This window comes from Sorex araneus, chromosome 2 (genome assembly GCF_027595985.1).
Source record: "Sorex araneus isolate mSorAra2 chromosome 2, mSorAra2.pri, whole genome shotgun sequence".
NCBI lineage: Eukaryota > Metazoa > Chordata > Mammalia > Eulipotyphla > Soricidae > Sorex > Sorex araneus.
The window spans coordinates 201,898,420-202,037,864 of record NC_073303.1 but is presented as its reverse complement, the minus strand read 5'-3'; the positions used below and the strand labels follow the sequence as shown (position 1 = coordinate 202,037,864).

Here is a 139,445-nt window from a genome sequence, read left to right as displayed (position 1 = left end):
CCTGAGCACAGAGCCAGGAGTAATCCTGAGCAAGGCCAAGTGTGGCCCAAACACCACAATACAAAGGTAAACAACCGGCTAGGACCACAGGGTAGGTATGCCCCCCTTGCATGTGGCCATGCTGGGTTCCATCCGTGGCATCCAGACGGTCCCCAAGCCCACCAGGAGTGATCCGTGAGCAGTGGCAGGAGTAAGCCCTCAGCATGGCTGGGTATGCACCCCAGCCCCCGGCCCCCCAAAAGGACAGACCACTAGAAAGTGGCAGTTCCACAACAACAAGGAGAGAGCAGCAGAGTTAGGGGCCGGAGCGATAGCACAGCACGGAGGGCATTTGCCTGTACACGGCCGACCCAGGTTCAATCCCTGGCATCCCACAAGGTCCCCCGAGCACCGCCAGGAGTAACTCCTGAGTGCAGAACCAGAGTAAGCCCTGAGCATCGCTGGGTGTGACCCAAAGAGCCAAAATAAAAACCCAAAAAAGTTAGGTTCTCCTAGATCAGTTTCCGGAGCGGGCCATACCCCAAGGCTGGGAACAGTTCAGGGGGGCTCTTGGGTGTCTGGGGGGGCGAGGGGCCCCCTTCTGTGTGCTCACTTAGAGACAGTACGGCTGCCTCCTCCCCGCCAGGAGGGGTCCCTGGCCTCAGGGCCAGCCTTGAGCGCTACGGGGCGGGGGGGGCCTAAGCCCCAGCCCGACAGACAGTGGCTGGCACCAGGGGATTGCTTCCTCCTGAGGGAGGAGGGGCACAGCCTGGGAACATTCTAGACAAAGGTCTGTGTCCACAGGAGAAACATTCAAGAATCAGAGGCCGTGCTGGGGGATCTCGGGGGCACTGGGCCCGGCCAGCTGAGGGCAGCCCCTACCGTGCGTCTTGAGCTTGTCCGTCATCTTGTTGATCTTCCGCTCCAGCCGCGCATACCGGGCAAACTCGTCCATCATGTTGACCGTGGCCAGCTCCTGCTTCATGGCCTGGATCTCGGCTCGCATCTGGGACTCCTGCTCGGCAGCCTTCTGCAGCACCCGGGACAGCTGCGGGGGGACACCGCGCCGGGCTCAGGGCGACACGGGCGGCAGAGACCCTCGGCACTCGCCTCTGCCAGCCCGCAGGCAGCCTCCCGCCCTGGCACGCGCACGCATGCACGCACAGACACACAAACAGACACACACACAGACACACACACACTACCCAGCAGCTCCTATCCCCTACTATTCCCTACCATGTACACACATATATACACACACAGAGTCACTAACACGCAGTCACACACACACATAGCCACTCACGCAAGCACACACACACACACAGAGCCACTTACGCATGCGTGCAAACACACACAGCCACTTGTGTGCACACATACATACATACACACACACACACCCCACCTGCTCAGTCACAGAGACGCGATTCATACAGAATACAAAGGCTTCTGTGAGGTTCTGTGGAGTCCAGAGAAGAAGGAAGAGGACACTCCAAGAGAGGGGCACAGACACCCGCCGACTGGGAGAAATAATTCACACACCCAGGGCAAGGAGTTAACACCCAGGCTACACAAAGAACACCAGTGTCCCCGACTCCCGGGATAAGAGCCAGACAGCAGAGCGGGCAGGACGCCTGCCCTGCAGAAGTGGCGGACCCAACGTCAATCCCCAACACCACCAGGAGTGGTCCCTGAGCACTGCCAGCGTGACCCCAACACAGAGTCCCACAGTGAGTCAACCAACGGGACACTCCCGGGCCCAGCTCCTGAAGCCCTTTCTGGGGGGGAAAAGGCCTCGGCCGCGCTTCTGCAGAGAACACGCACTGCACACCACCATCTCGGCCGCCAAAGGAGGCACGGAGTCCAAGGACAAGGCACTGTCACACCTTCCCGGGGAGACCGGCCCAGGCTGAGAACCCTGGGGCCTTCTCAGCACCGGGGCGGGCAGGTCCCTTCTCTGCCTGAGCTGCACCCGGCACTCTCCAACACTGAGGGGAGGCCGCCCGGAAACCACCCAGAAGCCCCCAAGTTCTGGGAGCCTGGACAGGAACGCAGAAGGCTCGGCCGGCACCTGCCAGCACGGCAGATGCTCACACGGGGACGTCAGTCACATCACTGTGAGATGCGACAACGGCCACAAATTGACTCATGAATCTAAGATTTGGTAACTCCATTTGCTTTTGGGTCGTAACAAACAGCATCAAGTAAATCTGGGCCTGCAAGCGGGCAGGCTGGGGTGGTGGGTGGGAACCTGGAGGCACTGGTGGAAGGAAGGTCACACTGGGCGTGGGACTGGTGCCGGAGCACTCAAGGCCTGAAACAACTGTCTTAATTGTCTCGTAAACGACTCGGTAAATCACTTATAATTTAAAAAATTAATAATAGGACACTTAAAAAAAAACCAAAGAACACGCACCCGGGATGCCAAAGAGCAAAGAAACAAAGTTCAGCGTCAGTGATCCTCAGCAAAACGCAAATCAGAGCCACAGTGAGGGCGGCTTCACGCTTATCGGCCTGGCTGTTATCACACACACAGGCTCTCCACGGGGACTTCCTCTGACATCCAAGTCCAAGGCGCCGAAGCACACGCCAGCACAGTCATGTGAAAATGACCCGCACGGGGCTCAAGAACACCTTCCAGCACTGCCCTGGGCGGCTCCCGAGCACAGGGTGAGGAGTGTGGTCTGAGCATCACCGGGTGTGGCCCCAAAATCAAACACACGAGGGAAAAGGGGCCAGAGCTATGCACAGCGGGCAGGACGGCTGCCTTTCACGGGGCCAGGAGGGGTTTGATCCCCGGCACCCCACGTGCACCCCTGAGCCTGCCAGGGATGGGTCCTGAGCCCAGAGCCAGGACTGAGGCCTGAGCACCACCAGGTGTGGCCCAAAAACAAAAAGGGGAAAGGCAAAGGGGGGAGGGACACATGGCAGGACCTCCCTGGAAAGACAGCAGAGGTGGCGTCTCCCCAGAGAAATATTAGGGGGAGGGCACGCTGGGGTGCAGCTGCCTAGCCCGGGGACACACATAGACATACACACACACACACACACACACCAACATGATGCCAGGTGCGCCTCCAATCTTTGGGGTCACGGGCTGTCACCAGTCCCATGTGGAGCACCCAGAGGGCGCCCTTCCCATGCGCACAGACCCCGCGTCTCTGTCTGTCGTCTGTCTCTCTCATGCACGTGTGTACACACACATACACACACAGAGCAGCACGATGCCAGGTGCGCCTAACCCAAGGCTGTGCTTTTTAAACTGTATCCCTGAGAAAGACAGAGAGACAGACAAACACACACACACACACACACACACACACACACACACACACACACACACACACACACACACACACACACACCAAGCCCGTCACCCGGGTCCCCCGCACACCCCCGCCCCAGCAGGCCGGCTGGGGCGCGCCCCGCTCTCTGCCTTCGCTCCCGCGGCCGCAGCGACGTCCACCCGAGGGGGGACAGTCCCCGGCCCCGCCCCACCCCCGCCCCGCCCCCGCCCCACCCCCGGCTCTCCCCGCAGCATCCTCCCCCGGCCCGGAGCCCGCCGCCCACCACGGAGGAGAAGGACGGCAGGAGAATCCTGAGCACGTTGCAGCCGAACACGAAGCTGAGCACGAGCAGCCACGCCCAGCGGTCGGCCTCGGCCGCGCCGGGCTCCGGCTCCGCGGGCCGCGCCGGCTCCATGGGCACCGCGCCGGAGGCCGCGCCCGCGCCTGCGCACGGGGGACGCGCCGCCGCGCCTGCGCACTGCGCCGCCTGCGCCTGCGCACCGGGACGCGCCTGGCGCCTGCGCACGGGGGTACGCCTGATGCTTACGCACGGGGGGAGGGGTTGGAAAACGCGCCGTCGCGCCTGCGCACTGTGCCACCCACGCCTGCGCACCGCGCCGCCCGCACCTGGAGCCTCCCGGCCACCGTAGCCGCGCGCGCGTGCCCGTCGCCTGTCACTCGGCCCGGTGCGGGCGCTGCTGAGCGTCCCCAGGCACGGACTCGGTTCTGTCCGCAGCAGGGCAGTGTTCAAAGTTTGTTGTTGTTGTTGTTTTTGGTCCAAGGTTCCGTGGGACCTGGCCTCGGTTTGCATTTCAGAACCAGGCACCGGTATGGACCGAGACCTGATTTACGAAACCGCGCGCCTGCAATAGGGGCAGGAGGCACCGCCTTGCAGTACTGTCAGCCTGGACTAAAACGACCCACCTAAGCCGAGGTGCAGAGGAGGCCTGGCATCAGGAGATCCGTTTCTATCCGGGACTACCGAAGCGAAGCCGTTCAGTCCGGGAGGTCTCGGTGGGTCGGTGATGATGAATTCACCAGAAGCAGGACAGGGATGAAGGCACTTGCCTTGCACGCCTCGGACCCAGGCTCGACCCCTGGCACCGCATACCGCCAGGAGTAATTCTTGATCACCACTGGGCGTGCACACACACACACACACACACAAAAAAAAAGAAGAAGAAGACAAGGTCGGAGCTGCTGGCTCACCTCCGAAACTTTTCCTTCTTGCAACTCACTAGAGTTCATTAGATTTGCATTGAGAAAAATACAGCTGGTAAAAATACAGCACTTGAGTCGGAGCCATACTATAGAGGGGAAGGTGGTTGCTGGCACGCAGCCCACCGGGTTTTAACCCCCAACACACACACACACACACACACACACTATCTAGGGTCAGTCTAGGCACTGCCAGTTGTGATCCCTGAGCACAGCAGGGTCTTGCCCCCCAAAATTAAAAATTTAAAACAGATCTTGCTGTTTTCCTCTCCTGACCCTTCTCTGCAGTTTAGGCAGTTGAGGCTGAAACATCTGTGGGAGGGGCTGTTTCTACATGATTTATTCGTTCTACAGTTAAATCCTGGGGGTTACACAGCTCCACCTTGACAGAAGAATCACTGACATTTCCTCTCAAAGCAAGTGATGGGTGTGGTGGATGAACTTCTAGAATAACCAGTGCCCAAGGCTAACCCCAAAACAAGATTGAATTGGCCTAGATTGAGACCAGGCATGGGTGATAATTTTTTATTAAGCATCATTTGTTTTTATGGAGGCATAACTGACAATTATTTTTTAAGGGGGGAACACACCCAGCAATGCTCAGAGGTTATTCCCAGCTCTGCCCTCAGGAATTACTCCTGGTGGTGCTTGGGGGACCATCTGGAGATGCCGGGGATCGAGCCCAGGTCTGCTGTGTGCAAGGCAAATGCTACCCGCTGTACCATCTCATCACTCCACCCCCACATGGTGTGAGTTTGAAATTTACAACATAGGGACAAGAAGTTGATTCCAAAGGCTGCATTAGGGAAGGTGGGGATCCATCCACTGTACCACATCCTGTGGGTCTGAGCCCTGAGCACTGAGCCCAGAGTCAGCTCCGCCCCGCCCTGCATCATCAGGTGCTGTGGACCAAAACCAAACAAAAAGATTTGCAACCTGTAAGACACATGTATGCAGAGTCATGTGATTGCTACCTTAGTGGTAGCCAACAGCTGTGGCTCTATCATATAAAGGTAACTATCCTTTCCTTTCTCTGCAGGCATCAATTTTGTTTTTTTTTTTAATTCTGGGGTCACACCTGGCGATGCACAGGGGTTACTCCTGCCTCTGCACTCAGGAATTACTCCTGGCGGTGCTCAGGGGACCATATGGGATGCTGGGAATCACCCGGGTTGGCCACGTGCAAGGCAGACGCCCTCCCCGCTGTGCTATTGCTCCAGTCCCATCAATAATTTTATTTTATTTTATTTTATTTATTTATTTATTTTTGCGTCACAGCCCGTGATACACAGGGGTTACTCCTGGCTCTGCACTCAGGAATAACCCCTGGAGGTGCTCAGGGGACCATATGGGATGCTGGGAATCGAACCCGGGTCGGCCGCGTGCAAGGCAAACACCCTACCTGCTGTGCTATCACTCCAGCCCCCCCCCCATCAATTTTAAAGTGCTAGGGGCTGGAGTGATAGCACAGCAGGTAGGGTGTTTGCCTTGCACGCGGCCGACCCGGGTTCGATTCCCAGCATCCCATATGGTCCCCTGAGCACCTCCAGGGGTAATTCCTGAGTGCAAAGCCAGAAGTAAACCCTGAGCATCGCCAGGTATGACCCAAAAAGGAAAAAAAAAATTTAAAGCGCTAGATGATCACTCTTTTTTTCCCAGAAACCTGCTACTAGAAAAAATATTCCTGATGCGAGCTGAAAGTAGACTATAGACCGAACATGAAGGTCACTCAGTACCTCTGTTGCAAACTACAACACCCAAAAAGAGAGAACAAAAGGGAATACCCTGGGGCTGGAGAGATAGCACAGCGGGTAGGGCGTTTGCCTTGCACGCTGCCGACCCGGGTTCAAATCCCAGCATCCCATATGGTCCCCTGAGCACGGCCAGGGGTAATTCCTGAGTGCAGAGCCAGGAGTAACCACTGTGCATCGCCAGGTGTGACCCAAAAAGAAAAAAAAAAAAAAAGGGAATACCCTGCCGCAAAGGCAGGGTGGGGTGGTGGGGGATGGGGTGAGGGTGGTGGGAGGGATACTGGGATCATTGGTGGAGGAGAATGGGCACTGGTGGAGGGATGGGTAAACGATCACTGTATGAAATGCAAACACGAAAGTTTATAAGTTTGTAACTGAACCTCACAGTGATTCACTAATAAAAAATTTAAAAAGAAAAAAAAACCTTCCGGATCTACATGACTAATGTTGAAAGAAAAGACACAGGCATAGTTCAGACACTGCAGGTCCTATTTGAGACCACCGCAATAAAGGGGCTAGCACAGTGCATCACATGTGTTTGGTTTTCCAAGGGATATAAAATTATGTTTCATTTTATATTTTAAAAATATAGGCTGGGGGGGGGCTGGAGCGATAGCACAGCGGGTAGGGCATTTGCCTTGCACGCGGCTGACCCAGGTTCAATCCCCAGCATCCCATATGGTCCCCTGAGCACCGCCGGGAGTAACTCCTGAGTGCAAAGCCAGGAGTAACCCCTGTGCATCGCCAGGTGAGACCCAAAAAGAAAAAATATATATATAGGCTGGGGGCCGGAGCGATAGCACAGCGGGTAGGGCGTTTGCCTTGCACGTGGCCGACCCGGGTTCGATCCCCGGCATTTCATATGGTTCCCCAAGCACTGAAGCACTGCCAGGAGTAATTCCTAAGTGCAAAGCCAGAAGTAACCCCTGAGCATCGCTGGGTGTGACCCAAAAAGCAAAAAAAAAAAAAAATAAATATATATATATATATATATATATATATATATGCCATAGAGGGGCTGGAGCAATAGCACAGCGGGTAGGGTGTCTGCCTTGCAGGCGGCCGACCCAGGTACAATCCCCAGCATCCCATATGGTCCCCTGCGCACCGCCAGGAGTAATTCCTGAGTGCAAAGCCAGGATTAGCCCCTGTCTGTGTATTGCCAGGTGTGACCCAAAAAGAAAAAAAAATAGGTCATAGAGATAATGCAGTGGGTTAGTCATTTACCTTGCATGCAGCCCACCCAGGTTTGATCCCTGGCAACCCATGTGGTCCCCTGGGCCCCGCCAAGAGTGATTCCTGAGCACAGAGCCAGAAGTAACCCCTGTGCGTTCCTGGGTGTGACACAAAAAGCTGTGCTTACTCAGTGAGTGAATTAAGTAGTCATTAAGTACATTATGTCTGAACAGTGTGCATGCTTGCGTGCAGCCGTCCTAGGTTAGAGCCCCAGCACCATATGGAGTCACTCAGCTCTGAACCCCTGAGTACAGAACCAGGAGTCAGCCCTGAACAAAGCTGGGTGTGGCCCAAAAACAAAACAAAACAAAAACTTAATAAAATGTAATAGGACTTTCTCTTCAAGCCAGTGTTCTCCCTTAACCACACATCTAGTTTTTGCTTGTCTCTTTGCTTTTTATCTTTGCTTTTTCCACACTCTGGAGAAGCCCATGTTGTCCCTTGAACACGGATTTCCTTTTTCTCCCATCACATCTTTTTTGTTGTTGTTTTGGAGGGACAACCGTGCAAGGCAAATACTTTATACTATTGCTCTGGTCTTATCCCTTCACATCTTTCAAAATAAGTTTCAATAAAAGCTATCTTGTGGGGCTGGAGTGATAGCACAGTGGGTAGGGCATTTGCCTTGCACACGGCTGAACCCGGTTCGATTCCCAGCATCCCATATGGTCCCCTTAGCACTGCCAGGGGTAATTCCTGAGTGCAGAGCCAGGAGTAACCCTGTGCATCACCAGGTGTGACCCAGAAAGAAAAAAAATGGCTAACTTGCTTCAGACACACAGAGGAGACAAATGCCTTGGGGTCAAAGATAGATCAGCAGGTTGAGTGCATGCTTTGGAGGCAGGTGGAGGCCTGAGTTCATGTCTGGCACTGCATGTTCCTCCAAGCATGTTGAGTTTAACTCCTGAGCACCCCAGGGAATGGCCCCAAAACAAAAACAAAAAATAGGGCTAGGATATAACTTAGTGGACGACGGTGATACAGTGATACAGTGATATTGTCTTTCATGCATGAGGCCCTATGTTTATTCCCTGGCACAGAGGGGAAAAAAAAGGAGGGAAATGTATAAATTGAAAAAAAAATAGATTAGGGCTGGAGAGGTAATACAGCAGGTAGGGTGCTTGTCTTGTGTATGGCTGACCTGGGTTCGATCTCTCGCATCCCATATGGTCCCCTGAGCATCGCCAGGAGTAATTCCTGAGTGCAGAGCCAGGAGTAACCTGAACATGGCTGATGAGACCCCAAAAGAACCCCAAAAAAATGTTTTAATGCAATGTATATGCCTGTCGCTGTTATAATTAGACCAAAGGACCTAGAAGGGGCAAAAGGGCAAATGTTTTCACTCTACGGAGGCCAGGCCACAGAGCTACAGTTCTCTAGGGGCCCATCTGTCCAGCAGCAGCCTGAGCCCTGGACAGACAGACAGCTTCCCTCACAAAGGGTGCAAAGCTGCACCCAAACTGGTGAGGACAAACAGACTTTCCAGCCAAGGGGGATCCACCTCGGAACCAGTGAGGCGGGACCTCCTGAGGGGCAGTGCTGGCCCTGCCGGTGTCCTGGCTTGCTCCTGTCAGAACCAGTTCCAGCCAGGTGTGCAGCTTCACACCATGCCAGACGCAGGGTTGCCCTGAACTGACCCAGTCTCTGGCCGCGCCTGCGGAGAACACAGAGAACAACATTTCCGGAGTAGCCAGCTGGGCCACTGACCATCAGCGGCCAAGAGGCTCCGCCCCATGGTGGGGCTGGAGCGATAGCACAGCGGGGAGGGCGTTTGCCTTGCACTCGGCCAACCCGGGTTCGATTCCCAGCATCCCATAGGGTCCCCCTAACACCACCAGGAGTAATTCCTGAGTGCAGAGCCAGGAGTAACCTCTATGTATCACTAGGTGTGACCCAAAAAGAAAAAAAAAAAAGAAAAAGGGGAACAGGAGCAATAGCCCAGAGGGTGGGGTGTTTGCCTTGCACATGGCCAACCCTGGTTCGATTCCCAGCATCCCATATGGTCCCCTGAGCACCGCCAGGAGTGATTCCTGAGTGCAGAGCCAGGAGTAACCCTTGTGCATCACCGGGTGTGACCCAAAAATAAAAAAAAAATAAAAAAAAAGAAAACAAAAGAGGCTCCACCCTGCCCTGCCTCCTCACCCTCTGGCCTGAGAGTTTCTAGAATTATCCTCCTGGCTCCATACATGTTACAGTAAAGCTGTGCTTTAAAAAAAGGCAAAGGGGGAGCTGGAGTGATAGCACAGTAGGTAGGGTGTTTGCCTTGCACGCGGCCGACCCGGGTTCGAATCCCAGCATCCCATATGGTCCCCCCAGCACCACCACGAGTAATTCCTGAGTGCAGAGCCAGGAGTATCCCCTGTGCATCGCCAGGTGTGACCCAAAAAGCAAAAAAAAAAAAAAAAAAAAGGCAAGGGGGCAGCGATAGGATAGCGGGTAGGGAGCTTACCTTGCACACAGCCAACCTGGGTTCGATCCCTGGGATCCTCTATGGTCCCCCAAGAACTGCCAGGAGTGACCCCTGAGCTCAGAGCCAGGAACAAGGCCTGAACACCTGCAATATGGCCCAAATCTAACCCCCTCCCTAAAAAAGAAAAAACTGATGCTCTAGCTCCATCCTGTGAGGGACAGTGAGGCACGTGACCCGGTTCCTGTTCACTCCGTGATCACATCTAGCTCGAGTCAGTAGCTCAGCTACAAATACCCGCCTCGTGCACAGACGCACACGCCTTTGGATTGAGTGTATTTGAGGAGGGGAATCTCTGAGTCCCACGGCGCCTCTTGGGCTTTAACGGATCCTGTCATAGGGAAAACCTCGAAAGGCCCTGGATCTACCCTCGGTACCAAGTGCCCCTCACCAGCCCCCCCAAAATAAATGTTTCTGTCTTTCCCCCTTGGCTTTTCCCTCCTGCTCTGTGCTTAGGGAGCACTCCCGGCTAGGGAGCACTCCCGGCGGGCGGGAGGGACCGCACATACTGCTGTGGGGAGAGTGTGGGCTGGCTGCGTCCCGGGCTACACTCGCTGTACTGCTATACTAGCTCTTTAACCCCATGTCCCAGGTGCTTTATTATTTTTTTTTTTTGCCTTGTGGTTGGGGTGGGGGGAGGTTTACTCCTGATTCTGCTCTCGGGAATTTCTCTTGGTGGTGCTCAGAGAACCATTTGGGGTGCCAGGGACTGAGCCTGAGTCGGCCGTGTGCCAGGCAGGCTCTGTCACCGCTGGTCTCTCTCCAGTCCCCACCGGCCATTTCTGCTCCGGAGTCCGGTTCCTCCCTGTCCTTGTGCCAGCCTTTGGTACATAGGGGCCGGAGAAGGCGCCTGCAGGAGGCCAGTAGATGCCTCTAACCTCGTGCGTCTTCGCGTCTCAGAAAGTTCTAAACTGGGATCTCGGCGTGGGATGTCGCAGATTCAGACCTTGGGCCCTGAAAACTCCGGAACCTGCGCGGGCTGCCTTCCTCTCTCCTCTGCCTCCAGTCACTGTGCATCCCCCATGCCCCCAGCCCGCCACTCGGAGGGCCTGGAGGGCCTCCTCCAGGTGGGCCGGCCTTGAGGAGTGAGGCCAAGGCTCTGCCCCCCCCTCCTTGACTAGGCCATTCCCCCACCCCCGGCCCTCACCCTTGTGCCCCTATGCCCCTGGCATAGTACCTGGCACACAGAGTATGCAGCTCCTAATTGTGCCTGTGGCTTCAGTGCTCTCTGGTGGGTTTCGTGGAGTTTTTTGTTTTTAATTTTGGGGGCCACATCTGACAGTGCCCAGGGCTTACTCCTGGCTCAGGGATACACTCAGGGACCGTTCCTGGCAGGCTCCAGGCATCAAATCTGAGTTGGCAATGTATGTGCAAGGCAAGCGCCCTACCCACTGTGCTACCACTCTGGTCCCAAGACTTGCCTTTTTTTTTTTTTTTTTTTGGCGGGGGAGTAGTGCTCAGAGCTTACTCTGAGTTCTGGCCAACCCGGGTTCGATTCCCAGCATCCCATATGGTCCCCTGAGCACCGCCAGGAGTGATTCCTGAGTACAGAGCCAGGAGTATAGAGCCAGAGACAGGCTCGACTGTCAGGGGTCAGTCCTGGTGGGCTCGGGGGACCCTCTGGGGTGCTGAGCATTGAAACAAGGATGCTGCATGCAAAGCATTTCTCTTTTCAAGTGAGATCAAGAGCGGGAGCAGGCTCAAATGGTCAGGTACCTGCCTCCGTGTGTGGGCCCTGGCTTGGACTCCCAGCACCACCTGGCTCCCCAAGAACCACAACAAAAGCAGAACTGGACCTGAAAGGTCAGAGAAGACCTTATCAGGGTTGAGAGCACAGCCGGGAAGGCACTTGTGTTTTGCACGCAACCTATCTGGTTGGATCCCTGGTACCCCACAGGTCCCACCAGGAATGAACGGTCCCTGCATCCAAGCATACACTCAGGGGTCAGCAGCCTTAAGCGCTTGAGTGTTTTGAATGAGAGGGCTAGGCTGCAGAGCGCTATTTGCATTTAGGAACCTGCTAGAGAGGTTCCTAAGTTCCACTTCCTGGCTAGATCTGCCGCATTCCTTTGCAGCAGGTGAAGCGCTCCTTTATCCGGGCTTCCCAAATCCCAGACATTTGAATCAGTTTCCAATAACACTGAAAATACTTGAATATTTTTTTCCTCTCTAGGAACCCCGGCTAATAGGTTTGCCGATTTAAAACTTTTTTCAGGTCCTTCGCAAACGTAAATTTCTTCTGCATCCAAGAAACTGGTAAATGTGCGAACGTACTGGTTGCAGGCTTTAAGACGGGCTCTCCAGGATGAGACTTTTCCCACCTTGGAGCAGTGGGGCTACATATCCCTTCATTCTCAGCAGTGGAAAACTAATTATTAAATGCTTCCTTGGTAGTAGGGCTGTCTTTCTTGGAGGGAAACTCCAACAATAGTGAGTTTTGTGTTGAAATATGGAACGTAATCAAGATAAAGAGAAAATGAAGTGAAATTCACCAGTTATACAGCTGGGGGTGGGGGGCGGGGGCGGGGGGTATACTGGGGTTTTTGGTGGTGGAATATGGGCACTGGTGAAGGGATGGGTGTTTGAATATTGTATAACTGAGACATAAGCCTGAGAACTTTGTAACTTTCCACATGGTGATTCAATAAAAATAAAAAAATAAATAAAAAGGCGTTTAGGTGAGGGGCTACGGGGAGGAGCGATAGTACAGGCAGGTAAGCCGCTGGCCTTGCACGCGGCCGACCAGGGTTCGATTCCCAGCACCCTCTATGTCCCCCAATCACCACCAGGAGTGACTCCCGAGTGCAGAGCCGGGAGAGTGACCCGCTCCAAGAAGGAAAAAGGAAAGAAAGCAAGTTGGGGGTGCGAGTGCTTTAAACAGAGGCAGGGGCTGTGCGGGGAGGAGGTGCTTGATTCACTCCAGGACTACAGGCCCCGGCCAGGCGATCAGCCCGGGTGCAGTAGGAGCTGGGAGACACCCCCCCAAGGCCCCTCCAACGACCCTCCTTGCAGGAAAGGCGGGCCTGCAAGGCTGCGCGGGAGGAACCGTGAGCGCAGACGCGAGCTTGCAGCGGGGCCCCGGGGCGCCGCAAAGCCCCGCGCCTGCGCAGTGCGCTCCGCGCCTGGCCCACGCTTTTCTTCCCACGCCCGTCCCCCGCCCCGCGCCTGCGCAGTGGGCGCCGCGTCCCTCGGGCCTGCGAGGCCGGGGACCCCGGGAGGACGCCGCTCCGCGCCGACTGGGGCGCTGGACACGGGCAGCGTCGGGACCTCGCGCGCCCAGGGCTGCGGAGCCGCGCATCCCCGCCCCCACCGCGGCCCAGACCTCGGGCGGGAGCCCAGGTACCCGGGGCGTTGTGGGCGGGGTCGGCGGCTCCACGTGACGGGCGCGGGCCAATGGGCGCGCAGACCGCACTTTGCAGCTCGGCTTCAAACGAGCGGGCGTGCGGCGCGAGCGGCCGCCGGGCCCCGCCCCCCTCTCCGGCCGGGGTCTGGGGCCCCGCGAGAGTGCGGGCGGGTGGGGGCGCCGGGGGCGGGGGCGGGGCGGTGCGGCCGAGTGACGGGCGGCCGCACCTATGCGGCGCGCGTCCCGCGGCGCGGGGCGGCCCCGCAGCCAATGGGCGGGGGCGGGGGGCGGCCCGGCCGCGGGCGCCGGCGGCGGGGGGAGGGGGGAGCGCGGGGGGCGGGCTCGCCATCCGGTTCCATCCGGTTCTCGCAGCGCCCCCGCGGCGGGTCGCAGCGGCAGCTCGGGTGGCGGCGGTCCCGGCAGCGCAGCTCAGCGGAGGCGCGGGCGCCACGATGCCCAAGAGGAAGGTGAGGCCGGGCGGGCCCCGGGGGGCGGCGCGGGGCTGGGAGGGGTCGCACGCGCGCGGCCGCGGGCTTCTGGAACCTTCGCGCCCCTGCCCCCCGCCGCGGGGCGGCCGCGGGCCCTGAGATTCGAACGCGGCGGCGGGAAGCGCTGACGTCACGCGGCATTGTTCTCGGGCGGGCGGGCTGGCGGCGCGGGGGGCGCGGACCCCACGGGCCCCGCCGCCCTCGCCCACCCGCCCCGCGCTGCTTGTTCCCGCAGGTGAGCGCGGCCGAGGGGGCGGCCAAGGAGGAGGTAAGAGCCGGGCCGGGCCGGGCGGCGGGCGGGGCGCGGGGCGCACCCTGGGCTGCCTGCCTCACCGCGCCCCTTTCTCTCCCCAAAGCCCAAGAGGAGATCGGCCAGGCTGTCCGCTGTAAGTTACGCGGGGACCCCCGCCCCCCAAATAAACAGACAACCGCGCGCGGTGGGGGGCGGGGCCGGGGAGGGTGGGGGGCGTCCCGGCGCGGCCGTTCACCCCTCTCTCCTTGCAGAAACCCGCGCCTGCCAAAGTCGAGGCGAAGCCCAAAAAGGCGGCAGAGAAGGTAGGTCTGGGACAGGGCCCGGGGTCCCACACCAGATGGGGTCGCTTGCGGCGTGGGCGCGGGGCGCGGGCGCGCCTCCCCAGCACGCAAAGTTTGCGCACGGCGCGTGGCGTACGCTCCGGCTTTTTCATGGGGGGACCAGAAATGGGCCCGAATCGCGGGGCTTGCAGAGGAAGACCCGTCCTTCGTGCCTTTTCTGTTTTTTTAATGCAAGATCCCAAAGCCTCAGGCAGGGGCCCGGGGGTGGGGTGGTTCTCTGGGTCCCCAACTAGCCCCATCCCTGTGCTTAAATATCTCCTGTTGCTTGTTTGTATCAAGCACTTTGCTAGGTCTCTTTAACTTGATCCTGACAACCTCGCTGGGGCAACCGCACCTGGGGGTCGGTAATCAGGATTTTTCTCTTCCTTTTTTTTTTTTTTTGTATCCTCACAATGCAGTGTTTTGGATTGAAGGTGCCCCGGTTAGGTGTATGGGTTTTGGTTGGGGCCCACACCTGGCCGTGCACCAAGGAATCACTCATGGCGGGCTTGGGGGATAATCTGGGATTCTGGGGATCAAAATCCTCTTGGCGTGTGCAAGGCAAGCACCCTACCAATCTGGCTCTGTGTGTAAGCCAGGAAAGCAAAATGTGTAAATTACGTGGACTTTGTTTTGGGGTATAGCATTGAAGCCATTCTGCAGAGCTGGTTTTTGCTGGGGACGGGAGGGCAAAATTCATGAATTGGTCATGGCTTTATTTACCTAATTTTAAGAGGGGTTGGTTAGATAGTACAGTGGGTACTGCATCTGCATTGCATGTGCTGACCCAGGTTTCATCTCTGGCACTGCATATGGTCCTCTGAGCATCGCTGGGAGTAATTCCTGAGTGCCAGGTGTGGCCCAAAAACTACACACAAAAATAATGTATTTCCATCCAAACTATATTTTCTTTTTGACAAACTGAGTTTCCCAAAGAATAGTTGCAGTGCAGCAGCCACCGGGACAGTCCATTGTCACTCTGAGCTCCTGGGGGTGTGTTTACAGGATTGACTCTTGGCCTGAGCAGAGTGCACTGGTTGGTACTCCTGCCTCCGGGGCATCGAAAGTTGTCTCTCTCGGGGTTGGGAGGGGGTGGGGCATGCCCAGAGGTACTCAGGTACTCCTGGCTCTGCTCGGGGGAACATACGGGTGCTGGGGGTTGATGTGCCTCAGCAGTGTGCAAAGCAAGTGCCCTACCTGCTGGTGTATGTGGCGAGTGGTGCCAGGGGGTTGCTGTAGTGGATGTTCGGCCTGCCCGTCAGCAGTGGCGCCCTTCGGTCCCTCACTGTGCTCCTCACAATGCAAGTTTGGTGCTTTCTCGTCGTGAGCCCCCCCGCCCCAGTGGGGCTTATCCATTGTGAGATTTTTTTGAAACTTGTGCCCGTGTTGTTGAAGGGCGCAGGGCCGCCCGGCAGGTTGTTGCTTCTGGTGAGTGTGTGGGCCTGACGGTGGCGGGCATACCAGGGACCGGCTATGGATAGTGCCGCTTCTGTGCAGAGTTCCTTGTGGCCAGGCAGGACTGTGAGGAAGTGTGAAGTTTGGGGGTTTCTTAGGGAGGTGATGGTGTTGGGCTGTTGTTCGTGCTCACGGCAGTGTTTGGGGCCGTTCAGTGCCAGGAGGGCAGCGAGGGCTGAATAAAGGTCACGTTTACGTTTCCAATGTCCTTTCGTTCTCTTCTAGGATAAGTCTTCAGACAAAAAAGTGCAGGCGAAGGGGAAGCGGGGAGCCAAAGGGAAGCAGGCGGACGTGGCCAACCAAGAGAAGAAGGAAGACTTGCCCGCGGAGAATGGCAAGACCAAGCCCCAGGAGGTCAGCCGGGGGTGGGCGCGGGCAGCACAGGCCGTCCGCCGTGTTTCTATGCTGAGGGTACAACAAGTTTTTTGTGAATATGAAATTAATACGCTTGGACGGCATAGTATGCGGTAGGCGGGACATTTGCCTTGCACTTGCCCATGGTGGCTTGGATCCCTTACTCCATACGGTCCCCTGGGCCCTGCCGGACATGGCCCAAAAACCGAAAAAGAAAACGAACGCACTAAGAATTCCGTAATACACTCATTCCTGGGGCTGGAGCGATAGCATAGTGGGCTTGCCTTGCATGTGGCTGACCTGGGTTTGGTCCCCCGAGCACCGCCAGGAGTAATTCCTGAGTGCATGAGCCAGGAGTAGCCCCTGTGCGTTGCCGGATGTGACCCAAAAATTTAAAAAAGCAACAAAAAACTCATTCTTGTTTTAAGTTTCTAAAGGCGGAGCTTTTTTTGGGTTTTTCTTTGTTTTTTGTTTTTGCTTTTTGGGTCACACACAGCAGTACACAGTGGTTATTCCTGGCTCTGCACTCAGGAATCGTTCTTGGCAGTGCTGGGGGACCATATGGGATGCTGGGAATCGAACCTGGGTTGTCCGCATGCAAGGCAAACGCCCTCCCCGCTGTGCTATTATTGCTCCAGCCCCCAGGGTTTTTTTTTTTTTAACTAAGTGATAAAACAAGTGTATCTTGTGGGGGGGGAGGGTTGGTTCGGTTTGTTTTGTTTTGCGGGGGCACATGTAGCAGTGCTTTGGGGTTACTCCTAGCTCTGTGCTCGGGAGTCACTCCTGTCGGGCTCAGTCAAACCCGGGTCAGCCACATGGAAGGCAGATGCCCTGCCCACTGGACTCTCCAGCCTAGCAAGGCATCTTTGGGAGCTTTTGGCTTTGGGGGAACCATCGTCGCTGTCTGGGCCTGAGTGGTCCAGGTGTGTGCCTGGCTTGGGTGAAGCAGTGTCTCCTCTGGTTCGGAGGGGCTGCTGCCCGGGCCCTGCAGTGCGGCCCTTCCCTGGCCCACGTGTGGGAACTGGGCCTTCACTCCGCTCTCTCCATGCCTGGTTTTTTGTTGTTGTTGTTTGTTGGTTTTGTTTTGTTTTTTGTGTTTTGCTTTTTGGGTCATACCCAGCAGTGTGCACAGAGGTTGCTCCTGGTTCATGCACTCAGGAATTACTCCTGACCGTGCTTGGGGGACCATATGGGATGCTGGGAATCGAACCCGGGTCAGCTGCATGCAAGGCCAACACCCTATTCGCTGTGCTATCGCTCCAGCCCTCCACGCCTGCTTTTGGGCTGGGGGACAGACCCAGTGGGGTTCAGAGCCCCTCCCGGCTCAGTGCATGGAGGTCTCTCCCCATGGTGCTGTGGGTGACAGGCAGGTCTCTCTCTGGGAGCTAGCTCGCCGGCCGCTGCTCACTCCCTGTAGAGAAGAGTTGGAGGCGTCAGTTTCGATGCTCCTTGGCTCGAGGGCAGCACGGGCACGGGTTGCAGCCCCACTGGTGCTCAGTGGCACCGGAGTTCAGGCCCGAGTCAGCGCACACTGCTGTGCCCAGGGCCTCCTCGGTCTTGTTCGGTTTGGGTGTGGGTTTTGTTTTTGTTATTTTGTCTCCACCCAGCAGTGCTTAGCGCTTACCCAGGGAGCCGGGGACAGTATGGGGTACCGGGATGGAGTCTGGCTTGGCTGTGTGCAAGGCAGGTTCCCTGCCTGCTGTCCTTACTGCTCTGGTTGCAGCTTTCTGTTCTGGTTTTCTTTGGGGGCCACACTGGTGCTCAATGGTCTGCCTTCAGGAATTATTCCTGCTAGCGCACAGAGAACCAGATGGGGTCCCGAGGATTGAGCCCTGGTTAGCTGTGCATGCAGCAAACGCCCTACCTGCCGCTCACTCCCTCTGGCCCCTTTTTGTGGGTCAAATTTTAGACTTAAGTTGGAAAGATGATGATTTATTTTTACTGATGCAAAATAGATGTTACTGAAAGATTTAGGCGGGATGTGCAGAGAGAAACACTCGCGGAAGAACATGTGCTCCTCCAGAGGGGAAAGGGAGAGGCAAGGAACAAGTTTACAAGCAGTAACGGGTTTGGGAGAAAAGCAAGTCCGTGGTTAACAGTTACCTGCTCTCGGCACACTGGCTGCGGTGCCTGTAACAAGGCATGGCGCTAACCCGCCGCACAGGGACAGCTGGCTTTGAAGGCGTGTTTGCAGCCCCAGTTCTGTCCTGTGCGGCTGTGAGTGCTGAGCAGTTTCCTGAGGGACGTAGGCTCAAGTGCTGCGGCGCTTCCATTCCTGTCGACAGTCGGGCCCTCTGGCATGCTGCGAGGGCAGCACTGAGCACAGGGCCAGCCGCTGCGCAGGGACTCGCCTCACCAGCCGTCCAGAACCCGTGTCTGCTCAGGCAGGCACATCGCAGCCTTCTGACACGTGTTGCCGGATCACGCTTCCATTGCTCATTGAGCACCATCGGTGACACATGGCATCTGGCTGAGACCACGGGCAAGATTGGGAGCAGAAATGGGCAGGGCGTGGGGGCTGGAGCGATAGAACAGCGGGCAGGGCATTTGCCTTGCATGAGGCCGACCCAGGTTCCGATTCCCAGCATCACATATGGTCCCCTGAGCATCGCTGGTTGTGACCAAAAAGCAAAAAAAAAAAAGAAAGAAAGAAATGGGCAGGGCATGCCGGCAGCTGGTGTTGTGGGAGGCCAGGGGGTGTTACATTTTGTGACCAGACCATATTACAAGCAGAAACCTACACATTCGAGTTAGCCGTTTGTTCATGCTTTCCTTTCGCTTGACAGAGTCCAGCCTCTGACGCCGCTGGAGAGAAAAGCCACATCTGAGCGACGCCGGGTCCCACATGCACCAGTGCGCCCGTCTCCCTTCTTGTACAATCCAGAGGAATATTTTTATCAACTATTTTGTAAATGCAAGTTTTTTAGTAGCTCTAGAAACATTTTTAAGAAGGAGGGAATCCCGCCTCATCCCATTTTGTAAGTGTAAATGCTTTTTTTTAGAGGTGAAATCGTTTGCTGGTTGTTTATTTTTGGGTACAACCAGAGAATTGTGGGGTTATTGGGTATGGGAGTCTCTGAATGTGTGGGTGTCAACATTCCATAGGTGGAGGGCAGTTTTTATATCCTACGTCTATAAAGCACACGGAGTTGCAGTTTGGGGCCCTGGGTGTGCGTTAAAAAAAAGGTCGTCAGCATTTTCGGTTACCCTGTCCCTGTGCTGAGTTTGGTAGAAATGTTTCCTCAAGAAAACCACTCCTTGTCCCTGGCTTTCCCTGTCAGAATTTCACGAGTTCGGTGTCATATCATTGGTCTTGGTCGTCTACTTCCCGAGTCATTCTGTTCCCGTGCTGTGCAAAATAAAAGAATTTGCGTTTGTAGTGTAGATGGTGCTAAATTGTGAATTAGTAGGAATTACGATATAACAGCTGAACATTCATTTGAAGAAACTGGTACTTGATAACCAGGTCCAAAAAAAAAAATCCGTCTCCAAATTGTAAGGTGGAAAGTCAGTGGTCACTGGATACCGCGTAGAAAGGAATCACAACTCCGTTTTTCTGATCCTTGATATGTACATTAAAAATTGTGTACGAATGGAAATGTCTGTACTGATCCTCAAACCAACCAATAAAAACTTAGGAGAGAATTTCTGAAGCACGTGTGTTTCATTCTGTCTGAATTTGGGCCACACCGGACAGTGCTTGGCGATGGCGGCTGGGGGCGCCCTGTTGGGGATGGCTCGTCCCTGGCACACGTGCCCCTCTGGGTGCTGCTGGCAATGACCACTGACATGGCCGGGGCTTGGGAGCAGAAGGGAAAAGGCTGGGTTTCCTCAGGAGTCGGAGGGGAGGCGGGGCTGGGTTTTTATTTGCATATGTGGAGGGGCAGGGAATGAGGGGGTCTCATCCGGCAGTGCTCGGGCCGCTCCTGGCTCTGATGAGAGGCTTCAAGGCCGTGCTCAGGAGCCGTCGGGGAGCAGGAGTCCAGTCCTGGTCAGCCGAGTGCTACCCACAGTTCTATTGCTCCAGCCTTTGTGGGGTCTAAAGGAGGGTTTTTGGGCCGTACCCAAGATCTGACAGTGTTCAGGGAGGCTGTGCCTGGGGCCGAGGGAGGGTAGAGTGTTTGTAAAACTTCATAGGGGCCAGGGGTAAAGGCTTGCACATCTTGGGCACAGCTGTGCACACTGTGTGGCCCCTGAGCACTGGGGAGTAAATCCAGTACAGAAGAGGGGGAAAAAAAGCAAACGTGAGTCACCCTGGGCATATGGTATTTTCTGGTTTGTTTCTGGTATTGGGCCACAAGTGGCTGTCCCAGGGCGTCCTAGGGTGTGGGGAGGTGTGCGTGTGGCCACACCAAAGCCCTGCATGTCCAAGTGTGCCCTCCAGCCCTCTGCTCCCGCTCCCCTGCACACATGGCATTTTTGTTTTGTTTTAGGGCCACACCCAGCAACCCCTGGTCAGCACCTTACCCGCTGTGCCGTGGCTCCAGCCCCTTAGGGACTTCTCCTGGTGGCGCTGGGGTCACACCCCAGGTTGACCCCTTGCAAGGCAACAGCCCTACTCACTGTACTTTTGCTCCAGCAACGAATATTTTGTTAATCTTTCAATGTTTCTGGGTGTTTTTTTTTTTTTTCTTTTTGGGAGACCTGTGACTCTGCATAACAGAAGGGGGCAGGGCAGAGTTCAGCTGAAGCTGAAGCGGAGCAGCTCGGCTGAAAAAAAAAAAAAAAAAACGAGCTGGTACAGTCAGTGGGAGGGCGTTTGCCGTGCAAACAGCTGACCAGGGTTTATCCCTGACACCCCATTCAGTCCCCTGACTGGGAGGGGGTGGGGGAGAGAATCCCAACTTTGTCACAGGAAAGCCTTTTGCTGTTCATAATCCTTCCCTAATTCTACCAACACCTAGAAATTGCTCTGGGTGCTGCCTCATTTTCTCTTATTGCTAAAGAAAGAGCTCAGGATTTGCATCTCAAAAGGTTGTGATCTTTTTTATTTTTGGCTTTTTGGGTCACACCCAGTGATGCACAAGGGCTACTCCTGGCTCTGCACTGAGGAACTAACTCCTGGCAGTGCTCAGGGGACCATATGGGATGCTGGGAATCAAACCCGGGTTAGCTGCATGCAATGCAAACGCCCTCCCTGCTGTGCTATTGCTCCAGCCCCTATTTCTACACTTCACGGGTCATCTGAGTGGGTGAGCGCTCAGGCCTATCATAAATGAAAGCCCCAACTGAAAACCGTCTTCCCTGAAGGACTGGAAGAGAATGGGTGGGGTGTGAACTCCGTCCAGAGCTCCAGTACCTGGAGGTTCCTGCTGGCTGACAGTTCCATTGTACCCTGGGGGGGGGGGGGGCCGTTGGGGGGGTGCGGCCTTCTCAGCAACTCATCCTTGCTTCTAGGCTTTTCTGCCTGCCTCCCCCCCTCCCCATCCCATCCAGAATGCCCTGGATTCACTCTTAGTTGTGTTCATTGTTTAACAAGTCAATGGCCCTCAGACAGCCTCCGGATTAGTACAAAGGGGAGGGCTGGCCTTTCTGGGAGCTCCAAGCAAAGTACCAGAATCACCTCAGGCTGAGACAATATAAAACTTAAGTACTTTTTTTTTTTTTGCTTTTTGGGTCACACCTGGATGCACAGGCTCTGCACTCAGGACTTACTCCTGGCGGTGCTCAGGGGACCCTGGTCGTCGGCCGTGTGCAAGGCAAATGCCCTACCCGCTGTGCTGTCGCTCCATCCCTTTGTTATTTCTGTTTGGGCTACACCCCGGAGGTGCCCTGGGCTTACTCCTGGCTCTGTGCTCTGGATTCACTCCTGGCAGGCCTGGGGGATCCCATGGGGGCTGGGAATTGGACCCTGGTTAGCTGCGTGCAAGGGAAGTGTCCTACAGGCTGTGCTATCTCTCCAGCCCCCCCCCCCCCCCCGTTGGATTCTCACACCCCCTACTAGAGGGTCCTTGGGAGAAGGCCACTGCATGAGGTACGCAGGGGCCTGTGAAGCAGGTCCTGCCCCCGGCTGGAGCCCGGGCCTCCCTGCAGCCCAGCAGTCTGCAGTGTGGGATCCAACACCCAGACTGAACCTGTGCCCTGCTCACGACAGCTGGAAAGATCTTTCTTCACACACAGGTGAAGGGGCCAGCTGGGGCCAAAGGAGCGACCGCGAGCTCAGAGCAACAGCCCCAACTTGGACTCCCAGGAAAGCAAGTTTATATTCCAATGCCTGTTCTTGCATTTGGGGCCATGCCCGGCAGTGGCTCATGACCTCCGCCTGACTCTGTGCTCAGGGGTCACTCCTGGCAGGGCTGAGGGACCGTACGGGGTGCCGGAAATTGGACCTGGGTCAGCTGTGGGCCGCGCACGTGCCCAACCCGCGGTACCAGAGCTCCAGCCATGTGGTCCAACTTCTGTCGAAATATTTATGATGAAAATTTGAAATATGTAGACAAGTGGCAATGTTTTAGGAAGCACCCACGTACCCCCAGCTAGAGTCTACAGTTCGTATTTTCGCTCTCTTTGGTCTTGCGCCTGCGTGTCCTGTGTCCCCAAGCACGGAGCAGTTCTTCTTGCTCTTCCTTTCCTCTGTCGGTCGCACGCGTTATTGGTTCACCCCCTTCTCAGGCTTCAGACTTCAGCTTGCACATTGCTAGATGGAGCCCAGGATTTGTTTATGGGGCCATGCCCCCCCCGACATAAAATTCACATCTGATGAAATGGACCAATCTTTTTCTTTCTTTCTTTTTTAATTGAATCACCGTGAAATCTAGTTACAAGCTTTCATGTTTGAGTTTCAGTCATACACTGATCGAACACCCATCCGTCCACCAGGGCACATTCTCCACCACCAACATCCCCAGTATACACCCACCCCTTTCCCACCCTCCCCCTGCCTCTATGGCAGACAATCTCCCCCATACTCTCTCTCTCCTTTTGGGCATTATGGTTTGCAACACAGATACTGAGAGCCGTCACGTGTGGTCCTTTATCTACTCTCAGCACACATCTCCCATCCCGAGCAATCCCTCCAACCCTCACTGACTCAGTGACCCCTTCTCTATCCCAGCTGCCTTTTCCCCCAGCTCATGAGGCAGGCTGCCAACCATGGGGCAATCTTCCTGGCCCTTGTCTCTACTGTCCTTGGGTGTCAGTCTCATATTATGCTATTTTATATTGAAATGGACCAATCTTGGGTGTACTGCTGAACCGATGCCCCATCGGGGGTCAGACAGTGCAGTGGGTAGTGCGCCTGCCTGCTGAAAGGCCTTGGAGGGGACTCCTGAAAGCAAAAGCAGAGACCAACAGAAGAGTCTGGCTGGAGTGTGTTTATGGGGATACACCTGGGCGAGGGCCTGCCCAGACCCATCATCCTACAGTTGTTTTACTATCTGGGGTGGGGCATGGATTTATCATCATCATCATCATCATCATCATCATCGTCGTCGTCCCACTGATCGTCGATTTTCTCAAGCGGTCTCAGTAATGTCTTCATCCTAGCCCTGAGATTTTAGCAGCCTCTCTTTACTCATTCTTCCCAACAGTGCCACATTGGAGGCTCTTTGCCGGGAATGAGACCCATCATTGTTACTGGTTTTGGCATATGAATACGCCATGGGGAGCTTGCCAGGCTCTCCCATGCCGGCAGGAAACTCTCAGTAGCTTGCCAGGTTTTCCCAGAGGGAGAACTAGGCTATAAGATGTCTCGCTTCCAGGAACTTGGTTTTATAGTCTCTGGATCTTGGTCATTGATGGGATTACATGGCGCCAGGGGCAGTTTCTGGGTGTGACCACCTAGCTACTGGAAAATGGGGGATCTGGGCGGAAGAGGCCCAGTCTGATCTGAGCAGGCTTGGAGATCTCAGCCCCGGGTCCCGCACACCTGGGTTCCTCTGCCAGTACCTTCATGCGTGAGGTACATGCTGGTACCTTCATATACGTGCGGAGAGGGGCCTTGAGCATTGCTGTGGCTAGGGTCCGGAGGTCTTCAGCTGCCGGGGCTCTGCTTGGAGAGGGGAGGGAAAATCAACAACCCCCCCGCCCTCCCCGTCCCTTCCCCCCCCACCCGGGTCCCAGTGAAGACAGCCAGGCGGTGAGGGAGGGATGGCAGTTAGACCTTTGTCCTGGGTTCCTGGGATTCAGCAAACAAGAAATTCCCTTGGCGGGCTGAGGTTTGAGTTGCTAGGGTGTCAAGTTGTCTCTCTAGGCTGACCCAACACCTTGCCGTAGCCAAGCTGAATCAGATCTCCTGCACCCCACAGGGTCCCCCGCAGCACTGCCAGGAGTGACCCCTGAGTGCAGAGCCAGGAGTAAGTCCTGCCGAGGGTGGCCCAAAATCTAAAAACAAAAAGAATGAGCCCCATGGGTAAAGGAGAACAAACTTGGGGGAGCGTCACCCCCTGGTTTGCCACTTCCCTGAGAGAGAGAGAGAGAGAGAGAGAGAGAGCAGGCAGCCAGAGAGAGAGAGAGAATGCAGCAGCCAGAGAGGAGAGAGAGAGAGAGAGAGAGAGAGAGAGAGAGAGAGAGAGAGAGCAGGCAGGAGAGAGAGAGAGAGAAAGAGAGAATGCAGCAGCCAGAAAGAGAGCGTGGGCAGCTAGAGAGAGAGTGAGAGAGAGCGATCGGGCAGCCAGAGAGAGAGAGAGAGAGAGAGAGAGAGAGAGCGGGCAGTAAGGCACTGACCTTGCATGTAGCTGACCCAGTTTGAACTGCTGGCCCTGCCTCAGGTCCCCTGAGCACTGCGGTATGCCCCAGCCCCCAACCCTCCCTAATAGTTTAAAAAATAATAAAATCTCATCATCTTCCCCCTCCCCCCGGCACCCTCAAGCTCCATCCTGCTGCATTCTTTCTCTGTGATCCCCTAAGTCTCACCATGCTCCCCAAAGATGAGTCCAGCCTGTCCTAGAACATCAGATAAAGGGGGCCACCCTGGGAACAGGCTTTGTGCCCCGAGTTGGTTCCACTGCTGAGATATATCCGGGTCACTTGGAGGATCCGCTGCTCGTTTCTAATTGCTCCGTGTTTTTCCGAGTGAGGGAGGGCAGCGGGGCGGCTTCCATATTTTGGCTTGTGTGAATAAAACTTCAGGGAACACGGGGTGACGAGGAATCTATTTCCGAGGGCTGAGCGCGCGCTTTGCGTGTCAGGTCCCCCGGCTGGGTCCCCCGGCTCCTCGCAGGAGGAGCACAGAGGAGTCTGCGCCTTGGAACTCTCCCGTGAGATAGTGGCTGCCGGATACTTGGTACCAGGCATCTGCTCAAGGGCGAGCTCTGAGGGGGACCCCGAGAGAGGACGGGGCCTTTAGTAACAAACTTGGGGCGGGAGCAGGGGAGAGGTTAAGAGGGGCGTTGCGGGATGGACAGGGCTGTGCGGGAACAGGCTGTGCCTCTGATAGGACCGGTGGCTTTATTTATTTATTTATTTTTTGCTTTTTGGGTCACACCCGGCGATGCTCAGGGGTTACTCCTGGCTCTGCACTCAGGAATCACCCCTGGCGGTGCTCAGGGGACCATATGGGATGCTGGGATTTGAACCCGGGTCGGCCGCGTGCAAGGCAAACGCCCTACCCGCTGTGCTATCGCTCCAGCCCCCCCCCGGTGGCTTTATTTTTTATTTTATTTTATTCTGCTTTTTGGGTCACACCCGGCAATGCACAGGGGTTACTCCTGGCTCTGCACTCAGGAATTACCCCTGGCGGTGCTCAAGGGACCCTATGGGATGCTGGGAATCGAACTTCGGTCGGCCGAGTGCAAGGCAAACGCCCTCCCCGCTGTGCTATCACTCCAGACCGGTGGCTTTACTACTTCCCAGGAATTCCATTGCCACGGGCCCTGCCCCGTCTAGCTGCCTGCCTACCTTCAGGTAGTCATTTATTTGCTTTTGGCTTGGGGGCCACACGTGACAGTGTTCAGGGTTTACCCTGGCTTTGCACTCCGGGATCACCCTCGGTGAGGCTCAGTGGCCTATATGGGACGCCAGGGATTAGACCCAGCTCGGACCTGTGCAAGGCAAGGCCCTGCCTGCTGTGCCGTCACTCTGGCCCCGGAGAGATCAGTGTTAAACCCAGAGACTCGTCCTTTCATCCTCAGGAAAATGTCCCTTAGAATTCTGTGTACCACGGTAGCTGGAGCGATAGCACAGCGGGGAGGGCGTTTGCCTTGCACTCGGCCTACCCGGGTTTGATCCCCAGCATTCCATAGGGTCCCCCGAGCACCGCCAGGAGTGATTCCTGAGTGCAGAGCCAGGACTAAGTCCTGAGCATCGCCGGGTGTGACCCAAAAAGGAAAAAAAAAAAAAAGAATCCTGTGTTCTTTTCTCAGACATAAATCAGGACATCAGGACCAACACAGCATCCGAGGAACGCAAAATTTGTGGGTGAACTCTTGGTCCGAGGACTGTTCTGTTCTTGGTTGGCTGCTGCCCTATCCCGGGAGGTGGCCAGCTGTGGGCGGGGGCTGTGTCTCTTTCAAAGGCACTGGGGCCTGAAGAGCCAGGGAGGGTGGGGGGGGGGCGGGGGCGGAAAGGGGGGGAGGGAATTTGATAAGAGTCAGCTCTTTGCCTATGGAAAGTTCCTGAAAAGCACAGCATGGAATCTCCCACCTTGGATGGGTTTGGGGCAGGCTTGGCCTCCCCCTCCCCCATTTACCCTTCCCAGCAGCCAGAACAGGAGCAACAGCAAAAGCGGTGAGGAAAGAATGGCTTCCTCAGTGGCCCGGTCAACGCAACGGAAACATCGGCCACAGTGACTCCCCGTCACCCGGGGGAGGGCGCCCAAGAATCCAGGACTTGAGTGAAAAAATACTGACAAACGTTTGGTGGGTTTCCCTGTGACTGCATCCCCCCAGGTGTCCCTGTGATTTTTGTTTGTTTGTTTGTTTGTAGGCCACACCCCCAAACCTGGATGTGGTTGTATAATTACGTATAACAATGTCATTTTTTGGGGGGGGTCATACCCCTGCAGCGTTCAGGGGTTACTCCTGGCTCTGTGCTCAGGAATCACTCCTGGCGGTGCTGGGGGTTAGACTCCAGTTGGCCTGCATGAGGCAAATGCCCCACCAGCTGTCCTACCTCGCTGGCCCAAAACAATGTCCTTATTTTTATTTGTTTTGCTGGTTATTTTTTTCGGGGGGGGGGATCACACCCAGTGATGAACAGGGGTTATTCCTGGCTCTGTAGTCAGGAATTACTCCTGGTGGTGCTGGGGTTTTATATGGGATGCTGGGAATCAAGCCCGGGTTGGCCGCGTGCAAGGCAAACGCTCTACCCGCTGTACTATAGCTCCAGCCCCTAATTTTTTTCTTTTTTTTCTTTTTGGGTCACACCCAGCGATGCTCAGGGCTTACTCCTGGCTCATGCACTCAGGAATTACTCCTGGTGGTCCCCTGAGCACGGCCCGAGGTAATTCCTGAGTGCAGAGCCAGGAGTAACCCCTGTGCATCACCAGGTGTAACCCAACAAGCAAACAAACAAACAAACAAACAAAATACAACAGTATATAAATGAAGGGAAAATTAAATTGGCAAGATGTTGATCATTGGGAAACTACATGAAAGATTCTATCAGTTTAGGGGTGGGAGCTATAGTACAGCGGGGAGGATGTTTACCTTGCATGTAGCTGACCCTGGTTTGATCCCCAGCATCCCATATGGTCCCCTGAGTACTGCCTGGAGTAATTCCTGAATGAAGAGCCAGGAGGACACCCTGAGCACTGTCAAGTGTGACCCCAAAAACAGGGGAAAAAAAGACTATCAAGCTTAGCTTGTACCATTCTCTAGTTTTTCTAAATGCTTGAGAACATTCATAATGAAAATCTGAGGGTAGAGGACAGAGAGATACTCCAGCACGTCAGATGCTTGCCTTGTGCACGGCCGCCCTGGTCCATCCAGGCATCCCCTACGGTTCCTTGAGCTATTCCTGAGTGATTCCTGAGTGCAGAGCCAGGCGTATACCCTGAGCATCGCTGGGTTATTCTGGGTGTGGCCCAAATCAAAACATAATAGGGTCCTGAGAGATAGTACAGAGGTAAGGGGCTTTGCACGGGGCCACCCTGGGTTCGTTCCCCAATTTCATTGTGGTACCTTATGGTCCCCTGAGCGCCGGCAGTAATGATTCCTGAGTGCAGAGCCAGGAGTATACCCTGAGCATCGCTGGGTGTGACCCCCAAGACAAACAAAAGGAAAACTGAAAATTTGAGGGTAAAAAGTGAAACAACAGAGCAAGCAAACATCCCTTGGTTAATAGGCTCGTGAGCTGACGTTGCTAAACTTGGCATCGCATTTATTTGGAATCTTGAAATAAATATTTTAAAAAAATGTAGATGCTTTTGTGGAGGCACCTAAATTTAGATTACAGGGAGGGAAATATTTGCCTCTTGAAGCAGACGTTAAAAAGGTAGGATTGATTTTGGCCGGACGTGCCTTACCTACTGGCTGGAATAAAATGTTCTCACTATGCTAATCGTGTTTGGATTTTACAGTGCAGCCATTCAGAAGTTGCGTTTACTGTTTACCTAGCAGTAGCAGCTGGGAGAGAAGTTGTCATTCTTTGGGAATGAAGGCGCCAGAGGAGCCCAAATATGGAGTGATTGAGAACTAGGTAGTGTGGGTCTGTCGCGTGTCGGTCTTGGGGGAGACAGGAACGAGCTTCCCCTTCTACTCCTGGCTATGGGGCAGGGGGCAGAAGCCAGCACCAAGCATGCAGTCAGGAGCAGCCCCTGAGTACCTGGTGTAGCCCCCAAACCAAAACAAGGGGGGAAATCATCTCTATTAAATTTACATTCTTGGGATCAGAGAGACAGTACAGCGGGTCGGGCACTCGCACTGCACGTGACTGACCCAGCCAGGTTTGATCCTGGGCTTCCCAAATGAGACTCTGCCAGGAGTGTTCCCTGGCAGAGAACCAGGAATGAGCCCTGAGCATCTCTGGGTGTGGCCCAAACTCCCTCCCAAAAATAAATGAATGTATATTATTTTTTAATAACCCCGTCCCAATAAAACTCTACAGGAGAGTTATTGAGGGACACTGTTTCAAATATAAAGAATATGTATATCCAAAATAAAAAGATTTCTCGGCACTGTGTGCGTAATGAAGAGCCAGAAGTAATCCCTGTGCACTGGTGGGTGTGACCCAAAACAAAAATTACTTCTTTTCTTTCTTTATTAAGTTTTTTGGGTCTGGCGATACTTAGGGGTCACTCCTAGAGCTGCACTCAGGAATGAGTGCTGGCATTGCACAGTGGGTCATATGAGATACTGGGCATTGAACCTGGTTGGCTGCATGCAGAGCAAGTGTCCAATCCCCTGTGCTATCTCTCCAGCCCAGGAATATCTTTTCCTGCATCTAGACAAAAGGCAAAAACAATATATATATATATATATATATTTATTTATTATATATATTTTATTTTTTTGCGTTTTGGGTCACACCTGGCAATGTACAGGGGTTAGTCCTGGCTCTGCACTCAGGAATTTTGTGTTTTTTTTTTGGGGGGTCACACCCAGTGGCAATGCATAGGGGTTACTCCTGGAGTGCAGAGCTAGGAGTAACCCCTGTGCAACACCGGGTGTGACCCCTCCCCTCCAAAAAAAAACAAATTCTGGGAGGATCAGGGCTGGGCATCCACTGTGGTCCTGGAGGCAGGGTCGCCTTGGTACACACCAGCCTGGGCTCTGTGTATGGTCCCCATGCCCCGCCAGGAGAAACCTGTGAATGCAGAACCAGGAGGAGGTCCGGAGCACCATGGGAGGGGGGTGGCCCAAAGGAACAAGGAACGACAAAGAAATCTTCCAGACCCCCAACGGATGGCTTAATGTGAGGCTCAAACGTCAGAGTTCCCTAACAAGAACCACCTTCCTGTAAGAACTAAAAGGGGGGCGAGAAACAAGTTCAAAGCGGGTACAGCGCACTTGCCGTCTGCTGGCGTCCTGGCTTCCACGTGGTCCCCTGGGCACCACAGGGTGCAGGTGCTGAGGCCCCCTAGGACTGTGGGTGCTCCTGCAGGCGTTCTGGGTATCTCCGGTGCCACAGGGCCCGAGCAGCACTGATCTGAGTCACTGGTGGGCCCCGGACCTCCTGAGCTCCCCTTGGAACCTTGTTCCTTGCCACCCGTCAAGAAAATCGACAAGATTTGGGATTCTCAGCCCCATAATCCTCTTCACTCATTTCTGTCCTTTCGGGAAGTGCTCAGGTGCTTGGAGTTGCTCCGGGAGGTGCTGGGAGACCACGGGGTGCCAGGGGTCACACACCTTTTAATTGCGTTTCGGTTGGGGGCCATACCCAGTGGTGCTCAGGGGTCACTCTAGGCAGGGCTCAGGGGACCATCTGGGCTCTCGGGGGTCAGACGTGGGCTGGTTGTGTACATGGTAAGGGTCTTACCCATTGTTCTATGGCTTCAGCATCTCTCAGATGTTTTTATTTGTATTTATTTTATTTTTGGCCTTTTGGGGGTCACTCCTGGCTCTGCACTCAGGAATCATTCCTGGTGATGCTCGGGGAACCATTTGGGATATCAGGGGTAGAACCTGGGTCGGCCGCATGCAAGGCGAACTCCCTGATAGACTATTGCTCCAGTCCCCCTAAGACGTTCTTAATGACACTTGCATTACCCCTCCCCTCTCCCTTCACCCCTGCTGCCAGGACTGGAGCCCCTGCACACTCCCTGCTGTGCGGCTTACCTGGGCACTCATCAGCTCGGCTCACCAAAGCTGGCACTCCTTATGCAAACTGCAGCTGCAGTGCTCCCAGCCGGGGGCTGCATTCTTTAGCCAAGTCTCTGGCACCTGCGCTCAAGTGGTGGGTACCCCTGGCTCTGCTGTTTGCACATCCTGTCGTTGCGGTGCTCACACACCTGGAACCACTTGAAGGCCGGGCTCCTTAGCCAGGCGGCAGAGCTCCTGGGCTCCAACAACAGAGCGGCCAGGGTCTGCTCTGTGCACGCGGGACACTGGAGACTCGAACTCGTGCTTGCAAGGCAGATGCAACAGGCCACTGTACTGTTCCTGCAGATCCTTTCCCCGCCTCTCCTTTTTGTTTTTGCTTTTTGGGTCACACCCGTTTACTCCTGGCTCTGCACTCAGGAATCACTCCTGGCGGTGCTCAGGGGACCCTATGGGATGCTGGGAATCGAACCCGGGTCGGCCGCGTGCAAGGCAAACGCCCTCCCCGCTGTGCTATGCTCCGGGCCTCCCCCTCCTCTCTTAACCAGTATTCGTGTCCCAGAGCTTTCGGTGACTTTGGAAAAGTTAAACTAATTTTGCTGGGATGGAGCTCAGGGGAAAAGCCCCCTCCCGCCCCAAACCCCAATAAAGATTTTTTTTTTTTAGGCTGTGGGTTTCAGGCTGCTCCCAGCCAAGCTGTCCTTAGCTGAGGGGGCGGGAATCGGGAGCTTCCTCCAAGTTGAGAGCTCCTGATTACTGCAATTAGGTGCTGGATGTCATCACGTAAACAGGAAGTCCTTGCCCTGCCCACAGTGTGTGCTGAGCCCTTGTCAGAGAGTCACCAGCCGAGTGACCCAGTGACCTTGGCGCCCCGCCTTCTTCCCGGTTCCCATGTGGAAGTCTCTGCAGCCTCTGTCCTGCCTGTGGGCCACTGACCTTTCCCCTCGCTGCCCTCCACAGTGGCAGTCGCAGCTTGGCAGGTGAGGCCACCTGCTCCAGGGCTTTGCATCCTGGTCTTCCCGGACACCCCGAGGGCCAGGGATCCTGAGCTCCTGACAGACGGGATGGGAGGGGTCTGGGGAGTCTATGCTCTCCCTTGGGGAACCTGGGGGAAACTGGCTGGATGCACAGGGACACATGGATAAGGGTCCCCACTGCACAGTGCTCTGTGCTCTGACGTTATCTCTGATGGTCACCCAAAGAACGAAGCTGCATCCGGATGTAGAAACATTCAATAAATGTTACCAACCCGCTGACAGTTCCACTGAAAAGATGACAAGAAAAAGGAAAGAAGTCCGGGTCCCACAGTGAGCCCAGGAAGCTGCTCAGTGATCACACCCAGACGCGGCGGACTCCTTCGGGCTTGGCCAGCCCCCCTGGGTTCTCTCTGGGCAGCACCGCCGGAAACTTTGCGGAGGAAGGGCTGGTGAGACCCGGAGGCAGAGCTGGGCTGATGCCCGCAACACGGGAACGGGCAGGGCCCGAGCCAGGGGACAGGCTGAGATAAATGTGGAAACAATTTGCTGAGGGATGCAGGGACACGAAGCATTAGGGGACAGCTGCTTGGGAGTTGGAAAGGGAGGGAAGGTTCCAGAGGGAAAGATGACCGGACCAGGGGTGGGGGCAGCGCCGCACGCTCCCAGGGCCTCCCTTTTGTGAGCTGCGTCTTCCTCCTGAAAAAGTGCTCTGCAGATCTGGGCTGGCCTGGGGCATGTCTTGCTAGGCCCACGTTCATCACAAGGCCTGTGTGTGTCTCCCGATTTTCGAGGGATGCAGGACTTAGTGGGCCTTGATTCCCTCCAGGCCTTCAGTCCGGGTTTCTTATCATGCTCACTAAGTTCAAGGGGACCCTGACTCCTGTCGCCACACAGACTGTGAACACGAGTCCCTCCCCAGGCTACTCCCCCATGTTTGCTGGCTGCCCTTTAGCTCCGCGAACACACATATGCACAGATTGACACCAGCTCAAATGATGTGTCTGAGTTCCTCTGCCTGACCACTGCTCACCATCCCCATATCTCATTTTTAAACTCCCTCAGAGAGAGCACAGGGGGATGTGTGCCGATGACCCTGGTTCAGTCCCTGAGCACTGCTAGGAATAAACCCTGTGCACAGAGCCAGGAGGACCCCCACCATGGTATGGTTTGAACAATTCCCCCACTCAAAACCAAAACCTGACCCTCAGCTACTGTGTGTGTGTGGGCGGGGTGGGGGTAGAGGGTGGGTGAGGCATGCCTAGAGGTACATGAATGCAACCAGACTCAGACACACACAAGGCAAGCAGGCACCGTGGCCCACATCCTCAATCCCGCCCATTCTCTGAGGGCTACTCCTGTTAAGAGGCAGGCTTGTTGGTTCTCCAGATGTTCTGTCTGGAATATTCTCCCAAGGAGTGACTTGGAAGGACAGCCCCAATACTTTATTACTCGTTTATTTGCTTTTTGGATCACACAGCAATGCTCAGGAGTTACTCCTGGCTCTGCACTCAGATATTACTCCTGGCGGTGCTGGGGAGACAATATGGGATGCTGAGGATCGAACCTGGGTCGGCCGCATGCGAGGCAAACGTCCTACCCGCTGCCGTACTATTGCTCCGGCCCCTCTTTTTTTTTTTTTTTTAAAGTAACCGATTTTGGGGCTGGAGCGATAGCACATCGGGTAGGGCATTTGCCTTGCACGTGACCAACCTGGGTTCGATTCCCAGCATCCCATATGGTCCCCTGAGCACCGCTAGGAGTTATTCCTGAGTTCAGAGCCAGGAGTAACCCATGTGCATTGTCAGGTGTGACCAAAAAAGCTAAAAAAAAAAAACACCAAAAAAACCTCAAATTGAGTTTCATCCTCCAGCAAACTGTCTTTTGGGGTGGAGGGGTTCTCAGGTAGTGCTCAGCAATGATCCTTGGCCTGACGGTGTGAACCTGAAGGTTGACTGCTAGGGCAGTGATGTGCTATCTGGACCCAGCTGTTCCAGGGCCCACCATGCGGTACTGGGGATTGAACTCAGGGTCACCACATGCCAGGATGTACTCCAGCCCTTGAGCCAGCACCCTGGACAAATTCCCAAGTCTTCTAAGTCTGGTTGACCACTTTCTTTTTATTCCTTTGGATTTCTGAGCCACACCTGGCTGCAGCGCCAGCTTTCTCTTGGCAAAGGAAGCAAATGACGGGGAACCTGGCAGGAGCAGGTGCTTGTGACATTAGCGAAGTTTCTCCAGGAGAGGCTGTTGCCACGGTCTGAGTGCGCGTGGCTTCCTGCTAGTGGAGAAGGGTGACAGTGTTCAGAAGCCCCAGCTGCTGAGAGCTTCCGAACTTGCTTAAAAGCAGTAACCTGGTGAGCTTTCCAGAGAACTAGGCTGTGGCGAATTCTAATATTTATTTCAACTTGTCCTAAAGCAAATCAGAGCCTGTGCTTTGTGATAGCCTAGATTCAGTTGTAGGAGGGAGGGATTTTTTTGGGGGGGAGGGGGACGAATTCAGCTTACTCAGGATTTACTTCTGCCTCTGCACTCAGAGATCACTCTTGGTGAGGTTCAGGGGAGGGTATGTTGTGCTGGGGACTGAACCCTCCATGGCTGGGTGCAAGGCAAGTGGCCCAACCACAGCTCTCTCTGGCCCCCGGAAGGAAATTTTTTTAGGGGAGAAAGTTTGGGTCACACCTGTCGTGCTTATGGGACCACATGCAAGTTTTCAAAAAAAATTTTTTTTTTTCTTTTTGGGTCACACCTGGCGATGAACGGGGGACCATATGGGGTGCTGGGAATAGAACCCGAGACGCATGCAAGGCAAATTGCAGATACCCTCTGTGCTATCGCTCCAGCCCCCATATGCAAGCTTTAACCCCTATAGTTTCTCTCTGGTCCCTGGAGGAAGGATTCTTGCCAGAACCAGAGACCAGCTCAGACACTGAGTTACTCATGGGGACTAGGTCCTGTTTTTCTTTTTTAAAGTAAAGCAAGAGGGGCTGCATCGATAGCACAGTGGGTAGGGTGTTTGCCTTGTATGCGGCTGATCTGGGTTCGATCCCCAGCATCCCATAGGGTCCCCTGAGCACTGCCAGGAGTAATTCCTGAGTGCAGAGCCAGGAATAACCCCTGTGCATCGCCAGGTGTGCATCGCCAAAAAGAAAAAGAAAAAAAAAGAGTAAAGCAAAGATAGTTTTTTTTTTTTCTTTTTGGGTCACACCTGGCGATGCACAGGGGTTACTCCTGGCACATGAGTAGTTTTAATCTAAACTAAGAAAAATGTGAGGGAAGAATGGAAGTATGTGTTCAAGATAGAACATGGGCTTCTCCAGAAAGGAAAAAGCCATCAAAAATTCAAGCAAGAGAGATCAGTGTCTAAGGTTCTTCTCTTTCTTCTCATCCTTCCCTTCTCCTTCCATTTTTTGTGCCACACCCAGCAGTGCTCAGGGCTTACTCTCAGCTCTACACTCAGGGATCACTGCTGATGGGGCTCAGGGTAGCACCAGCCAACGTGGATTGATAGAACCCTCTTCTATCCTTTTATTGTTAGGAGGGAGTTCAGTTGGGGTCACTGTTATCTAAGAATTAAATAGGGAAGATACTGTTAGAAATCTTTTGAGAAGGTGGAGGGACAGTACAGGGATTAGAGCACTTGACTTGCTTGCAGCCAGTCCGGGTTCATCTGGCCATATGGTAGCCCCCAAATACCAACAGGAGTGATACCTGAGCACCACAAGGTATGGCACAAAAACAAAGAAATCCAGTCTCTATTTCCAATCTGGGTATAGCATCTCTCATGGGTACAAAGTAAACTGTAAAGGAGGGGCTGGAGCAATAGCACAGCGGGTAGGGTGTTTGCCTTGCATGCGGCCGACCCGGGTTCGATTCCCAGCATCCCATATGGTCCCCCGAGCCCCGCCAGGAGTAATTCCTGAGTGCATGAGCTAGGAGTAACCCCTGTGCATCGCTGGGTGTGGCCCAAAAACCAAAACAAAACAAAAAAAACCCTGTAAAGGAGAGACATCTTTTTTTTTTTTTTTTTAGTAAGCAGTTCTATTTTTATTTTTATTTTTAAAAAATTATTTTTTTAAATTGAGTCACCATGAGAACAGTTACAGGGCTTTCAGGGTCAAGTCTCAGTCATACTATGATGAAATACCCATCCCCTCACCAGTGCACATGTTCCACCAAGAACCCCAGGATACCCCACTCCCACTCCCCCTCTGCCTGTGTGGCAGATGATTTTCACTTTACTCTCTCCTTACTTTGATTACACTCAATTTTCAACAGAAAACTCACCATCATTATTTGTAGTTTCCCCCCCAATGGTCAGACCTGTCAGAATGGCATCATTAGATCGTATGTTTTCTAAAGGAGACACATTTTTTTTTTTTGCTTTTTTTTTGGGTCACACCTGGCGATGCACAGGGGCTTCTCCTGGCTCTGCACTCAGGAATTACTCCTGGCGGTGCTCAGAGGACCATATGGGATGCTGGGAATAAAACCCGGGTCGGCCGCGTGCAGGGCAAACGCCCTCCCCGCTGTGCTATTGCTCCAGCCCCTAAAGGAGACACATCTTAGGAACTAAGTCTGGTTAGGATTCTGCCCACACTGGAATTCTCAATACTGAGACTTTAAAATATGTTTATGATACTGTTCCAAACTGAAATACCCAAGTCCTCGGCAAGTCTCAAAGTTTAAATTCTCCCCTTTATGTCTTTGTCGTTTGCTAAGCTTTGGTAACCTCCTAGCAGAAGCACGCTGTTCTGTTCCAGAGGAAATCACGCCAAGTAATTCCAGCGGATGGAGCTGTTCCATGTAGTTATCCTTTTAGCCCCAGCCTGCTGTGCCCTCTGTCAGCTGGCGGCATAACTTTGAACTACCAAAGCCTCCTCAGATTCTATGACCCTTCTGCCTCTTGGAAGTTAGCTCTCCGTACTAAGCTAAAACGAAAACTCATCTCTCCTGGTCTAGCTAGAACCTTCTAATGGCTCCCACTTTTAGATTTTAATTACTATTATTATTATTTTGCTTTTGGGGTCACACCCAGCGATGCTCAGGGGTTACTCCTGGCTCTGTGCTCGGGAATTATTCCTGGCGGTGCTTGGGGGACCATATAGGATGCTGGGGATTGAAACCAGGTGGGCCGCATGCAAGGCAAACGGCCTACCCGCTGTACTGTCGGTCAGGCCTATTGGTCTCATTCAAGGAGCCATCTAGGTTTGAGCACCTCAAGTACTAAGTGCTACTCCAGTCTTCCTGGTTCTCTGCCTGGAATCCACTGGTCTCCAGCATCTTCTGCCTCCCACTGGCAGCTTGCTCCACCTCCAGCCTCACCCCCTAAGCTGGTCATTATCTGCCTCCATGCCTCCCCTGTGTCCTTGGCTGGAGTCTTTGATGGCCAAAGCTGACACTCCTCCACCCTGTCATTTCTGTCGCCCAGGGTGTTAGCTGATAAGACCGGACTGCCAATGCGCTTGCCCAGACGTGTTTTCCGTGCTCCCCAGTCAACCTGTCATTTGCTGGAGAGAGGGTAACTGCGGGCCTTGGACAGGCAGCTCAGGATCCCTCAGTCCTCACAACCTGGGGGCAGGGGCGCAGGACGCAGGCGCGCTCCGAGGTGCAGGGCTCCGAGTCACACAAGTAACACTTCTCCCACTCCCACTCGGAAGGCCCAAGGTCGGTGGTGCTGGCCTCTGCCCCACTGCAGCTGGGGGAGTCCTAGTCGCATCTGCTGAGCGCCCAGAGCCTGACAGGGCCACACAAGGACATCCTGTGTCTCCACTACTGTTGCCTTCCAGAAGACACCCTCAATCCCGCAAGGGTCGCACTTCCAAGGAAGGCGGGGCTGTGGGCAGGGTCCGAGTCCTCAGGCGCTGTCCCTCAGAGGGGAGGGAGTGGGGTATTTTTTTGCAGGTGACAATCTTCACCTTCTGCCGTATTTTCCTTAACTCCTTTCTCTGGGGCGGGGTGGGGGTTGTGCTCTGCGCAGGTCCCTGGAGGTGAAGACCCTGGGGTCAGGGGCAGCTGAGGTTGAGGCGCTGCGGCAGTGTGGGGACAGGGAGACCTCGCAGCGGCGTCCTTCTGCTGGGGCGTCCCCCCTGACCTCACCACCTGGCCAACGTGTCTGCCAGCGCGGGGTGGGGGTGGGGGAAGGAGACGGGTCCAGGCTTAAAAATTTCGCGCGATCTTCCACAGATGGTGTGTGCGCGGGGTGCATCCGCGAAAGGGTCTGGCCGGGAGTGTCCCGTCCCCTGTGTGGCGGGCGTCCCCCCCACGTGAGGTGGTGTCCCTTGGTTGTAGCGGGGGTCTCCTATGAGGGGGCGTCCCCTGTGAGGCGGGCGTCCTCGGGCGACCCCTGTGAGGCGAGTCCCCTGTGTGGCCTCGCTCCTGTGAGACGCAGGTCTCTGTGAGGCGGGGTCCCGTGAGGTAGAGTCCCCTGTGTGGCAGGGGTCCCTGTGAGGCGAGCGACCCCTGTGAGACGCGGGTCCCTGTGGGGCGGGGGGTCTCGTCCCGCCGCGCCCCGCCCGCCGCGCAGCCCCGGGCGGCCGCGCCGCCGCCTCACAATGGCCGGGCGGCCGCCTCACAGCGCGCAGGGATCCGGGCCACGCTCGCGCCCCTCCCCCACCGCGCCGCCCCCGCGGCCGCCCGGCCGCCCCCCGGGGCCCGCCCGCCAGCCCTGCAGTCCCGCGGCGGCGGCGGCGGCGGGCGGGCCGGGGGCGGGGAGGCGCGCGGGGCCGGGGCGGGGCGGGGCGGGGCGCGGCGCGCCGGCCCCTCCCGCAGGGACTACTTTTCGTGGCGCGCCGGCGCGGGGCCCGCGGAGGCGGCGGCGGCGGGCCGAGGAGCGCGCACGGCATGGCGGCGGCGGCGGCGCGCCGCGGGTAGAGGGACGCCGGCCCCGCTCAGGCCTCGGCGCGGCCTCCACGCCCGGCTCGCCCGCGCCCCCCGGCCCGCGCCCGGCCATGGCGGAGCCCGCGCCCGCCCGGCGCCCGGTGCCCCTCGTCGAGTCGGGTAAGCCGCGCCGCCCCGCGCCCCCTCCCCGCCCGCCGGCCCGCGCCGCCCCTCACCGCCCCCTTGTCCCCGCAGAGCTCTACTTCCTCATCGCCCGCTACCTGTCGGCCGGCCCGTGCCGCAGGGCCGCGCAGGTGAGTCGCGCGCGCGGGGCGCGGGGGCGCGGGCGGCGGGCGGGCGGGCGGGAGGGAGGGGGGGGCCCGGGGGTCGCCCTCCCGCTCACGCGCGTCTCTCGGCCGCAGGTGCTGGTGCAGGAGCTGGAGCAGTACCAGGTGGGTGCCGCCGCCCCCGCCCGCGCGCGCCCCCGCCCCGCCCCCGCCCGCCCGGCGCGGGGGTCACCGGGCGCGTCCCATGTCGTTGCAGCTGCTGCCCAAGAGGCTGGACTGGGAGGGCCACGAGCACAGCAGGAGCTACGAGGAATTGGTGAGACCCGGGGGCGCGGGCGCACCCTCCTCGCACCTGCGCCCCCCGCCCGGCACCCTCCCCCTCCCCCGCCCCCGCCCCCGCCCCGGGGGGGTCGGCTCTCCGCGCGCGCGGCCGCGAGGCGCTGTCGGGGGTTGCTTTGGGGAGGAAACGGCCTCGGGTGCGGGACGGGGGGCGCGGCGGGCGGGGGCGACCGTGCGCCGGGCGCCGCCGCCGCGGGGAGGCGCCCCCCAGGTGCGGCCGCCTATGGCGAGGGCGCGCGGCGCGCGTGCGCGCGGCCCGGCCCGCGCCGGCCACTCAGAGAGCGGCTCGCGGCAGGCCCCGGCGCGCCGACTTGTAAGGCCGCCTCTGATTGGCTGCCTCTGATTGTTCCGGCCACTTGTTTCCCTAGGAATAGCCCCGCTGGGGTCTGAGCCCAGGAGAAACGCCCACCGCCCCCCAACATCATCCATCCCCCCCACTCCCGCCTCGCTCCAGCCTCCCCCCCCAAGCGTTCCTAGCCTGTTCCCTCCGCAGCCTAGTAAAAGCTTCTTGCTGCTCTCCCCGCCTGCCGCGTCCTTCACCTTGGCCACTCTTTGTTTTTGTTTTTGTTTTATTTGCACCACCCCCGGGGGCGCTCTGGGCTCAAGGGTGCGCAAAGCAAACACCACACCTGCCTTCTTTTCTCTCCAGGCCCTAAAAGTTGCTTTTTAATATAGCCGCGTGAAGGCTCAGGTGTTGCTATCCGGTCGTTTTAGACTCTCGTGGCTGTGATGTGTCATTGGTTGATTTGGTCTGCCTTTTTTTCTAATTTTTCGGGGGCCACTCCTGGCGGTGCTCAGGGCGTCTTCCTGGCTCTGCACTCAGGCATCACTTCCTGGTGGGGCTCAGGAGGCCATCTGGGGTGCGGGGGACAGGACCCGGCCTGGCTGCGAGTGCAGGGCACGGGACCGTGCTGGAGCTCAGCTCTCGGCCTTGTTGGCCTGCCCTGGCGCCTCTCCGCTCGCCGCACCAGGGGTGCGAGGACCGACGCTCCTGTAGAAAAGAGCCCTGCTGGTCAGGTTTATGGGTTCGAGCTGCCTGGGTTCACTTAGATGAGGCGTATTTCTCTCTTTGGGTGTTTGTTTCTGGCCATGCCTGGCTGTGGCTCTGCACTTGGGGATCTCTCCTGGTGAGCCTGGGCGGTCCTGGGGGCCCTAGCAGCTGTGCGATCGCCAGCCCCCAGGCATGTTTCTCTTTTGTTTCTTCTCTGTTTGGGGCGCTTCTTGGAGCACCTGGGGCAGCTCCGGACCTCCTGATGTGCCTGGGCGCTGCTGGCCTCCCACTTGCAAAGCCCATCTACCCCTTGAGCTTTTCCTCTGGCCCGTGGTGAAGTTTTATTTTTTGGGCTAGGGGATTTGCCGGTGGTGCTGGGGCTCCCCATCTATGGGCATTGCCCCGGCAGAGCTTGAGGGGCGGCCCGGCTGCAGTCTTAGGACCTTGGTTTGGGGTGGGGGTGTCGTGTGTCAGTGGTGTATGTGCTCATGAGTCTGTAGTATATCAAATAGTGACGTTCCAGGTGGAAAGGAAAGACGAGCAGAGAATGCCTTTGAAGAGACAGTGGCTGATGAGTGACCAGTGTGGGGACTGACTCTGGGCTGCTGTTCCTGACCAGCCCTGCTGGACCTTGGCTCTTCGGGTCTTGTGTGTTTCGTCTTTGGAAATAAGCGTCAGCATTTTTTGTCAAGGGTAGAGGCTAAGTAACAGGCTGATCCCCAGGAAAGAAGGTGCTCTCCGGCTGTTGATGATAACTACTTGTTTCTGGGTTTTGTCCCAGCTTTAGATGCTTCTGGCTCTCCGCTTCACACCTTTCTAGGGTGGGAACTAGACCTTCCCCTCAGCAGACTGGGGTTTGGTCCCTGGTGAGATTCCTGGAATGCCTGCGCTTAGCAGAGTTGCCAGCTTCCCTGACTCCCTAGGACCATGCTCTGCTTCATGCTTCTGCTCAGCAGCTTTCAGTTTGCTGGTGTCCTTTTCCTCTCAGCCTGTCCTGGCCTCCCCCGAAGGCACTTGTGGCCGGGGCTTCCGAGCTGCTCTGCCTGTGGGAAAGTGGCCAGGGATGCAGACTCCCTGGGGCTCTCAGCCTACATGTCATGCCAGCCTGCAGGTGGTAGTTAAAGTTGGGCAGGATCACATGTGTTCTCACGTGTGGTCAGGTCGTCGTGCTGTTCTGCTTAGGGATACAAGTAGCTGAGTTTCTTTCACAGATGCCCTCCTGGGCTTCAGGGTGTTGCCGAGAGTTACGTCTTCAGCTGTGATTTCCTACGATCTTCAAGATAGTGTTAAGCGAGAGAGCAGTAGCGTCTTTGAGTGGTTGGCATAATTAAAAATGTGTGGGACAGGGAACCGTGTAGTCAGCGTACATCTAGTTATACTTCCTGGGACTTGGTACGCCCTTAGGATCATTGAAATAACGTTTGATGCTGCTTGTTGAGGTTCAGCAGAGTTTGGTTACTGAACACTGAGATTTTGTGTATCTGATTTCTTGTGATTCTTTTTGGGCCTTAGCTAGCAGTGCTCAGGGACTGCTCCTGGCAGTGATCAGGAGACCTTACGGTGAGGCGCTGGGATCGAACCCGGACTCCGCCCTGTTGATGCTGCTTCAAGTCTTGGGGTCTTGTGCCTGTTGGGACATCCGAAGTCTTGGCCAGTGCCGTCTGACTGCAGGCTAAGTGGGCATTAAGTCCCTCGGGCTGGAGTGATAGCACAGGGGCTGGGGCGCTCGGCTCGGATGCGGCCAACCTGGGTTTGATCCCCAGCACCACACCCAGTCCCGAGAGCCAAGCACGAATCTGGCCTTGAGCACCCACAGAGGGGCCTCGAACAAGAATCATTACATTAGGCACGTATAAAGTAGAATCCCAGTGATTTACCGTCTCAGTTTTGGTTTGGGGCCAGCCTAGCAGTGCTCGGGGCTTACTTCTGACTCCTGAGATCGCCCTTGGCAGCCTCGGGACCATATCCGATGCTGGGGATCGAACCTGGGTCAGCCACGTGAAGGCCAGGCCCTACCTGCTCTGGCTTACCTGTCTTATTTTAATGGGTCAGGTTCATAGATTCCTGAGCTCCCAGTGCCACGCCAGGGGTGACTAGTGTCTGTGTGCAGGTGGAAGTGGGCTTCACACACTAAACTTGGACTCTACCACCTGAGCCGTCGGTGTGGCCCCTTTCTTTTGAAGTAGAGAAATAGGGAAGTGGTATTTCGAATGCAAATTTTTTTGCTCCACATAACGTAGTTGTAGCATCATGGCACGAATCTGGCCTGCTGTGTTTGAGTCTGGCCAACCTCTCCCTTTGTTAGTGGGGGCTGGCACACCTGTTAGACCGTGGTGGCCGTTTCTGTTGCTCACACGCTCCGCTGCGCTCTCCCAGCTGCGGGCTCTCTGACGCCTCGGGCTCGCACGTGCTGGGGGCCTCTTTGTTTTTGGTTAACGTTTTTTTTTTTTGTTTGTTTTGGGCCACACCTGGCATTGCTCAGGGCTTAATACTGGCTCTGCACTCAGGGATTACTCCTGCAGGTTCTGTGGACTAATGGGGTTCTGGGGATTGAACCCGGGTGCCCTGCCCTCTCTACTATGGCTCCGGTCCATCTTTATTTATTTACTTATTTATTTATTGATTTATTTTGCCTTGCAGTCCCTTTTAAGTCTGAGACTTTCCTTATAAAGAATCTTGGGGCCACACCCAGTGATGGCTCAGGGTTACTTCTGGCAATGTTTGGGGGACTCTCGGGGATGCTGGGGCTTGAACCTGGGTCGGGCGTGTGCATGGCGAGGGGCTAAGCCCCTGTACTGTCTCTCTGGGCCCTGCAGGCTTGTCACCTGAGGAGTTTGCGTGTGGCTTGCACGGAGCAGTGCCAGGGTTTGGGCTCACTGAGCTCTGCGCTCCTGTCGCGGAGCTTGCGGTGACGGGGGTGGGGGGGGTGGGGGAGGGCTGGACACGCCCAGAGCGTCTCTGTGTGGGGGCTGCACCGTGAAGTGCCAGGGAGCAGCTCCTTGCCCTCTGTCCAGGCACATGAGAGATCCCCAGGGCTGTGCTTCCTGGCTGTGTTCACACTGCACTTCTGTTTAGTAGGAATGTTGCTTGGGGTCACACCGTTTTTGAGGTGCTTACAGACACCTGCCGTGTTGTGGCTGGGAACCTCTGGTGGCACCCAGGAGCGGGATCTTGCTGCTCGGATTGTGCTTCGCTTATGTGGGATACCGGGGATTTGAACTCGGGTCCATACACTGCAGAGGCAGACGCTCTAGACTGTGCCTCACCCTTGATGCTAAAATTATTTTTTTTGTTTTTGGGCCACACCCTGCCATGCTCAGGGGTTATACTCCTGACAATGTGTGGGGTGTCAGGTATCAAATCCGGGTCCTCAGTGTGCAAAGCAAGCGTCCTACCTGCTGTATTCTCCAGCCCCAGATGCCAACTAACATTCTTAAGTCCTTGCTCAAACCTCATGATTCTGTTGTGATTTTATTACCATGCAGCATAGCTAATTACAGTGCTGTGATGCTGGAGAGTTAAGCTACCTCACTGTGTGGTTTTTCGCCTCTGCCATTTATTAGGGCTTTGATTTGGGGCAGGTGAGTTAATGCCTGCGCCTGTGTTTTCTCAGTCTGTAGAGTAGGGGTAAATAGTTGCACAGTTTTAGCTTGTGTAAGGTTCTCTGGAATAGTTTCTGTCGACACCGATTGCTGGGTAGGTCTTAGCTATTTTTGTTGATACTGAGGAGTTAACAAAACCTTAGCATCCTCACGGAAGGCCCGGCAGCTAACTCAGTGGCTGGAGTGCAGGCCTTGCACGCAGGAGCCCTGGGATGAGTGAACACAGCATGCTCTCCTTGAGTTGCTGTGAATGTTTCCCGAGCACTGACCTGGGAGTCTCTGCTGAGCACCACCAGTGAGGCCCTTCCTCCAAAAAAATCTAGAAGAGAACTTCACATTGTCAAGGCACATTTATTTACTGCCTGCAGTTACTTCTGCAAAAGGTGGACTCTGACCGAGGGACTTTGTCCAAGGTCCCATTACTAGTTGGACGTCGGGCTTGGACTGTTGAGTCCAGAGCCCCTTACCCCTCCTCCTCCCTGCTCCGTGCGGTCAGTTGCTGAAGGACTTCTGTCCAAGGGAAGCTCTGTGGGGGGCGGGCGTGGGGGGGGGTGTGCTGGAGTGCATTCTGGTGGGGTTTTTAGTTTGTTTCTGGGTCACACGCAGTAGTGCTCAGGAGTACTCCTGTCTCTGCACTCAGGAGTCACACCTGGTGGTGCTGGGCGACCGTATGGGATGCTGGGGATTGAACCCAGGTCTGCCGTGTGCAAAGTGAGTGCCTTCGTTCTGTCCGGTCGCTCCATGCTGGTGGTTTGTTTCTGTCCTTTCTTTTTTTTTTTTTTTTTTTGCTCAGGGGTTACTCCTGGCTTTGCACTCAGGAATTACTCCTGGCGGTGCTTGGGGGACCATATGGGATGCCGGGGATCGAAACCGGGTCGGCCGCGTGCAAGGCAAACGCCCTACCCGCTGTGCTATCGCTCCGGCCCCTGTTTCTGTCCTTTCTGGAGACGGGGCTCTTCAGTCTGCTGGTGGGTGGAGTGGTGCCTGGGATTGGCACAGGGTCAGCCGCGTGCAAGGCAAGTGCCTTCCCTCTCCTACTCTACCACTCCCCAGAGAACCTGTTTAACTCCTGCGGGCCTGTACAGTAATACCAGTAGCTAGTGTTTGAGACTCTTTTTCTCTACTTCTTTGAGAAAGTTAGAAATTAAGGAGCCTGGGATGTCTCTCTCCCCTTTTCTTCTTTCTTTCTTTATTTTTTTTGGTGTGTGGGTCCACAGTTAATGCTCAGGGGTTACTTCTGGCGGTGCTCAGGAGACCCTGTGGGATACTGGGGTTCTGACCCAGGTTGGGCATGTGCAAGGCAAGCGCCCTGCCTGCTGTTCTGTCTCTCCAGCCTCAGGGCCTAGGTAGGGGGCCTGCCTTGTGGCCTGCCCGTTGGCCCCTCAGCACACACGGCCGGCTGACGTCCGTCTTTCTAACCCCAGGCCCTCAGCACTGCCCTCGGAACCGTGACTTCCCTTTTGGAAAGAAACTGGAAGAGACAAATCACAAGTGAAATTCTGTTTCTCAGGGCTGGGCTAGGCTGCAGGGCCACTTTCTGTGTTGATTGTCAGCGTTCACCAACGCTGGGTGCGTTTATTCAGTAAATGCCACTGTGGGTACCTCTGAGAGGGAAGACTCCTTCTGTGGGACTTCCACGGAAATACAGGCCTGAAGCCGCAGAGTTCGGGGATGGGAGGGCGAGGCAGTGCAGCGGATGTCTAGACTGAGGAGAGCTTTCCTTGATGGACGGGTGCCCAGGTCCGAGCAGCTGCAGGTGGAGAGAGCCCTGGTAGAGGGCACGGTGGCCTTCACTCTGGGCAGCAGAATAGAATCTGCCGAGTTGGGGGTCTATTTGATTTCTGTGCTCAGAAGATTCTAACCTTTCTTTGTTCCTAAACATTTTATTTTTTGGACCACACCTGGTGAAGCTGAAGGGTTACTCCTGACCTCACCCCTCCCCTCCCCTCTCTTCTCTTCCTTCTTTCCTTCCTGTCAGCTTTGGGCGGACTAGTGGTGCTCAGGCCTCTGTGCTCAGGAGTTAGTCGCGACAGTGCTTGGGAGAACATAGTGTGGTCCTGGGGACTGAACTTGGGTTGGCCGCATGCAAAGCAAGTGCCCACCGTGCTGTCCCAGCTCTCTGGGCCCCAGGGTCCTGACATGACTTGGGTGTCTAAAATAAACTTGTGTGGATAATGAGTTTTATAAATTTGTTTTTAAGACAGCTAAAATGAGTAAGTTTATTTCGGTTTTCTGGATATGACTAATTTTCTGGTGAGATAATGAGCGGAGTCTGCTGAGGTGATGTTTTGTAACAGTGCTGGAGTCTGTCGGGGTTACCGGAATTGCTGTTGCTACCTATTTTACTGTTTCCCATCATCTGTGGGTTGTTTAAAATCAGCATTCTGAAGTGTCAGACTTTTGGGCCACACCCAGCCGTGCTCAGGGCCTGAAGGTCAGTTTTTGCATTTCTTGAGGAACTCGGGTGCATGGTCTGGAGCTGGGTCCTGTGGGGATTGAACCCGACTCAGGCCAGCTGTGCGCAAGGCCAGGCCCACGCCTGTGGTAGGCCATCTCCAGCTCTTCGTTTCCGTAACTGGAGTCGCACGGTCTGGCCTCTGTACCCTGGCAACACCCACTGCTGCTCGGGCACAAGGCCGGTCGCCAGGCCGGTGCCCTTCCTGCTGTGCTGCGGCTCTGCCCGTTTGCTGGCTCCTTTCAGCATGCTTGGTTTCTGTTTGGGCTGCACTTAGCTGCACTCAGGGCTTACTCCTGTCTCTCCTCAGGGACTATTCCTGCCTCATTCTGGCACCATCTTGTGCCAGGGACCAAACGGGGGTTGACTGTGTGCAAGGCAGACACCTTACCTGCTGTAGTATTACTCTGGTCCCTGTATGTGCCACTTTCAAACTTTCCAGATGGTTCCAAATCCTCTCCAGTTTTATATTTGTAGTGGAAGATCCTCTTTCTTTTGGAAAGGGGGGTTGTGGGGCGGGGCACACCTGCACACCTGCAGTGCTCAGGGCTCACTTCTGCCTCTGTGCTCTGGCATCACTTCTGGCAGTGATCGGGGGACCACATGGGGTGCCAGTGTTAGAACCCAGGTTGGCTGTGTGCAAGGCTAGTGCCCCATCCACTGTGCTATCACTCCGGCCCCAGATCCTACATATTCTTACCAGTCTGGATCAGGACAGACGCTTGGATTTCATCTGTTTCTGTTTCAGCTCTGCTCTAAGGGGTCTCGCAGCAGTGGGAAGTGTGGGAAGCGTGCCTATGTCCCCTGACTGCACGGTCAGCCGCACGCCTGCTCTCAAGCCATCGTACCGGCCCTGGTTCTGGGCAGGAACGTTCTAATAGATGCTTTTGATTTGTATTTAATCAGTTACAAGTAAAGAGCTACTTTCATATGCTCATCTTTCATTTTTGTATCTTTAGTAAAACATGTTGATCTTTTACCCATTTAAAAGTAATAAAAAAAAAAAAAACACATCGCTAAGGCTTGAGTTCTTCATGTACCCTGGATACACATTCTTGCTGAGACCCAGGTTTGCAAGCACTTACCTTCATGTGGATTGTCTCATTCTCACAGTGTCTCTTGAAGAATAGAAGTTCTGTTTTATTTTATTTTGCTTTTTGGGTCACACCCGGCGAGGCACAGGGATTAACTCCTGGCTCTGCACTCAGGAATTACTCCTGGCAGTGCTCGGGGGACCATGTGGGATGCTGGGAATCAAACCCAGGTCGGCCGTGTGCAAGGCAAACGCTCTACCTGCTGTGCTATCGCTCTAGCCCCGAAGAATAGAAGTTCTGGGGTTTGAAGAAACCTGATTTATTGATTTCTTTTGTAGATTGTGCTTAGTTGTGTTGTATTAGAAATCTCGGCTTACCCAGGTCATGAAGATTTTTTTCCCCAGGTTTTCTAAGTTTTATGGTTTTAGATTGTTCTTTTAGAGCTATAGACTGTCCTTGATAATTTTTGTTTATGGTGTTGGTACATGAATCAAAGCAAAATTTTCTTTCTCTCTCTTGGGAGGGCAGCGGCCACACCCAGCTGTACGCAGGGCTTATTTCTTCTGGTTCTACACTCAGGGGTTTCTCCTGGTGGGCTCAGGGGACTGTATCACATGCTGGGGATTGAACCTGGGTTGGATGTGTGCAAGGCAATAGCCCTATGCCCGGTACTATTCTGACCCCAAAGTTAAATTTTTCCTAAGTGGGTATTTAATTATTCCAGCACTATTTTAATAAATGACCTTTATTCCTTTGTAAAAATCATCCTTATATGTGCTCTTTCTCTCTTTTTTTTTTTTTCCCTAAATTTTTGGGTCACACCCGGTGATGCACAGGGGTTACTCCTGGCTCATGCACTCAGGAATTACTCCTGGTGGTGCTTGGGCGACCATATGGGATGCTGGGAATTGAACCGGGGCCAGCCGCATGCAAGGCAAATGCCCTCCTCACTGTGCTATCGCTCCAGCCCTTGTTGATGTCCTTCTGCGAGTATCGTGGGGATGAGCTTTTTTCAGGGGAGGCCACACCCTGCCTCTGCACTCTGGAGTCACTCTTGGCAGTGCTCGGGACCACAATGGAATGCTGGGGATAAAATCCGAGTCAGCCTTATGCAAGGCCAATGTCCTACCAGATCATCTCCAGTTTTGTCTTCATACTGGCAGATCCTCCATTCTTATTTTAGAAAGGGGAGTTGTGGAGTGGGCACACCTGCAGTGCTCAGGGCCGAGCTTTATTATCTCTGTGGTCCCCAGCCCCCACGACTGATTCTTGGGTGCGTAGCCAGGAGTAATCCTAAGCATGAAGGCCCCCCTCCAAGAAAAGAAAAAGAATGCCCTGATCTTAAACTTTCTTATAAAGTGATAGAAGTGAAAATGGCATGCCAGTGACAGTGACTGGGTTGAGAGTATAAAGCTCAGAGATGGAGCATGCTCCTTGCATGTGTGAAACCCCAGCGTTCCATACCGTCTCTGGAGCCCACCAGGAGTAAGCCCTGAGCACTGCAGGGGGCTCCCAGAATCAGGGGCTGTGGGGAGTGGGGGCGTGATCCCTCCTGGCAGCCTTGGGCGACACTATACCGGGATCGACCTGGGTTGGCAGTGTGCAAGGCAAACACCCTGCCTGCTGTGGTATTGCTCTGGCCCCATGTTTCAGCTTTTTTGCTTCTTGATTTTATTTAATTTCTTTTGTCCTGTTTTGGGCCTCACCTGGGCTTCCTCCTAGTGGTGGTTAGGGAACCCTGTGCAGTGCCAGGGGTCAGATGGGGTCAGCAGTGGGCAAGGCTTGTACCTCACCCTCTCCACTACAGCTCTTGCCCCCTCGGGTGGGTCTTCACATTCTCATTTTGTACTAGAAACTCTAGGATTTTGATTGGGATGACTTTGAGTTTATAGATCAGTTCTCTGTTTAGGTCTCAAGTTCCTCTCAGCATCCTTCTGCCCCTTTTGCATTGTTCTGTACTTCTGTTTTTCTCACTGTTGGATTCACAGGATTCTAATAACAGTGTGGTCTCTCACACCTGCTCTCCCACCAGGTCTTATCCAATAAGCATGTGGCTCCTGATCATCTTTTGCAAATCTGCCAGCGCATCGGCCCCATGTTGGATAAAGAAATTCCACCCAGTATTTCAAGAGTCACTTCTTTACTTGGTGCAGGAAGGCAGTCTTTGCTACGTACAGCAAAAGGTACCTTAATTTGAAGAAGTGTTCTTTTTGTATATCTGGCTTAGTAATTGCGATAAGTGTGAAGTAATGTAAGCATTGTGGAAGAAAGGTGCTATGTAACGATGAACCGTGCTGTGGACTATAAAATTCTCTGCATTTAGCATAGATGTTGAATTATATTACCTAAGTGTTCTATGGGTCCTCCATTTAAAAATGATAAAGGTATAGCTGTTAAGCTAAAGAGCTTCAGTTTATTCTGAGATGTGTTTGAAGTTATATCAGTGTGAGTTCTTAACTTTCCATTTTGTAGTTCACTTATAACTTTGTTGCCTGTAATTGTGTGTGTCTAATAACTCTGAATGCTAGAAGTATTTCATCTGATAGATTCTGAAAAGCCCTTTATTATAAGGACCAGTGATTTCTCTAAATTTGGTAGCAGTTTGAAAAGAAGTACTGAAAATGTCCAATTACAGGGTTCTTTTTTTTGGCCAGTTTAATTCTGTTTGTTAAGTCATGTGGCAGCACACTGTTTGGAGTTGCTCTTTTTTTCCCGTCAGCCTGTAGACCCAGTGTGTGTATGTGACATGAGCTGTGCACACAGTCTGACTTCACTGTCATTGGGCAAGAATTCTCGTGGGCTCTTCTGGTCCTGAGCACAAGTTCATCTCCATGATGGTTTGTAAGATCTTGGCTGTCTCTTCGATGCGCCTTCAGTGTCCAGCTTGACTGAGAGCGCGTGTGCGCTCTCGGTTCCCTGACGGCGTAGTTATGTCTTGGTGCTCATGGCTCCAGGAAACTGCTCCTGGCCCTCCTCACCTCGCAATGCCTGTTTCAGTTCGCTCCTCCGTTGCCTGGGTCGCCTGCCTCCTGTGTCCTCTGCGTGTGTCAGGCTCTCAGGGTCGTTCTCTGATGAGCTCTGCTTTAGAACGGGCAGACCTTAGAAGAGGCGTCAGCCGCCTTAGGAAGGGCTGTGCTTCTCTGGCTCCCGGCACGAGAGGGTGCCTTGTCATTGCTCTCAGAGCGTGAGAGTGGCAGAGTCGAGTCACGCAAAGCAGAACACGCCTGGTAGTCAGATGCCCGTGGCTCAGTAGCGCTGGTCGGTGCCTTTCTTCCCTTCCTCTTTCAGTCAGGGGGAGCCATTCTAGCACAGTGGGACCCGTGTCTGCTGCTGTCTCCTGAGAAGGGGACCGATTCCTTCCTCTTAGCCTGTTGTTGGGAGATCTAAGAGGGTTGGCACTGTTCAGTGTGCTCAGCCTCACGGATCGCACACATGTGCTCTTGTGTAGAGAATGGTGAAGGATTCTCAAACAAGAGGAAAACCACGTCAGATTGTCAGTACTTCCTAAGGAGAGGAAAGTCATGGTAGTTTTGGCCAAAAAGAATTTTAAAAGTTAATATTTAAGTCAAGAATTTTCATAAATTTTTCTTTACGAAAATTCAGTTTGGGGATGTTGAATCACTTGTATGATTACTATTGTATGATATAATTCTGCACTGGAAAATAAAAGCATATTGGCGTTGAATGGGATTTGGAGTGAAAGACTTGGTTTCTGGTCCATTTTTACTTCTCAGTTGTAGTGGATCTCTTAAAAGGTCCTAGAATCGTTGCGCCTCAGTTACCTCGCTTGTAAAGTGGCATTGACACCTACCTCACAGGGTTGTTGTGAGGGTTCACGAGACAATGTATGTCGAAAGCACTTTGTGAATTGTAAAGTGCTACATGAATGTTAGTTGTTGTATCTGAGCTGTCGTAATATTTTCCTTCAGACATAGTCTAATAAACCTTGAGGGCTTTTCTCTGGAAGTATCTTAGTTGGTAAAACTTTGAATAAACAGTTTATTGCATTGTACGTAAGTATTCTATAAAATCTATCTGGGGTTAACTTTCAAGATTTTATTTGTATCTAAAATTCATTTTAAAGACTGCAGGCACACAGTGTGGAAGGGCTCTGCCTTTGCTGCTCTTCACAGAGGAAGACCCCCCGAAATGCCGGTGAATTACGGTTCCCCACCCAGTCTTGGTGAGTGAAGCCGGCTCATGTGCCGGCAGCTTCTCCATCTCTTCCCGTTGACTGCCACATTTGCTTAAAAGAAAACATTGGTCGTGTTTTTAAAAGATGCTGACTATACAGTAGTACAGTTATTAGTAATTACTAACAGTGAGAAGTGGGGTAGCTATAATAAGCTTACTAGTACTTTCAGTCGGATATAATTGGAAAGAAACTTAGAAAAACTGTGGTTTTTTTTTTTCTCGTTCTATCTTTACTGGCTCCACTTAACCTTTTCTGCTGTTTTTATTTCCTAGTGGAGATCCATCGAGGGAAACAACTCACAGGGTGTTCCACTTTTAGCACAGCGTTTCCAGGAACTATGTATCAGCACATAAAAATGCACAGAAGGATTCTCGGTCACCTGTCTGCTGTTTACTGTGTAGCGTTTGATAGGACAGGACATAGAATCTTTACAGTGAGTTCCATTTTCAACCGTGTTCATCTGGGGGACATGCCAGTGAGCAGTCATTGGGCAGATCAAACCACATGAATTCCACACTTCCCATTCGCAGGTTTTATTTTTATTTTTGATGCTTGGGCCACATCTAGTGGTGCTCAGGTTATTCCTCGCTTTTCACTCAGAAGTTACTCCTGGCGGCGCCCAGGGACCATATAGGATGCCGGGGATTGAACCCAGGTCAGCCATGTGCAAGGCAAGCGCCCTACCAGCTGTACGATGTCTCTGGCTCAGTTTGTTTTTCAGGTCACACCTGGCAGTGCTCCAGGTGTGGCTCAGGATTCTCTTATTTGATGCCGGGAATTGAACTCAGGTCAGGCGCATGCAAGGAAATTACACGGTGTTTTTAAAATTAAAAATTTTTAGTGGGGGGGTAGGGTGGATGAATGATATGGAAAGTTTTTTTTTAACACACTTACGTGTAAATGTTTGGACTTTAATTTACCATTTTCCTGTTTCGGGGGAGTATTAGGATTGGGTGAGGTGAGGTTTTCGTTTTATTTTGTAGGTTGTGAGATTCAGAGTAGATACTCAAATATTGGATGGGTGGATACTGATTGGTACAAATGATCTTGATTATTTAAAAAGATGAACTCAGTATTTTTTCTTATTGTTTGGGGATTGTTACTCTTGTGCACTTCAGCCTGGGAGATCTTGATCTGTCCCTTGGATTGATGTATTTAAGTTTAACCCTGCTAATTTGAATTGAAGTAGTTAGACTTGTAGCCATGAAGGAATATTTGGTAGAGAGTTTTTAAAAATTATTATAGTGGCGTATGATCTGTATTATATGAGGAATCTAATATAGCATCTTTATAGAACCTTAAAACCATTTAAGCAGATAATATAAAAGATTCATAAGTCACTGAGTATTCTACTTAATTTTATTGATTAATTTTATTTATATTTTGCTTTTTTTGGATCACACCCGGCGATGCACAGAGGTTACTCCTGGCTCTGCACTCAGGAATTACTCCTGGCGGTGCTCGGGGAACCATATGGGATGCTGGGAATCGAACCTGGGTCGGCTGCGTGGAAAGCAAACACCCTACCCGCTGTGCTATCGCTCCAGCCCTAGTGATTTATTTTAAATGATTGATGAGATCTACACTTTTTTGGTCATTTTTTTAGGGTTCAGATGACTGTTTGGTGAAGATTTGGTCAACGCACAATGGCCGCCTATTATCCACGTTAAGAGGCCATTCTGCTGAAATTTCAGACATGGCGGTCAACTATGAGAACACGATGATTGCGGCAGGGAGCTGCGATAAAATCATTCGAGTGTGGTGCTTAAGGACGTGTGCCCCAGTGGCTGTGCTCCAGGGCCACACAGGCTCCATCACGTCCTTGCAGGTGAGCCGGCTCCAGCACACGCGTTTATGGGGTCTCTTTCCTCCAAGGCTTTGGAGCTGAGAAGCCGTGAGTTGCTTGACACCGAAATGAAGCTGCCTTCCAGGGATGCCTCCCTGTGGAATGGAAGGATCCTGCGAGTAATGGGGAATGGGGCGTGATTCCAGCGCTCAGTGGTCGAGGACACCAAAGCCTCTCCTCACACAGCGCGCTGGATGGGCGCCTGCAGCACGGGACACTGCAGCGGCTCCGTGGGAAGGTCTTCCTGTGAAGCGTTCTGGGTGGCCGGCGCCAGCTGTGTCGGCGAGCCTTCCCACTGCCGCCCGTCTGCGCCCACCGTCCCCCGGCACGAGGCCGCGAGCCAGCCTGACCGCTTGAGCTTCTTCATCGAGATTGGGAGAGAACGACATTTTTGTTGTTTTAGGGCTACGCCTGGCTGTGCTCAGGGCTTACTCGTGATGAGACTCGGGGGACCCTGAGGTGCTGGGGTTCCAACTCGGCGTGTGCATAGAGAGTGTCCTACCCCCTGTACTGTCTGGCCCCACGGGGGTATTTTAAACAAGCCTTACATAGGATCTTTGAGAATTTAGACTAAACAAATACTTAGAAAAATAGCTGGCCAGTCTTGATGCCAGAAGAAAGAAAATCTATCTAGATCTGGAACTTGGTGATGTACATGGCATCAGTTGTTAAAATTTTTCCTCCAGTTGTTTCTGTTGAAAATGTTTATCCAAATCTCATGGGGGAAGTAAAGAAACATGTTATATGTGAGACTTTAGTCCTCAAAACTTTAGTTTCAAGAAGGGGCTTAAAGGGGCTGGAGCAATAGCACAGCGGGTAGGGCGTTTGCCTTGCACGCGACCGACCCGGGTTCTAATCCCAGCATCCCATATGGTCCCCTGAGCACCGCCAGGGGTAATTCCTGAGTGAAGTAACCCTTGTGCATCACCAGGTGTGACCCAAAAAGAAAAAAAAAAAAAAAAAAAAAGAAGGGGCTTAAAAAGACAGACCGACCAATACCTGTGCAGTGTATGGTTTGGTTCGCAGCCCGCCTTCTAGGGGGAGCTCTGGGGAGGCCCTGTGAGGAATGGGCTCATGCAGTGTAGTTGTCTCCCACGCGATGGGATTGTCCGCACGATCACGCCGTCAGAGTGGTCTGCGTTCTTGTATGTAGGCGAACAGTACTGTTATTGGGGGCCATGCTCGGCCATGCCCTGGTGTCATGTCTGCAGCTTGGATGGCTGGTGTCTGTCATCTCTGTTGGGGCGGAGTAGTGCAGAGTAGGTGTTTGCTTCCTTTTCCTGTTTTGTCTCGAGGGCCACACCTTGCGGTGCTTAGAGCTGACTCTTGCCTCTGCATTCTGGGATCCCTCCCGGCATGCTTGGAGTGGTGCCGGGGATTGCAGCTGGGCCGACTGTGTACAAGACGAACACCTTCCCCGCCTCTCTGCCCCATGTCTTGTTGTTGACCCTGTGTTACTATTCCTCCACTCTTTCACTGCAGACTGTATTCTGTCGGGTTTGGTTGCCGTCAGTGTTTGCTTAGTACCATACTTGCCTTTTTAACTGGCTTTTATTGACTCCAGATGTTCTACCCATTTTCAGCACTTTTGGGGCCGGAGAGATTGTACAGCGGGTAGCACACTTGCCTTGCACGGGGCTTCCTGGGCTTGATCTCTGGCATGCCATCTGGGCCCCCGAGCCTGCTGGAGTATTTCCTGAGTGCAGAGCCAGGGGTGGCCCCAGACAAGAGGGTGGGGAGATGGTATCCAGGGTGAGGCTCTTGCCTTGCACAGGGCTCAGGAGTAGCTGAGCACCACTGGCTGTGGTCCCTAAACAAAAACCAAGAGACTCCAAACAACAGAAGGGGCTAGGGGAGAGAAAGAGGAAGTATGTGTTCAGGATAGAACAGGAGCGTCTCCCGAGTGGATCGGGCAAGCAGAGGCATGGACAGGCAGGCGAGATAGACACGTTCAGGGAGGACAGGGGTGGTGTGTAAGCCGCTGACATCTGGGGCTCCCTTTGGCGTGTGTCCTGGCGGCCAGTGTGGGAGTGAGTCGGTGTCTTCACCCGGCCGTGCTGCTGTTGCGTCTCGCTCGTCTCCTGGCAAGTGTGCTGACCGCACTGCTCTCGAGCCGCGGCACTCAGCTTTCACTCCTTATAAGGGCTCTGCTGGCTTGTTTTTTATGAGTTTTGAAAATGGTCTCTAATCAGTGCCTGTTAGAGATAGAAGTTCCCTTTTTTCGTGAGTGTTCCTGGGCCACCCCGGTGGTGCCCTGGGTTTACTTCGGCTTTGTGCTCAGGGATCTCTCCAGGCAGGTTTTGGACCATGCGGGACATGGGGTATTGAACCCTGGTTGGCTGCCTGCAAGGCACATGCCCTGCCTGCTGTAGTGGGCGCCTTCCTGCAGGTTGGCTTACTGACTTCCTGGGGCCGCGGCTATATCGTGCAGTGTGTAGGGCGTTTTTGCTTATACACAGGTTGGTTGGTTGGTTTTTGGCTTTTTGGGAAACACCTGGGGCAGTGCACAGGGGCTACTCCTGGCTCTGCACTCAGGAATTATACTCCTGTCGGTACTCGGGATGCCGGGGATTGAACCCGGGTCAGCTGTGTGTAAGGCGAACCCTTCCCTGCTGTACTATCGCTCTGGCCCCTTGTACACAGGTTTACACCCAGGTGGGTTCAGTCTTCAGCATCCCCTGTGGTTCCCTGAGCCCAGCAGGCGTGATTCCTGAGCAACCACCAGTGCCCCCACAGAAAGTGAAAAACAAGAGTATCACTGTTTGTGGTCTTGAGTTTTATTTAGAGCATCACTTGTAGTTAATTTGAGAAACTGTTCCACTGCTGCGGCAGCTCAGGAGGTTGAATTGTATTGACTGTTTTTCAGTTCAGCCCGATGGCCAAAGGGCCCCAAAGATACATGGTCTCCACGGGTGCCGACGGGACCGTGTGCTTCTGGCAGTGGGATCTGGAGTCCCTCAAGTTCAGGTGAGTGGCTTTCCTTGTGTTAGCGCTTCTGCTTCACGTCACTGGGGTAAAATGAAATCTGACAATGAGAAATTCAGGTGTCCTACCTGCTGTACTGTCTCAGGCCGCTACACCTTGGAGGGTTTTAAAGATTCGTTTCTGTCCAATTGGTTTCCGGTTCCCGGGACCTACTCCTGACCTGTCCTTGGCGCTACGTCACAGGTCACTTCCTGTGGCCAATCGGACCATGTGTGCCTGGGATCCAGTTTATGATGCTTTTAAGTGCTCAGCCCATTATGATCTCTTTCTGGCCCCTTCAGGATTTAATATAAAATAATTTAAAATTAAGAATTTTTGAATTCTATTTGGTTAGATTTGAGTGAAATAAAATTTAAGCTAAAAATTGACACACGTGCTATGTGTCATTTTATTGAGTTTCCGTGAAATGGGTCAGATCTCGTGATTCTGGTTGAGACCTGCAGAGTGGGTGCTGGCTCGCTTTGACCAGTGTTTCCCAAAGTCGAGACCCTGGGGTGATCCTGAGGATAGTAGTGAACGCAGCTGTAGTTTATTGAAGTCCTTCCAGAAGGTACATTTCCTGGCGAGTCTCGAGTGATATTTTTTTCTCAGAGGAAGTGGTAGACCAGATAAGTCTGCAATCTCTGACTGGACTGAAACTTAAGTCACCAATTTAGCGGGTCTATTCTTTCTCTGCAGTCGCCTGCTATGAAGAGGAAATTTATTTTTGTTTTATTTGGGGCCATATCCAGGAATGCTCAGGGGTTACTCCCCTGCACTCCTATCTGTTCATGGGGAGCCATTTGGGAGGCCGGGCATTGAACCTGGGAGCTGGCCGTGGACAAGGCAGAATGTACCGGCTGTCCTATCGTTCTGGCCCTGAAGACGGAATTTAGACTTTTTTTACAGCGCATCCATCCAGACTATAGTGTACCTGGAAGTCTTGGGCGTGCTATGTGGTAGTAGAGAAAAATTTTATATTGATAATATATTCAACTAATGTATATTAAAATAACATCTTTCCTTTTTTCAAAGCCCACGTCCCCTGAAGTTCACTGAAAAGCCCAGACCAGGTGTTCAGATGCTTTGCTCTTCTTTCAGTGTTGGTAAGACAATCTGTTTTCCTTCTGTAGTGTTAGCACTTATCGAATGATGACATTGTGAGATGTTTTTTCAGTTAGATGGTCAATAATTTACTCTGATAAGTTCGTTAAATCAGCTCGGTTGCCCGTTATTTCCTCCATTCTCATGTCCTGTGATTCGGAATCAGTGATAGAACAGCTCATCCTCCTAGCTCTCATCATCCTAATAGTTGCACTCCGGCGGTGGGTGGGGTTGGCTTCCATCAGCCATACCTGTGTCTGTGCATCAAATGTTTAAATACACCAAGATTATTGTGATAAGCTAAATTGCAGTTTCTGGAGGTTATTTTGGTTTTTTGGTTAACTCCTGGCAATACTGAGGGGTAACCCCTGACGAGGCCCAGGGATTCTCCAGGTGGTACTCTGGGGAACATTCAGGATGCTGAGTATCCAAGTCGGCGCTGTGTGCAAGGCCCAACCTACTGTACTACTACTCTGTGTCCTGTTTGTTTTGTTTACATTTTTTGGGTGAAATTACATACCCTAGTTTCCTGAAAGGAATTTCTGTGGTAGCTTTTCCTTTAAGGAAAGGACAAAGACTTTCCCATTATAAAAGTCTTTTGAAAACTTAAACAACCTTGTTGGTTCCCTTACTTGCCAGTATCCTGCCCTCCTCCTTGTAGTTTTCACAAATCGCCTCATTGTCTAAAACCTGCTGCAGCTGGATGGTTGAATGGTTGTCAGGATTGCTTTATTCTTACCACTTAGGGAATTCCAAGAGTTTCAGATTGTGGACAGAGACCAAATAGCTATTTCTTCCCCTTGTTTCAGGGGGTAGGGCTCCTTACCTGTTATGCTCTGTCCTGAGAACCCTGTTTCCGAAGGAAGGCCTTGTTGGGGCCAGAGGCGGGGTCTTAGGCGATGCTCTTCCTTTCCCAGTGGAGCTCTTCTTTGCCTACTAGGACAGTCTCTCCCACAGACTTGTTAATGACTGGAATGTTTACCTTTTAACTTTTTCCTCCCCCAGGTGGTATGTTTTTAGCTACAGGGAGTACTGATCATGTAATCAGGATGTATTTTTTGGGTTTTGAAGCACCCGAAAAAGTTGCAGAACTTGAAAGCCACACTGTAAGTACTTGTGTTTTTTTTTTTTTGTTTGTTGTGTTTTTTAGTTTATTTATTTTTTGGCTTTTTGGGTCACACCTGACGATACTCAGAAATTCCTTCTGGTAGTGCTGGGGGGACCGTATGGGATGCTCACTTGTAAGATGATAATTCATTGTTAGTAATACTGCTACGGTACAGAGTAAACTGGTAGCTTGGGGAATTACTGATTTAAAAAATGTAGAAAAGAAATAAAAAATGTAGAACTATATTCTAAAGCTGAGAGATAACATTGACCGTTCAAATAGTACCTTGACAGTGATAGCACCTTACTTCCTAGTGGTTATTCAGCTTCCAGTTCAAACTCTGTTTGGCTTTAGACTCCACTGGTGATGCTTGGGACCTCCAGGACTGTACCAGTGATGCTCCAGGGGTTCTGTGTAGTGCAGGACTGTACCCCAACCTTGGACTTGATCTCTTAGGCCCAAAATACTTCTCTTTTTTTCTTTTTTTTGGGGGGGTGGCTCCGGGCATGGTGGTGCTCAGGGCCTATTCTTTTTTTTTCTTTTTTGGGTCACACCCAGCAAGACACAGGGGTTACTCCTGGTTCTGCACTCAGGAATTACTCCTGGCTGTGCTCGGGGAACCATATGGGATGCTGGGATTCGAACCTGGGTTGGCTGCAAGGCAAATGCCCTCCCTGCTGTGCTGTCACTCTAGCTCCAAGAACCACTTTTAACTTGTTCTGTACCTGTTGCTGGGGCCTCCTTTTTGAAAACAGGTTCTGGAGAGATGTTAAGGCGTTTCTTCTAAGTGGCTGACCCTGGCCTTATGGCCCCCTGAGTACTGCTGGGTGTGGCCCCCAAATGCAAAACAAAAATAAAGAGCAGGTTCTGGGAAGACAGTCTTTGTTGACACTAGTTTTGGCCAAAGGCATAGCCAGGGAGTGGCATGAGGTGATAAACTGACAGAAACTCTGGTTTGACCTTGGGGGATTTCCTTCTGTCCTTGGTGGTCGCACTTGATCCCAGCCTCCAGTGCTTAGTGGTGGGAGGCGTGAGGAGGGGGTGTCCTCCCCGAGCTGCCGGCATGCCACCTCCCTGGCTTCATGGTTATGCCCGTTTGGACACCAACTACTTTGTCCTGTAGCAGAAAGGAAGGGCCTGCACTCAGATGATTGTTTTATTTTTAACTTTTATAAAATGTTTGGGCCACAACCAGCGGTGCTCAGGGCTTTCTCCTGGCTCATGCTTAGAGCTCACTACTGGCAGGCGCACAGACCTTCCGGGGTGCTGGGGATCAAGCCTGGGTCATTTCATGCAAGGCAGGCACCCGGCTCACTGTAGGACAGGGATTTGCTTTAAGCCTTCAAGCTTGAGTGGATTGTCTTGTCTGTCACAGACTAGAGTTGATGACTGTTTCTGTACTTTTTTTTTTTTTCCTCTTTAGGATAAGGTTGATAGTATCCAGTTTTGTAACAATGGAGATCGGTAAGTTAAGTGTGTGTGTGTGTGTGTGTGTGTGTGTGTGTGTGTGTACACATATCTATCTTTTAAGTTTTTGGGTTACACCTGGCTGTGCTTGAGGGACAGTATTGGTTGTCGGGAATCAAAGCCAGGTGAGCCATGTGCAAGGGAAGTGCCCTCCCTGTTGTACTATCCCTCAGGACCATTTTTCCTTTTTCTTTTTGTTAGGAAATATGTGTGAATTTATCTTGTTTTTGTTTCTGCCCAACACTTGTGCAGTGTTTGAGGACTGTTCCCCACTCTGGGCTCAGGCGTTGCTCGCAGCTGTGTTTTGGGGCCAGGTGTCAAACTGGAGTGTCTTGAGTGCACATGCCCTCAGCTCTGTGAGCTTTCTCTTCAGCTCTGTGTTTCCCGCAGATGCTCTCTGCCTTACACACAGTTCTATACGCACGCTGTATTTCAGGCACACTCATTGAATGGGAGTTGCGGGGGGGGGGGGGGGGGGGGGGGGAGAGACATGAAACCTCCGCTTTAGAACTGTGTCCTGTGATGCAAAGGATTAAAGATTCTCCTTTAGGAGCTGGAATGATAGCACAATGGGGAGGGCATTTGCCTTGCATGCGGCAGACCCAGGTTTGATTCCCAGCATCCCATATGGGCCACTGTGCACTGCCAGGAGTAATTCCTGAGTGCAGAGCCAGGAGTAGCCCCTGTGCATTGCCGGGTGTGGCCCATAAAGCAAAAAAAAAAAAAAAAAAAAGGTTCTCCTTTAGCTCAACTGGTTAAATTATTATTTTTTTCTTATGAACTATTCCCAATTATTTTTTTAAAAAAATTTATTACTTCTTTTATTAGTGAATCGCTGTGAGGGTACAGTTACAGATTTACATATTTTCATGCTTGTTTTTCACTCATACAATGCTCGAGTACACATCCCTCCACCAGTGCCCATTCTCCACCACCGATGATCCCAGAATCCCTCCCACCCACGCCCCCCCCCCCCCACCTCTGTGGCAGGGCATTTCCTTTTGTTCTCTCTCTCTTTTTTGGGTGTTGTGGTTTGCAAGAGAGGTATTAAATGGCCATAATGTTCAATCTATAGTCTACTTTCAGCACACATCTCCCATCCTGAGCGGGTCCTCCAACCATACTTTACTTGGTGTTCCCTTCTCTATCTGAGCTGCCTTTTCCCCCAGCATGTGAGGCCGGCTTCCAAGCCATGGTGCAAACCTCTACTGTTCTTGGGTGTTAGTCTCCCGTTCTGTTATTTTATATTTCACAGATGAGTGCGATCTTTCTATGTCTGTCTCTCTCTTTCTGACTCATTTCACTTAGCATAATACTTTCATTTTGATCCACTTATATGCAAAGTTCATGATTTCATCTTTTCTGACAGCTGCATAGTATTCCATTGTGTAGATGTACCAAAGTTTCTTTAACCAGTCATCTGTTCTTGGGCACTTGGGTTTTTTCCAGATTCTGGCTATTGTAAACAGTGCTGGATGAACATACAAGTGCAGATGTCATTTCGACTATACTTTTTTGCCTCTCCTGGATATATTCCCAGAAGTGGTATTGCTGGGTCAGATGGGAGCTCAATTTCTAATATTTTGAGAAGCGTCCATATTGTTTTCCAAAAGGGCTGAACCAGGGACTGCACCTCCTATGCTCCCCCTAAGCCCGCCAGGAGTAATTCCTGAGCACAGAGCCAGGAGCAACCCCTGAGCATTGCTGGGTATGGCAAAAAAAAATAAAAAATAAATAAATATATATGTATATATATATATACCAAGGGGCTGGAGTGCTAGTACAGCAGGTAGGGCGTTTGCCTTGCACGCGGCTGACCCGGGTTTAATTCCCAGCATCCCATATAGTCCCCTGAGCACCACCAGGAGTAATTATTGTAGTGCATGATCCAAGAGTAACCCCTGTGCATCGCTGGGTGTGACCCAAAAAGCCAAAAAAAAAAAAAAAGATTGAACCAGTGGGCATTCCCATCAGCAGTGTAGGAAGGTCCCTTTCTTCCCACATCCACGCCAACACCAGTTACTTTTGTTCTTTTGGTTGTGTGCCAGTCATAGTTGTTTCAATCTGCATCTTCCTGATGATTATTGATAAGGAGCATTTTTTCATGTGTCTTTTGGCCATTCGGATTTCTTCCTTGAGAAAGTTTCTGTTCATGCTAGAGTAGTACTTATTTCCCCCCCCCCCCTTTTTCCCTCCTTTTTCGGTTCACATCCAGTGATGCTCAAGGGTTACTCCCTTGAGAGCTCTGCACTCAGGAATTATTCCTGTCATTGCTCAGGGGACCATATGGTATTCCGGGATCAAACCTGGGAGGGCTGCGTGCAAGGCAAACACTCTCCCTGACAGTGTATGGCTCCAGTCCTGCTAGAGTAGTACTAAAAACCTTGCTCATCAGCTACTTGGTATGTCCTGAAAAAAAAAAAATGCTATGGTATAGTGGGTAGGGCACTGTCCTTGCATGTGGCCAGTTCAGATTCAGTCCCTGGTCCCTCATTGGGTCCCTGAGCCCACCAGCAGCCATCCCTGTGTAGAGCCAGGAGTAAGCCCGGAGCATCGGCAGGTGTGGCCCCCAAAACAAACAATCATCACCTAAATTTTGTAGTCCCCAACTCTCTCAGGTGCCTTTCTTAAATTGCAGATTGAATCACTTGAATTTTTTAGAAGACTAACTTATTTTACATGCTGGCCAACATACATTAATTAGTTTGAGAGTTAAGATGCTTATAATGGAGTTTTGCAGTTTTATCCCATATTTCTTAATTCTTCATACTCCCCCCCCCAGTACTTTGTATGTTGTTTTCTCAGGTCTCTATTTGACAAGCTGTTCTCTAATTTGTTTTGTGCTTTACTTTATAGAGGCAGACAAAACATAGCAAACCTGAATTTTTCATAAATTTCTCACATTTCACATGTGCTAGATTGCTGTCCTTGGAATTTCTGTCACACACACAAACACACACACACACACTTTTTTTTCCTATTTTACATTTTTTAAGTTGAATATGAGTAACCTTACTCCTAATTGGAAGTTTTTGAGGAAGGGGAGAAGGGAGCGAAAGAGGAATGCGCTCAAAAGAGAGAAGGTGGCTTCTCTGGAGACAGAGAGAGCCCCAGTACACACCTTAAGAGGGGAGATGCAGGACATGCATGTGATCGCCTTGTGGGTACAAGCAGTACATGGGCTTGGGCAGCATATATACCGCTACATATGTGTCACAGTAATTTTGCTTGTGATTTTAATACGTATGTTATAGAGGCATATAGGCCTAAGGTCTCTCTTCTGATTTTCAGGTTCTTAAGTGGTAGCCGAGATGGAACGGCACGGATTTGGAGATTTGAGCAGTTAGAATGGAGAAGCATTTTGTTGGACATGGCTACCAAAATCTCAGGGTAAGTTGTAACGGTTCGATTTACTAGGTATGGCATGCATAAGGCTTTTTTGTCTCGCTCTTGTAGTTTGCTTTGTTAGGGGGTTGGATTATCATTTACAATGAGCTACTTTTATGTCAAGTATGCAAATTTTAACTTAGTGAATAGGAACTAAGTCTGGTGAGTAGAACATGCAAAAGATTTAAGAAAATTGACTTTTAGTGGGGAGTGAGCTTTTAAATTTTTTTATTGCATTAGTTGAATTACAAAGATATTTATTGATTTTTTTTTTTCCCCATTTTGGGTCACACCAGTGATGCTCAGGGGTTACTTCTGGCTCTGCACTCAGGAATTACTCCTGGTGATGCTTGGGGGGGACCATATGGGATGCCGGGGATTAAACCCGAGTTGGCTGCGTGCAAGGCAAATGCCCTGCCTGCTGTACTAGCACTCCAGCCCCTTGGTATATATATATATTTTTTGCCATACTCAGCAATGCTCAGGGGTTGCTCCTGGCTCTGTGCTCAGGAATTACTCCTGGCGGGCTTAAGGGGGGCATAGGCGGTGCCCAGGATTGAGGCCAGTTTGGCCACTTGCAAGGCAAGTGCCTACCTGCTGTCCTACTTACTGCCTTGGATCCCTTATAAAGGTATTTCTGATGGATTTGGAGCCATATGTTTTCAACACTAATGTCACCAGTGCCCACTGCCCTCTGCCAATGTTGTTTCCAGTTTCCCTTCTGCCCTCCAACCTACCTTTGGCAGGCACTTTCCCCTCTCCCGTTGTCCTGGTGCCCCTCCCCTCCCCCACGCACTGGCCCGGTGCCAGACTTCTGCCATTTCTCTTGCCTTTGAACGTTTGAGGTTCCCCCATTTAGTTTCTTTATACCCACTCACTCTGAGTCTTCTCCCTCCGACTCACTTCACCCAGCATGATACTCCTGATCCGTCCTTGTTGAGAATTGCAGAGAATTGTGTGACTTTAACTTTTCTTCACCTCCGTATTTTGTCTGCTGTATACAGTGCTGGAATGAACAGGAGTGCAGATGTCTTTTTCTGCATTGGTCTTTTGGGCCCTTGGGATACATTCCCAGGAGTGCGATTACTAGGTCATCTGGAAGCTTAGTTCCTAGGTTTCCTGAGGAACATTCATATTTTCCAAAAATGCTGTACCAGTCCACATTCCCACCAGTGGTGAAGGAGGGTCCATTTTTTTCTCAGGTCACTGTCAGCATTGGTGGTGGTGGTTCTTTTTGATAAGGACCAGTCTCTGGTCTGAGGTGATAATCTTTGGTTTTTTTTTTTTTTGGGGTTTTTGGGTCCCACCCAACTATGTTCAGGCTGACTCCTGGCTCTACACTCAGGAATCACTCCTGGCAGTGCTCAGGGGACCCTATGGGATGCTGGGAATCGAACCCGGGTCGGCCGCGTGCAAGGCAAACGCCCTACCCGCTGTACTATTGCTCCAGCCCCTAATCTCTTTGTTTTGATTTGCATTTCGTTGATAGTTCACTTCTATAGCGCTTTTTTTTTTTAATATGGTCACTGTGAATTTATAGTTATTCATAATTTGGTTTCAGACATGGTATTTCAACAAGGATCCCCTCAGCAGTGTCCACTTCCAGCTCGCTCCCATTGCCTCCCTCTCCTTCTGTCAGAGGCACCATATGTGTGTATGTGTATTTATAAATATTCACATATATATATATGTGTGTGAGTATTTATAACATGTATATCATCTGTTTCTTGCACTGTGGTTTACAATACCGTTGCCAGTAGGGTATCATGCGTGACATTTTACCACCTTTCAGTACCACTTCCTCCTCCCGGTTGACTGCTTCCCGCCACCATAGGTGTGCCCTTGCCCCTGCCCGCCTGCCCCCTTGAGTGGCCTGTTTCCTACTGAATGTCAGTTCTCGTGGTCTTTGTTTCCATTGTCTTTGGGCATTCATCATTCAGCCGTTCCGATTCCTTCTGTCCCCCGTGTGAGACCATTCTCCTGGTCTGTCCCTCTGACCCGCTTGCTTCTCTCAGGCCCCTCCATGTAGCAGCCACGAATTGCACGACTTGGTCTTTTTTTTTTTTTTTTTTTTTTTGCTTTTTGGGTCACACCTGGCGATGCACAGGGGTTACTCCTGGCTCTGCACTCAGGAATTACCCCTGGCCGTGCTCAGGGGACCATATGGGATGCTGGGATTTGAACCCGGGTCGGCCGCGTGCAAGGCAAACGCCCTACCCGCTATCTCTCCAGCCCCCGACGACTTGGTCTTTTTTATGGCCAAGTCATCCTTCGTAGTGTAGATGTATCATTGTTTCTTTATCCAGTCATCTGTTCTGGACACTTGGGGAGTTTCCAGATTTTCGCTACTGTGCATAGTACACTGTAAAACACTTCTACCAGGGGCAACCGGAGTGGCCCGGGCCAAGCCGGTTGATTGGTCAGTTGCTGTTTATTCCATTCACTGCTGTCTCTCTCTGCTTCTCTCCCACTCTTCCAGCCTAGTTAAATCCCCCCAGCATGAGGGGTTGGGGCTTACACATAGGTGTGGTCACAATCAGTAGGGGTAAAGTTCTTTCCCTCAGGGGATGCCGCTTCCAGGACAGATTCTCTTTCAGCAGGATACCCGCCCCAGAGCGGAATCCCATGGTGTGTTTCTCCTCTCCTCATCCAGCTAACATAAGCATTCATAATATTAATCATTTTGTATGGACACAGTAAGAGATGCATTAAGCTTAGAATTGCTCTTCTGGGCCCATCTCAATCTCAGACTACAGTGCTCAGGCCAGATTAGTCTTTCCTATCCCTAGCAGGGTCCTAGTCTCGTTGTTACTTTTGGATCATGGCAGCATTTGTCCATGATCAAGATCCTAACTATTAGTTAAGAATTAGGCACTTTCGGGGCCGGAGCGATAGCACAGCGGGTAGGGCGTTTGCCTTGCACGCGGCCGACCTGGGTTCGATCCCCGGTATCCCATATGGTCCCCCAAGCACCGCCAGGAGTAATTCCTGAGTGCAAAGCCAGGAGTAACCCCTGAGCATCGCTGGGTGTGACCCAAAAAGCACAAAAAAAAAAAAAAAAAGAATTAGGCACTTTGGCCAGGCCCATCTCGATGCCAGGGTAGCACATAACTTGCCGCTTGCCCTGGGTCCGTCCTATCCCTCGTCGGGACCCTGCTTTTGGGGTGCTAGGAACTGAGGGCAACTGAGGCTTAGTGGAGAAAGCAGATGCCTGGGAATGAATAATATTCGAAGCCAATTAAATCCCAAGTTACAAAAGCATAATATTGTCTTCTTGTGTCTATACAAAAAGGACATTGCTTTAAAGTAAATTATTCAAAAGACACAAGGAGAGGAGAAAGGCAATATTAACTTACAATAGGAGTTCAGTGTCTTAGGAAGATCTGACCTTACAAGTTAACAGAGTCTGATTAGGGGAAAAGTGATAGACTGGTTTGGGAAGAGAGCACAGGGAAGTTACAGATAGACAAATGAATGGGAGTGACCGGGATAAACCTAAATTTGTGGCAAGGGGGAAAGGACAAAGCAATGCCATCCTACATTTGCCCCTTTTCTCGTTATAAAATCGCAAAAATTTGAAATAGAAGAACAATTCCAAACACAATACAGTCTTATAAGTTGTAGTAAAATTTCAGTCTGGCCCTTGGCTTGTAGTAAAGCGTCCAGTTGTCCTGCACTGTCCAGGGGTGATGAGCGTCACCAATGATGAGAGTCATTTAATCCCGTTCTGAAGAAATGAAGTGTCTGGATCAAAACTGAAGAGTTGTTTCTGCAACAGCTCAGTAGTGGTTGCTGCAGTGAGTCTCAGGGGAGCAGCTATTAGGAGTCTGATAAATTTCAGGAAGCACTGGATCAGTCAGGGAGCACTGGAACAGGAGCATCACAACTTCTGGCAGGAGAACTTCAGCAGAGGAATGCAGCCTTCCTCTGGTTAGGTTCATCAGCAGTCATAGATGTGCAACATAGCTTATGCTTGAGAAAAGACACTTTTTTAAGTTATCAGGGGCTTTGAGTTTTGGTCTCCATGCCTGTGAGTAGAAAGAGACAGAGGGAATCTCTAACACAAATGGATATCCTAGAGAGAAATGAAAAGGTGTTCCTGTTAAGTCATTCCTTACTCCTTCAGGAACCTGTGAATTCCAAGGAAAGGGTAAAAGTAAAATACTGTTAATTCAAAATATGGAGGTCTGGCATTGTCCAATCCACAACCTGTAAAAGAGGGGTATAAGGAAAGGTCTTAATGTGGCCTCATGATATGTTAAAGGAGCTAGAGGCCTTTGCTGCAGGTCCTCTGACGCTGGCTCCTCTTCTGTCTTTGTGATTTCCAGCTGAAATCAGTTTGGTGATGGCTTGGAGCTGGAATTTGAAGGGTTGTGAGTCTGTTGCAGTCTGAGATCCAAATCAGATGGAAGCATTCGACTTCTGATAAGACGTAACGAGATCCAAAGTTTCTTAGTGGGGTTATCATCTCTTGAAACAAAAGCATAGCCTTTTCCTCGAATGAGGAGTTTCCCTGCTACATTCAATTGAGAAAATACCTCCATTTTTGCTTTTGATTTAACATTCCGTATATCCACTGAAAATGCAGAGGTGGTAGGCTTAAAGCCGCAGTGTTCCCTATTAAAAAGGGGTTATAGTAACTGTATCGGGGCAGGAAATATCCAAGGCTGAGCTGCCTATAGTCACTGGCTGCAGCGATTCTACTGATTGGAGCTCTGAAACTCCACGCTGATGAGAGGGGCTGCAACTGAGAGCATCCCCAGATTTTGCGGGGCCCAGGGCTGGCCCCCTTGCAGGTGTCCTGAACCGGGGTCACCCACTGCATCAAAATTGAAGTGACAATCTTTGGCCCAATGATTTCCCCTCTTACACCAGGGACAGGGCCCGGGAGGTGCAGGTCTGGCTCTGCAGTCTGTGGCCCAGTGGTTTCCCTTCTTACACCTGGGGCAGGGCCCGGGACGTGCTCTCACAGTAGCACGGATGGGGGAGCACCCTGCAGTCTTGACGAAAGTAGCCTGGTTCTCCACAATTATAACATCTTTTCTGAGCTTGTCTCTGTACTATACACGTATCAACAGTCCTAGTCTGCACTTTGTTTAACAGAACCAACATTCATGTATGCTTCCAAGTACCCCATTATGTCTTACTTTTCTTTAATAGGGTGCAGAATGGCCTGGCAATCCTCATTAGCATTTTCAAAAGCCAATTGTTTGGTAAACTGCTCCTGAGTTTCTTTGCCCTTAACCTGCATTTCAATGGCTTCCATCAACTTTCTTATGAAGTCTGTATAAGGTTCTGAGGTCCTCTGGACAATCTTTGTAAAACTTCCCTTAATTCTCCCATGCACACAAAGCTGCATCACAGACATGAGCAGAAACAGCACGAGGCAAAATGACTTGCCTTTTTGGGTCTTGCCATGCTTCTTCACCAATTAACATCTCATAAATCAATTTAATCCCTGAAAATTTTTGTCCAGCATGGCCTAGGCCTTGAAGCTTTGAACCTTGGCCTCATCACTGAGCCACATTCTCCACTGCAAGTACGGAGAAGGGCTTAAGCATGCCTTCACAATCATGTGAAAATCTTGAGGTGCCCAGTAAGCGTTTTTCCTCCAGTCTGTAAGATACTCCCTACAGTACCTAGATGTAGGCCCGTACAAGGCACAGGCCTTTTTGGAACGACTGAGAGAATCCATCCTTAACCTGCGATAAGATGGAGGCTGCTGCATCTCTGCCTGGACTGGGCGATTGGGAGCATGTCCTGAGTGGTCTGGAGGCCGCCTCACTGAGTCACTCTCAGACTCAGAATCTGAGGAAGTATCAGCAGACTCATAATCTGCATCACTTTTCTCTGATGCACTGGAAGTAGAGCTATATTCACCAGCCTCAGAAATATTTTTACTATGAAAACCCTTTCGAGACTTAGGTGTGGGGGGAACTGAGGCCGTATTATTTATATTTTCCTCCACATCAATTGTACTTTTCTAAAACAGGAGAATAGAATTAACAATCTCTCATGTAATCCAGAATTCTATGGGGATCCTTAGATGTCTCATAGACATTTTTCTTAACTTTTTTCCAAATCTTGGTTTCTAGAGTTCCCTTCATCCGGGAACCATGGGTTAACCTCATAAACTACTTTAAAGCAGGTCCGGAGCTGCTGGTCTGTGGAAATACAGAGTTCCGGGTCTCCTGTACTGCGGGAGAGACACTGAATCAAAACCATAAATGGCTTGGCCTGTTCAGGGAACTATTAAAGATCTTGGGAGGCCCAGAGTCTGCCCCATCTTAGGGATAGCTGCTAGAATTCTAACTCCCAGCACACTAAAAAATCCTGTTCTCCCACTCACTTTCTAGAGTGGGGGTGCACCGAACGCTATTCTTACCGTTAGTCGTGGTTCGTGCCCACCCAGGCATGCCAGCTGTAAAAAACTTCTGGGGGTGACTGGGGACAACATGGGGGTGTAAATGTTTTTTCTCCGTTCTGTTTCTGGGCCTTTAGTGTGTATTCCAAGAAGTGGCATTGTTGGGTCAAATGGAAGCTTAATTCCTACTTTTTTAGGAATGTGCACAGTGTTTTCAGAAAGGCTGGACGTGTTGGCATTTTCGTCAGCAGTGAATGCGAGTCCCTTTCTCCCCGTATCCACACCGGTACTGGGGTGGTGGTTCTTTCTGATGTGTGCCAGTCTTTGTGGTGTGAGGTGATACCTCTTTATCGTTTTGATTTGCGATTCCCTGTTGATTAGTGATACAGAGCATTCTTTCACATTCTTTCATACACCTTCTGGTGCCTTTATTTCTTTGCCTGTTCTCCCCCTTCCCCCTTTTGTTTCATTTTTGTGCCACACCCGGTGGTGCTCAGGACTTAATCCTGGCTCTCAGGGATCACTCCTTACTGAGCTGGGGTACCATATGGGATGCTGGGGATCGAACCCTGGTCAGCTGCGTGCAAGGCAAACACACTACCTGCTGTCTTGCATCTCTTGGGCCCCATATCTTCCCCATTTTTTTTTTAATGGTGTGCATCTTGTTCTTGCAATACCAGTGCTTTGTATATCTTGAATGTTTTCCCTTTGTCGGATAAGTGATGGGCAAATAATTCCAGTTTGTGGGGTGTCTGTGTTCTGGGTTTCATTTCCTTTGAGGTGCAGAAGTGTATTTGTGTTTGTGGTTTTTTCTTTTTCTCTTTCCAAACCAGTGGTGCCCAGGGATTATTCCAGGTGGGGCTCAGGGGACCATATGTGGTACTGGGGTTCGAACCCAGGTCAACCATGTGCAAGGCAGAGTTTGCTTTGAATATTTAGGTTTTCAGTCCATTTTGATTGGACTTTTGGGGAAGATTCTGCATGCAAAATTTTGTTTCTGCAGTTTATAATCTTTTAAGACTCCCCAGCTGCTTCCTTCCTTCAACAAAAGCTCAATCTTTTTCTTTTTTTAAAAATTTTTTGCTTTTGGATCACTTCTGGTGGGATTGGGGGATCGTATGTGGTGCTGGGGATCAGACACGCATGGCAGGAGACAGGGACCTTGCCTGCTGTATTACCGCTTCAACCCCTTTAGATATTTCTGAGCATGTTTTTTTTTTAAATTATTTTGCGGGGGGGGGGAGGTGGGCTATATCTGGCAGTGCTCAGGGTTCTGTATTCAGGCTCTGTGCTCAGGGATCACTCCTGCCAGTGCGTGGCCATCTGCAGTGCTGGGTGGCCAACAAGCAAGGCAGGCGCACATACTGACTCTTGGTTCTCCTGAGCGGTTTTTTTTTTTTTTTTTTTGCGGGTCACACCTGGCGTTGCACAGGGGTTACTCCTGGCTCTGCACTCAGGAATCACCCCTGGCGGTGCTCAGGGGACCATATGGGATGCTGGGAACCGAACCCAGGTCGGCCGCGTGCAAGGCAAATGCCCTACCCGCTGTGCTATCGCTCCAGCCCTCTCCTGAGCGTTTTTGAGATAAGCTAGCTTACTCTTCCCCAGGTAATGTTGGGAGCTGACCAAGAGCGGACCATCCATGGTGTTTTTTTTTTTTTTTTTTTTTTAATTCAATTGAATCTCCGTGAAATACTTCCAAGCTTTCATGTTTGGGTTACAATCTCACAATGATTAAACACCCATTCCTCCACCAGTGCACATTCCCCACCACCGATATCCCTGGTATGTCAGTCTGCTCAAATAAAATACCACATATACTCTTACCAGTGGTAACGTTTTTGCTTTTTGTCTTTGGGCCACACGCGGTGATGCTCAGGGCTCACTCTTGGTGGGCTCGGGACTGGGTGGGGTGCTGGGCACACGTCCTGGCAGACTGCTTGCAGGCAGTCGCCCTACCTGCTGTGCTGCTGCTCCAGCCAGGTCAGTCCTCACCTTCCACTTTCTCTCCCTTCTCCATTCCTCATACTTCCCTAAATTATCTTTCACTTTCAAAAAAGAGCAAAACAAAAAAGCAGGAACCGAAAAACCAGCCAATGAATGGGTAACATTTGTGGCCTGAGCTGTGGTAGAGGGGGACGGGATGGGACGATGGGAATTTGGCACTCACTCTCAAATGAGCGGAGTCTCCACCTCGGCTTAAAGATGCTGTGTCTGGTTATCTCTGGTGGAGACTACAGAGGACAGTGGCGGTGAAGCTGGTGCGAAGGCACTGTCACCTGTGAGCCAGAGTTGCCAGTGTTCTAGACCACAGTGTTCTGAGGCCCTGTGCGCCGTCTCCCCAGCCAGTGACCGTGGGCGCTCAGGCTCGGAGCCTGCTGGCCGTGCTCGAGGGTCATGCAGTGTACTTGCACCTGACCAGCCTTTGGATTTTGGATGCTCTTTGGGCTTGCTCCTGGCTCTAGGCTAAGGACTCATGACTCTGGGTGGGGCTCGGGGAGCCATATGGGTTGTAGGGTAGTCAACCCAGATTGGTTGTGCGTATGGCAAGTCCCTACACACTGTACTACTGCTGCAGTCCCCAGTTGCAGCCTCTTAGAAATGAGGCTGAGGGCCGCTCAGTTTCCTTGTTTTATTCCATCATTCCTTTCATGGTGAGTGTTCTTTCATTTCAAGTGTTAAATGTTAGTTTCATTTCTTGGGGGCTGGGCAGATAGTACAGAGGACAGGGCTCTTGGCTTGCCTGCGGCTGACCAGGATTTGATCCCCAGCATCCTGTATGGGTCCCTCAGCCCCATCAAGAGTGATTTTTTTATTTTTTATTTTTTTTATTTTTTGCTTTTTTGGTCACACCTGCACAGGGGTCACTCCTGGCTCTGCACTCAGGAATTACCCCTGGCGGTGCTCAGGGGACCATATGGGATGCTGGGATTCGAACCCGAGTCGGCCGTGTGCAAGGCAAATGCCCTACCCGCTGTGCTATTGCTCCAGCTCCAATAGTGATTCTTGAGGCCAGAGCCAGGAGTAAGCCCTGAGCATTGCTGGGTGTGGCTCAAACCCTCATCCGCACCCAAAATGTTTTAGTTTCCAAATGTTGAAAAGCAACAGTGCTCTAATTTGCCTTTACTCTGTCTGAATTGTTAGGCCATCCCCTCCCTGGCCATATCTTGCCCTAAGCCCTAATGACTGTTGATAACCTGTCATAGGCACTTCATAAATCCTCTGTTGTTTCGAGGAATAAGTGGACTTGAGGGTTTTTATTTTTTATGTTTTTTTTTTTTTATTGACAAGTGTGATTAAATCCATTTTTTTCTTAGGGATTTATCTTCCGAAGAGGAGAAGTTTATGAAACCCAAGGTAACCATGATAGCTTGGAACCAGAACGATAGCATTGTGGTCACTGCCGTGAACGACCATGTCCTCAAAGTGTGGAACTCTTATACTGGACAGCTGCTTCATAACTTACTGGTAGGTAGTGGTTTCAGAGAACAACGTCTTTTCACTGAACTGACATGGGTAGTGCAGAATATTAACTGGGACGGCTTTAACGTGGAGAGCAGTGGACACACAGCATACGGGGAGGGGGTCCTTTCCCCTCAGGCCTCAGTCTGATTGAACCTGGTAACCAGATGCTGCTTGGCCCAGTGCCTGCTGGGGTCCCAGGGCTGCCCACCGTGGCATGCCATGGTCGGGGTGTGCTCCAGCCCTTGGTGCTCTCTCCCGGCCCTTGATTGGCAGGTTTATAAAACATGAACGTCTTGATCTTGGGCCACACCCAGCTCTGCTCAGGCTGACTCCTGCTCTGTGCTCAGGAATGTCTTTCTGTCTTGTGCTCAGAGGACCATTTTTGGTTCTGGGAATTGAATCAGTATTGGAAACACTCCCATATTGTGTCTCTGGCCTGACAACTTATTTTTACTGAAGTAATTTTGGGTCTAGGAGTTCACATACATCTGTGTGGCGAGGTAGTTTTTATGCAGTGTGACATGAGTTTCCTTTTGAACTACAACTATTTTTGAAGGTATATTAAGTATATTGTCAATAAATAGAAATTTGTGTGTCAATATGTACATTATAAAACACCAAAATAGAAATGCATTTAGTTATTAGAAACAAGTAAATGTGTGTGTGTGTGTGTATTTTTTTTTTTCTGAGGGGTTGGGGTTGGGTGGAACTATCTCAGGGTCATTCCTGGCACGGTCCCTGAGACCATATGTGGTGCCCGGAATCAACCTGGGTCGAGCCATATGAAAGGCAAGCGCCCTACCTACTATACTGTCTCTTTGGCCCCAGTAATAAGGGTTTTTAATTTTGAGTTTGCGGCCGTAAACCCTATTTATTAACTCTCTGACTTTGTTGAATGAAGGGACATGCTGATGAAGTATTTGTTTTGGAGACCCATCCCTTTGATTCCAGAATTATGTTATCTGCAGGACATGATGGCAGCATATTTATTTGGGATATTACAAAAGGCACCAAGATGAAACATTATTTTAACATGGTAAGTGAGCTTTATGCCTGTTTGTATTGGTCGCAAGCACTTAGATTCGAAGTTGAGGTAGAATGTTATTCAGGTAAAGATGGGACACTGGCATCCTGCAAAGCCTTTGCTTAGCACATCGAGCTTTCTCCAGCCCCGTGTGGTTCATATTCTGTGACTACACAGACCTGTACTGCAGTTAGTATCAGAAAGCTCCCTGTCAGTCAGGAGCCCTGCCCCACTCTGTTTCCCCCCCACACACACACAGAGGTACTCACTTAACTGTAAACCGATACCGCCGGGCTCCTACAAAACAGCTTAAAAGTAATGTTTTCAAGGAGATATTCCTGTTGCACTTGATCCTGAAATTTGTGACAATTTGAAATAGTTGTTTAATTATAAATTGATAAGATTGAATTCCTGCAGAACAGCTTAAAATTGTTAAAGGAAATAATCCTTGATCTTGAAATTTGTGACAAATTGAAACAACTGGGCGTTTCATATATGTACCCCTGAGACTTGAGTGTACACATTTTGCATCGTGGTCAATCATTTTAGTGAGAAACAGGTGCTTATACTTAAAAGTAAAACAGAATATTAAACTTTTGTTAATCTCTGTGTGTTGGCCTTCTAGGTTATTGTTCATTAGTTAACATTTTAAAAAATAAGAGCTTTTGGAATTGCATGTCATTTATCATGCTTTTGCCATTTTGAAAATTAATTTTTTTGTTTTTGGGTCACATGAAGCTCTGCTCAGGGCTTATTCCTGGCTCTGCACTCAGGGATCACTCCTGGCAGATTTCGGGGTGCCAGGGTGGGTTTCGTGCATCCAAGTGTGTACCCGCTGTACTATCGCTCCTCTGGCCATGAGAATTTTTTTAGTTTCTTTTTACCTAGACTAATGATATATAAAGTAATTTTTATTTTCTTTAAATTCTGTGATGTGAGTTGTTTAGAAAGTTATAAATTATTTTTGATAATATATTTTCATTGTTTTGGACCACCAGTGGTTGTGCTGAGTGCTTATTCCTGGCTCAGTGTGCAGGGGTCACTCGGGACAGTGCTTGGGGAACTGTATGTGCTGGGGTTGGCCGTTGGTGAGGCCAGGACCTTCCCCACTGTACTGTCGCAGGCCTCTACAGTTTATTGTTTACAGTTTCAGCTATTCATTGTTCCGACTCCACACTGACCACCAGTATCAGTGTCCTCACCAGTGACCCAAGATTGCCCCCTCTCCCACTCCACTCCCACTCCTTCAGCTCCCCTCCTCAGAATTAAGTACTCATAAGTGATGAGTAATTGCAGGCAATTAATCTGAACTCGGGTTCAGCTGTACAAAGCTCACTTGTGTAGAGTTGCTCGTTTGACTTTTCCCTGTGTTTCCTAGATTGAAGGACAAGGACATGGAGCTGTATTTGACTGTAAGTTCTCCCAGGATGGACAACACTTTGCCTGTACGGATTCTCATGGGCATCTTCTGATATTTGGTTTTGGATGCAGCAAGCCATATGAAAAGGTCATTTTTGATACTTTACAGTAGTATGTGAAATAAGAAAATGATGGTTTGGATTGGTTCTGTATACTGATATAATTTTCTTTTTTTTTGTTTTTCCTAGTTATAATTAATATCTTAAGCTCAAAATGTCCATCTGTGAATTTCCCTTTCCTAGATTCCCGATCAGATGTTCTTCCATACTGACTACCGGCCACTGATTAGGGACTCGAATAATTACGTCTTAGATGAGCAAACGCAGCAGGCGCCTCATCTCATGCCCCCACCGTTTTTGGTCGATGTTGATGGAAACCCACATCCAACCAAGTATCAGAGATTAGTACCAGGCCGAGAAAATTCTGCTGATGAACATTTGGTTCCACAACTTGGCTATGTGGCAACAAGTAGGTCCAGAGTTGTTTTTATTTAAATTTTTATTTGAAAATTGTCAAAGATACTTAAGTGCATGTTGGTAGTTTCAGACTCAATCAGTCATTTTGCAGGAAATGTTTTCTCTCTTCTGGTGGGTCACGCCTGGCTTGTTCTCAAGGATCCCTTTTGGGGGGCTCTGGGGACCGTATGTGGTGCTGGGGATTGAACTGCGCTGCCTGTTGCAAGGCAAGCACCCTGCTCAACCATACTGTCTCTGGGCCCTGCAGTACTTTCATTCGTTTGATTTGCAGGTGATGGGGAGGTAATCGAACAAATCATCAGTCTCCAGACCCATGACAATGGGGACCGAAGCCCGGAGTCCAGTGTCCTGGACGGAATGATACGACAGTTGCAGCTGCAGCAAGACCAGCGACTGGGGGCTGCTCAGGAGGCTGTGCCCAGTGGGCTTCCGGACGGCGAAGGGACTCCACGGAGAGGTAGCAAAGAGCTGGGCAGTACTCAGTCTCAGTGTGGTTGAGTTGGAATTGAATCGCAAAGTTAATGTTAGGAGCTCAGAGGAAGCAGTGTTAGAGAATGTCGTAGGAATTTTGAGCGTGAGCTAGCTGCCTGATTTTCAGTACCAGGAGAGGCTATTGAAACCCGTGGTACGGACTGTGATGTAGGCCAGTGTAATGAGTGCCTGCCTTGCTGGTGGTGGCCCTGCCTTTAATACCACTGCTGGAAAAAACAAACAAAAAACAAAAAAAACCCAAGAAACTCCAGATACATTAAAAAAAAAATACTGAATCGATCAATGAAGATAACAATTTTTGTAAAGTAAACAAATTTCAGGTTTTTTTTTTTTTCCAGCACTGCCAGTGGTGCTTAGGGCTTACTCCTGGTTCTACACTTAGGAAGTACTCCTGAGGGGTCTTGCGCTTGGGGGTCACCATGTGGGAAGCTGTGGGCCATTTCTGGCAGTCTCAGGCAGTGTGGGGTGCTAGGGATCAAACCTGGAAGCCGGCTGTGTGCACGGTGCTGACCACTGTGCTGTGTCCCCCGCCCTCAAGCTTCGGGCTCTGTAGGTGAGGATATTTTGATTGTCAGCTTAAGCTGTGTTTCTGCTTTGTTTTGGGGCTACACCTGGTGGTGCTCAGGGCTCACTCCCAGCAGTGTGGCCTCAGGGACCCTTAGGGTTGCTGGGGATCGGATCTGAGTTGGCTGCATGCTCGGCAAAAGCCCACCCACTGTCGTGTTTCTTCAGTCCCAGTGCTGGAGCTCCCACACACGCGCCTCATGCAGAGTCTGGGCACGGGCCCTCTCTTTCTGCCTGCGTCTTTACAGAGAGGGTGGCTGTCGGATCAGCCACATTCTCTGCAAGTACCTTACCTGCTTTACTGCTTCCCTGGCCTCCAGTGCTACTTTAAGTAGGTGGAATGTGGTGTCACATGTAGCATGATTGATAGCATAAGGACATGCGTATAAGAATGCACACGCCTGTTCACTGCTGGCTGTTCGCATAGGACACAGGCTGACGTAAGTGGAGGAGAATTTTTGTCTCCTGGAAAGGATGGACTGTTGTAGTGGTGGCACAAGCTCGTTTATCCTGTGGGGTTTTTTTTGTAGGGGAGTTGTAGAGGTTGGGGTTCGGAGCATGCTCTGTAGTGCTCAGTGTGTAATCATCACATGGCATGGGGTTGCTCCTGGCGATTGAATTGAACTCAGCCCTGTGCAAGTCTGTGTCTCAGGCCCCCCCCCCGCCTCCCCCGCCCTGTTATGGGCCACACCTGGCGGTGCTCAGTGGCTCCTGTGGGATGCTGGGTATTGAACTGGGTTGGCTACGTGCAAGACAAATAACCTACCTTGCATACAGGGTACGATCTCTCTGGCCCCTGTTTATGTATTTAAAGCCACTTGACCTGGGACTCCCGTGGCAGGTCCCATCCTTACAGACTTTTTTCTCCCTTTTCTTCTCCTTGGGAGGTTGCTGTGTTTCTTGCAGCCCAGCAGGTGAGTCCTGCGCAGGCTCAGGGCTCACAGCTGTTGGTATTGCCTTATCACCCACACCTGCCCGACTCTTGGTACGTGCTGCTATCATTTACCTCCCCTTGGCTTGGTTTTTGGGACACACCTGGCAGTGTTCAGGGGTTTACTTGTGGTTCTGCACTCAGAAATTACACCTGGTGTTGCTCAAGAGGGCTAATTGAGATGCCAGGGATTGAACCCTGGTTATTGTGTGCAAGGCAAGTGCCCTACCTCCTGTTCTATTGCTAATTTATTTAATGGAATTAGAAAAAAAATAGATTAATGAAAGTAAATTTAAAAACTTTTTTTTTTTTTTTGGCTTTTTGGCTCACACCCAGTGATATTCAGGGATTGCTCCTGGCTCTGCACTCTGACTCCAGGCAGTTCTGGGGGTAGCATAAGGGACGCCGGGATGGAACCAGGGTTGGTCTTGTGCAGCAGCATTCGGCCACTTGTGATAATTTAATGCTTTTAGTTTGGTTTGAGGACCATGCTCAGTGTTGTTCAGCGCTTACGATCCTCTCTATGCTCAGGAATTACTTTTAGCAGATTCTGGAGCCCATCTGGGATGCTGGGGATTACACTGGGGTGAGCAGGCAAGCTCTTCTCTGGACTCTCCACCCGCAATCGTTGTGTGTTCCTGTGGTGTTGCTGAAATCTGTCTGAGCATCACGGAGTGGTTGGTGCTGGCCGAGCCTTCTGTATGCTGTTTTTGCTCCTCGAGCTGGGTGGGCGTCTACACAACTTTCCCATCACTGTGCTCTGCTCCTGCCGGGCTGGCAGGAGTGGGAGATGTGGAGGTCATGTAGCCCCGAGCACCAGGAGCAGTGCAGGTGGAACCGTTGGCCAGGCTTGGCTGCTCAATGAGGTCCGGCTGTGGAGCTGGGCTGTATCTGTGCCAGGTGCTGGGTGTGGGTGCAGACGTCAGGGATTTGTAGTTGGGGGGCGGCGGCAATCTGTGCTCCCCCTTTTTGAGAAGGCCCCAGGGTTCTCAGTCCGGAGACTGTTCTATCTCAGACCGTTCACCGGCTTGGTGATGTTGAGTGAATGTTGTTGGAATGCTTGTTCTAGAGGCGCTGTGTTGAGGAGGCTTCTCTTCAGTGTAATCTTTCCAGAACTTGTTTTCATGCTCATAGGAGAAGGCATTTTTAGGAATTCAAATATGGAAAAAAAAACCCACATAAACTCCCCCCAAAACCTATGAATTCTAGTGAAAGTAGAAGCTAATAGGTCACTGTTCTGTACTTTGTATTGTTATCTTAGTTACACTTCAGTTTTCCCCCAAAAGTTCTTTAAGTAGATTTTTTTTATTTTTCAGTTATCTGTTGAGAAACTTACATTCTTTTTATGTGTTTAAGATAATTAATTGGAAAGTAGTCTTTCAGTCACCTTCTGCTGGTTTTCCTCTAGGCTTTAGGCGACTGAGCCTGGACATGCAGTCCCCTCCGAACATCGGCCTGCGCCGGAGCGGGCAAGTGGAAGGTGTTCGCCAGATGCACCAGAACGCGCCCCGGAGCCAGATTGCCACAGAGCGGGACCTGCAGGCTTGGAAGCGAAGAGTGGTTGTCCCAGAGGTACCACTAGGCATATTTAGGTTTGTTTTAGGATATTATTAATATTGCTTTTCTGTACACAAATGCAGCTATGGTTATTTAACACAAGTTTTAATCCCTTTGTGGCATAAACAGTCATGGATATAGTTCAGTAATGGATTGCCATCCGTGTTTATCACGGTAGGAAACTGTCAGAATTGCCCTTTTTACTATGGCAAATTTTGTTATAGCCAATCTCATTTTATATTCAGTTCGCTGTTTGCCTCAATTCAGAGTTGATGCATTTTCTCCAAGTATGTGAAGTATTTATGTGTACCTTCCCTTTCTGCTGGGTCTGTCAGGAATGGGACCTCTGGCCTCACATGTCTTCCAGGCACAGACTCTCAGCCTGGACCGGCTCTGGTGTTCTTTTGTTTGTTTGTTTTTTGATGCTTTTTGGGTCACACCCGGCTCTGCACTCAGGAATCACTCCTGGCTGTGCTCAGGGGACCCTATGGGATGCTGGGAATTGAACCCTGGTTGGCTGCCTGCAAGGAAAATGCCCTCCCTGCTGTGCTATGGCTCCAGCCCCAGCTCTGGTGTCTTAGAATGCCGTGGAGCTGTAACTGCCTTGCCGAGAGATTTCCAGGGCTGGGGCTGGAGCGCTGAGCAGAGTGCTTGTCTGGAGGCTCGAGGGCCTGAGTTCATCAGCAAGAAGGAAGAGAAAGTTCTCAGAGCAAGTACTCGATGGTTGAGTTCACAACTGTTTCCTAGTTTCGACATTACAGTGTTGATTTCCTATTTCTGGGTGCCTGGGCTGAGTCCTAGGCCCCAGCAGGGTATTGTGCAAGTGCCTAAACCCCCGCACACGGTGCTGGCCCCAGACAGTGATATTTCAAGCGTTCATTTATATTTTTGTTTTATTTTGGATTTTTGGGCCACACCTAGCAGTGCCTGGGGCGTATCCCTGGCTCCATGCTCAGTAATCACTCCTGGAGTGTTGGGAGGTTTCTGACGGATGCGCAGGACACTGGAAGGTCCGCTGCTGTGTCTGCGTCAGTGTTGTACATGAAATACAGGTGAGGAAAAGTCGCTGCAGCATAGTCGAGCCTGTGTTCTGCGGTTCCTAAAGGAAACCTGGGTTTTGGGTGTGTTTGCTCAGAGAAGGATGTGCAGGCTTGGGGATTCAGGCCTTGGGGCTGTGCGATTAGCCTGGCACTCCTGTTGGAGACGGTTGTGGGCCAGTTATGCTGCAGAGGAGAAACAGGGTCTCCTAATTGTCCCTTAGATTTTGTTCTAGTCAGTGCCTGACATTTAGTTTTATTACTGTAGGAAATTTGTGTTGAAGTGAATCAGCATTATAATAGTTAAATTTCCTTTGTAGATCATTTCTAATCCATCATTTAGTAACTAACAATTGGTACTTTTAAATTTTTCAGGAAGCTGGAAGACTTCAGAATCGAGAAAGGTGAGGAGGAAAGAAATCTTTATATCATTGGAAGGAAAAGGAAGACTTTCCAGCTTGCACAAAAGGTCAGCTTCATTTCACTTTCTTATGAATAAACGAATTAGAAATTAAATCTCAGAGTGTTAAGAATTTCTTGATTAAACTTTTTGTGGATTTAAAATTGTAGACACTTGGGGCTGGAGTGATAGCACATCGGGTAGGGCATTTGCCTTGCACGCTGTCAACCCGGGTTTGGTTCCCAGCATCCCATATGGTCCCCTAAGCACCACCAGGAGTAATTCCTGAGTGCAAAGCCAGGAGTAACCCCTGTGCATCGCCGGGTGTGACCAAAAAGCCAAAAAAAAAAAAAATTATAGACACTGGGTTGTACAGTTAGGGAAGAGTCTGAAAACGCCGCTGTCTCTCTCCGGCCCAATACAGTTTCAGTTGTGAAGCTTGATATGCATTAACAAAAACAGTTAGAAATGTCAGACCTGACAAACTAAGGAAAACAGCCTGTTCTTTATTTTTATTTATTTTTTAAATATGTTTTGGGCCATGAGTCAGGAGTCAGGTTGGTGCCTGTCCCAGGGAAGCGGTGGCCTCACTGAGTGGACAGGTGACTCAGTGCGGGAATCCAGTGAAATGTGCCTCTGGGCCCAGCAGTGCTGGGGCTGTAGGTCAGTTAGAAGTGTGGCACACAGGACATGGGGTTGAGGAGTTGCATGGCCCAGTCCTTATTTAAAAATTAAAGCCAGGGGCTAGAGAGACAGCACAGTGGGTAGGATGCTTGAGTTACATGTCGCTGACCCAGGTAACAATTCCCGCACCTCATATGGTCCCTGAGTACCACCAGGAGTGATCCCTGAGCACTGCCAAATGTGTCCCAATGCCCCATCCCCTCAAAAAAACAATCTGAATCAAGTGGCTGGAGTGACAATGCAGAGGTTAGGATGGTGGCTTTGCACTCAGCCCAGTTTGGGTTCAGTCCCTGGCCCCCTTGCAGCGCCAGGGCCCCTCCAGGCGTGACCCCTGCACAGAGCCTGGAGTGAGTCCTGAGCACAGCTGGGCGTGCCCAAAAGCTAAGTAAGGCAGAGGGTGTGGAGGAAATAATTAGACCCTTTTTTTTTCCTTTTCCTTTGTAGGTTATTTAAATTTATTGTGATGAAAATATACTTTTAAAACATCAGAGGGGCTGGAGTGATAGTACAGCGGGTAGGATATTTGCACGTGGTTGTTCCTGGTTTGATCCCTTGCATCCCATATGGTTCCCTGAGCACCATCCGGAGAATTCCTGAGAAGAGTCAGGCTTAATCCCTGAGCATTGCTGGGCGTGCCCCCCCAAAAAACAAAACAAAAACCCCAAGCACACCTAAAGTACTATAACATTTTAAATTTCAATTGGGAAATAATGAGTTTACACTCGTCAGTTATTTTCTGTATGTTTTCACACATTACATTATATATAAGCATTTTTACTTTCTGTGTAATTTTGTTTTTTGGTATGTTTTTGATTTTGCTTTTTGGGTCATACCCAGTGATGTGTGGGGGTCACTCCTGACTCTGTACTCAGGAATTAACCGTACTGGTGCTCAGGGGACCCTCTGGGATGCTGGGGATCGAGCTCTGGTTGGCCATGTGCAAGGCAAATGCCTTACCCGCTGTGCTATTGCTTCGGCCCCTTTTGGCCAGAGTCAGGCAGGGCTCAGGGCTTACTCCTGGCTCTGCTCAGGGAGCACTCCTGGACAGGGCTTATGGACCATGTGGATTGTTGGGGACTGGATCCAGGTCAGCTGCAATCTTTCTCCAGTCCTAAGATAATTTATTTCTTAAGTGATAGTTTTTTTTTTTTTTTTTTTTTTTTTTGCTTTTTGGGTCACACCTGGCGATGCACAGGGGTTACTCCTGGCTCTGCACTCAGGAACTACCGCTGGCGGTGCTCAGGGGACCATATGGGATGCTGGGAATCGAACCCGGGTCGGCCGCGTGCAAGGCAAACGCCCTACCTGCTGTGTTATCGCTCCAGCCCCCATTAAGTGATAGTTTTTTGTTTCTCCCTGCCACCAGCTTATTCATGATAAAATAGTTATTTTACATCATAATGTGGAGAATGCCATTTGGATGCATGTTATTTACCCATGTTTTCTCCATGCAGTAAAACCATACCATTTTACAATATGTTGAATGGATCCATTAGAGAACTTTTGTTTTATTTTCTTAATTGGTATTTTAGGCATGTCTCTGTATTAGCCAGTTGTTGGCGATTGACTTGTTTATTGCCTGTTTATTTCAGTCTGTTCCAGTGGTTCTGATGTCACAGTCTCGGCAGAGGACGTGTCGACGTAAATATCCAAATTATGGGAGAAGAAATCTTGGACGACTTGAGTTATCTTCTGAAAATGAATCTTCAAGCTCTGTAAGACATGTAAGTCGAGTAACTGTAAATTACAGAAATAGCCTGAATTTGTTTCTTAGGTTTGAATGCACTCTAAAATTATGGAAAACATATTGTTTTATGGAAAACATAGTGTTTTATAGAAGAAATTTAAAATTTTCAGGTTTTTTTCCAAGAATCTTTAGCAGTTTTATTTACATATCTACCACAGAAGTGTAAAATTGGGTGTTCCGAGTGTCTTAGTTGGATTGTGCCATTATAAGCACTTAGTTTCCAAATACTTGCATTGCCTATTAGAGGGCCCTTCGCCTGCCCGGGGAGCGAGGGTGGTTGAGGTACTGCCTTGCCTGGGCCTGAGACCCAGGAAACAGACGCTTCGGTTCTGTGCAGTTGTCCTCATTTCCGCCCCAGTGTCCTTTTCCAGCTAATCTTCTCGGTCTGTGGTTCCATATTTTGACCCTTGCCTGTAAGGGGGTCCTGAACTATTTTGTGACCCTTCTTCCCCCCCTTATAGCTCAGTGCTTTCCATGCTGACGCACATACACGTACCTGGTTGAGAACTCCTTTTCCCAGTCGTCCCCCAGGACACACAGTAGACTGTAATTTCTGTCCCCACTTGGCAGCGAATGCACGTTTGTATGTTGCCCCACGTTGGCTGTTCGTGTTGCGCTGCTGAGCAGTACTCCTGTGCTTTCCTGCGCTGCCTCTGTTCCCCCGGCTCTGGTTCAGAGCAGGTTTGCTGGGTCAGCTGTCCATTGACACTCAGAGTCTCATTAGGCAGAGGGCCTCAGAGGGCCAATTCAGAACATGTAAGTTTGGCTCATTGATACTGATCCTGACTCCTTGTAGACCGGGGCCTGTCAGTGGAGCTGGACCAGGGCCAGGGTGGCAGGGCCAGTGGTGCTGCCCGGCTGTGCTGGACCTGGGCTCAGCGACGAGCTGGTGACACTGAGGTGTGACGCCTGGGGTTGACTGTGTAACTTTCTTCCCCGTTTATTATTCGTTTATTCCAATTTCTCCCTTACACTTCATTTAAACACTGTGGTTGACAAGGTTGTTCATGACTATTTGTTGCAGACATTCAGTAATCCAACACCAGTCTCATTGCCGGTACATCTCCCCTCCATCATTGTTTCCAGTTTTCCCAGTCTTAAGCTGCCCCCATAGCTGGTCCTTAATAATTTATTTAATGTTGCTTGTTATCAGTAATTTCCTAAGAAAATGACAAAAAAATGTTTTCTGAGAAGGAAGTTAGTGAAGATTGTTGTATCTCACCTTGAAGCCATTAAGTCCCTGTGGGAGAGTAGTAAGGTTATTAACAGGTTTTTATATTTTGTTCATTGATTGCCTTTACGTTACACCCCATCCAATCCAGTGTGCTACTGCTGGTTTATCAGTGTTGTAGAGTTTGAGATATCCAGGAACTGCAACATTTTAAAGGGGTGTTAGAGCTGCAGTTAAGTTTTAAGGTGTGTGGTGACTTTGGAGTGTGTGCGTGACTGCTGTGGCTTCTGGAAGTACAGGGAGATGGGGGAGATAGTCCATTCCCGACTCTGCCAGAACCTGGATTTTTTCAGTCACCAAACCTGCATACCTGAGTTTTTCAGTGGATTAATTTCTGGGTGAGGCTCATCCTGTGCAGCGGGGTCTGGCCGGGAGCATGGGGGCGATTGTGGAGTGGGAGAGCTTTCTGCTCTGGGGCTCTGGGCAGCTGCAGGGCTGGCCTGTCCCACTCCAGGGTGCCCTGGACGCCAGCCTTGCATGGGTATACAGGAGTCTTCTGCAACTTGTTGATCTCTTTCGAGGTTTTTGAGTTTCTGGATCATGGTATACATGAGCTTACACGGCACTGAAGGTGGTTCATGGGCGTGATTAACGGGGCTTTGGGAAGTACAGGGGGCTGGTGGGGAATCGCCTGTCCCACCTGGAGCAGTTGTGGCTCCAGGGACCGGAGCCAGGCTGCCTGACGGCGGCACTCTCTGGACCAGTGGTCACGGCCTCGTACAGCAACACGACTTCTGTCTGAGAGGAAAGCTTGACAGGTTGGATTTAATTGGAATGAAAATCTGCAGCTTTCGGGGAGATTAAGAGGATTCAAAGATAAGCCATGGACTGGGAGAAAATATTTATGAGTTCTCTGGTAGGGCCAGAGAGGTTGTACAGGGCGTAATGCATGTGGTGAGTTCCAGCCTGGCCTCAGCACCACATCGCCCCTGCATCTCACTAGGAGCCCAGCACCATACATGCTTGAGACATGGTTTGCCGAGAATTCCCTGCAGGGGTCCCTGAACCTCTTGAGCACTGCTCATGCAGCCCCCCGAAACAGAATCAAACCAAACAAAAATCTGCCCGGAGCAGGAGTAGTTAGTACAGCAGGGAGGGCGTTGGCCTTCTGTGCAGCCGACCCAGGTTCAATCTGTAGCATCTCATAGGCCGTCTGGTGTGATTCCTGAGTGCAGAGCCAGGAGTTGTCCCTGAGCGTTGCTGGGTGTGACCTAAGAAGGAAAAAATGTAAACTAAAATCAACTGCTAGCCCTGTGCGGGTTTGGTTGGATGGCAAGGTGTGTGCCATCTCATCCATCCTGCCCCAAGCTCTTGCCTGGCCCCTGCCAGCGGGCTCTGGGCGCTGCAGGGGCTGTGTAAGGCAACCGACCCCTCGCAAACAAAATAAAACACAGGAACGCAGATTTCTAACATTTCTTTTGATTTGCTCACTTCACTCAGAAACTGGTTTCTTGTGGGACCTTCTTTTGTGATTACTGTTACGGTGCCTTGTGCCTGAATAACAAAGGATGTAGCAGACATCATTCACTCTTGTTTCAAGTTTGTTCAATTCCATTTGATTCCTCAGTCACTGTGCACCTGAGATTATTAGACTTACTGTGCTTTTTCTTGTGTTATATAACCTCAGAAATAAAGATTTTACTTCCCCCGCACTCATTAGGAGACATCTTGTGATCAGAGTGAAGGTTCTTGTTCTTCCGAAGAAGAAGAGTGGAAAAGTGATAGAAGAAGTCCAAGTGACAGCGAAAGTTCCAGGTATATGCTTTGGCGTTACTGCTCATGTGAGCATTTTGTTCATTTAGTCCTTTGTGTTTTTGCCTCTGAGCCGGTGCTAGCAGGGCCCAGCTGTGTGGCTGCTCCCTTAACCCAGTGCTCGAGGGATCAGTGGAGCTGCTGAGCATCTGCCAGCTGGAGGTGCTGGTGGGGGGCGCTTTCCCGAGATGGGGGATACAGAAGGTCAGGGGCCTTGTTTATGGTCGGTGAAGGGCCTCCTTTTTCTGCTTGATTCTTCATCGTCTGGCTGCATCTCTGCCTTCCTACTCATGTTGTTCTGGGGTGAGACCCCTTCTGGGCAGGAAGTTCTGGCCACCTGGATCTTCCTGTCTGCTGTGGCTCATGTTCTGTTGGACTTTGCATAGTCTCCAGTTTTCCCGGAAAGCCAGTAGGGCTAGGGGTGGTGGTTGGATGCTTGTGGTTTTAGTTTCTGTTTGGCTCAGACTTGGTGCTCAGGGCGTCTCAGGCCACCCTGGGGTGGGGGGTGGATCATCCTGGCTGGCCGTAGACCGGGCAAGTGCCGCTACCTGCTGTGCTGGTGCTCCCGCCCCACTTCAATGTTCTCTTAAGATTGTTTTATTTCTTTGCTGATTGGACTTCTGATTCCATATAATTTAATGTGTTTTCCCACTTTTTTAGAGGGTGTCACAGGTGTCACAGTGCTCAGGGCTTATTCATGCCCCTGTGCTCAGGGATCACCCCTGTGGTGTTTGGGGGGACCAAATGGGTACCAGGGATGGAACCTAGGTCTGCCACATACAAGGCGACAGCCCTCCCTGCTGTAGTATCTCTGTCACCCCTTAGCATGCGTTTCTTTCCTAGTGATTCTTCATCCCGATACTCCGATTGGACAGCTGACGCGGGCATCAATTTGCAGCCTCCCTTACGGACTTCCTCACGTCGACGAGTGACTCGATTCTGTAGCAGTTCAGAAGATGAAATGTCTACAGAGAATTTATCTCCTCCAAAAAGAAGACGAAAGAGGAAGAAAGGAAACAAGCCCAAAAAAGAGGTCAGGAAAGAGTGTGTGTGTGTGTGTGTGTGTGTGTGTGGTGGCAGGAGTGGCCTGCAGGGATCGCTGACAGCGGGGGGGACTCTCTAGGGTGCTCGGGATTGAACCTGGGTGGAGGAAGGTCAAATGAAGTGCCCCTCCTGTTGTGCTCTTTCGAGCCCTCAGTATTGCTTTCAAACTCTTTCTTGGAGTCTCAGTGAATAAGTTACTTGAGATTGGGTCTCAGACATACAGGGCTTCCACCCACACCGCTTCACCAGTTCCCTCTGATTCCACTAATGTCCCTACTTTGCCTTCCTCCCCGTCAGTGGCACCTTTCTCTTTCTGCGGGCTCTGTGTTCTGCAGTAGTGTCCCTGATGGGTGCCCAGCACGTCACTGTTCTTGTGCACGTTAACGTACTGAATCTGTACTGTAGAAAAGCTATTGCCTCATCTATCATTCTCTATACAATTTTTTTGTTTTGTTTTTCTAGTCAGAGTGCTGCTGTTTGCTGTTCTAGTAAACTTTGGTCCTTTCTTTACCTTAACAGAATTTGAGGAGAATGTCTCCTGCAGAATTTTCAAATATGGATCATTTATATGAGTTTCATCCTCCAATTTGGATAACAGATACCACACTTCGAAAGTCTCCTTTTGTTCCTCAAATGGGGGATGAGGTGAGAGCGATGCTACTTAAAAGCATGAATATGGAGCAGATTCTCAAAAAGAAAATTGAGAGTACTCTTATAAGTACTGACCTCTGTACTTTCATTTTGTAGGTAATATATTTTCGACAGGGTCATGAAGCTTACATTGATGCAGTTAGAAAAAATAAGACTTACGAATTGAACCCTAATAAGGAACCTTGGAGAAAAATGGATCTTAGGGTAAGGTGATTATTAAGTTATTGAATGGTACTTGCATTGTTTGTTCATACATCTATTTTAAAAGTCCACTGAGATCTGGTTTATTATTGCTTTTCAGATTCATACTTAAGATCCTTTCTGTTACTATAAGTTGTAAGACCTAGTAGGTTGTAGCAACGTTGGTGAGCAGAGACGGTATCTTGCTTAGTGAAATAAGATTGTAAGAGAAATCAGTTAGAGGAAAAAAGTTTATTGATGAATCAACTTAAGCTTTACCAAGGAAGGGAAGGTGGCAGGTAAATTGGGTAAAATAGGTCAGCTGTATGATATAGGATGGAATAGCACTTTCTGTGGGGCCTTTTTCTTTATTGTTGGTTTTGGCCCATACCAGCAGTGCTCAGGGGATCACTCCTGCCAGGGATCAAATCTAGGTCTGTGCAAGGCACACGCCGTACCTGCTGTACTGTGACTCCGGCCTCTATGGTGACTGTTCACACTCTGTAACGTGCTGTAGGCCAGTGCTCGTTAGCCATGAGGTGTCTGCGAGTTCCCTTACTTAGAGTAACGGAAGGCTGTTCCGCTTGACACTTGAAGGCGTTTGTGCCTGGTCAGTCTGATTGGTGTGTGCAGATTCAGATGCATCAGAGCTTCTCAGGGCAGCTGGAGAAACCTTATGTGACTGGGGTCCTGAGTTCCCAAAGGAAAAACACACAGTGGTTTTTAGTACAATGTCGATTGTACTAGCTCAGATACAATAAAATCTAGATGACACTAGCTCCTTTATATTAACTGAGTAGAAGATTAATTTTATTTTTTTTTTAGTGAAACAAGAGTTTACTTTTGCGTGAAGGGGATGTGGGGGAAGGAAAAAGATCCATGTGTACGCGAGAACACAACCTTAGAGGAATGAGTGAGCAGACACACGTGAGAGATTCGTGGTCAAGGGCAAGCCAGGATTTAGTCTAACATTTTAAAGAAAATGCCGCCTATTTGGTTGTTCGTATTTCCTCAGTATTGTGATAGAGCAGTCTCGTCACCGTAGTGAGTCCGCTGACAACGGAAAATGAAGGCACTTAAATTGAAATCAGTGATTTTATTGCAGCCTGTAATGTATGGAAATTTATGGGCACTGTGGGTCATTCATGGGTATTACTGTTATTATTTTTTGGGGGTGTTTTGGATCACACGTGGCCGTGCTCAGGGGTTACTCCTTGCTTTGTGCTCAAGGATCACACCTGATGGGGCACGGGGTGCTGAGGATCAAGCCTGGGTCAGCCACATGCAAGGCAAGTGCTTTACCCACTGCGATCACTTTACCCCACTGGGTTTTAAGTTTTGGGAGGCCACACTGGGCAGTGCTCAGGGCTCACTCCTAGATCTGCACTGAGGAATTACTCCTTACGGTGCCCAGAGAACATGTGCCCACCAGCGCCTTCCCTTGCTTCTCCACTCCCCTCCTGTGTGCTGTGTAATAGAAGGACTTTGGAGAGGCCCCCGCTCCCCCAGTGCTGCATCCCCGACAACCAGTGCCCGACTGCTGTGCGCTCTGCTGGGCGCCTGGCGCCCTCCCCAGCACTGCTCGGATCCTCCGGCTCTCGCTCTGCCCAGACAGAGAACTTGGCTGCTAGAGTGATGACTACTTCACAGTACATTACTGAAAGGAAAATGGGTGTGAATTGCTGTTGGCAGTTACTTACTGTGACTTAGGACGTGTCTCTTAGTCCAAAATCCATACATCAAAGTGTCAGTGATTGCGCAGTTAGAATTGTTACAAGGAGGTTTTTTTCCCCCCCCTTTTTTTAAAAGAAGAGAGTTTGTGTGTGAGAGTGAGAGGAGAGCGAGATCTGGCAGTGGTCAGGGTTTCTCCCGGGGTGCTGGGGGTAGAACCCGGTCTGACCCCGTGCGAGCAGAGTGCCCTGCCCGCTGTACTGTTACCCTGGTCCCCAGAGTGTCATTTCTTACGTTAGAATTTTTGTTGTTTTTGGTCCACACCTGGTAGTGCTCTGGGGGTACTCCTGGTGGTGACAGGCCCCCTGTGGGGTGGGGGGAGGGAGCCGGGGCGGTGTATGCACGCAGGTGCTCTGCTGCCTTGTCTGTCTCTCCGGCCCGTTTCTCGAGAAACGGCAGGAAATGTCTTCAAAAATGGAGTGGATAAAAATGGACTTAAAATTATTGCTTCAAAAATTAACATAAGCTTTAGCTTTGCATAAAAAAAGGCTGTAATTAAAGTTAAATAGGATGCTGGTCTGAAAGCCTAAATTGGAACTTGACATAATTTGGCAATATGTAGAGAATAAGTCTTCAAAAATCTCTTTATTTGAACAACTTAAAATATTTCTTCTTTTTAAAAATGTTTATTAAAGGATCAAGAGTTGGTGAAAATAGTTGGAATTCGATACGAGGTTGGGCCCCCTACACTCTGCTGCCTGAAACTGGCCTTCATAGACCCAGCAACTGGGAAACTCGGGGACAAGTCCTTCTCTATCAGGTATGTATGTTTCCTGCAGCGGGTGAGTTCCGCCTGGGTCTCGAGTCCTGCTGGCCAGCCTGCGCTCCCCGCAGCTGCAGGAAGGGTCAGAGAAGAGCGCGGCGGGCAGGAGCCCAGGGAACTCAGAACATGCTTATGCCGTCAGCACGGAGGCAGTGGCATGTTTGAACCAATTTTCCATGCCACGTAAGTGGAGAATTCTGACCTGTAGTGGGGAAGGTCTTTTGCCTTTCTTCATGAGAAAATGTAAGAAGGATTGGCTCAGCTTCTCCTCTAAGCACCGTGAGCGCTACTCTCTGGGGCTAGAGGGCCGTATGCAACTGGCTGGTGCCAGCCGAGTGTCATGCAAGTGGAAACAGGATTTTGAAGACTTGGTGTTGAAGAAAAACCAAAATATCTGTATTTAGTTCATCGTATTATTATGTGCTAAAACAGTTACAACACATTGAGTTAAATACACAAGTTAAATTGACTTGTTCCCTGTAGTCATAGTTTGTTCCGTTTCCCACTTTATTTGTGGTGCTAGTGATTGAGCCCCAGGCCTCACCTGTGCAAGGCACGCCCTCTGCCACTGACCTGCTCCTCAGGGCATTTCATGTTTCTTTTTATTTATGCTTTCTTTAGTCACACCTGGCGATGCTCAGGGGTTACTCCTGGCTCATGCACTCAGGAATTACTCCTGGCGGTGCTCAGGGGACCATATGGGGTGCTGGGAATCGAACCCGGGTCGGCCGAGTGCAAAGCAAATGCCCTACCCGTTGTGCTATCGCTCCAGCCCCATGTTCTTCATTCTAAAGATCTGCGCTTGGCCTTGTGGCCGTGCGTGGTGTTGCTGGGCATGCCCCCTGGCAGGGCTCTGTTTGGTTTCGTGCAAGGCGAGCGCCCGCCCGCCCGCCGTGCTGTCCATCCAGCCCTTTCCTGGCGGTACCTCGGGGATCTGATCCTGGGCCCAGCTGCACGCAGACGTGGGCGCCCACCTCTGAGCTCCATTCCCAGCTAGACGAGGCGCTGTTTGCCTCCCAGTGCACTTGTTTTTTTGTTTGTTTGTTTGTTTTGTTTACTTGGGCCACACCCATGATGCTCAGGGGTCACTCCTGGCTCTGCACGCAGGACTCACTCCTGGCGGGCTTGGGGGACCCTATGGGATGCCTCGGATTGAGCCCAGCTTGGGGGCATGCAGGAGAAGCCGCTGTACGGGTGCCCGTCCCTGCCATTGTGTTCTGTTTGACTCTTTCTCTAGACTGTGCTTCCTAGGAAATTTAACCCTCTTTATTTTTTGTTTAAGGTACCACGACATGCCAGATGTCATTGACTTTCTTGTGTTGCGACAATTTTATGATGAAGCAAGACAGAGAAACTGGAAGCCTAGTAAGTCTGTCTTTGTGAGAATTAAACTTCTTTATTTCACTTCCTTACTTTCTTGATGGTATTGCTGCTTTGATGGTATATGCAAGTGTATAAAATTTGGAAAGGAGAAATATAAATGATTTAAATATATTGCTTATGACTTGGTATTTACTACCTGTTTAATATTGAATAACATTTAGAAAGGATTTTTTTTTTTTTTTTTGCCTTTTTGGTCATACCCGGCGATGCGCAGGGGTTACTCCTGGCTCTGCACTCAGGAATTACTCCCGGCGGTGCTCCAGGGACCATATGGGATGCTGGGAATTGATCCGGGTTGGCTGCGTGCAAGGCAAACAGCCTACCCAATGTGCTATTGCTCCAGCCCCTAGAAAGGATTTCTTTCTTACCAAGGACAAATTGAGAAGTTTAATGCCTCTACTCTTCTGTAATCCTTCCCTGTGCAGTATTATCTCACTCTGGCATAGTTCACAGATTGTCTAGTGATCTAAGACAATTTTTGACAACGGTCTAAGACTAGTAGATTGAGAATGCATAGTTTTCAATGACGGGCTGGAGCGATAGCACAGCAGGTAAGGTGTTTGCCTTGCACGCGGCCGACCTGCGTTCGATTCCGTGCTGTTCATTCCTATATGGTCCACTGAGCACCGCCAGGAGTAAATCCTGAGTGCAGAACCAGGAGTAACCCCTGTGCATCGCCGGGTGTGAACCAAAATAGAGCAAAAAAAAAAAATTTTTTTTCAATGACAACATTATGGTGTATCAAGACATGTTTTACCTTTTGATCTCAGCACAAGCTTCAAGAGGGTGACTTAAAACCATTTATAAAAAAAAAAAAAAAGTTCAGGGCCGGAGAGATAGTACAGGTAGCGGGGCAAATGCCCTTGTGTGTGGCTGACGTGTTCGTTCCTGGCAGCCCACGTGGTTCCCTGAGCCCACCAGGAATGATTCCTGAATGCAGAGCCCCGAGTCATTTCTGATGGTGGCTGCTTGTGGCCCCCAAATAAACCAAGAAATGCCTGTGAATTTTGGGCTGACGTGAGGAAGGGTTCGAGGAGCCTGGGGCAGCACCACACTGCCCTGGAAAGGGAGGGCTGGCGTTCCGGGGACTCATCTGCAGAGGCGGCCAGTGCTCCAGCTCAGGACCCCTGACCTCGGGGGTCCAGGGACACTCAGCTGGGAGTCGTCCTGCCTTGTACGCAGTCCTACATGATGTTAGCCTCGGGCAGGGGCGTGGCGTGCAGATCTGAATGGGTGCTTTGCATGCATGTGCCTGGCACTGACGAGCACTGACGACTGAGTGTGTTCCTAAAGCATAACAGACCAGCCCAGCCCACGAAGCCAGTGTTCATTCCTCAGGTTTCCTGTCGCCCTTTCCTGCAGGCACGACACTGACCCTGTCTCCTGGCCCCCACATAGACTTGATGTTTCCTTTTGGGCTTGCATCTGTTGGTGCCTAGGGGCCACTCGCAGTGGTCCAGGGGTTGAAGCCGCCGGGGCTCCCTCATGCCCTCCAGCCCCTGAGTACGCGCTTCTGCCCTAGCGGCTTTTTTTAAAAGGGTGGGATGGCAGCAGGGAAAGTCTCAGAACCTTGTAGTTGTTTGTGTGTCTCTGGTAATTCCTGTATAACAGTGATAGCAGACCTCCTCTAGAAACGGGTGTAGGAAACATCTAGAAGTGTGTGTAGTCTAAAACCAGGTTGATCTGTGCCTCTTAGAGTTCCTTGGGGTTGTACAGATACCTGACTGTTAGCTCCTTGCCTTCCTTTCCGTGTTCTGTGCTCTAGGAAGTGTGCATACTATGTAAATGTGCATCTTGACTGTGCTTACAGATGTGTCCAAAAGCTTTGGAACTCTAACAGTTAGTTTTATTTGTCACTTGCTTGGATTAATTGTTTTATATTCCTTGTTTCATCATGTAATAGAACTTAATTTGGAACGGGTGTTTGGCTTTACCAAGCAGTGAAGTCTGATCACAAGCCGGGTTAGTCTCCTGCCACTCGCTGAGGTCCCTTCAGATCATTGCTGAGTGGGACGTACCGGGGAGGGTAACGGACTTCGTGATTACGTTGATCTCTTCCTTTTGTTTTTTCTGCGTGTCTGACACGCTGTTTCTCTTCCCACAGACGACCGCTTCCGCTCCATCATCGATGACGCGTGGTGGTTTGGGACAGTGCTGCGGCAGGAGCCCTTCCAGTCGCAGTATCCCGACAGTCACTTCCAGTGTTACGTGGTGAGGTCTGTATGCACAGGGGCGTGACTCTGCGACAAACATTGGGTCCCTGTGACCTGCTCTGTCAAGTCGAGCCTGCTTGGTCTCCAGTGTGCTCTGAGTTGCTCTTCATGTTGGCACCTCGGTGCGGGCTTGGCTTGTTCCCTGGCCCGTCTGTTGCCATCACAGCCCAGGAGCAGAGAGTGTAGGACCACCCTCCCCCAGGACCTCCTTTCTGCTTGTCTAGGGGCTGTAGAGCAGTCTGTGTTCGGAGATCCCGTCTCTTTACAGACACTCACTCCCCCGGGCTGAGGCCATGCAGGGTGCCTAGACTTGCCCTGGAACTCGCTGTACGTTAGTTATCTGGGAGGGGGCTGAGGGCGGGGGAGGTGTCCCAAGCACTGCCTGACTGTCCTTGCACTCAGATGCTCAGGGACTGGGCGGGGCGGGGCGTGAATCAGGTAGGTTGTTGCATGCCAAGCGTGGGTCTCAACCCTATCTCTGCTCTCCTGCCCTCCTGCCGTTCTTATATTCCCTTCTTAGAGTATATTCCAGAGAAGTCTCTAATACTTAGAATTCTGTGCTACAACCAAGTGAATTTTTACACTTTAAATCTTTGTTTACTTGTGTAGAGGCTATGTAGTAGTTATTGATTATCATTTGAAAATTTATTGAGACCTTTATTTTGATTTTGACAGTTGGGACAATACTGAAACAGAAAAACTTAGCCCATGGGACATGGAACCAATTCCTGATAATGGTATGTAATTGTTAAGTAGTAAAAGTGTTTTTATAAAACAAAAATAAAATATTTTGCATTTATGTTTAATAATTTGATTCTACTAATACGGAATGCTTTTGTTTGAGAACGTTTGTCTGATGGTAATTTTGAGCTTCACTAAAATAAGTCCTTAGGGTTATGTGTATCTACTTCGTTATTTTTTTTTTTCCTCGATTTTTTGGGTCACACCCAGCAATGCACAGGGGTCACTCCTGGCTCATGCACTCAGGAATCACCCCGGTGGTGCTCAGGGACCATATGGGATGCTGGGATTCGAACCCGGGTCGGCCGCGTGCAAGGCAAACGCCCTCCCCGCTGTGCTATCACTCCAGCCCCTACTTCGTTATTTCTTATCTTAAAATTCCCCATCCTTGTGGCTACTGTCACTTAATGGAAGGTTGAAATTCTGACCTCTTGAGTTGCATACCCCTTACCCCTTCTTTTGGGCCGCACCCTATGTTCAGGGCTTCTTTCCGGCTCTGCCCTTGGGGATACACCCAGACTCCCTCCAGCTGTACGCTCTTCTGGACCTAGAATTTATCAAATCCTGATTTCAGCTAGTGCTATGCTCCTAAGTTGTTCATAGTTGTTTGACTGTAAGTCAGAGAAAGCGCTTAATCCGAAGAAATTCTACATGTGGATGAGGCCTATAGGCTTTTAGAAGGATTGTTCAAAGATCTTCAGGCAGATAAAGTTGGGGTTGCATAATAGTCTTGGAAATGTATATTAAAATAATTCTAACATGTTTCATATCTGATTTTGTTTTTTGTTTTTTTGCTTTTTGGGTCACACCTGGTGATGTACAGTGGTTAGTCTTGGTTCATGCACTCAGGAATTACTCCTGGTGGTGCTCAGGGGCCCATACGGGATGCTGGGAATCGAACCCAGGTTGGCTGCGTGCAAGGCAAACACCCTACCCACTGTGCTACCACTCCAGCCCCCTCGTACCTGAATTTGAGACATCTTTATTTTATCTTCATTTCTGCTGACTGGCATTTCTCCTGTAGTTACAGATTTCTGGAAAATGTTCTCTAAATATATTTCCTTTTGTTTTGTATAAATTTCTACTTTTGTCGACTGTGATCACACTTTTTAACAATTTCAGATAATTTTAGGATTACAGAATATTGGAAAAATAGTACAGTTTCTGAATATCCATTTTTTTCATATTTCATCTTACGTGACTTTAGTGCAGTTATAGTCAGGAAATTACCACGTCCTATCTGACCTGTCGGCCTTGGTGAGGTTTTGTGATGTCTCTTCAGACATGGCTCTCCTGGCCGTGTCTTCGAGACTCCTTTCATCCGAGCCCCTCCAGATCTTTGCAGTGTGTTCCAGGACCTGCTGTGTAATGCGCACTGGCCAGCAGGATCACCGACAGCTTCTGAGCTCATGTGGCTTTATCTGATCTTTCCTAGTGGTTGGGTGGAGGATTTGCATTTTCCAGTCAAAGAATTGTCATCTTAGAGTATCTTCTCAGGATGTATTTGATACTCAGTTGATTGCAAGATGTTTAAATTCCAGGTCTCCCCTTCCACCTCCCCCCTTTCCCTCCCCTCCGTGTGTTTTGGGCTATCCTTAACACTGCGCTTGGGGTCTGTCACATTGTCCTGGCAAAGGTCCCAGTCCCTGCTTGCAAGGCTGCCCTCAGCTCTCTGGGCTCTTTCTCGGCCTCTGCCGGGCTCTTCTCTATAAAGTGCTACTTTCTGGGGGGCTGGAGCAATAGCATAGCGGGGAGGGCATTTGCCTTGCATGCAACTGACCTGGGTTCGATTCCCAGCATCCCATATGGTCCCCCGAGCACCGCCAGGAGTAATTCCTAAGTGCAGAGCCAGGAGTATCCCCTGAGCATCGCTGGGTGTGATCCAAAAAGCAAAAAAAAAAAAAAGTGTTAACTTTCTGTTGTTTATGAACTGTAACAGTTGAGTATAGTAAGTGTGTTTTGATTCTTCTTTCCCTTTTTTTTTTTTTTTTTTTTTTTTTTTTTACAAAATAACATGCTTAGTTGAGCCTCCTGAGGAAATAGGAGCTAGCATCTCTGTCACTTCGGACGAGCTAGAGAGGCTGCTCTACAAGCCGCAGGATGGCGAGTGGGGCCTGAGGTCTCGGGACGAAGAGTGTGAGCGCATCATTGGGGGCATCGACCAGCTCTTGAACATGGGTAAGTTCTGTTCCGAGAAGAGCTTCCTGCTCACGGTGGCTTGTCTCTTCTTCCCCTCCATTGCTGCTCTTAGGGCTGGGTTGTGTGTGTGTGCTGGCACTGGCTGGGGTTGGACTCAAGGGCAGTGCCCGCCTCGTGCCCAGGCATTGCCCACGGGCCTGCACTCCTGGCCACAGTGCTTGCGCGTCTCTGCGTTGTCTGCTTTTCCGTAGCGACTGTGTGCAGCTGTGTGCTCGGTCTCGGTGCGGGCTCGTGGGCAGCAGGGCTGCTGGGCTCCCAGGTGGCATCTCTGGCAGCCACAGCATTGAGGAGCCGCCCTGGGCCCTGAGTTGCTGTCCAGGCCCGCCCGCAGCATGCTTCAGTTTCCTCTGGCACTTGATTTTCTTTTGTTGTTGTTGCAGCCTTTGATGTTTTTTTGCCTCTTAGGTGGTGCTTGGGGACTGTTCTTTGTGCTCAGAAGTCACTCCTGGTGGGATTTGGGGCGGGTCGTATATGGTGCTGGGGATCGAATCAGGGTCTGTCGCTTGCAAGTGTTTGAATTAACACTGTATATTTCTCTGGCCTCCAAAGTGTTGTAAGATAGTATCATAATTGTGGGTATAATCTTCAGTCTTCCCTTCCCTCCCTCCCTCCCTCCCTCTTCCTTTATTTCCTTCTTTCTTCCTCCTTTCCACTACACTCTTGTGTTGCCATCTGCATTGTTAAAGATAATCCTTATTCTTGGGATGGTTTGTGGAGAGATAATCTGTAAAGGAAAGACTCTTTAGACGAGTTCTTCCCTCTCTCCTTCCAGATATAGCAGCAGCATTTGCAGGCCCAGTCGATCTCTGTACATACCCGAAGTACTGTACTGTAGTCGCCTACCCGACTGACCTCTACACCATTCGAATGAGACTTGTGAACCGCTTTTACAGGTTAGTAGAGAGCTGTCTGGCCAGACCTAGGGGAGGCCCAGCTATGGTGACCAATGGTGAGAGCACTGGACTGGGAGTTGGCTAAGAACATTTTCTGTTTATCTTCTTTATTTTTTGGGGGGTGGGGGGACACACCCAGCGATGCTCACGGGTTACTCCTGGCAGGCTGGTGGGGCCATGTGGGATGCCAGGGATAGAACCCCTTCAGCATAGCCACACGGGCCTATGGCTCCAGCCTTGCTTAACCTTTCTTTATAGCTGTTGGTCCTGTCTGCTGGACCTGTGGGTGGGTGAGCAGATCACAGAAGAACCAGATAAGATCATGTTTCACTCCTCAATTATTCAACATTAACTCAAAAAATATGGGAAGCGGGGCTGGAGCGATAGCACAGTGGGGGAGGCAGTTTGCCTTGCACACAGCCGACCTGGGTTCGATTCCCATCATCCCATATGGTCCCCCAAACACCTCCAGGAGTAATAGCCAAGTGCATGAGGCAGGAGTAACCCCTGAGCATTGCCAGGTGTAACCTAAAAAGAAAAAATAAATATGGGAAGCAGGTCTTGTAATAGTAGAGAGTCACTATATATTTGCCATCAGGCATTATATTTGTTTAATTTTGTTTAGCTGTTGCATTTTAGAACTAATTTTGATAAATAATTTGTCTTTGAAACATACTTTTCCCTAGCCACTTCGTTTATGGAGTGGGGTGTTTGGGTTCCACCCGCCAGCCCTCAGTATATACCTCCAGGTCCTGTGATCACGAACTGCTCCTGGCAAGGCTAGCCACATGCGTGCTGGGAATTGAACCAGGTCATCACCTGCAAGGCCGAAGCATTAATCCCTGTATTTCTCAGCCCTAATTACCCCTTTCCTTTTTATTTTAATTTTTTAACTTTTTAATTTTTTGCTTTTTGGGTCACACCCGGCAATGCACAGGGGTTACTCCAGGCTCTGCATTCAGGAATTACTCCTGGCTGTTTTTGGGGGACCATATGGGATGCTGGGAATCAAACCCGGGTCGGCTGTGTGCAAGGCAAACGCCCTCCCCCGTGTGAATTTGTCCAAAAAAAATACTTTGCCAGTTTCATGGTCCTAAAAAGCACGATGCTAGTTTTCCCCTCTCCGGGTTCATCGAGCCTGGACGTCGGGCCCCGTGAGACGGTGGGTCTGGGGAGGGTTGCTCTGTGGCGCTTTTTCTGTGGTGAGCTGAGCTATAGGGATGCTCGGCCCTTGAATTCTCTGCAGTTCAGTGCTTCCTAGAATTGCTGATTTTGAGTGGGACTGGAGAAGGGGCCGACGGAGAGACTCCAAAGCAGTGCTCCAGTGACCCACAGCCAACTCCTGCAATGTTGACCAATCAAGTTGGGCTGCACTGTGTTTCGGCCTGGCACGGTGGCGTTTGGACCATACGGTGCTGGGCACCCACGAGGCCGTGTCTAAGAGTGCTTATGAGGCTGCAGTGTTGGGATTGTACTTGGGACTGTTTGCTTTCAAGACAAACGCCACGGACCCTCCTTGAGAGATCTCTGCGGGCTCCAGATTTGTTTCTGACAGCATTGGAAGTTGACTCATGGCAATTTTTTGCTCTGTGACTTTAATAGATCATGTTGACTTAATAGACAAGATTTGTTCAGCTTGACTAAATTTTCTGCTTTCATTTTTGAAGGAGATTATCTGCATTAGTCTGGGAAGTCAGATATATCGAACATAATGCCAGGACATTCAATGAACCTGGGAGTGTTATTGCGAGGTCAGCTAAGAAGATAACTGACCAACTTTTGAAATTTATCAAGTAAGTGACCGCCTATGTAGGTATTATGGGAAAATGCCTTTGACATTATGATCCTGTGTCCATCCAGTTATATTTTCCTGAATTATACCCTCTAGTTCAGTCTTCCAGCATGTAATGCCAATTTCTTTACATTGTTACAATTATTTCAGTAAAGGTATGAGTACTTGGCCCATTTATATTTTCTTCTTTTTACAAGTTTAAAATTGTACATTGAAATTTTCAAAAATTTCCCCATTTATACATAATCTTTTACTTGGTTTCTCCTTGGGCTAACATTTATAACTGTTGTTCTTATGAAATGTTAAATTTTCCTTGTTAAAATATTACTAAGCGTGTTTTCCTGGCGTTGCCTGTGGTGTTTTTTTTTTTCACTGTCAATCAGTCCAGATCCCCATTAATTTTACAGGGGGAATTGGGGAGAGAGTGTGTGTGTGTGTGTGTGTGTGTGTATGTGTGTGTGTGTATGTGTGTGTGTGTGTGTGTCCATGCGGGGAGACTGGGGGACAATATGTGGTGCTGGGAATTGAACCTGGTTTGGCCGTGTACAAAACAAGTGCCCTCTCTGCTGTGTTTTCTCTCGGATGCCTCATCTCTTAGTCTCTTCCACATGAAGCATGATTGCCTTTCTTTCATCATCTCAGCAGTTTTTCTTTCTTTTTTTGGAGGGAGAGGATAAGTGTGAAGTCTTTTAGGCTGTATACTTTAGATTTTTCTGATGTTTTCTCATAATTAGATTTAGTTTTGTTCGGTTTGTTTTGGATTTTTACCTTGGAAGAGTATTTGCATAGTTTGTATATTTTCTTGCATTGAAAAATCAGTTTTGGCGAGTAGTAGGATGAAAGTTGATTTGTAAATTGAGATTCAGGCTCTAGCCTTATCTCTTCTAGTGAACATTCTCTGTGTGACCTTGGCCTTGGACAAATTACTTAGATTGTTTCCTTTACAAATTAATGAGCTTTGGGGGCTGGAGCGATAGCAGAGCTCAGGGTAAGGAATTTGCCTTGCACGCGGCCGACCCGGGTTTGATTCCCAGCATATGGCATCCCATATGGTCCCCTGAGCACCGCCAGGAGTAATTCCTGAGTGCAGAGCCAGGTGTGACCCAAAAAGCAAAAAAAAAATATATTAATGAGCTTTGCTTTATCATACATATGCCCTTCTCTGTAGCTGTGAAAGTTATCTGTAAGAATCATATATTAACGAAGATAATTTTAAAACTTTTTTAAAAAGCATTTGTTGCAAATAAAAAAGCAACTGATACCGGTTAGTTTCTCGTTTCATCTCCTTGAATGGCCTGTCTCTGGATTGCTTGGCTGCTGGCGTGGACCCCTTTTGTCTGAGGATCACTCATTCATTTTCATCTCCTTCAGATTTTTCTACTTTAATGGTCTTTTTTTTACCTTTTGTTCAGTGAAGATAGAATTTTCTTTAGTTTCTTTTTTAAAAATCATCTTTGTTCTGTTTGTTCTATCTCATAGCAACAATTCTTGACACATAACAATGAGAGTTAGTAGGAAAAAACCCACCTGAATATTCATCCAAATAAAGCCATACCCATAATGTCTTAGTAGGTTTTCTGCTTATTTTCATTATGTACTTAACTGGAAAGAAAATTCATTAAATTCTAAGATGGGGCCTTTATTTTTTTTTTCCCCTCTGCAGAGGGATGGATAAAAAACCTATACTCCTCTTGGGGCTGGAGCAATAGCACAGCGGGTAGGGCGTTTGCCTTGCACGCGGCCGACCCGGGTTCGATTCCCAGCATCCCATATGGTCCCCTGAGTACTGCCAGGAGTAATTCCTGAGTGCAGAGCCAGGAGTAACCCCTGTGCATTACCAGGTGTGACCCAAAAAGCAAAAAAAAAAAACAAACAAAAAAACAAAAAAAAACCTATACTCCTCTTGAAGTGTTCAGTATGTGTAGATGATTTGTTTGACTCTCCTGCACAACTAATTGTTATTTTGCAGGAATCAAGATTGTACAAACATCTCAGAACTTTCTAACACCTCTGAAAATGATGAGCAAAATGCTGAGGACTTGGTAAGAAATATTAAAATTTTCTGAGTTTTGTTAACTTCAAAAGACAAATTAAGTTGAGGACTGGGAAGGTAGTGCCGGAGGGCTGGAGCCCCGGGGCAGCCCAGCACTGCTGGATGTGCTGTCTAGAAAAGGGAGGGGGCTCCGGCCAAGGCGGGTGGCACTGCACATGTACCCCGTGTTTGGTCACAGCACCGAACGGTCTCTTTGAGTGCTGCCCAGTGTAGCCCGGAAACCAAAGAAAAGTGCCGAAAGCGTAGACTTGGGAGAGGCGGCAATCTACATCAAATTTTTAATTAATTAAAAAAACCCTTTTATTTTTTTGATGGGCATGTTGGGCCACATCTTGTGATGCTCAGGGGTGATGCTTGGCTCTAACACAGAAACAGACCAGAGAAAAGCAGTGACGGAGGTGTGAGATACAGTCTTTTTTTCAGATCTTAGAAAGTTATAAAAACTGCATTGGAAATATTTTTGTTAGATTTCACCGAGTGTTGGATTCCATCATAATTCAAAGTGAATTTTAACCCTGTATATAATATTGTGAAGTGCTTCACTCTAGATGGCATTGAAGTACCCGTAAAGGCTAGAGGTCTTGTGGGATTCCGGTTCAGACAGGGTGGGACTGTCCTGTGGCATGTGGGAAGGAGAGTCTTTAGAAACAGTTACGTCAGTTGCTGCACCCGCTCATACTTCACTGGGTTTCTTGCTAGTGTGCAGAACACACATAGTAGCAGAAGTGGGGTGTTGGCATGTGATTTAGGCAACAGCATAACTAAAGTACGGAATGTTGAAATTGATGTGTGTTTTGTTTAATGGAGTGTTTTCGTCCGGCCGTCGTTCCGTGCCGTCCTGCTTGTAGACCTGCCGGCGTTTGGTCTCAGTGGAGGCACAGCACAGGCACAGCTGTCCGGGAGAAGCCTTGCTTTGTGCGGGTTACTGCGTGCTCAGGAGTGAGGGAAGGGCAGAAGGGCAGAGGGAGGCCTTGAGGCAGCACAGCGGGCACAGCGCTCACCTCACATGCAGCCGACACGGGGCCGGGAGCCAGTGTGGACACAGGCTGCACTCGGGTGACCAGCCAGAGAAATCCTGAGCCTCTGCTGACGTTTGCTGGTCGTTTACTGTACTCCTACCATCTAATTTCTTCGGTAGGGTTTTTGTTGCTCTTCTGTGTTCCTGATAGGATTTTGACACTTACGGTGCTCCGGTTTTCATTTCTAGGATGATAGTGATCTCCCGAAGACATCTTCTGGAAGAAGGAGAGTAAGTTACTCTGCCTGCTTTACCGTTGGTGTTTAGTCTTCATTCAGAAATCAGCCTAAGATTATAGACATAACATTTTAAACCAGAAATGGGAGAGATAAGGTTTAGTGAAAAGTTAGAACTTGAACTGTTCTGAGAATGAGTTCAGGAGTGAAAAGAGAAGAATTAAAAAAGTAGGGTATTACTAGCTATGTCAAAACAGGGAAGTAAGGCTCACAGTGGATTTGTCAGGGCCCCGGCCTTCCTCTGTAGAGACATGACGTGAGGTTAGCATGACCAGTGGTGCTGTCTGCCTGTTAATTTTGGGCGACGATGATGTTTTTATGAAAATTAAAGATTTTTATTTAAATTTTCAGTTTGGGTCATTGACTGTAGAGCTGAAATAGGTACATAGCTTTTGAGAGGATAATGTTAAGGCATTAAACTGAGCTGAGCTCAGAATTCATTGCTCGAGTTTTAGAAGAAAGGATGGGAACCATGGCAGAGAGGCTGTGTGCGTGGAACAAACGGTGGAACCTGCAAAGGGTGGCAGGGAGCCTTGGCCGGAATTTGATCACTAAACCCAGTGGGCACGTGGACGGGAGACTGGGATGTTGGCGACTCCTTTTGAAGTCCTAATGTAATGTTAAAGGTTCCTCATCTGAAATGCTTAGAAGTGTGAACACTTAAAATTTCATCCAGTTACTCTTTAAACTTCTTTCACGTTTTTCTAGTATGCTTGCCTTAGCTTTGGGGAGTGACCTCAGCGAATTCTCTTCATGCATGAACACACGGGTGGCTTGTAGCGTCCATGTACTGTTTGTCACCTGTGTCTCCCATAGCAAATCACAGTCACCAGAGCTCTGCCCCCCTGTGGCTCTCGGACCCCTGCTGGACGCCTGGCAGGTGGCTTTCTGGCCCTCGGGCCGCATGGCCTCCCCTCTACCATCATTGTGAGCCTCGGCTCAGGTTCTGGTTCTCCTTGGAAGGGCTTCTGTTGCACTGGGCCATCTTGGCTGTGGGCCTGTGCTTTGTGGAGGCCGGCCACAGGTACTTGGAATTGGGGTGTAGACCGTTATTCTTCCGTCACATTTTCCAGTGTTATATTTCATATCCTGTGAAAGCATTTTCTAAATTGGGAAAGATGTAGAAGAAAAAACAATGATGGAGTGATAAATGTGACCTTTTTTTTTTTTTTTTTACTAGATAAAGTGCATTTTCCCCTAAGTAGCTAAAAAGTCTCAAGTAGCCATTTCTTGTATGATAGAGAAGACAACTCAGTTTTTGTTTTTGTGGCTGTGACAGTATGACATTTCCTGAGGTTGGAAAACCTTTTGTATTAATGTATTTTTAGGTCCGTGATTGGAATAGAAGGAACATCAAAGCATCCAACTATATTGAAAATAACTGGAAGAGACAGTGTAAGGAACTTGTGAACTTAATATTTCAGTGCGAAGATTCTGAACCATTTAGACAACCCGTTGATTTGGTTGAATATCCAGTAAGTCACCACTGTTTTGAGTCTTTTTCATTTGTGGAGAAGAGATTGGGCTAAGGTTGTTGAAGCTTGAGAAAGATGTTGAGGGCTTAATGTTAACTTCCTCTTACTAAATTAGCACTTGAAAAAAATATTTTGCAATTTCCTTGAATTTATAGACACTGGTAACAACTCATTGAACTAATACATTTAACCAATATATGAAAATGAGTAAGTGGGATAAAAGTGTTAATCTGCTCCTCTAATGGGACTTGAAAATGAGATTTCTATTTAAGATTATAAAGTATAAGTTTACTGTAGAATGCTTGTACAGACCAGCATGCAGAGGGTAATAAAGTTAAGTTCCATATGCTTCTGCCCTACGTGACATTTGGTCTAGTTCTTTCTTCCTCATCTGAGTATGTGGGCGTCTTTAAAAATATTCTAGGGGTGGGGCTGGAGTGATAGCACAGCAGGTAGGGTGTTTGCCTCGCATGTGGCAGACCCAGGTTTGATATCCAGTATCCCATACGGTCGCCTGAGCACCACCGGGAGTATTTCCTGAGTGCATGAGCCAGGAGTAACCCCTGAGCATTGCCAGGTGTGACCCAAAAAGAAAAAAAAATATTCTAGGGGCTGGGGCGATAGCACAGTGGGCATGGAGTTTGCCTTGCATGCGGGAGACCTGGATTTGATTCCCAGTATCCCATAGGGTTCCCCAAGCACCGCCAGGAATAATTCGTGAGTGCAGAGCCAGGAGTAACCCCTGTGCATCGCCGGGTGTGACCACCCCCCCAAGAAAGCAAAATAAAATAAATTTTAAAAAGGAGGGGTGTGCTGGAGCGATAGCACAGCGGGTAGGGCGTTTTGCCTTGCATGCGGTGGACCCAGGTTAGATTTCCAACATCCCATATGGTCCCCCAAGCACCTCCGGGGTAATTCCTGGTGCATGAGCCAGGAGTAACCGATGTACATTGCTGGGTGTGACCCGAAAAGCAAAGGAAAAAAAATTCTAGTGATGCTTCTCATTACCATATTTTAGAATTTTGAGGTATTTGCAGTTTGAAAAGCAGGAGTTGAATCTTTAATTCTTTTTTTCAAATCTAGGACTATCGCGATATCATAGATACTCCAATGGATTTTGGAACAGTACGGGAAACTTTAGAAGCAGGAAATTATGACAGCCCCTTGGAGTTTTGCAAAGATATTCGGTTGATATTTACCAACGCAAAAGCATATACACCAAACAAAAGATCAAAGGTAATGATAAAAGGGTTGTATGTATTAAAGAGTGTAGATGACAGCCGACTTCTTTCTGGTCAGGTTGGAATATGAGAGTGGGTACATTCAAGTATAGGAGGAGATTTCTGTCACTGCCCAGTTCAGAAATAAAATTATAAGAGCTGAAACAGGCTTTTTCTTAGGGACTTCTCAGTTTTTTTCTTTTAGTTAGCTTATTATACTGTTAAGACTGTAGTATAGAGTATAACCTATAAAATATGCATTAATTGACTTTCCAGTAGGTTCTCCATTCACAGCAGGTTTATCATCATCATCCCATTGATCATCGATTTGCTTGAGCGGTCTCAGTAATGTCTCCATTCGTCCTAGCCCTGAGATTTTAGAAGCCTCTTTTTACTCGTCCTTCCCAACAGTGCTGCATTGAAGGCTCTTTCAGGGTCAGGGGAATGAGATCATCATTGTTACTGGTTTGGGCATATGAATACGCCACGGGGAGCTTACCAGGCTCTCCTGTCTGGCAGAAAAACTCTTGGTAGCTTGCCAGGTTCTAGAGGGAGAAAAAGGCTATAAGATGCTTCCGGGAGCTTAGTTTTATAGTCTCTTGATGTTGGCCATTGATGGGATTACTCGGCACTTACTCGGCACCGGGGCAGTTTATGGGTGTGACTGCTTAGCTACTGGAAAATGGGGGATCTGGGCAGAGGAGGCCCAGTCCCGATCCAAGCAGGCTTGGAGATCTCAGCCCCGGTCCCACACACCAGGGTTCCTCTGCCAGTTCCTTCATGTTGAGGCTTGTCCGAACGTGTGGAGAGGGGCCTTGACACAGCAGGTTATTAGTAGTTAAGTTTTGGGGGAGTCTGAAGGTCACTTGAGGGCCAGAGCAATAGTACAGTGGGTGAGCTTCTGGCCTTTCATATGGCCAACCTGGTTTTATTCCTGCAACTCCACGTGTGCCCTGTGCTGTCAGAGTAATCCTCGAGCAGAGAGCCAGAAGTAAGCCCTGAGCTGTGGAAGGTGCCCCCAACCAATGGGATTTCACCTAAGGATTTAGTGGTGTAACAGTCTGCAAGTAACCTTATTGATTACCATACTTCATGGCATAATCACTGCAGATTTTGTGCCAAAGTGTTTTGGGCAAAAAAGTGGAGCTGTGACCATTATGAGAAGATTCAAAATTGTGTTGGTATTACTGCAAATATGGTCTATGATAATATGCGACAGTGAGAATTCTATGGTGCGCTTTTTGCGATTAAAATATTTTAAAAGATAAATTTTGTAGTTCTAAGTTTTGGTGTTCATATTCTTGCAGATTTATAGTATGACCTTGAGATTGTCTGCGTTATTTGAAGAAAAAATGAAGAAAATCTATTATGATTTTAAAATTGGTCAAAAATTCAATGAAAAACTTCGAAGAAGCCAGAGGTTCAAGAGAAGACAAAATTGTAACCGTGTCTATAAAGCTAACCAAAGTATCAGGTGAATTGGTTATTGCTGTCTCTTTATGCAGATTCAAAAAAAAATTCAGGTTGTTATATTTATTTTTTGCTTTTTGGGTCACACCCGGTGATGTGCAGGGGTTACTCCTGGCTTTGCACTTAGGAATTACTCTGGGCGGCTGTCTCACTGCCTGTGTTCGGTGCTATGGAACCGCTGTGTATGGACTGGATCGGATTGCTGTTGGCCGAGGACAGGGGAAGGAAGAGGGAGGAGCAAGCTGATTGCTGATTAGTTACCGTTTATTCAATCTTGCATCTTTCTCATCTCTTGCACTCCTAGCTCTGTCCTCTCTGAATCTACTGCTTGATCCTCCTTCACTTATCTCTCCCCCTACTCCTCTCTCCCACCTTGCCCTCTAGGCTACACAGTCAGGTAGCAAAATCAACATAAGAAAGCCCTTCCTGAGGGCTGTCTGGTTCAAAGGCAATACCAAAGCCCTTCTTGACTGTTAGCAGGCAAAATACCTCTTAAGGGGTTTTTGTCCTTTCCATAGGCTTAAACACTCATTAACATCTTAATACTAGTTGTTTTTGTATGGACCTAGCAAGAGATACATTGAGGCTTGCAAGGCAGCTCTCCTGGCAACATCTTGCACAGACTCAGACTACGGCACTCAGGCCAGATTAATCATTCCTAACCCTAGCAGGGTCCAAATCTAGTTATTACTTTTTGGATCATGACAGCATTTGTCCATGACCAAGCTCTTATAGTTAAGCATTAGGCGCTTTGGCCAGGCCCATCTCCATGCCAGGGTAGCACATAACTCACCGCTTGCCCTTGGGTCCGTCCCGTCCCTCGTCTGGACCCTGCTTTTGGGGGTGCTAGGAAGTAAGGGCAGCTGAGGCTTAGGTTGAGAGAACAGATGCCCAGGAAGAAACTATCATGTAGAATCAAATGACTCCCAGGTTACAAAAGCATAGCATTTGCTAAATCTTCCTGTGTCCATACAAAAGGACATGGCTCTGAATAAACTATGCAAAGGACTCAGAAGAGAGAAGAGAAAAACAATATTTACAAGTCAGCAGAACACAAAGAAAGAAGTTACAAATAAACACAGAGGGATGGGAGCACTGTGACTAAGGGAGTAACCCAGTAAACCTGAGGCTATGTTATCCTACATGTGTGGACCTAAATTTCTAAGCATCACAGTGCTTTCTCCTGCAGTTACATCTTCATGCTTTGTGTCTTGTGTCGCTGTCTCTCCCCCCTAAATTGGGAGGGGAGCTGTTGCTCGCTGGGTGCCCGGCTGTCCCTGCTGGTGTGCTGGGGGACTGCACTGCCGGGGATCGACTCGGGATCCGCTGTGCAGAGACATCCTCTCCGTTTGAGCATCCCCCTGCCCTGCTCTTGAGAGCCGTGCTGCAGGGCCTCCGTGCTGCCCCCGCACTCGAGTGCAAGGTGGTCACCCTCTCACTGGACCCCCTGAGCCCTCCAGGGGCCGTCACCCGAGTACAGATCTAGGAGGAGGAGGAAGCCCTGAGCCCTGCTGGGCGTGACCAGCCCAAAAACCAAACCAAAAAGGCTTGGGGGGTGGAGGGGAGTTTAGGTCAGTGCGAGATCATTATTTTCACACAATCCTTGTAATCAGATACATCGGTCTTTCATTTTATAGTAACGAAACCAGCATATTTATGTAGCTCAAATCTGTTTTGTTTGTTTGGCTTTTGGGCCACATCTGGTGGTGCTCAGGGGTTCCTCCTGGCATGCCTGAGGGGCCATGTGGGTACCATGGCGCAGACCTGGGTCGGCTGCGTGCAAGGTAGACGCCCTCCCCGCTCTACTCTCTGCCTCACAAAACATTTAGCCTCTTCTCGTCCCTTCTTTGCTTTTCTGTTCTTTCAACTGAAGCTTTGGTGGTTTCTCCTTTAATTTTATACTATCTTTAGGAACATACAAATGGGAGGAATTGCATCATTGAGGTTCCGGTGATACTGTGAATGGGAGTCTAACGACCTTAAGGCATTTAGTATGATTCTTTGTAGCTTTTGTTACCTGGGATATCTGTTCTTTAATGTAGAATAGAGTGATTTCAGATCTGGTATCAGAGAACAAGAACTAACCCATGAAGAATGATGTCAAAGAGGAATATTTTAATACCTTGTTTTAAATTTTTATTTTTAAGAAATACCTTTTAGGCATTTTCTTTGAACTGTGGTATTCTTTATGTCTTATTAAATCGTACTTCCTTTGTTGATCAGAAATAACAAGCAGAAGCGGCCGAAATCTCAGACAAAAGGAATTCCTGAGCTGGTAGGTTCTCCCACGGCGTCCACCTCAAGCCGGGCAGCTTACTCTGCCCACCACGGGACAGATGCCTCTTCGGGCGTCGCTTCTGACTCGTCAGACTCTGGTGGCTCCTCCGAGAGAGTGAAAAGAAGTCGACCCGTCCCGCTGACAAATGGGTCTCTGTTGTCAGGTGAGAGTGGGGTGCTAGGGAGACAGACAGACAGACACACACACACTCACTCTGACTATGAAGGCACTTGGCACTTGGTGCGGGGGGCGGGGGAGAGAAAAAGGACAGACCAGGAGGACCAGAATATTTGCTGTCACCACTGTTCTCTGCCGGCGATGCAGCCACTTCTGATGCATGTTTGAATCCTCCAAATCCAAACTACTGTGTAATACAGTGAACTTTGCAGTAGTTAGTTTAAAAAAGACTTCTTGGGAAAAAGGACGTGGTAAACATCACTTTCAAAGCCGACAGTTTGGTCAGTTCTGAAGTGCTTGTGTCACTGTCGTTAGTGTGACTTGAGCTGTCGCTGATTGTGACCCTGTGATGTCCTGATATATAGCCAAGTGGCTCTTTGGACTTTGATGAGAGCCCGAGGATCACTGTCGGAACAGGGTCCCACAGGTCGGGGACAACCCACTGGGGGGCTGTCCTGGCCAGCTCTGGACTGGCCGCGGCCTTGTTGAGAAGCACAGTGAAACAGTTTCAGCACCGTCTTGGGTTCGCTCTGATTGCAGGGCAGGGGAGGAGAGTCAGAGACGCCGGGCGGCTGGCTGGCTGTAGCCGAGGAGGAGACACGTGCGCGTGGCAGGGGCACCTGGGCAGCCGTGCCCTGGCACCCCCCTCCTTCCTGGGGAGAACGGGTTGTGTTCTGGAACCCCTTCCCTCCTCGTTCTGACCGGGCTGGGCTCAGGCACAGAGTGGGGGTCAGGAAACGGGGAGTTTAGGCTGGCTGCTCTCATGCCGACACTGGAACGCCCCTTCGTGAACCCCCTTCATCTGCTTTCTCCCCTAGCGGTGCATGGAATGCCCGCCTTCCCCGCCTCGCTTACCAGGGAGGGCTGCTTGAGGTGCCCGGCCACGGGCTGGCGGGCACCCAGCACGGTCCCAGAGCACTGCCAGAAATGACTCTCGGGTGCAGAGCCAGGAATCAGCCCTGAGCACTGCAGGTGTGGGCCCTCCCCACGCCCCCTCAGCCTCCCGGGGTGGGTGGGGGGAACAAAAGTCTGGGGACTGAAATACAGGACTTGAAGTGGACAGTGGGGCTGGTTAAGCCACCCCCAGGTTAACTGATGTGCCGTGATTTACGGTATGTCAGTGATAGCTTCCTGTCAAACACATCGCCCCAGACACACACTCCGCACCAGAATGGAAGCTTAGAAATGAATCCCGTCTACTGACTTTAAACCAGGATTTGTACGTTGTTGTCAGAGTAAGCAAGGAGGCCTCGGGTAGGATGCCAGGCGTGGGGCTGGAGAGAGAAGATAGGGCGGCACCTGCCTGGCAGGCAGCCAGCTGGGTTTTCATCCCTGGGCACCGCCAGGAGTGATCCCTGAGCGTTCCCAGGCTCTCCCGCCAGTAAAGCCAAAACCCAACAGAATGCCGGATACGTCCCTTTAATTCCAGAACCTTAGCAGTTGGAAGTGCGTAGATTGTCCCTGCTGAGAACCTCTCTGTCTCCTGCAGCGTCCGAGAGTTCGGAGGAGAGCCCCGGGGGTGCTCGGGCCAGCGAGTCCTCGAGGAGCGGCCGCCTCCGGATGACCAGAACCCGAGCCGCCCAGAGGAACTCGGGGAGGAGACCCGGGGGTACGTGGCCAGCTGTCCGCTGGAGCAGCACCGTGAGGAGTGCCGGGCGGCTTCTGGGCTTGGTGGGGCCCTCGCTGGCCGCTCTGCAGGGCCCGAGGGAGACTAGTGTTAGGCCTGGCGGGTTAGAGTGATTCTGAGGGTGAAAAACATGGAGTGCTGGGGTTGAGTTGGAGCAACTCTGAGCCAAAGAAAGCACAGTCAAGAGAATATGGTCATTAGAGCTATTCAGTTAGGGGGTAGGGTCGGGGGACTGTGGTCTCCAGGGGACGGGCCTTCCGGGCAGGGCCTAGGGTGGTGGGTGGTTCAGTGCTGCTGGCCTCTCGGGGCCAGTGCTTACCCAGGCCACCCTGTTGTCACTCTGATTGGTCAGTGGGTTTCTCCCTCTCCCTCCTCCCTTTCTCTCTCTCCCCCTCTTTCCCTCCCTCTCATTCCCCCTACCCTCTCCTTCCCTCCCCACTCCCAACTTCCTGTGATGCTCAGGCTTACTCCTGGCTCTGCACTCAGGGCTCCCTCCAGCTGGGCTCATGGGACCCTGTGGGGTATCCAGGGGTCCTACCTCTCTAGCCCCTCAAACTATCCAAAGTATGTATGCATGCATGTGCGTGCGCATGTGCGTGCATATGTCTGATTTTTGACCATCCCGCAGCATTCAGGCAGGCCTTGTTTCCCCGTGGTGCTTGGGCAATCGTATGTGTTTTGGGGAATGGAACCCGTCGGCCAGGTGCCCGGCCAGGTTACCCCCTGCTGCCTTTCTGCCCGCCTCACCCCCTAATTTTAGTGTCCCTCTCTTTGCAGGTCAAGTTTGTTTAGAAAACGGCTGTGGCCGAAAAGCCACTCGGAAGCGAGTCTACTTGAGCGACTCCGACACCAACCCCCTGGAGCTCGGCGAGCGTCTGAAAGGCAGGGCTGGGGGCAGCCGCAAGGTGCTGCGCAGGTGCGCGGCCGTGGCCGCCAACAAGATCAAGCTCATGAGCGACGTGGAGGAGAACTCCAGCTCCGAGAGCCCGTGCTCCGGCCGCAGGGTGCCGCCCCGCAACGCCTCTGCCGTTGCCCGCAAGAAGCTCCTGCACAACTCTGAGGATGAGCAGAGCCTCAAGTCAGAAGGGGACGAGGAGGACCGCCCAGGTGAGAAGCCCCCGTCGCCCGCGCCGCACACCGCCAATGGCCTGGACAGCGCGGACTCCGAGTCGGACGGCGACGTGCGGGCGGCCCGGAAACCCTGGCACGCCAACGGGTCTCGACCCCACCCGCCCGCCGCCTCGAAGGCAAAGTTCCTGAAGATAGAGTCTTCCGAGGAGGACGACGACAGGAGTCACGATTCGGATGGTGGGCCTGACAGAACTGCGGGCCCGTCGACGTCCGGGCAGACGCTGAAGTCGGAGAGTGTATCAGAGGAGGAGGAAGCCGAGTCCGACCCCGGGAAGGCTGCGGAGCGGAAGCACAGTGCGAGCCGGAAGAACGCGGCTTTTCTTAAGAAAGCCAAGATTTTCAGCGACTCCGAGGACTCAGAATCTGAAAAACAAGATGCGGGAGATGGCGGGCGGCTGGGCCAGGACCGGAGCCCAGCCTCGGGACCCCCGGCGACCGAGCCCGCTGCGGGAGCCCCGCGCTGCGCCCAGCCTTCTGAGGCTGACTCGGAGTCCGACGGCAGCAAAGCCAGAGGCAGGGCCAGCACCTCTATGAAAGGTAATTGAGATGCGTCGGCCCGAGAGGCTCCCCCAGCGGGCTGCCCTGTGCTCCGGACTCTGACGTGGTGCCTGGGTGGGTCGATAACTTCCGTGTGGGTGGGGGGGCGTTGTGAGCCTGGGCCACTGAGAAGACGGCGAGTCCCGTGGGGCAGCTGACGTGTTGCAGTAGTTTCGTGCCCAGGCGGTACCGAGTCTCTTGCTGCCATGTTCTTGGGAGACGGGGGTGACGTGACTCACTGACAGGCTTACTGCTGCCCTGTGGCCAGTGGGGATTGTTGAACACCCCTGAGGGGGCCGGCTGAAGCTGAGATAGGCGCTGCTTCGGGGTGGGCATGAGTCCACAGAGAGACCACGGGCTTTGCACATCATGCCCAGAGGTTTATTCTGCCGCCGCCCCCCCCCCCCCCACACCCACACAGGGCTGCCCTGGGTAGTTTGCAGTCTGGCTCGGGCTCTCAGCAGAGGCATCCCTGCCCGAGTGGCCGAGCCTGCCGCTCCCACGCCAGTAACAGCTCTCTGCGTGGGTGGTTGGGATGGGGCTGTGGGCGGGGCCGACTTGGTCTGGCTCTGGGAAGAGACTAAGGAACCCTTTCCATTTTCAGATTCTCCTCTGCAAGAGCTCAGCCAGCGGCGCAAAGTTTCCAGGAAGAGGGTCTGTTCCAGTGACTCCGACGGTAACTCCAAGGAGGTGAAAAGGTCACCCAGAGCCAGGAGTGGCCTCCTAAGGAGTCCCCGGAGGTGTGCGGCTAATGCTGCCAGTAAGATCAGGCTTCGGAGCACTGTGCAGGTGAGCGCAGACAGTGTCTGTACGAGGAGCAAGACCGGAAGGAGGAGGCCGCTCCAGTTAGCCTCTGCCACAGCCGAGAAGGGAGCGAGTGACTCCGAGGGAGAGGGCTGCTGTGACGTGCCAAACGAGAAGCGTGTGGGCAGGGGGGGGCCGCCCGGCGCAGAAGGCGGCGCCCGTAGCCCTCCTCCGGTCATGAATGCAGACTCAGACTCTGAGGGGGCCTGCAGTTCCCTGCCCAGGAGCACGCGTGCCAGTGGCCACAAGGCTAATGTTGCACCTTCTAAAACTAAGAATTCCGTAGTCGGGTCTTCCGAGGAAGATTCCAGAAGCCATATGCCAGAGGGTGAGGCGGGCGCGGCGGCGGCGGCCTTGGCTGAGAAAGCGCTGGCTGAGAACAGCTTTGAAGAGGAGCTGAATTACGGGCTGCGCCGGTGGAACGGCAGAAGACTCAGGACCTACGGGAAGGCGCCCTTCGGCAAGGCCGAGGGGAGGCCGGGGTCCCCGCAGCCCGCTGGCGCGGAGCTGAGGAGGAAGAGAGTGCATCCGGACCCGGGAAGCGCCCAACCCCCCGAAGCATCGGAGGGTCCCCAGGGCGGGTCCGCGCCCCCGCCCCCGTCCGAGTCAGAGCTGGGATCTGGGACCGAGTCAGAGGCTGACTGCGCCGTGGACACGAAAACCAAAAAGAGGAAAACGAAAGGCAAAGCTAAAGCCGTCCAGAAGGGCAGATCTCCTCCGGCGGCCGTGTCTCGGACTGGGCGGCCGCAGAGGCAGAGCAAACGGCCGAGGTTCAGCATGGACGACAACGACTGGGAGGACCTGGACTCGGCCAAGTCTCAAAGAGTCCTGCGACGTTCCAAAATAAAGACGAGAAATCAGGGTAGGAGGACTGTGAGGTACCATGATGGCGATGACGAGAGGAGCTTGGAGAACGTGGCCGAGCTTGACGATTGCACCTTATGACCTGCGGGGACCGGTTCACGGAGAGGGATGGACTGGGGCCCACGGGAGAGCTGGCTGTTGGAATTATTTTTGTCCTACAATTCAGGGAATATATTTATATTTTTCTATGAAAAGTTATGAATGTGACTAAATCATGACTGTTATTTTTATTTGCACTTGCTTGCCTTTGTAGCAGCATTCAGCACAGGTGCCAAAATATGCTTCATTGTGGGGGCAGCCGCCATCTGACAGTATTCGGTGACATCTCGCGCTGGTCGGAACCATGGTCAGCACCAGGCGCTTGGGCGGCGGGGCCGGGTGGCCTTTCCTTGGTGATAGCAAGTGTCATGGCAGTTATTCTGGGAATTTGTCAAGAGGTGGTAGTTCCCTAACCCCTGTCCTCTGCTAGTGTAACAATTCCATGTGACACATGTTTACAGATTCTTCATGACTATTATGTGTATACTGACGTTACAATCATGGGAGGTGTAACCATGATCAGTAGGCGAGGTACCTAGCACTCCCCCACCCCCCACCCCACCCCCGTTACCGATTAGAAAGCATTATACCAGATTTGGTCTCATTTTCATTGAAATGGTTTCAGTTTTCTTTCCAAATGCTGTTTGTTCTTTCTCTCTCCTCTCTTTCTCTGTCTCTTTCTCTCTAAGGAAAATATCATCACTTTTATTTTATAAACTTGAATTTATAAAGTGCTGGTAAATTATTTTTTAAGAATGTGTTTTGATTGTATATTTTAAACCTTTAAGGCCAGACCATAGCCTAGCATTTTCTTTGAATTGTGCACTAACAAAATGCTATTGTCTTTCCAAGATCTTCTGGTTTCCATGGAAGGGGGTTAACCAAAATCTTGGTCTTCCATAGTCTTACTCTGTGAAATAGAGGAGTTTGTGTGCCTTAGGTATAGGAAAAGTGTGTTCTTGAATAGCGTGTACAGGGCTGGAGAGTATTTAGGTTCCATGTCGGTTCCCCCGTTTCTATTGGAGGTTGTGGAGTGAGTCCGGAGTGCAATCCCAGTCTCTTGGAGGTGAGGCCATCCTTGGCCGTCCTTCTCCACCCACGTGCTGTCGCTCTCTGTTGCCACGTGCGATCCCAAGCGCTCCCTGTTGGCCAGGGCAAATGAGGATGTTTCTGTTAGTGACCTCCGACCTAAGTGGAAGGAATGGTCATGTTTTGTGGGGAAGTCATTTTGGGATCCATTTAAAGTGAAACTTGTATCGCATCATAAGAAATCTCACTTATTTTCGAGCCAAATGTTTTTGTACTTGATCCGAGCTACTCTGAGCAGTGCAGGGGACTGTCCCTAGCACCCCTGTGCCTGAAAGATGGACTTGCTCCGATGGTTTACACATTTGCTCGGGAAAGGGGTCTGGTCACACTACTCCGGGCATTGCTGTTCATTGACCCCGACTGACTTTGGTTTCAGAGTGATGAACCTTTTCCCTGCATGTGCTTACGGTGGCAGCGAGGGGAGACGTCAGCTCAGCGTTCTGGACCTTGAGAAGTGTCCAGGGGACACTTCTGCCTGCTGGACACGTCTGCCCTGGGGCAAGTGTCTTGCGGGGCATCTAGTGAGATAGGTGCGAGGCCCGCGTCCCTGGTGGTGGTCAGAGAGCCTGGCCCTGCTCAGGACGCGCGCGTAGGCTGCAGCAGACAGAAGGGTTTAGGAGAATTGACCTGAAAGGATTTAATGGGAATGCTCTTTACTTGCCGAATTAAAAAATGGTGATGGATGTCATATCCATTAAATTATTTAAATTCTTCTTAAGCTTTTTTTGTTTTATATCTATTCTCAGGGTTATAACTCCATGTTTACCATCATCTGCAAAAAGGTACCAAAAAAATCCATAAAATGATGGGATACATTCATAAATACTTTATTTTGGTAAAGTGACCCTAGGACCATTTAGGCTTCCTTAGCAGAACCAGTCTTCTGGGCTGAAGTACCTGGTCTTGTTTGATCTGGTCAACCAATTAGTAATGTTTGATTTTGTCCAAATGGTTATATTTTTGTGAATAGAAGCAGTATTTTGGTTTTATTTGAAAATATAAAGCGTAAGAGTTGGGCGGGTGACTTTGAAAGCATGATTGGCAATGGTAGTAATTTCTCAAGTTCTGAAGTAAAACTAAGGGATGATAGAATCATTTTTATGGGGTTTTTTGGGTCATGGTGCTATTACTAAGGTTATCTTTGAATATGTGACACACTCCTGAGTACCTGTAGGGGAAATTAATAAATTAATAGTTCCGAATGTTTACATTGAGCACTAGAACATGTTTGACTTTTCTTCTACTTTTCTTCTGCGAAATGTGCAGGGATTAAAATGCACAGCTGTACTTTAATGTTGGGGATCAGTTTTTTTTGGGGGGGGTGTGGTGATGAAAAATGACAGAGGGTTACACATGGAATGTGAACTGATCCAAAAGTGCTCTCGCTTTTCATTGCACTTGAAGTAACGTAATGGTGTGTATAAAGAACAGACTACTACTGTGATTGTGTATGTCCAGAGTCCTATGGTTTGGCTCACTTATGGCTTAAAGAGGGGGTTGAAGTATATGGATTTGATTGTTAAAGCCTTGGAAAGACTAATTTTACCAAGCATATTAAGAAAATATTTCAAACATTTACAAAGTAGGTGAGATTTATGACTTTTTTTTTTAAGATCCTAATTTAGAAATAATCTTTGACAATGTGTAGTCACTTGTGAATAAAAGGAAAAGTTTATCACATTTTCAGATAATTCATAGGTGGACCTGCTTCATTTTTTATTTTAGGGCTAAATCTCTGATTGAATTCTTCCCTCTTTCGTATCCTTGGGAAAAGAAGGAGAAATTAGTTACAGTGTCTAACACACAAGCTTCTAAATAGTTGAGTTGTACCAAAAGGGGAATTAGTTTTATAAGACAAAGAGTGGAGGGGAAAGAACATTGAGGAAGAGGTGCTTTGAGACCTAGGTGCTCCCCTGGACCCCTTCAGCAAGCAAAAACAAGAGTCGCTCTAAAACCACCTGAGGGTACTGCTGTCCAGAATCTTGCTCAGAAGGCTTGGGTAGGCGTTCTTCCCGACAGATGCCAAGTCCGTGCCGTCCTCTCCCCTCTCCGAGCGCCCTGCATCGCCCCTGTAGAGTAACCAGAGCACAGAATATATTAACATCACTGTATGGTATTAAGAACTAAATCGAAAGGATTCTAATCTCAGTTTTGTTAGTGCAAATGGAATCTGATTGTGCCACTTGAAAAAAAAAATTAAAGGTTGTATTGTCAGAATGTAAGAACACTATTAAAGGTGCAATACAGAATTTTTGGTTTTCCTTTTTATTTTCTTGTGTTGTTTTCAAGTATTTTATGACCAGAGAAGGGTTTTCTGTTTTTCGTTCTTTTTCTTTTGCTTTGTCTCTTAAAGCTAAACTTCAGCTCCATTCTTTTGTGAGTATTGTCAGTATTCTGCAGTGTCTGTAGTTGCCACCAGATCCTGCAGGCTTTGTACACCGTCCGGAAGTGTGAGAGTGACTCAGGCGGAGGGCGTGCAACAGCTCTTAGCTTCCCTGTGCAGCGGCCGCTGTCTGCGGCTGTTTCCTTTTGTGGATGTCCGGGAACAGTAAAGCAGAAAGCCTCATCTGAGATCATCTCTTACCCTGGTTTGGGGCCTCAGAGAGAGAAGTCCTTGGAGCAGAGCTAGGAGACGGCGGGGCGAGGGCAGGCCTCCAGCCGGGTGGCTAGAGCGTGCCGAGATCGCTGCCAGAGGAGCGTGTGGAGATGTTTCACAGTGAGAAACTTTGCCAACCTGTGGTTTTTACCAGTTACTCCTCGTACGACAGTGACATGTGCAGGGAGGGAGAGGCTGGCTCGGCCGGCACCCCACACGGATCCCTTTCCTAAACGGGGGACATCTGGATCCCGGGGGTTTGCAGCCTTGCTCTCTGGCCAGTCCGAAAGTACCTGCACAGACACTGTTCCTCTCAGGCCTGCTTTAATGACCAGCCTGGCAGCCAGTTTTATGGTCCCCTTGAGTTTTCACATTCATCTTCAGGTGAGTTTTCCTCATGAATCGAGACCACGCGTGGGGACTCGGACTGGCCCGGAGAAAGCGGCCCTCTGCCTACCCGCTGGCTCTCGCTGCAGCGGCCACTTTGGTGCCCGTGATCAGATCCAGAAGGATGAGACTGAGAGAGCGTCTCCTTTGACAGTGAGTGGTTCAGGGGCACAGGAGCCACATGACCAATCCCGAGAGTCCACGCAGGCTGGGGTGTGTGTTCCCCGTGGGCCGCTCCTGGAAAGTGTGGAGCGTTTCTCTAGAGCCAGCCACGAGGCTTGGAGTTGGCCGCTTATGCACAGGGCCTCCACCTGGGGCTGGAGGGAAAGCACAGCAGGGAGGGAGCTTGCCTGGCGCATGTCGGACATGGCTTCAGTCCTCGGGGGCCCGTACGTGCCCCTGAGCACAGCCAGAGGGGATCCGTGAGCATCGCTGGGTGCAAATCCCCAAAACATAAGAATTCTCCAGCTGAGCTTTTTAAGTGAACTCAGTACCCTCGCGGCTTCAGTGCTGGCACTCAGAACTGAGCGTAGCTAGTGATTGATCAGGCGCTGCAGAGGAGCGGCCGCCTGCCCTGCACACGGCTGACATGGGTTCAACCCTGGCGTCCTGTATCATCCTCTGAGCACTGCCAGGCTAGGAGCAGTAGTTAACCCTGGGCATCGCTGGGTGTGGGCGTCCGTGACGCCTTTAAGCTGAGGTGAAGGGCTGCTTCCGATACTTGTTTCTAAACTAGCCCTCTGGCTAGTACCTGCAGCTCTGCCATCCGGTGTCTCCCTGCACGCCGAGTCTTAATCCGCTTCCTCTGCGCAGGGGCTACAGGCGGTACCGGCCCAGGGGACTGTGGCTGTGTGAGCAGATGGGAAGCCCAGCGCTTTCCCCTGCAACCTTCCCGAGCCTGCTTGTAGCCTGAGAGGCTCTGGGACCATGTAGCAGCTGAGTCCTAAGATCTCTGAGTTCCTACTGAGACCTTTCGCCGGAGTTGAAACCTGCAGCAGCCACTGTAAGTCTTGCGAGAACCAAGACCTTAACCAGTGACCAGCTGCCGAGGGGTAAGAGCAGACTGGAGAGAGGGACGCAGCAAAGGGTCCGTGCGCCCCGTGCTGTGTGTGTCCAGGGCCCCGGAGACGGCAGGGTGGTGGCGAAAGTCTAGTCCTTCTCCCAAGAGGTGACTTAGTTTTGGCTTCTGGGAGCCTTTCGGAGACGGGGGGGGGGGGGGGGGGGGGCGGGCAGTGATATGTGCAGTTTGTGCAGTTTTGGAGCTGATGCAGTTTTTTTTTTATTGTCAGAAGGGTGGCCCAGGGCAAAATCCGCTCCCTCAGAGGCTAGCCGGAGGGGCAGCCTTCCCTTCCCGCGTCTGGCTTGCTTCACAGCAGCAACGGAACCCCAGGGCTGAGGTAGCTCAGCATAGTCCTCTTCCCGTTTTCAAACTTCCCTTTAGTTTCTCCCCCCATTAAAATGCACATGAAACTAAAGGCTTCTCTGGCAACGACAGGAGATGTACTTTGGATCTAGGAAGACAATTTTGAGTCAGGATGATCATAACTGGCATAGAAACCACACGCTACGGAGAACTGCTTCCAGAACCTCCCACCCCACATGCACTTGCATACTTTGCGACATCACCTAGGCAGGCTGGCCGACTGCGAGGGTCTCCAGACCCCAGTGGGGAATTGTTGCGAGGCATCAGCCGCCTCACCTGCTCTGCTCCAAAACACGCCTGACCCGAGACCCGCGGGGCCAGTGGGACGCCGGGCGCGTCCTGCCGTGGTGGTATTAAGTGACACTATCACAGCTGTGGGGGTAGAGTGGCAGCGTCTGTCATTCTTGAGCTTGAGCCCTGAATTTTCTTGTATATATTTCTAAAAAACTGTAGTTTTCTCAAGAAATAAAACACTTAAGAAGCGCCCCAAGTTCTCAGTAATAGAATGAGCAGTCTTCCCCAGATGCCGTGGTATGTTGTAACTCCTTGCTCCCCCGAGTGGCCTCAGACTGGAGAGCCGCGGCCTCCTGGCTCTGCCGTGGGTGGTGCTCAGCCCCTGTGGGCTTCCTGCCCATGGGAAGCCCAACTTCAAGTATTTTCAAACTAAACTTGTCCCCTCATTTTGGATCACAAATCAGCATTTACTAAAATGCTTGGAACTGGGATTTTCTCTCAGCTTGTCAACATAGGTACTTCCGTCACTACGATAAACACTGTCCCTCAGACACTTTTAATTGTGACGGGAATTTTATCTATACGGTTCAGCTGGAATGAGTTGTCTACCTAAAAAAAAATTTTTTTTTCCTGTATGTTTCCCAAATGATGTTTGGCACTACCACACGATAAATCTCACTGGTATTGCTACATATTTAAAGCGTTTTCTCTTTTCCCCAATTGCGTTTTTCTGCTTTAGCCTGACTAAGTGTGCTGAGGATAATACATTAGGGCTTCTCTGCAGACACTAGTTCATGATTGCACGTTCTTGGGGAGAACATTCCTTGAGGTGGTAGGAACACCGCGCTCGACGGCCACCAGCCCTGCTCGTCCCCAGCTCCGTGTGGGAGACGGGGCTGGGGGCCGCCGCTCCTCTCCCCAGGGAATCTCCCCGGAGAAGGCCCGGGCCGTCAGCTGGCGGGCGCGGCAAGCGGAGCAGGTCCTAAGCCACAGGGTGCGGACAGGGGTCTCAGCAGGTCTGAAGTGAGCTGCACCCCCCAACGCTGGAGGACTTTCCCCAGAGGCCGGAAGCTCCTCCCCACAGCTGCGTCCTTGGGGAAGACGTCAGGTCATGACAGGGCAAACGTCTGCGTTCACGGAAGTCAGTGCTTTGGAGGCGCCCGAGGGGCGGTGGCGTTGGTTACCTCAGTGCCCGTCCAAGCTCTTCTGGTTCTTTTTTTTTTTTTTCTTTTTGGGTCCCACCCAGCGATGCTCAGGAGTTACCTCTGGCGTTGCCTGGGGGACCCTAGGGATGGGATGCTGGGGACTGAACTCGGGTCAGCCATGTGCCAGGCAAACACCCTCCCCACTGTACTATCACTCTGGCCCCTCTGGTTCCTGAGAGAAGTGTAGTGGGAATCCTCCCAATGTGACACCTGGTCTCCTGTGATGTGCTGCCCCCCTGCCCCCCCGCCCAGCCTGCAACTTGAGGGAGTCTAGACTTCACGGCTGACAGAGAAGGTCTGGATTCCTCCCTCCCCAGAAGAGCACCTGCCTCGGACACAGACCTGAGCCCAACTTGGGGGTGGGCACAGCTGACCAGGACCAGCCTCTCGTGCCCCCCCACCTCCCTCCAGAACCAGCTGGGGTTGCCCCTGCTGGGTGCCTCACAAACTGGCCCTCAGGCCAACCTGCGTTTCTAGAATGTTCCCATGTGCCCTCACTTTTTTGCAGGCACGAGTGTAATTTGTTTGAGAATCTTTAGAATCTGATCCTCTGTGTTTGCCGCGCGCCTGGCGCAAAACGGTGGGGAGACAACCCAACAAAACGTAATTGCTATGTAAGATGCTCAGATACTGGGAACGAAATAGGCTCAAACTATGTTTCACTTACCAAGTCTATGCCAGTTGCTAGTGTAGGGACTGGTGTTGGGATGAACCCCTTCCCAGGACCCTCGGGGGAGCAGGGGTGGCTGTGTGGACCCTAGGCTGGCACGACCTGGTTTCTCTTCTCGAGGGGTTCCTGCAGAGCCCTGGGATGCAGAGGGCTGGGGGCTGCCAGGAATCCAGGAAGGTTACTGTAGAAATACGGGGTGTTTTTGTGGGCACCAGACCACGTGGTACTAGGGTGCCACCCAGGGCCACCGCAGGTGGTGCTTTGGAGCAGTGGGTGGCACACAGAAGCCGGGTTCAACCTGGCACACGCTCTCTACCCGCACCCCTGCCAATCAGCTTAATGCTGAGTTCTAACACAGAGAACTGGAATGGTAGAACAGAAACCTCTGTTCTGTTCTTAAAACTCAGGTACTTGCAAGCGCTTTTAGACCAGTGGCTGTGGGAGCTCGAGGGATGCGGTCTGCTCTTGGAGCCTGCTGCTGTGGTGAGCAGTGGCCTCACAGATAAGTCTCGGGAAGGCTCAGACCGTTGCCACTGCAGGCTGCCTCCGTAAGGTCGGGAGAGACCAGTGTCATTGATGCTGCTCACGTCTGGTTTCAAGTTTAGCAACGTGAGTAGTTAACAAAATTTGTCGTGGGGGGCAGTGTCTTGTTAAGGAATGTAAATCATCAAATCTCGTGTTCCAAGAGCTTTTGCACTTCCGTGAGCTTCTACTCATTTTTCAGAGTCTGTTCCTAGAGACTGAAGCCAATACAAAAGTGTGGGAGCAAGGGGGGCATAAATCTGTCATTCTGGTCATTCTGGAGAGGGACAAGCCTCTCCAGACTAGCGCAGGTCCTGGGCGAACCCCCAAAAGCACAAATGGTGCTCAGGAAAGGACTATTGCTGCCAGTAGAATAAAGCTAGTGAGAAATCCGAAGGGAAAGATGGCAGGGCCAGAGAGTGACTGGCTTAGGAAGAGTAGCAGGAAAGACTACCCCAGGGGAAGGGAAGATGACAGGACGTTTATAAAGAGGGTGACCCAACCACGAACTCTGAAGCCGAAAAGAGCTAGATGATGATCATGGCCAAGTAGGTGTTTTTAAAGTTTTTTAATTTTTGGCCTTTTGGGTCACACCCGGCGATGGTCAGGGGTGACTCCTGGCTCTGTACCCTAGAATGACTCCTGACGGTGCTCAGGGGACCATATGGGATGCCGGGGATGGAACGCAGGTTGGCTGCGTGCAAGGCAAACGCCCTCTCCACTGTGCTATTGTTCCAGCCCCCAAAGTAAGTTTTTATTTTTATTTATTTTAAGGCAGGTTCAGATCCTGGAAAAAAAAAGAAACAGCAAGTGAAAAGTGTAGAAGTGAAAGTGAAAAAACAGTCAGGGCCACGAGCAAGCAGGCAGTTGCATGCGGCATGTGAGGACCCGGCCCCTTCTGAGGGGTTTCCTAAGAATTGCCCAGCGAGTCGGAGCCGGAGTCGGTAGCGGTGGTGGGCAGAAGCGACCAAGGGCCTGTCCTAAAACCACGGTCGTTCTGGAGAGGCACGAGCCTGGAAGAAATCTCTAGAATTGCTGAGAGGAAGCAGACAGGGCAGGTACACAAACTTCAGGGACTAAAGAATCTCAAAGTCTCAATCTGAGGCTCATTTTAAGAGCTGCTAATTTTAACAACTCACACCATCACTTATGGTGTGATTACTGAAATTAAAAAATTAAGCACATAAAGGTTGAGAGGAAGTACAGTTAAGCCTGTCTGACTCTCAAGTGAATAAAATCCAGTGCTCAGGGTTCAGTGACGAAGGTCAGACAAGCTAGCAGGGCGGGAGTGACCATGGGGAGCTGACATAGAGTTTGCAAGGAACAAGGTGGGTGGGGGGATTTCATTCGTGTCTTAATTTTGTAAAACTGGAATTCTTGATCATGTGATCTGATTCAGGGAATATATATTTTTCTAAGAAAGCGATGAAGGTTTTATGATTCTCACAATGTTGATGCCTCATTTTTCACTTTTCATGTCATAGCATTTACAGAGATGTCAAAATGACGTGTTCTGGTGAGGCAGGTCTTAATTTAAATCAAAATTAATTGTATAAAGCCAAAGTCATATTTTTCGATGATGCTGTGGCATCCCCACTGTTTCTCTTCAGCACCTCCACAGAGACTTGTGAACATTTTGAAGAGGCTTATTAGACTCTAACAAGTGTCGATGACGGCATGTCCGGCCTCTTCCATCGTGGCCGAGACTGGCATTAGGGAAGTCTCAATTCTGCCAAGAATCACTCTGCAGTGAGTCTGATTCCTAATTTGGTGTTTGGTGAAATTAAGACCAACAGATTAATATTTTCAATACCAGTCACATGCTGTCACAAAAATGAATTGTTAGAAACAAGTTTTTCCATTGGAAAATAACTGTGAATATTATATATGATTTGCATGTATAAATATGAAAAGGTAAAGTACAAAAACCTAGGAATTTCTTTATTAAAAATGAATATTATGCATATTTTTGGGTTACACAGATGCACTAAGACTATGGAGAAACTTGTGATTGCATGTTTACTTTTAAAAAAGTTTTTTTTTCTCCTACAGAATATTTGATAGCCTGTATTTATGGTATAGTTTCATCTGAAATACTGGTACTAGTTTCTTATACTAGTACGATGAGAAAGGGAAGAATTCCTAAGAAAACCATTTTTTTTGTGCATGAGATTTGATTTTAATCTCTAATGAAATGTTTGAGACTATGTGCAGTCTCATATTTACCCTTAATTTCATATATATTTCTTACTGGGTATGTTACATCCTCAACAAATATCATAAAATGAAAATAGCCTCAGTTAAGATTATTTTATGCAAACTTTTGGGAAAATTTCAATGAATTCATTTTGAATTTGCTGTGGTTGGATTTATTTGTCAATAAGATTGTATCTCTCTTCCATAATGAAATCCCTTTTCAGATTCAGTATTTGAATATATATTTGCCTTTTTAGAAGCACTTGGCATAAATTTATTGTACCTGCATGAAATAAGCAATTGTTTAAAACAGTATTCCTGTAAAACTCTCCCTTGAAAATGGAAAGAATTTAAATCAAATGTATTCTAATACTCCACCTATAATTTTAATCAAATTTCCAGAACTGATTTCTTTCATATTGTAATTGTGAAATCAATATGAGCAGCTTTCTGGTAAATATTACAATTTATTTTATTGAACAAAGGGGCTGTGACAAAATGATACCCAAGCAACATTTTTATTCTGCCATTCAATTGTTCTATGAAACTAACCCTGAAGTCAGTTTTCAGAGATTGCATGATTAACTTTGTTTATTCTAGTTAACTAATAAGTTCCAAAGTTTGCTAAGATTTTATTGGGTAACAATTTGGTCTTGTTAATACAAAGGATTGAATTTTGCTTAAAACCTGAGCTTTCATTTTGCGGTGATGTATAAACTAATCAATAAGGGTTTTGTGTAATGCTGCTGTTTTTGATAATATTTCCACGTCTTAAAACAGGTTGTTTCTTGCAACTTAATGTAGCACTGTAGTCCTGTTGTTCTTCAATTTGCTCGAGCGGGCAACAGTAACGTCTCCATTGTGAGACTACTTGTTACTGTTTTTGGCATATCTAATTCGCCAGGGGGAGCTTGCCAGGTTCTGCCTTGCGGGTGGGATACTCTCGGTAGCTTGCTGGGCTCTCTGAGAGGGACGGTGGAATTGAACCCGGGTCGGCCACGTGCAAGGCAAACGCCCCACCCCCTATATATATATGTATATATATATATATATATATTTTAAGTGTCATTAAGTTGCTAGCTGGAGTCTCTTGAAACATATATATTCATATGACCCCTGACCCCAAATTCGTACTTAACTCCGAGACTGTTCGTTGGCCGGGTCCCAAACTGCAAGCTAAGCCATTTATTTCCAGCACAGTGGAATCTAGGTAAATGGGCTTTAATTATGTCCCTGTTGCTTCCACTTGAAATGGTGCTCCGTGAAGGTCTAAAAGAGAAACAGTTTTTAAAAAAGACCACACAGCCCCGCAGGTTTTCAAAGTTTTTTTTGCACAGGGGTTACTCCTGGCTCTGCACTCAGGAATTACCCCTGGCCGTGCTCAGGGGACCATATGGGATGCTGGGATTCGAACCCGGATCGGCCACGTGCAAGGCAAACGCCCTACCCGCTGTGCTATCTCTCCAGCCCCAAGGTTCTCAAAGTTTAAAACATTCTTTTTGTACTAAAAGTGTTCAAGTTTAAAAAAAAAAGCTGTATTTGCATGCTCGCACAGTCTCCAGATCAGTAGCTGTCACCTGCTACTGAAGGGGCAATTCTCACGGTCCGGGGGCGGGGTCCAGGCCTGAGCATCCTTGAGGACACGCTTGCTTCCTCCTCCCCGCGGTCCCTCTCCACCTGGGGCGGTCGCGGCTGGGAAGAAAGGGCGCCCCCTCCCGGTCCTAGCGGAGCCTGCAAACGCGAAACGAGCGGAGGCCGCTAGGGCCCTGGCACGCGCGCTCAGGTCCGTTACCTGCCCGGCAGGAGGCCCCGCCCCGTGCCCGGGGGCCACGCCCCCGACTTCGCCTCTCGCTTCTCTAGCCCGCGGTCCTCCAGTCTCTCCCTAGTGAGAAAGCGCCCGAGTTTGCCGGGTCGCTGGGGCCTTGGCGCATGCGCGGGGGAGACGGTGGCTGGGAAAAGACAGCGGAGGCGTGGCTCCCGGGGGCTGAGCGTGGGGCCGTGCTGAGTGCTGGTTGGGCGAGGTGATGAAGGGGCGTGGCTCTAGGGTCTAGGGGCGGGCCATGCTGGGAGCTGATTGGGCAAGCTAGTGAGGGGGCGGGACGCATGCGCGGGGCTGGGAGGCGGAAGAGACACGGCGGGGGCGTGGCTGCCGGGTCTAGGGGCGGGTCCGTGTTGGGCGCTGGTTGGGCTAGGCGATGCAGGGGGCGTGGCTCCCGAGTCTAGGGGCGGGCCGTGCTGGGCGCTGGTTGGGCGAGGTGGGGCGGGGGGTGGGGCCTGGCGCGGGCGCCTGCGCAATCCTCGGACGCCGGCGTTAGGCCGGCCGAGGGGGCAGGGAGGCCATGGCGGCCACGTTCTTCGGGGAGGTGGTGTGGTCGCGATGCCGGGCTGGCACCGAGGACGAGGAGGAGGAGGAGGACGGGCGGCGGGAGACGCCCGAGGACCGGGAGGTCCGGCGGCAGCGCGCGCGGGAGAGGTGAGGCCGGGGCGTGCGGGGCGCGCGGCTCCGGGGCCCTGGGGGTTTGCTGTTAGGGGCTGGGGGTGTCCACGCCCGGCGCGGCCCAGCCTCGGCCCTGACCCTGCGCCCAGGGACCCTCGGGGTCGCCTTCGTTTGTAGTCTCCTGTCAGGTGCCGCTTCCCGGCGCGGGGACGCCGCCGCCGCCAGCCCTCACTCCCGCCATCGCGCGTCACCCTGGCCGCGCCCCCCGCCCTGTCCCCTCCCCGAGCCCCCCCAGCGCCCCCCCGCGCCCCGTCCCCCCCCTCCCTGCGCCCCGTTCAGTCCCCGTCCCCGTCCCTGTCCGGGCGAGGCCTGGCCTCCCGCGGGCCCTTGTCCCCCGCAGTGCCGTGACCCGGCACTTTTCCCTGGCCGGAGTGTTTGCGGGTCACGCGGGCCCGGGGTCCTTCCTCGCGGGGTCCCCAGTAGACGGGACCGGCTCCCCGGGAGGCCGGGCGGGGCACACAGCCGGCCTCTGTGCCCTCTGTGCAGGGCTTTCCTGCCCGCAGCGCCCCCTCCGCTGTTGGCAGGGTTCGGCCCGTGTCAGGGACTCGCAGGGTGGCACGCGGCAGCTCCCCGGGCGTGGGGGCTGGGACCCACCCTGTGGTTTCATTTTCCGTCTCTCCGTGTCTTGCCCTAGGGAGGTGAGGCTGTTCCGGAGGCAGACGAAGACCGCCTGGGACGTGTCTCTGCTGGAGAAGTACCCCTGCTCCAGGTTCATCATCGCCATCGGCAGCAACGCCGTGGGTGCGTCAGCTAGTGCTGTTCCCTCCACCCTGAGGGGCCTCGGGGGGCTGTACCGCCAGCGGGGCTGGCCCGGGCCGTCCCCTGAGCACTGGCAGTTGTGAACCAGCCCTCTGCTCCCCACGCCCTCAGAGGTATTGAGGTGTCACCAGCGTGGCGGTGTGTGTGTCGCGGGTGTGGACCACGTGATGATCTTGGTATTTGCTCCTGGGTGGAGGGATCCCAGTAGTCTAGTGAGCATCCCGGCCACATAGTTAGGAGAAATTGAGGGTTTGTGCTTTGTCTTTTTAGGGGGTAACCCAGCGATGCTCGGGTTACTCCTGGTCATGCACTCAGGAATTACTCCTGGCAGAGCTCGGGAAACCATATGGGAAATCAAACCCAGGTCGGCCGTGTGCAAGGCAAAGGCCCAACCCGCTCTGCTATTGCTCCAGCCCCAGAAATTGAGTTTTGATGGCGAGGACTTGCCTCAGGGCCTGGGCTGGCGCCGGGCCACCTGCAGGAGCACCTCTGGCAGTTAGACACGAGGGCAGAGACCAGACACGAGGGCAGAGGGACTAGTGACTTGAAGAAGGTTTTCCATGAGATACGATGGAACTCTGGAGAGGAAAAAAAGGCCCAGTAATAGCTGACACATTTATGTACTAAGTTCTGGGTCTTTTTGCTTTTTGGGTCACACCTAGCCATGCACAGGGGTTACTCCTGGCTCATACACTCAGGAATTACTCTGGGCGGTGCTCAGGGGACCGTATGGGATGCTGGGATTTGAACCCGGGTCGGCTGCGTGCAAGGCAAACGCCCTACCCGCTGTGCTGTCGCTCCGGCACCCAGAGTTCTGGGACTTACCAGTCTCAGCTGTTTGAGGGTTAGGAGCCTGGAGAGTGGCGCAGTGCGCACAGCTGTGTAACTTGGGGAGGGTTGCAGGTTGGGGGCGTTCGGGAGCCCCAGATGCAGCCCCAGCCTCAGGGCTGAAGAGATGCACAGTGGGCCCAGGGTGTGGGCGCTTGTGCAGGACACCCAGGGCTGGTCCCTGGCACCGCCTGGCCCCCTGATCACTACCGGGTCCGCCACAGCATGAGACGGCAAAGGAGCCTGCTTCCCGCGCTGCCGTGGGCCTGGCCCTCAGCCTCTCGCTCCCGGGCTGGCCCTAGCGTCCGACTCTGCAGAGTGGCCACGTAGGTGGCTGGTTGTGAGTGACCCCGGGCTCTGAGCTGCGAGAGGGCGAGGGCTGATGCCGTGGGGTGGGAAACGCAGCTCTGAGAAGCAGGCCCTGACTGCTGTGGATTGCTTCCGCAGCCTTTCTGTCGTCGTTCGTCATGAATTCAGGAGTCTGGGAAGAAGTTGGTTGTGCTAAACTCTGGAACGAGTGGTGCAGGACCACGGACACGATCCACGTGTCTCCCGCCGAGGCGTTCTGCGTGTTTTACCATCACAAAGCCAATCCCTCGGTACGTGAGTGCACTGCCTCGATGAGCATGTCTGAGAAACCGCGTGGGTACTAACGTGCACTGCATTAAAAGCAAACTGCAGGTGTTAGCAGTTCTCACCCCAAAAATTGTTTCAGCTGTGACAGCTGTCAGATAGGTCTTTTTCGGTTTGTGTTTTTGGGCAGTGCCAGGACGTGAACCGAGGACCGAACACTGGGTTCTGTGGGTGCATGGCTGGCAGCGGGCGGCTCCCTTCGTGCAGGCGTCCTCTGGGCGGAAGCAGCGGGGTCTTGGCTTTGTTGCTGCTCACGTGGGATTAGCCCAGGATTCAGTTAGTGTTGATGGGCAGGCGCGCCCTCGTGTATTCTCCACGCACTCTGGACAGAGCCCATTCATCCTGATTTGTTTTGGCTTTTGGACCCGCCTGGCAGTGCTCAGGGCTGCTCTTGGCAGTGCCTGGGGGACTCTGTTGTTCTGGGGCTTGAGCTGGAGTCAGCTGACACTGCAGAGGTGTCGCTTGGGAGCGGGTGCGAGTTGCATGGCCCTGTGACATTGCCTGGGTCTCTGTCCAGTGCTCACTTTCCCGTCCCTGCTGCTGCTCCGGCGGTCTTGTGTTGCTTTTCCTGACGGCCTTTTTTTTTCTTTTTGGGTCAAACCCGGAGATGCTCAGGGGTTACTCCTGGCTCTGCACTCAGGAATTAGTCCTGGCAGTGCTCTGGGGACCAGATGGGATGCTGGGAATCGAACCCAGGTTGGCTTGGCTGCGTGCAAGGCAAACGCCCTCCCCGCTGTGCTCTCGCTCCAGCCCCCTTTGGCCTTTAGGAGACGGTGCGGACATCTGCTGGGGACTCTCGCTGACCCCGTCGGCTCTCTCCCTGGCCTGGCGGCCTTCGCGTCCCCTGGGCCCGGGCTCCGCTCTCTACCCGGGGCCGTCAGCGCTGGCGGCAGGGTGGAGTTCCTGGTGCTCCTGGGGCTGGGACACCCGCGTTCGCAGGGTACTGGCCTGGCCCGAGTCTCTGCTCGGAGGCCGGCCGTGCCCCTGTTCCAGCAGGAAGTCACCTGTGTGACTTTGTCCCCATGGCAACCGCCCGCCACGTCTCCGCCCATGAAGGAGCCAGAATGATTCCAGGCGAGCAGGCGCTGGGCGCCGCGGCTGGAGCGTGAATCTGGGGCCCGCCGTGGGCGTGTCGCCAGGGCCGGGCGCCCCTGGACGCTGGGCCTCCCTGGACGCTGGGCTTCTCGTTCCAGGTCGTGCTTTGCCAGTGCAGCTGCTACGTGGCCGACGACCAGCAGTACCAGTGGCTGGAGAAGGTGAGTGCGCCAGGCCCGCTCCTGGGGGCCACAGTCCCCTCCTCCCACCGTGTCTTTCCCGGGAGAAAGCCAGCTGTGCCGAGGAACCAGCCCTGGGGGCGCAGGGCAGGGTTGTGGGACCCCCGCCCGGTGCTGTCAGGCGCTGAAGCTGTGTGGGCAGTGGTGCCCAGCCCAGGCCTAGGGGACGGCGCGAGTGGCCCCTGCTCGTCAGGCTGCCGTTTGCCTGCTCTTCCATTCTCACTTTCTGCCTTGGGGGTCAGTGCAGCGGTGCTCAGGACTCCCTCTTGGCTCAGTGCTCAGGGGGCCCTGTGGGGTGCTGGGGAGCAGACCCGGGTGGGCGGCATTGCGAGGCGAGCGCCTGCCCACCGTCCTCCTGCTCTGGCCCCTTCACTTTCATTTTGGATGATGCAGGGTGCCTGTCACGTCGCAGGTACTAACCGCGTGTTAGGGAACACGTGTTTCTGCCACGTTGATGGGGACCCCAGGCTGCCTCGCTCCCTCGGACTCTTGGCCGTGCCGGGCAGCGAGTGTGGGTCTGCCCGGGACCGGGCCCTGGTCTGCGTGCAGGGGCGGGTTGGGCCGGGTGGGGTCTGCGCTGTTGGAGCAGCGGCAGGAAGCCTTTGGTTCTGGGCCCCTCTGAAATAGCTCTTTCTCCTAACACAGTGGTTTGGGGCCACATCCGTGGTGTCAGGGCTGGCGTTGGCTCTGTGCAGGGGTCACTCCTGCAGGCTCGGGGCCGGCCCTGGTTAGCCGTATTTTTTCTCATTTATTCTTTCTCCCCCCACCTCTGTCTCTGTCTCCGGCCCCCCCCCCCGCCTTACGGTCTGCAGAATTGCAGCGCCGTTGCTGAGGGTTACCAGGGACATCCTGTTCCGTTCTTGCAGCGCTTAGTTTTTGCCAGTGATGGGTTTCCAGTTGTCGTCATGGTGGCCCCATCTGTCCTGACGCCCCCGACACTCCCTCAGGGCAGCTTCCAGCCCTGGCCAGTCCTGGCTCCTGCTGTCTTAGTGACCTGCTGTGGTTCCATATCCCACATGAATGCGATCATTCCGCGTCTGTCCCTCTGCCTCTGGTCACACACTCGGTGTCCATCCACGTAGACGCAAATCTCACGGCTTCACCTTCCCTGGGGCACCTCTTCCTTCCTGTCCGCCTAAGGCAGATGGCACCCTCAGGGGCTCTCGAGCTGGGAGGGTCCTGGGGAGTGGACACGGCTCGCCCCACTCCCCATGAGGCAGGGGGAGGGGAGGGGTCCCGCACCCGCTCCTGTTGCTTGGGGTGCCGGCCCAAGTCAGACAGAGCAGGTGACTCAGAGTAGGTCACCCAGCTAGAACTTTCTAGATGGACTACAGATCCCACCTAGGTGAGGGATGTCCTGGTGCAGGTGCCCCTGGACGGTCGGGCCTGAGGTTCCGGCCCGGGAAGCAGCGGGAGGGGAGTGTCTGGCCCCTGAGGTCCGACTCGATTTTCCATTAGGTCTTCGGCTCCTGCCCGCGGAAGAACATGCAAGTGACCGTTCTCACGTGTCGCCACGTCACGGACTATAAAAGCCCCGAGTCGACGGGCAGCCTGCCCTCGCCGTTCCTGCGTGCCCTGAGGACACGGGATTTCCGGGAGCCCCTGTGCTGCCCCCTGCTGGAGCAGCCCAACATCGCGCACGACCTCCCCGCCGCAGGTGCGGGGCTCCGGGGGACGGAGGGGTGGGGGGGGGCAGGAGGGAGCCCCTGTGCCCGCCCTCGGCCCGTCTGGGAAGTCCCGGGCTGCTTTCCTGAGGGCCCAGAGGCGGGCTCGAGGGGCCGCGCTGCCCTCGGCGCCCAGCCCTGGAGCGGGGAGTCGGTGGCTGTCGGAGGAGTGATCAGAATCGAAGGTGCTGGGGATGGAGGCTTGGTTGTCGCTCTCACGGCTCTCGCCCCATCAACATTCCTCCCCGGGCCCGGGCAGCAGCACAGCGGGGGGCGTGTGCCTTGCACGCCGCTGACCTGGGTTTCCTCCCCGGCACCCCGCACGGTTCCCTGAGCGACACCGGGAGTCACCCCTGAGTGCAGAGCCAGGAGCAACCTCTGATCGCTCGGGGCGTGGCCCTCAAAGTAGCATCTCTGCCTATCTTAAGGTCGGGCGGTCGCTTTTTAGTAACGGTCTCAGTCTTGCTTGCTAACTGTGCATAAGTAAAAGGCTCGCTCCCTTGGAGTGTTGCTTGCTGAGAAGTACTGGAACACGTGACATTACGTCTTTCCTGTCCCTCCTTTTCTGTGATTAGCAGAATCTCAGTCTTGTTGCTGTGTACGCTGTCTGTGGGCCGGAGCAGTCGCCTGCACACGGCCAAACTGGGTTCAGTCCCTGGCACCACGTATGGCCCCCCGAGCCCACCAGACTGATGGCTGAGCACGGCCAGTGTGCCCCCAAACCAGAGAAATCTGTCCGCGTTAGTCCAGGAAGGGGAGAGTGAACCCATCTGCGAGAGCCTCGGAGAGGTCGGGGCCAGCGTGTGGCGAGTCCTCACGGGGCCAGACCGGGAGAGGCCGAGGCCGCCAGTGAGCCGCGCGCTGACACTCTGGGGCTGCCCGCTCCCCTGCGCCGCGCCTGCGAGTCCCTGACGCCCGCTGTCCTTGTTCCTGCAGTTCTGAGCCACTGCCAGGTGTGGCGGATCCCGGCCGTGCTGTACCTGTGCTACACGGACGTGATGCAGCTGGACCCGGTGACGGCGGAGGCCTTCCAGCCCCTCCTCGAGTCCCGGAGCCTGCGGGGTTTGGTGAAGGTGAGGCTGCAGCTCCCGGCCGGCCTCTGTCCCCGCAGGGAGGAGTGTTTCCTGCGGGCGCTCGTGTGACGGGACAGTTGTCACCGAGCAGGCCCGCGTGGGTCCACTGCGGCACTTGGACCCGTGATGCGGGAGGGTGAATCACATGGGTCGTGACCCCTTCCTGCCCCTCGGTGTCAGCCGCGGCTTCCGCTCAGCGTTCCCTTCCCTGAGGGCCCAGGCAGTAGGACGCGGGCGGGGGGAGGGGCCCTTGCGCCCGTGTGTCCCCGAGCACTGGAGGAGGGGTTCCTGGGTGCAGAGCCGGGAGTCAGCCCTGAGCACGGGCAGGTGTGGGCCAGAGCAGAAGAAAGGCTTTCTGCCCGGGGGGGGCCCGAGCCCGGCCCTCCGCTCTGCTTGTTCTAGAACGGTCTAGCTCAGTCTCACGGCGACAGGCGACGGTGACTTCCCGGGCCTGCTAGCCCTCGTCAGCTCTCACTCCCGCTTCCTCCCGACCCGCTGCGCGCCCGGGAGCGATGGCAGGAGGGCAGCGGCGGGCACGGGCCCCCGCTCCGCCAGCCCCGCTCTGTGCCCGCAGCCCCGTGGGCCCGCAGGAGCAGCACGCACACGCCCCATACACCGCTCTGCACACGCACACACGCGCCTACTCAACACGTGCCCTCCACGCCACCACCCCCGGCTCCAGCGCCTGCCCCCGTCTCGTCTCCCCCCTCCACCCCGCACTCCTGCTCGGCCGCCCCCGCGCCCTGTCTGGAGGCGACGCCTGCCGCCTAGCCGGGTCTGGCTCTGAGTGAGGGCTGGGCGGGTGCGGCTCCTCGATGCCCTCTCCTGGGGGAGTTCCAGGTGCCGCTGCCCAGGGACCCTCGGGCTGGGCTGGGTGGGCAGGCGGCCGCGGAACGCGGGGCCTCCAGGCCTGGGGGACCGAGCAGAGCACCTGGTGTGGAGCCTGCGCCCCGAGGTGAGCAGCCCCGCCCCTCCCGGCCCGGCCGCTTGGGCGAGTGTGGGGATGGGGCTGAGCTCCGGGCGCCCGACTCAGGTCTGGTCTCAGGCGGCTGCTTCTCCTCTCCAGAATGTTCCCCAGAGCAGAGAGATCCTGAAGAAGCTGATAACGACGACCGAGGTTCAGAGCAACATCTACACGTGACTGGGAATGGGGTGGGCGGGGCGGGGCCTGTTTCAGGGGCACTGTGAGGGTGTGCAGCGCGGAATAAACTTCACGGGTTTTGTAGTTTTGGGTTTTCTTTCTCCTGTCTCCTCTCTCTCTCCTTCTCTCTCTCTCTCTCTCTCTCTCTCTCTCTCTCTCTCTCTCTCTCCTCTCTCCTCTCCTCTCTCTCTCTCTCTCCCTCTCTCTGTCTCTCTCCTTTCTCCTCTCCTCTCTCTCTCCCTCTCCTCTCTCTCTCTCTCCTCTCTCCTCCCTTTCTCTCTCTCTCCCCCCCCCATTTAAAGCCAAGTGATTTTCTTTGTCCAGTAGATGGTAGTGTTGGTGTTTCATATATACAGTTACATTGTATAATAACTGTTAAGTATGTAAAGAAAGGGGCTGGAGTGAGAGTGTAGTGCGTAGGGTGTTTGCCTTTGACGCAGCCGACGGGGTTTGGTCCCCGCCAACCCCATGGGCCCCTGAGTATAGCAGGTGTGGCCCCAAACCAACCCATAAATTAATGCATAAAGCAGCAGTTGTTCACTCTCACAAACAGGCCGTAAAAGTAGGGCAAAAGGGCAAAGCATAGTGGCCAGGTCACAAGTGCTGCCCATCTGGAAGCTGATGGCCTTGGCGTGGCCCCGGGCGCCGGTGGCTGCCCCTCCTCCCCACCAGGTTCCCAGGCGGTGTAGGCCTTGCCATGGTGCTCGGCGTGCAGGAACCGTGTGTGTGCGTGCCTGCATGCATGCATGTGCGTGTTCATGTACATGTATGCGTGTGCATGTGCGTGTGTGTGACGTGGTACCCAGCTTGTCTATTCTTGACCAGCCAGGCCGTTGGCTCTGCAAGAGCCCGAAGAGTGGCAGTGCTGGGAGTCTGCAGGGCTGCCCCTGGGACACTCGGGGACTGTGTGGAGCCGGGCAATGCCCTGACTGCTCTGCTGGCCCCAGGGTGCTCTGCTGGCCCCAGGGCGGCTGCTGGTCACTCTGGCACCAGTTCCCGTGTCGCGCCTGCCGCTGGCCTGTTTCTGTCTGTCCGAAGCTGTTCACGTACAGCTCGGAGGCTGCGGATGTTCCCTTTGGACACGCCTGGTATCTCCCCTCGCTGCTCTGTGTCGCCTGTCGTCTCGGGTGTCTGGGCCTCCTCGGGCTGTGCTCAGGGCTTGCTCCCGGCAGGTGGCGGATGCTCGGCCCCGCGCTCTGTCTCCAGCCCTGACCGACCATGAATTCACTTGAACCCAGTGTTCCAAAGTACACACAAAAAAATCCCATCGTCCAAAGACGGAAGAGAGAAGTCGGTGGTTAGGGTTGGAAATGCCCGCACTGGTGAACAGGGGCCAGTGGGATAAGCTCCCGGGAGCCCAGGGAACTGGGTGAGCACGTTCATGCCTGTCCGACAGCTGCGGGGCCACAGGCTCTTAGGGGCCCGTGGCACGTTCACAAAATAAACCCGTTGCTGGATAATACGAGCATCACAGGCCAGGAGCTCGCCAGGCTTGGTAAGGCGCTGGCCTTGCCTGTGACTGACCCCTTTCTCGAGCACCACCGGGAGCCGTCCCTGAGCACAGAGCTCGGAGTAAGCTCTTAGAGCCTCCCAGCGTTACCCCAACACCCATATCCCCACCCCCGGGAAAAAAAATAGATTTATATAAAACATAACAGGGCTGGAGCGATAGCATAGCGGGTAAGGCGTTTGCCTTGCACGCGGCCGACCCGGGTTCGATTCCCAGCATCCCATATGGTCCTCTGAGCACTGCCAGGGGTGATTCCTGAGTGCAGAGCCAGGAGTAACCCCTGTGCATTGCCAGGTGTGACCCAAAAAGCAAAAAAAAAAAAAAAAAAACAAAAACATAACATTCTTCAACAACAGCAAATAACTTAGAAAATAGCCAAAACACTGAGACGTTCTATTCTTAGCTTTTAAATTAAGCAGCACACTTAATAACTCATGAATTAAAGAGGGTTGTTTTTTTTTTTCCTTTTTGGGTCACACCTGGCGATGCACAAGGGCTACTCCTGGCTCTGCACTCAGGAATTACTCCTGGCGGTGCTCAAGGGACCATATGGGTTGCTGGGAATCGAACCCGGGTCGGCCGCGTGCAAGGCAAACGCCCTACCTGCTGTGCTATTGCTCCAGCCCCTAAAGAGAATATCTTAAGGGAAATTAAAAAATACATCAGTGAAAATGAGAATACAGCATCCTGAGATCTGTTAAAACAATAGAAAAAAATACAGCTTTACGATTTATGCCAATGAAGAGAGGTTAAAATCATTTTTTTGTTGCCTATTTAGGAAATTAAAAAGAATTTAAACACCAGTCAAAATTGCAATAATAAAGATGAATATGGAAGGAAATCAGTATTCAAAAGATGAGTGGAACTAAAAACTGGTTATTTGCAAAGATTAGTAAAAATGGAAAAATCTTCAGATTGATCAAGATGCAAGTTACCACTTGTGAATGGCAAGGAAATGAATGTTACGACAAATCTTACATAAAGCATATTAAAAGGACATAGTACAAAAAACTGCCAACAAATAAGGAAATTAGATGAAACACAGTATCATGAAAATTATTCATCCAGGAGAAAATGTGAACTACCCTATACATTTAAAAAATAATTGAGGGCCGGCATGATAGTACAGCAGATAGGGCGTTTGCCTTGCACGTGGCTGACCCGAGTTCTACCCCCGGCATCCCATATGGTCCCCTGAGCACCGCCAGGAGTAATTCCTGAGTGCAGAGCCAGGAGGAACCCCAGAGCATTATTGGGTGTGACACTACCCCCCCAATTGAATATTTATAAGTCTAGGGAAAATCCAAGTCAGTTGAATCAACGCATGAATTCTGTCTTTAGGGAAGAAATAGGAATCCAACCCAGGTGTGTCGGGAAAAAGGGAGAAGGAAAATATTTCCAGTTCACTATGAAATCAGTGATATTTCGGTAACAAAACCAGGCGACACCATCACAGAGCTGCAGTGCAGTAGCACTCAGAAACAGCGAGCAGTTTGCACCTAGCAAATGTCTTAGAAAGAAAAAAGAGTGATCCTATTCAAGGACCAAGTATCCTAAAACTGAAATAAGCCATAATGTAATACGCTGTACAAATAAGATGCAGGAAAATGTGATGACCTCAACAGAGGCAAGGCTGCAGTTACAAAAACCCAGCACACCATAAGGTCTCTGTCAGCCAGAAACGAGAGGACTTCCCGAGCTTCAAGACATTGATGAGAAGTCAGTGACTAAAGCTCCTGGTGGTGAAAACGCCCCCCCTCGACCCGCATCAGCAGTAGGGTGATTAGCCCAGGGCAGAGAAGCAAGAACAATGAGGCCAGAGAGGAAATAAAATCATCTCTCCCTGGGTGACACAATCGTGTATGTACAGAAGTTCTCAGTATTTCCAAAAAAGAGCTGGTGGGACTAATCAGCAGATGGACAGCGTAAACGTTTAAAAGTTAAGAGGTTAAAAGTTAGGATCATAATGGTTCCTTCTTAATGGGTCGGACTTTTGTGGGAGATCCTAACAAGAATAGTAAGTCTTTTGTTGAAATATTGAAGGCAATCAAAGTGGTAGCCATCTCTCTAGACTGAACTAAGCTATATCCCCAAGCCGGCTGAGAAGAAATATCCTTCTATCTCGGGAAGAAACGCGGCGTGGTGTCAAACATAGTGTGACGTCCATTAAGCAAACAGACCTGGTGGCGTGGGAATGGGATATAAGGGGAAAAGTTATGTACGTGGAATAGCGGGACGCTGGTGGAATCTCCAGCCGGAGCCGATACCAGCGCGAGACCTTTGGTTCCAGAAACTGCTTGCAGACACTCTACTAGACTATCAACTAAGCCAGAGCCCCACTCCGGCTGATGACAGGAAATAACCATCCTCTTCGGTTTTTTTTCCCTTTGTCAGACAGCGTGGCGATTACTAAACAGGCGTGAACTCGGTGGCGCGGGGCAAGGGGGAAAAAGAAAAGTTAAGTAACAAACAGCGGGACTTAATATCTCTATATTCTTAGCAATGGAGAACTATCAAATGCCTCCTCGGCAATAGGACTGTCTTTTTCTTTTTGGGGGGAAACCCCAGCAACGGTAGTGAGTTGTGTGTTGAAACACGGAATGTAATCGAGATAAAGGTAAACGAAGTGAAACTTATCACGTACAAGGGTGGGGACTGGGGAGGTGGGAGGGGGCGGCAGATATACTGGGGGGGTTGGTGATGAAGATGGGCACTGGTGAAGGGAA

At 51.5% G+C, this 139,445-nt stretch overlaps 4 protein-coding genes across 4 annotated transcripts in view; 3 read left to right on the top strand and 1 right to left on the bottom strand.

The window, feature by feature from the left end:
- GET1 (guided entry of tail-anchored proteins factor 1) overlaps positions 1-3,735 on the bottom strand; it is an 8,007-nt gene extending 4,272 nt beyond the window's left edge. The window contains exons 1-2 of the mRNA XM_055127213.1: positions 3,547-3,735; positions 862-1,027 (exon numbers count right to left, since the gene is read on the bottom strand). Of these exons, the coding sequence (XP_054983188.1) occupies positions 862-1,027; positions 3,547-3,678 (298 nt within the window). The 5' untranslated portion in view covers positions 3,679-3,735. The remainder of the gene's footprint in view (positions 1-861; positions 1,028-3,546) is intronic.
- Positions 3,736-13,096: 9,361 nt separating this feature from the next.
- On the top strand, positions 13,097-19,801 carry HMGN1 (high mobility group nucleosome binding domain 1). The gene is made up of 7 exons (XM_055126982.1): positions 13,097-13,274; positions 13,651-13,745; positions 14,002-14,034; positions 14,123-14,152; positions 14,271-14,321; positions 16,020-16,148; positions 18,935-19,801. Exons 2-7 carry the CDS (start codon positions 13,731-13,733, stop codon positions 18,974-18,976), a joined length of 300 nt encoding a protein of 99 aa, XP_054982957.1. The 5' UTR covers positions 13,097-13,274; positions 13,651-13,730; the 3' UTR covers positions 18,977-19,801.
- Positions 19,802-38,582: 18,781 nt separating this feature from the next.
- Positions 38,583-118,358, top strand: BRWD1 (bromodomain and WD repeat domain containing 1). The gene is made up of 41 exons (XM_055129576.1): positions 38,583-38,757; positions 38,833-38,891; positions 39,000-39,029; positions 39,121-39,180; positions 49,318-49,468; positions 51,370-51,468; positions 51,753-51,913; positions 53,087-53,308; positions 56,193-56,293; positions 57,326-57,396; positions 58,400-58,500; positions 59,926-59,966; positions 63,261-63,359; positions 73,038-73,188; positions 74,087-74,221; positions 75,588-75,716; positions 75,871-76,096; positions 76,376-76,561; positions 79,500-79,683; positions 81,061-81,154; positions 83,362-83,493; positions 86,408-86,502; positions 87,343-87,532; positions 88,063-88,188; positions 88,291-88,398; positions 90,741-90,865; positions 92,151-92,233; positions 94,356-94,467; positions 95,140-95,201; positions 97,228-97,383; positions 98,177-98,297; positions 99,965-100,090; positions 102,059-102,131; positions 103,350-103,391; positions 104,725-104,871; positions 105,955-106,107; positions 107,399-107,565; positions 109,785-110,002; positions 111,506-111,625; positions 112,421-113,311; positions 113,916-118,358. The coding sequence occupies exons 1-41, from the start codon at positions 38,709-38,711 to the stop codon at positions 115,058-115,060; spliced, it is 6,741 nt and encodes a 2,246-aa protein (XP_054985551.1). The 5' UTR covers positions 38,583-38,708; the 3' UTR covers positions 115,061-118,358.
- A 9,282-nt stretch (positions 118,359-127,640) lies between these two features.
- On the top strand, positions 127,641-135,227 carry PSMG1 (proteasome assembly chaperone 1). The gene is made up of 7 exons (XM_055127252.1): positions 127,641-127,813; positions 128,472-128,578; positions 129,872-130,023; positions 131,251-131,313; positions 132,790-132,988; positions 133,932-134,068; positions 135,135-135,227. The coding sequence occupies exons 1-7, from the start codon at positions 127,680-127,682 to the stop codon at positions 135,207-135,209; spliced, it is 867 nt and encodes a 288-aa protein (XP_054983227.1). The 5' UTR covers positions 127,641-127,679; the 3' UTR covers positions 135,210-135,227.
- Positions 135,228-139,445: the final 4,218 nt, after the last annotated feature.

What these genes read in the sequence shown, in the direction of transcription:
- PSMG1 (XM_055127252.1), top strand. Translation starts at nt 127,680, where the DNA reads ATGGCGGCCACGTTCTTCGGGGAGGTGGTGTGGTCGCGATGCCGGGCT. An exon ending in CGGCAGCGCGCGCGGGAGAG is followed by an intron (nt 127,814 to 128,471) that starts GTGAGGCCGGGG and finishes GTCTTGCCCTAG; the next exon opens with GGAGGTGAGGCTGTTCCGGA. An exon ending in ATCACAAAGCCAATCCCTCG is followed by an intron (nt 130,024 to 131,250) that starts GTACGTGAGTGC and finishes TTCTCGTTCCAG; the next exon opens with GTCGTGCTTTGCCAGTGCAG.
- BRWD1 (XM_055129576.1), top strand. Translation starts at nt 38,709, where the DNA reads ATGGCGGAGCCCGCGCCCGCCCGGCGCCCGGTGCCCCTCGTCGAGTCG. An exon ending in CTGGAGTCCCTCAAGTTCAG is followed by an intron (nt 56,294 to 57,325) that starts GTGAGTGGCTTT and finishes CTTTTTTCAAAG; the next exon opens with CCCACGTCCCCTGAAGTTCA. An exon ending in TTTTGTAACAATGGAGATCG is followed by an intron (nt 59,967 to 63,260) that starts GTAAGTTAAGTG and finishes TCTGATTTTCAG; the next exon opens with GTTCTTAAGTGGTAGCCGAG.
- HMGN1 (XM_055126982.1), top strand. An exon ending in AGGGGGCGGCCAAGGAGGAG is followed by an intron (nt 14,035 to 14,122) that starts GTAAGAGCCGGG and finishes CTCTCCCCAAAG; the next exon opens with CCCAAGAGGAGATCGGCCAG. An exon ending in CCAAAAAGGCGGCAGAGAAG is followed by an intron (nt 14,322 to 16,019) that starts GTAGGTCTGGGA and finishes GTTCTCTTCTAG; the next exon opens with GATAAGTCTTCAGACAAAAA.